The sequence below is a fragment of the Rattus rattus genome, chromosome 17 (assembly GCF_011064425.1).
Source record: "Rattus rattus isolate New Zealand chromosome 17, Rrattus_CSIRO_v1, whole genome shotgun sequence".
Classification (NCBI taxonomy): Eukaryota; Metazoa; Chordata; class Mammalia; order Rodentia; family Muridae; genus Rattus; species Rattus rattus.
In genome coordinates, this window is record NC_046170.1 from 16,965,042 (window position 1) to 17,109,220 (window position 144,179).

The 144,179-nt window shown below is 45.7% G+C and overlaps 1 protein-coding gene across 1 annotated transcript; it reads right to left on the reverse strand.

Annotated features, from left to right (window-relative positions):
* Positions 1-1,550: 1,550 nt before the first annotated feature.
* Positions 1,551-100,361, reverse strand: Tbc1d9 (TBC1 domain family member 9). Its single transcript, XM_032887346.1, has 21 exons — positions 99,871-100,361; positions 56,523-56,633; positions 46,715-46,833; positions 37,676-37,904; positions 37,009-37,270; positions 35,739-35,946; positions 33,864-34,064; positions 32,244-32,414; positions 31,100-31,250; positions 24,647-24,861; positions 20,800-20,917; positions 19,616-19,901; positions 18,693-18,822; positions 15,420-15,518; positions 15,184-15,252; positions 13,413-13,653; positions 9,916-9,981; positions 8,592-8,678; positions 5,296-5,370; positions 5,106-5,209; positions 1,551-3,574 (listed from the first exon to the last, which is right to left on the reverse strand). Exons 1-21 carry the CDS (start codon positions 99,998-100,000, stop codon positions 2,858-2,860), a joined length of 3,789 nt encoding a protein of 1,262 aa, XP_032743237.1. The 5' UTR covers positions 100,001-100,361; the 3' UTR covers positions 1,551-2,857.
* Between the last annotated feature and the right edge of the window lie 43,818 nt (positions 100,362-144,179).

Below are 144,179 nucleotides of genomic sequence, written 5' to 3' on the forward strand. Positions count from 1 at the left end.
ACACCCAGACATACACATCAACATACAAAATACACAAGGACAACTCATTCCGTCTATATAATGTCACTTGTGGGTTTTCAGAGCTAACCAGTTGGTACTGGAGAACTGATTCGTGCGATCTTCCCTGGGGAAGACTATTCCTCCCTCTCAGCACTCCTCCTGAGGCGTCCTATAGGCCAATTCAAGCTGCCCGTCACAGGGGCAGGGAACAGAACTCTGATCCTCTGAAAATGGAGTGGACACTCTTAACTGCTAAACCATCTCTCTAGCTCCAAACCTTTAAAATGAGAACTGTTATGTGGTGGTTTGAATAGGAATGGTCCCCAGACTTGTGTGTTTGAATGATTGGCGGCAGGGAGTGGCACTATGAGGAGGCGTGGCCTTGTTAGGTGTGTCACTGTGGAGGCGGGGCCTTGAGGTCTGAAATGCTCAAACCTGAAGACTGACATGCTTTCCCAACACGGAATAAACCTCTGAAATTGTAACTCAACCCAAATTAAATGTTTGCTTTTGTGAGAGTTACTGTGGTCATGGTGTCTCTCCACACCAATGGAAACCCTAATATAAATTATCTTTCATATTTCAAATATTCTTGGAGTGCACCGTATTTGCTTTTTAAGAAATGCTTCTCAGCTCTATCCATTTCCTTATCTCAAAATATTTGCTCATAAAGTTTTACTTATTCAAAATGGTTGTCTGTTGTTGTAAAAATATAAAAAATAAATCTTTTTATCCCCAACTGGGTCTGTCACCGCAGTGCCCAAAGGTATCTGCTAGGTATCCGGTCTGAATCAACAGAGCCTCTCACCCGCTCTGCTCCATCCCATATTACACTGCCGAAGGCCTCTCTCCAAGTCTGGCAGCAATCTCTCTACCTATCCAGTTCCCAAGGTGGTTTCCATGACAGAGACACACGTCCCAATTCCTGGGCGGCCCAGTGTCCCTAGTCACCGCACGCTTTCTTACACTTAAATCACAAGAAAGAACACACAATACAATAACCTCTGACCCAATTGATAAGATATAATTACCCCCCTAAACATACAAAGCCCAGTATCACCCATCCCTTAAGAACATTCATAACAACCTGTAAAGGTACAGCATGGAATCTTTTTTTTTCTTCTGGAGCTGAGGACCGAACCCAGGGCCTTGCTCTCTACCGCTGAGCTAAATTGTCCTGCCATGGCTTCTCTCTTTGGTATCCCCCCTCACCCCCCATCTCTTCCTCCTTTCCATTCCAGTCTCCTCCTCCTCCTTCAAACTTCTCTCCCACCCACCATCCTTCCTTCTCCTCCAATGGCAGGCCTCCTTCTATCCTGTACCTGCCCCGCACCTGTACTTTACAAATTCAATGGGGAGAAGGTTCTAGTGAAGTCACCAGAGTTCTGAGTAGTGACTAGGCAGCTTGTCCTTGGGGCAGTAGAATTAGCATCAAAATACAGATAACTCAAGGGCAAACCACAACAGTTATCTGCTGATAGTTTCCCTACAAAACTGTCAAAGAAACAACATACGGCCTCAGGCAGAAACTCAAGCACAAAGACACCAAGCCATATCTGAAGTATTTTATTTGTTCACATTTATCCTAGTCGTTCATAACTACTTCATTTGACAGTTTAAAAATCATTCTGTAAATAAAATAAAAAAAAAATCACAGCTGGGACAGTAAAGAAAGGACTCGGTATGTAATAAAAGAAAGGAGTGTTGGAAAATAACATCGGAACAAGCAGGGGTAACGTGGACATGATCGTGAGGCCGAGAGCGGAGCGGAAAGTCTCCCAGCGTCTGTAACAAACAAAAGCCAAGAGCAGTAAACAGAAACAAGAATTCAAAGTGCAGGCGTGCGAGCTTTGATGGCCACGCCCCTTCAGGAGCCAGAACATCCATTCTGCCATATAAAGTGACAGGCTCTGCTTTAAACACTACGTTATCTTGCAGAATCCCTTTGCGGCGAACGTAACCTCTATAGCAACTTAATGGGAAGTGGGTCATACGTGATATATAATTTCTCTACAGAAAATATGGACGTGGTAAAGACGTTTTAATTTTATTATAAGTATTTTGCTGTATTTTCAATGAGTAACAAGCATAAAAACCCAGTACGAGAAGTATCAGGACTTCTGGTTCTTCAAAAGCAAAAACTGAAACAAAAAGCTGGATCCTGTGTCCTGGGGCCTCTCTGTGTTCACATTTGGTTGTCAGATGGATCGCATTGTCCCCCTCCCCCACAGCTGACATGAATAAACAGAGCAAGTTGTCAATGTCCACACTGATCAAATGTGTCCTTCCAGCATCATGTAAAATGATTAATATTTTCATAACCACCTGAAACCCAAACGTGTCCCCCTTGGAGGGGGACCAGCGTAGAATATGATTTTTTGGATAGAGAATTTTTACGAAATATATTTCAAATCTTAAAAAATAGTTTTAAGTCTCACTAAAGTACTTCGAGATTTACCCCCAGCTGACAACTCATTTCCTTCTAGAAACAGTCGCGATACTCCATTTTCCTCCCTAGGTCTAATTTTATCTCAGAGCATGGCTGACTTTATTAGCGTTGAACAGAGCTATTTTCTTACTATGGATACAGCAAGAGTACTATGTTATAATACACATTTCAATGACGGTTTGGTCTGTGGGGAGAAATCACTGAATAAACGAGGTTCTGGTAGCCTCGTAGGCAGACTGTTAGTGCCTCACTTTGGGGTATCTATTTTTCAACATTTTTCATTGTGTTACATTATGAAAACACTAGGCTTTTTAAGCCAGGACTAATAAATATTTAATTTAAAAGGAAAGAGCCCCCCACCCCCCAACACAGACAGACATAAAAAAAAATCCTTGGCTTCCCTTCGCATCAGCCTGACAGGGCAGAGATGTCGTAGTCACTGGCTGAGGTGAGGGGCTTGCCCATCATACGGATATTCTTCGCACTGGTGACCCTGGTCATCATGCACACCGGCTTGTCAAAGTACCTCACGAGAGCAGGCTCCGTCAGGAGCGAGGCTAGGAACTGCTCGAAGGTAATGGCCCAGTCCCGGTCCAGGCTGCTGCTCCTGGGCAGGGCAGCTCTCCCCTGACTGCTTCGCACCAGGACGGTGTCCTCCCCAATGTCCTCACAGTGCAGTTTGTCCTCCTCGTGGGAGCCGGCACTCAGCACCGAGTAGGACGACATGGAGCTGTCATCCTTGGTGTCGTCATCGGAGATCAACATGGAGGAGCAGGCCCCGTTGTCCCTGGGTGAGGAGTCCTCCAGTTTAATGTCCTCCATCTGTCCTCCCAGGGAGTGCTCCTCCCTGTCACCCGACAGGCTAGCTGGGAGTGGGTCTGTGGATTCCACCACATAGGACTGGCTGGACACCTTCTTGGGGAAGAGCATGCCGGGGATGGCCTGGCTGCAGGGTGGTCCAGGAACCGCGTCTTCCTTGGCGGGCTGAGTAATGAAGAACTTGCCGACCTCTCCGATCTCCAGTAGGAGGCTGGTCACCGCGGCCGTGGCATGGTACAGCTCCTGTTCATTGGGGTCTTCACTGAACATGTTGTACATGGTCTTACAGAGCTCGATAAACTGCCCCTGGAGAATGAACAGGGAAGGTGAGGTGCCAAGGACAGGGACTACACAGCTATTTAAACTATGACCCCAGGAAATGCTCTACAAAGAAGGGATGGACTACGGTTATGGCCTCTTTATTAGTCTCTGTCTCTCTGTATCTCTCTCTCTCTCTCTCTTCCTCTCTCTCTCTCTCAATTTGAAAATTTGAAACATCCACAAAAATAGCATTGAAATGGTTACAGCCTTCACAGACTCATGACCAAGAGGTGAGGATGACCATGGCAGAGGCTGGGGAGACCGCTCAGTCGGTCTTCTTCTCCCAAAAAGCCATATTTTAAAGGGGGAGGGAAGGTGAGGTAGCGTGCACTTCCTGTCTCAGCATCCGGGCATACAGAGACAGATGGACCCTTGGGCTCACTGGCCAGCCAACTTTGCCTACTCAACGAGCTCGGGGCCAATGAGAGACTGTCTCAAAACACAAGGTGGGTGGTTCCCGAAGGAGCCTGATAGCTGAGGTTGCTCTCTGGCCTTCATACGTGCGCCCGCGTTTGTGTCTCTGCACATGAAGATAAGGCCCCTCAAACAGTGGATAAGCAGGGCTGTCGGCATGGACCACCAAGCTAGGCACCGCATCGCCCTCCTCTCTTTCTCCCTTATTATCTTTTCCTCCATAGCTGAAGACCATTAAGGAAGCATCGAACTCATCGCTCCTCACGTCTCGGAAGTTAGACTTTCCCGAAGGTTAGCTATAATAGTGTCTCCCATGACCTCCTCACTTCCCGGTGCAGAGCAACGCCTTCGCGCTTAACCTGGAGTCTCAGCTGAAACTCACCGATTCGTGACTATGACCACTTAAACCACTCCCCCAGTACACTTTGGCTTCCCAGGACGCTTCTGCTGCTGAGTGCGGTGATATGAGACAGCAGAACTTAGCTTCTGATGGCTGAGGGTGTCCTGACAGTTGGGATGGAGCGTGAGTAGCCTCCAAGCTGAGTACTTTGCTGCTCAGTCTTTCTTTTAGGAGCAGAATTTGATGCAAAAGAAATGAATCCAAGTGGGACTAGAGATGTAGTTCTATTGAGAGCGCTTGCCTGGCGTGCGTGACGTCCAGGGTTCAACTCCCAGCACTGCCTAAACTTGATATGTTGGGCATATGCCTGTAGTGTTAGCACTCGGGAGCTGGAGGCAGGAGGATGGAAAAATTCAAGGTCATCCTCAGCTACATAGTCAGTCGGAGGCCAGCCTGGACTACATTTTAAAGACATTTAAAAAAAAAATCCAAAGGGGGTGGTGGTGGTGGTGGTGGTGGTGGTGCACACCTTTAATCCTGGCACCCAGGAGGCAGAGACAGGTGGAGCTCTGTGAGTTCCAATACAGCCTGGTCTACAAAGTGAGTTTCAGGAGAGCCAGGACTACAGAGAAACCCTGTCTTGAAAAACAAAACACAAAACAAATCCAAGCAGGGAAGAGTTAAGTGCCCCCCAAGTCCCCACTATCTTTAGGAGATATTTTAATCTACATTTACACATGGCTGGAAAGAACGGTCTCTTACCTGGTTCAACTTGGGCAAATCTTTGGCATTTTTTGACTTTGACTTATTTTCTGCAGTCCAGAGTTTTAGATAGTGGCGGTTCTCTTGAGAATTTGCCCTTTTCCCTAAAACCCAAAAGTCAAGAGATGAGCATTCGTAGATCAGGAAACAAGAACCGCAGCCTGGTAAACAGAGAAGGGGACATCTGTACCTCTGTCCTGCTTCAGACTCACGGTGACGAAGCCCTCGTCGGCACTCTGCTTGCCTCTGCTGTCCAAGCCAACAACTGTGAGAGAGCATTCGGAAGAAAGGGTGTTACCGTATAACCACCAGCTTAGTGTCAGGAAACGAAGATTCTGCAGGCAGGGCGGCCTGACTTAGCAAACAAATTTTAACACTGGCCAGAGAGACGGCTTAACCATTGAGGCTACAGTGCTCTTGCAGAGAGAGACCCAGAGTTCGAATCTCATGAGCCATATCGGGTAGCTCCAAGGGATGTGATACCTTCCAGCTTCTACACTCACACACACACCCATAAGAACAAATCTTTATACATACATACATATACACATATATACACACAAACATACATACACATATACACAAATATATACATGCACATACATATACATACACATACATACACACAAACATACATACACATATACACAAATATATACATGCACATACATATACATACATACACACATACACACAAACATACATACAAACATACATACATACATACACATACATACATATACACATATATACACACAAACATACATACACATATACACAAATATATACATGCACATACATATACATACATACACATACATACACACAAACATACATACACATATATACAAATATATACATGCACATACATATATATACATACACACATACACACAAACATACATACATGCATACAAACATACATACATACATACACATACACATACATACATATACATATATATACATACAAACATACATACACAAATATATATACATGCACATACATATACATACACACAAACATACATACATATGTACATATATATACATACATTAACAGCATTCCATGTCAGATAATCTGTTGGTCAAAGTGTATTTCTAATTTCACATGATGTATATGTATACTAAACAAGTTATTTTTTTAGAAATTTGAATTTCACTGGACCTATTTTATCCGACAACTCCACCTCTAGGTGAAGGATAGCCCCAGATTTATTTCTCACAGCTGGGGTGTATTGCACAATAAAAAATTAAAAGGATGATGTCATGCAGTCAGTAGAAGCTACTGGAGATGGCGGTGCTTTTCTAGCACATAAGCCGCCATGCCTCCATCCTGTCTGAGATCTTACAACCTCAAGTATTTGCTGTGACTTGAAACACGATCAAGAACTTATTCTTTCAGGAAAATGGAACTGCTAATAGACGCAAGAGAACATGTTTAATTTTTCTCATAATTTGGCAACTCTAAGATATGATTTTTGAAGAACCCAGTTGCAGCTGTGTTTTCCTCTTGAAACTGGACACAGAAGGACACACAGACACTGGGGGGGGGGAGGACAAGAGTTACAAAACCCTCAGACGTTGATGGGGTTGGCTGGCTGTGAGTGTGTCCTGTACTTCCTCCCCTAACCCAGACGCTGCTGGTTTTCCAGCCTGCCTTAGTAGCTTTTTAGTGAGAGGGACAGAGAATCTCCTCCCTGCTTCATAAAAAAGTAATAGAAAACAAATAGACACCCCTAATATTTAATGAGTGGTGAACCCATGTCGTGGTTATTTTGCAACCATTTAAAAACTAACCTTTTAAAATTATCCTTTATCCTTTTATCCATTTAAAAATGGATTTGTTTTCCACACTGTGTATGAGATTTATTACTGAGCATGATTTGATGGACATAGGATCAGCACAGTGAAAGTCTTTAGGCGTGCAGGGCCTGCCATTTGTCTAGGAGGCCATAATCGGTGATATTTTCACCGCGTAGCTATCGGGGAGGGACCTCTCCCCAGCTACCATGTCTTAAAATTCATCTGCGTTAAATTGGTTAAGCCATACTCTTTGGGGATCCTGGGCAACCAGGAAACTTGATCTTGGTTATGTGGAAGGCCTTTCCCCTAGGCTCCTAATGCCGCAGTTTGGTGCAGAGGGACAGGGTAACCTGGCTAAGGGAACCCCAGGCACTGTGGCCTGGGGCTTCTCAGTGGCACTCTGCTTGCTGTCTGGAGCCTGTCAGCCCCAGCACAGAAAGTCCTGTTGATGCAGATGACACGGAAAGCTGCTACCTTTGCTACAGCTCTTTATCACGTGTTTGCTGGCACAAGCATAGGTGGCTTCCAAGGCTTAGGGACGTAGTTCCTTAAAACTCATCTGACAATGTGTGGTCACAGAGTGGGACTTCATCAACTTCTTCCATACCAAGTCAGAGATTCAGATTTTTGTATCAGAGACATCTTGGCAGAAGGACTTAGGGTACAGCTTGTTCTGGTAACACCGTAACATAGGTGTGTGTGTGTGTGTGTGTGTGTGTGTGTGTGTGTGTGTGTGTGTGTGTGTGTGTGATGGTGGGATTGGGGGTGACCCATGGATAAGAGATTTTTGGTGGGCATCAGAGGAAATGAGGTTTTCAGAAAAAAAAAATCCTAATGACATCACCTTCTCACTGCCTTTTAAGGAAAATGATAATTAACGAAGCACATATATGTGTACACACTTTTATTTCAGAGACTAGCGTCTAACATAGCAGTAAAAAGGGGGCTGGCAGGCCGAGCTCATTCCTGCGGCCAAGCCTAATGACCTGACTTCAGTCTCTGGGACCCACATGGGGAGAGAAGCGGACTCCTGCAAGTTGTCCTCTGACCTCCAAACATGCTCTGTGACACACATGTGTATGCGCACATGTGATAAAGAAATGTGCGAGGACCTGGATTCGGTCCCCAGAATTTTAGCAAAACCAAACTCAGACGTTTCTAAGTAGCCAGATCTATTTTTAGATGGTACACAGCACGTTACAGGAAAGAATGGAAAAGCAATTATCTCAGGACATGAATTATTGTGTGAGTAAGATTTTCAGCTTATCCTGTGCATTTTAATCTATAGTTTGAAACATCCAGCAAAGCAATAGGGATTCTGGAATTAGAAAAAAAACGCTCTGAAGAAGACATTCCACAGTGTGACTGTGACCGTGACCACTTCAGAAGCATGGTGACCACTTCAGAAGCATGGTGACCACTTCAGAAGCATGGTGACCACTTCAGAAGCATGGTGATCACTTCAGAAGCATGGTGACCATTTCAGAAGCATTTGCATACGAGAAGAACCCTCTCTAAAGCGAGCATCTAAGAAGGCCAGGCCGGTGTGACATGTGAAGGTCTGTATTAGGCAAACCTACTTACATGCTTGTTTGACTGACTTTGAGTTAAGGCTTCCCCCAGTCACAGCAGGCTCCACAGGAGACAAAACAGTCCCCGTGGGGTGGGAACGGCACCTACCATGTGTGCATTCTGGGGTGATATCTTCAAAGAAGTACTGGGTCGCTTCAAAGGCAGAGTCGGGCTCGTCTTGATCGCAGGATGGCTCTGTGGGAGAGGGGACAGAGATACACGAGGGGTTGGCTCCTCGCTCGGGAAATGACGGGGAAGATGGAGATACGAAGTTGGCAAAGTGGAGTGGAGGCCGGGAGGCCCTGAAGGCCTCGGTGGGGTCACCTTGGCGTTTCCTCTCTATTGGGACAATTTCCCCAAGACGTTGAAACGATACTTTCTGGGTCGATTGTAGGACATTCGTGGCAACTGAAGCCCATATTCATTCCCATCAGGGAGGTGAGTAATAATCTGCCTTTGTTTTTATTTTGAACTTTTTAGTGTTCGATAGACCTACCTCAGCTGAGACCGGGCTGACTTAAACTGAACTCCAAGCCTCAGCGACATGCCTGGCTGTTCCTTCCCATGTCAAAACTGCCACTCAGAGGACTGAAGGGGCCAGAAGTCAGAGACAGCACAAGGAAACCTACAGAAACAACTACCCTGGCCCATAGGGGCCCACATTGACTGAACTGCCGACCAGAGAGCATGCGCAGGGCGGACCTAGGCCCCCCGTGTAAGTAAGAGCTGTGCAGTTCCGTCTTCCGTCTTCATACGTGATTCCGAGCAGCAGGAGCAGGGGCCGTCTCTGACTGTGCCTTCCTTTGGCTCCCCTAACTGGGCGCCTTGTTTAAGCCTCAATAGGAGAAGATGTGCCTGGTCTCTTCCTGCGATTGGGGATGCCAAAGCGGGTTGATACTCATGGGAGGCCTGCCCTTTTCTGAGGAGAAAGGGGCGGGAGGAATGAAGGGAGGATAGAGGGGCAGCTGTGATTAAGATGTAAACTAAATAAATAAATTAATGGGAAAACCCCTGCTACCATATGCTACCAAAGGCCTGCTGCACCCTTTCTCTTGGAGACAGCTGTGAGGCGTCAATGAGCTCATTTCTGAGACAGGCAAATGACAGTCAAATCAAGGACTGCATTCAGGAACTCATGCGAAGTAGCAATTCGGCCTGGCCTTTGAGGAAGCATGAATGATCTAACATCCAAACAGGCAGAGAGACGCCGCTAAAGGAAGAGATGTGCAGCCAGGTCCCGTGTGCCGTGTAAACGTGTACCATCAGTGTGCATGCAGTCACATCCTATGTGTCAGTCTACATGCAGATATGTCCTGTGTGCCGGTGTGCATGTGTGCCAGTGTGTGTGCAGCCAGGTCCTGTGTGCCAGTGTGCATGTGTGTGGCCAGGTCCCGTGTGCCAGTGTGCATGCTGCCTCTTGTAGTCCACTTACCAGGCAAGACGTGCATTTTGTACAGGAGTTTGAGTTTCTCTGTGAGGTCCCCATGGCATGCAGCACCTAGAAATTGTGAAAGAGCGAGTGTGAAATGTGTCTTGTGAGTTAGGGACACCCCCGCCTCTAGAATTAGCAAGCTCTTTTCTTTTAAAATATAGTGTGTGTGTGTGTGTGTGTGTGTGTGTGTGTGTGTGTGTGTGTATAGTCATATAGTTAAACCAAGACATTGTGTAACAAAAGTTCTGCTCCTGACCTATTTTAGTTAAGACTCTCAAATCAGGAGGCTTGGCTTCAAATGCTTTGTGCTTAACTGTGCACTACAGAAGGGTCCACCTCTCTTTAACCTCAGTTTCCCTTTTGTGAGGTGAAATTATGACAGAAAAATATATCAGTAAACGACACTAGGACCACATGACACATACGAGAACTACATATATTCTACATGCATAGATTTTAAATGTATTAACTAGATTAATAACTATATATTATAACTGAATGTTTAATGGGAAAGACCCTAAACCTGGGCCATAACATCCTAAACAACTATAAAATCAGAAATAAATGAAGAACACATGTAAGATTTACTCCAAATTTCTTACTTGAGAAATCCTTTCTCAATGCTTTTGAGCTTCCTAAAATACTTGTTTTAACTTGCTCTAGCCTTCATTTTAACTTATCCTGCCTCAGGTTCAGTCAAAAGAATCCTGCCTCTCTTCTTAAACTCTGAGTCACTCCTGGAACCAGAAGAACCTTCTGGAAACATTTACCTAAGTCCGTAACTGGAGATGAACCAGTTCAGGAAGAGGGAAGAGAGGACTTGGAATCCCTTAGGGTTCTTATCTACAGACAGCATCTATGCTAACCCTGAACCAATGTCTCTTGGGACTGTTCTGGAAGAAATGTCTTCTGCTCAGGAAACAAAGGGCAGGCTTTTGGGCTGGGTAATCTCATTGACACCATGGATGCATGGAACAGCAGGCACCGTTCAGTTGGTTTTGACGGTGTCTAAAAAGTGAAGTCTTAGCAAGTGGCCGAGCTTTCGGTTTTTGGCTGTTTGATGGTTTGAATATGCTCGACTCAGGGAGTGGCACTATTTGAAGGTGTGGCCTTGGAGGAGAAAGTTTGTCACTGAGGGATGGGAGCCAGTCTTCTCACAGCCTTCAGATGAAGATGCAGAACTCTCAGCTCCTCCTGCACCATGCCTGCCTGGACGCTGCCATGCTCCTGCCTTAATGGACTGAACCTCTGGAACTGTAAGTCAGCCCCAATTAAATGTTGTCCTTATAAGAGTTGCCTTGGTCATGGTGTCTGTTCACAGCAGTAAAACCCTGACTAATATGGGCCATCAGTGGGCAGGTAGATCATACTGTGACCTGTTGGTGTCACCCCACAAGGCCTTCTTTGAAAGTTGACCAACAGTATGATGGTGCCGTTGGCTTTTGAGGGGTGAATAGATCATAACAGCGCTGTCATGGAATTGGTGCCCTTCCTGAGGGGACTCGAGGGTGGCTTCTTGCTCTTCCACCATGCGTAAGTACATGGAGAGAACTACCCACCACAGAGTGGAATGCAGTGCTCCCTTAATCTTGGGCCAGTCTGTCAACTGTGGACAACTCAGTTCTTTTGTGTAAAAATTACTCAGATGAAAAAGTATTTTGTTAGAACAGCTAGAACTGACTGAGACAGGTGATGGTTTCTCTCAGTGTGACAGTCACCGCACAAACTATGCCTGTGGGCTGTCAGAAGTTCAAACCTGAAGTTTGCAAGTTTGTGCTTCAGGGCAAATCAGTGCATGCATAGAAACCACTGGATCAGTACCTGACATGAAAAATATTGTACGACTGTTAGCTGCTGCCATTAATTCTAAGGGCTGTTTGCATTGTGGATGTACTTTAAGATCCTCCATATGGGTCTGTCCCAAGTACGTGCACAAGGTTTCATAGGATTGTGACGACAGACTTAACCTAGGAAGACTTCCCAGGTAACACACTGCCAGCTTCCTCTGTCCTTCCAGACGATATTCCTACAGAGGGAGAGTGCTGTCTGGAGCCGCCACTGGCTCTATGCCTAGTCTTGCATTGTTGCCTGGATATATCATTTCAAGCATAGGATGCAAGGCACAATCGGTGACTACAGCTGATTGTCGGTTTAATCGGACCTAGAATCACCTCGGCATCTATGAAGGAGTTTCTAGATTAAGTTCATTGCAATTGCAATGTACATCCTAGATACGAGTGCCACCATGATGTGGCTTGGGGTCCAGGATCTGAGCTCCAGCATTTATGCCTCTGCTCCTGACTGCAGGTGACCAGGCAGATACTTCACATGCTGCTAACACTCCCCCCCCCCCTGTGGTGGACTGTTCCCTCAAACTGTCAGCCAAAATAAACACTCCCTGCTCCAGTCGTTAGCGGGGTGAGTAAAGGCACGACTGCACAACTTAACAGACAGACGCGATTCCCTCAGAAGGCTTGCTACACTTCCGACCTCACATCAAATGGGACAAGCTCTTCCCATGCAACACTTTCTCCATCCAGTTATAAATGGAATAAAAGTCCAATAACAACACGGAGAAGGGAGCAAAGCTGGTAGACAGGGAGCAACCTGTATCCTGCCTGCCAGGCTTATAGTGTGTGTGCATGTGCGTGTGCATGTGCATGTGCGTGTCCTAGCTATAGGCAGTCCTTGTGTAAGTGTGCAGACGTCTTAGCTATAGATGACACTCCTCCAGCCAGGAAACAGACAGGAAAGACTTCTATATATGCTGTGGTTTTCTAGTCTTTTATTAAAATAGATTTAATGTTAATTAGAAACATTAAGAAACCATATATTAGAAGGGTTTAGCTATATGTGATTATTTTATGTAGGATATCTTTTAATTATTATGTTGTCTTATAAAACAATTAAATCCACCATCTAGATTTTCCTTTTTCTCTGGGAAACCTGTCAAGCTTGACAGGATAAGTTAGCATTTTACTATCACATGCATTCTCTGTTTATGCATATTTTAAAAAAGCCTACATGTTAGTTATTTATGTTTATGGGGTGTGTGTGTATATGTGTGTGTGTGTGTGTGTGTGTGTGTGTGTGTGTGTGTGTGCATGCACGCGTGCACACGACACAGCCCTGTGTGAAGGAGGTCAGACAATACTCTGTGGAAGTTGGCCTTCCTCTCCACCATGAGGGTTCAGGGACTGAACTCACATCATCAGACCTGGAAGCAGTTACCTTCTCCTGCTGAATCATCTTACAAGCCCTCTGATAACACGTTTTGAACTCAGGTTGACATCTGCTTCATGTCTCAAGTGGGCTTTAGATGACCCTTATTAATACAGCCTATTAACCAGACACAATCTTACAACTAGCATGCCAACCTTGTGTGTGTCCCTCCTTCCTCTATACCCAGTGTGGGGGACCCTGAGTGCTATCAAGGGGAACCCAGGCGATACCCGCATTGTTCCCGCCCAACTCATGCGAGAATATCACATCCTTACTCAGCCCAGAGACGAACTCTCGGAAGTTAATCAAGGAGTCCCCATTCTCGTCCAGTAGCTGGAACAAGCGGGAGGCCAGCACATCAGAATGAGTGCCACACGCCCAGGGAAAGAGGAGCACGAACATGCCCTTGAACTGCTCGAAGTCGATGCGGTACTGCTCCAGGTAAGGCAGGCTGGGGTCGTGCCGGTCCGGGGCATTGCTGCTCCCACCCCAGTAGCAGCTGGTCAGATGTTCAGCCTGAAAAGTGTTGCAAAGTGGTTACTGTCGTTCATACAGCCCCAAATCACTGCTATTTTCCTAGGCACAGTTTTCAGTCTGCAGGTGTGTGGGCTTCTCGCTATACACAGGAGAACCTAGCTTATGAAACCGGAAGTCTGGGAGATACCATGGTGAGAGTGAAGAGCTAGGCTCAGCGGTGGATTCCTGATGCTGTGTATAGAAATCAGTGTCTCCTTAGAAGAATTCAGGTTGAGTTGGTAAGAATTGTCACTAATGACAAAAAGATTCACCCCCACTGAGTCTGGCTAATTCAGGAGCCTGATCAATTATGTATCAAATCAATACACATCTGGTCTACCTGCCAGGAGAGAGGAAAAAAGACATTGGCGCCCTCTAGTGGTCAAGACGTAGGAGGGCACATTATGGAGACCCTTCAATCCTAAACTCTAAAGAGCCATGTTGAGATCTGTTGGTGGTGGCGTTTGCTTTTGAGACAGGTTTGATACAATCCAATGATTGCCTCAAATGGTGGCCTTGAACTCCTGATGTTCCTGCCTCCAACTCCCAAGTACTGGGTTAACTGCCACATTCTAACCCGTGACATTGACCACAGATGATAAGCAAGACCTTTTGTAGAAGAATTACATTTAAAACTTATTAGGTTACATTTTTCTTCTTATGGACCAATACCAATAGTGGCGCAGCAAACAAATGGAAACCACAGAAATTTCAACCCGTGATGCTCTTCGCTTGACCTGTAGGCAGTTTTTGTTAGGGCTTGGGTACGAACCATCCCCACAACAATGCCATAGGCTGATGACTCAGTCCCCAGAGGAGGATGGGTGCCATCACTGAGAAGTGACTGAATTGTGACTGCCTGGTCTTCCTTCAGCAGTGGACTAATCATTTGCTGGCTTTATTGGGGCATGATGGCGACTTCTGGATGGAGCTTGGTTGGAGGATGTGGGTCACATTCTAGGATTATCTTGTCGTGGGTCTCTCAATGTTTCTGTCCCTGGCAGCCATGCTGTGAGGATTTTCTCCCCTTTACCATGGCATTCTGCATCGCCATAGCACTGGCAGGGCTGGCCAACCACCAGCCAGGAAACTTCTGAAACAGGGAACTCTACCCAGGCCTCCTACACACCACGCTTCTTCTTCTAGCTATAATTTATTTCCCTTAAGGGTGATTGGGGGTTTAGCAGGAGAAATTATAGGGTATAGAAATTTCAGGCAGAATTCGAATTTTTATCACCAATGATCTATGGAGTCTTGGAAATCAAGATTCCATGTTATAAGGTTCAAGAAAACTAACCACATCGGATGGTGAGGGAGAGAGCTAAAATGTCCACTTAAATTAATTCTAAGAGTTGATTCACTCTTCCTACTGAGTGTGGCAGCTTTGTTCTCCCAGCTCTGCCTTCTTATGCATATTGGGGGCCTAGGGAACCCCCAAATCGCCTAACAGAAAGGCCAAGAACTCACTGAATGATTAAGGCAAGGTCTTTTCATTCCTTTGAACGGGCATGAGTTTACTTTGAAACGCACCTTGAAAAGCGCATACAGTTCTTCCAGCTCATCAATGGTAAAGGAGGTCTCCGTCACAATGGTCCGTACCTGTAAGAGGGGGAGCACCGTGAGTCCTCAGACTCACAACATGGCACATCGAGAAGGCCTCTAAGTTCTTTCTTCTCGGATTCTGCCAAGCTGGAGCAGGGGAGCCAGCAAGGGGGGTGAAAGTGAGGTGCCCCCTGCTGCCCCCATCTCCCCACTGCTGCCCTTACCACATTGCGTTTGGTGGTGTCCTCCAGGGTTTGGATCACTTTCAGCCTCTGCTTGAATCTCATTTGCTCAATCAAATCTGCCCGGATAGTTCCAAATTTCTGGAAAGGAGCAATATTGGGAAAAATGCGCTCAAGCACACAGGGTCACACACACAGACCGGTGGGAACACTTACAACACAGAATAAATGACTTCCTCTGTGATGGTGACCAGACCAGATTTTATGCTGGAAAGTCACTTAGGGACTGTAAATTAGTAAGTTTGAGATTGCCCCATATACAGTGGCAGAACTAAAGTCGCATGTGTTTCCCTTGAGTGAAATCCCATCAGGAAGAAAGCCTGGATATGAGGCTGTGTGAGTAACCACTTGAGGGCACCAGAAGCTCTAAGGCCTTGAGGTGAGGAGGCTGGGAGGGATAGTTGCTGGTCTCCATGCTCCTGTGACAGCATAGCCATGTGGGCAGCACGCCTAGCACTGCCTGCCTGTCCCCCAACTCAGGCAAGAAACGGAGATGTGACATTTAGTTCCACTAGACAGCCCAATTCAGGAGTTGGTAAGAATTGTCACTAACGACGAAAAGATTCACTCCCACTGAGTCTGGCTAAGCCATCGTTTCCTTCTAGCTGAGTCTGTGTAGGAGAGAAAAGCTCCCAGGGCAGGAACATCTGACCCGAACAGCAGCTCAGGAAGCCGCTGCTTTATAGTGGCTGCCAGCAAAGGGGCTTGCCGCTCAGGGTTAGACCTGAATCGTAATCCCCAGAAGCCTTACAAAAACAAAACAAAACAAAACAACAACAAAACCCCATAATACCATTACTGGGAAGATGGGGACTGGAGGTGGGGTGGGGTGGTTATGGGCCTTTCTGGAAAGGTAGCCAAATTGTGGGGATCTGTGTTCAGTAGAAGAGCCTGTCTCCAAAAGGCAGGAAGCGACTGACGAAAAAACCCACCGTGCAGAAGGCACAACATCTATGCTCTCTCTGACTTAATAATTGTTTCTCTAAGTTTTAAGACCTAACGACTAGGAAATAGGCCACTGAGCAGACAGGTACTGAACCTTACAGCCCAGCTGCGTGCCGGCTCTAAGGTCCGGTGCCTGACTGACTGCATGGTCTCCTGACTCCTAGGCTGGAACACAGCAGTAGTTTGGAGTGCATCGGAGACTAGGAAGCATCTCCCTTCATCCGTGCGGGGCAGTCACACAGGAACCCTGTGACTGTGGTCTACTCGGCCCTAGTTCACGGTTCTGCGTGTGTAAGCTGATGACCCATCAGAGAGGGCTTAGGGAGGAGTGATTAATTTTGGCCTATGGTTTCAGCGGGTCCATTGTGGGGGCAGGATGCAGTGGAACACGGCAGCTCACATTGTGGTAATCAGAGGAATGGGGGGGAAACTGAGGATGGGGGAGGGGCAGAGCTCCCTGGGAGATGCCCCACAGACCTATTTCCTCCTATGAGGCTGTGCCTTGTACCCTCTATCACCCCCGGTCACGCCAACCCATTGTAAAACCATCCAGGGAACGATCCGTTCATCAGCTCTAAGTCGTCCTGAGCTAACTGTCTCTGGAATGCCCTCAGACACATCCACCCCTGCCTTTCACTAAGATGATAGGTGTCTCTGATGACAGGCTTGGGGTTGCTGCCCAGCCAGCCTAGCTACTGAGCAGTTCCAGGGAGAGAGCCTGCCTCAAAAACAAAGGCAGGTAGCTCCTCAGGAAGGACATGAGGTTGTCCTACACTTCCCACATGCACAAACACACACACATGCACTCAAAAACACTCTCCCCTGCCTCATGGTAACCATCAAGGGCCAAATGTAGCAGCACAGGCCTTCTAAGGCTTCAAGAGGCTGACGTATGAAGATAGACTTTACTTCTGAGACAGGGCAAGGAAGTCAAAAACTCCTCCATATTATATTCTTGCTAAGGCCATTGTAGGTTTGACTAGAATTGTCACCACTTGATGGAGAATCCATGGAAAATTACCTAACTCTGTTCTCAGATCCTAAGATCAAGGTGTCCCAGATAACCTTTCTAGCTTGTCTTAGCCTGTTTGTGCAGAAGCCCCTACAGCTAGCCACTTATCTTAGCTGCTTCTATTAAAACTGCCAAGTGAGATACCGGGGTGTGGTTTCTGCCCTTAACATCCCAATGTTCTGGCCACCATATCTGGCTCCCTGAATACCTGGGTGTGGTCCCAGATGGCTGGAGTAAAGATTTTTAATTGACTATAAACTGTCTGCACAGTCATCTATAGTGGGATAACTGTAACACTTCAAAGAGAGCCCAAGATCTGAAACAAGACGTTTTCTCAGTGAAAAGAAAATTAAATTAAAAACAAACAGTTGTCACATTTGAAAATGTCTACTCCGGATGTTCTAACTGCTTAGTGTGAGAATAGGCAATGATTTATTTGTGACAATTTCCCAGGACTTCTCCTCAATCCACTGAGTGCCGAATCTGACATGCTTCTAGATCAGGTGTCAGAAGGCCAAACCTTACCACACCATTTACAATACAAGTTAAGGCCCATGAGAAATCCTGAGATCCACTCAGCACCCCTCTCTGAGACCAAAGCTTTTAGCTTACAGGCAGTCACCTGACTCAGACAACCAATGTAAAGGGGGACAGGATTTCTGTCTGTCTCCAAACTCTTGTTGAAACTGAGTGCCCCAGTGTTGCAGGGTTGATGAGAAAGGGCCTTATCTACAAGTCTTTGGGTTAGAAGAATTGCACTCCTATGGACAAGATGCTAAGATTGACAGGGCTTGTGGAAGCAGGTTTTTTTCTTCTGAACTTCTGTCCCATGAGGACATTGTTCCTCCTGCCTGCAGGGCACAGATGGTGTCCAAAGAAACAAAAAGATGGGTCTCTCACCCATAAGCTCCTGGCCAGCCTTAAGGTTATAAGACTACCTAGAACAATGGTCTTCAACCTGTGGGTCATGACCCCTGTAGGAGTCAAATGACTCTCAAAGGGGTCAAATATCACATATTTATGTTACGATTCATAACAGTATCAAAATTGCAGTTATGAAGGAGCAATGAAAATAATTTTACAGTTGGGGTCACCATAACGTGAGGAGCTCCATTAAAGGGCCACAGCATTGGGAAGGCTGAGAACCACTGCTCTATGAGGAGTCCATCCTTAATCTTTATGAAGCAGCTGGATTCTTGTATTCTATGACAACGGCAGAAGCTGGATTGAGGCGGATTAGGAAAGGCAGTATGGTACCTGGCGTACCTCTACCACATGGGCTGGGAAGCAAAACCTACCTCGTAGGATGTTCCTATGAGTCTGAAGATGTCCACCGCAGGGTAGGGCCCCACGTCATCACTGAGCAGGGAGTGGAGATGAGGGATGGGCGGCAGAGTGCTATCTTTGTTGGTCACACTGTCTAAGTACCTTAGACGAGACAGGAACAGGCTGTCACTGGAAATGAACTGGAATGCCTCAGGTATAGACCTCAAATTGTGCACATTAAAACAAAATCTAAGAGTTTCTTGTTTCTTTTGTTGTTTATCCTTTTTTGGAAGCACTGGGGATTGAACCTGGGTCCTTGTGCAGGCTACGCAACTCTATGGCTTCAGCCCCTTCTTACTTTCTATTTTGAGATTGGTCAGGCTGGCTTTGAATATGTAATTCTCCTGCCGTAGCCTTCTGAACAGCTGGGATTACAGTGTGCAACACCAGGCCTTATTAAGATGTTTCTTAAGAACAGAAAAAAACTCCCTTCATTTTTAAAGAAAAGAAATATTGGTCTGGGGAAATGGTTAAAGGCTTAAGGGCACTTGCTGTATTATATCATCCTCCAGACAGGAGTTTGAATCCCAGCACCGACATAGCACGCTGTAACTCCAGCTCCAAGGGAGGCAAAGACTTGGAGGATCCAAGGGGCTCACTGGCTTCCAACCTTGCCAAGGAAATGTTAGTCCCAGGCTCAGCGGGAGACTCTACCTCAAAAGAACACGTGGAGAGTGAGAGATGATGATACTCCATGCCCTCTGCACATATATGCAGCTATGTACCACAGATGTATATTATAGAACATATATAAGATACCATAGACATCCAGATAATGAATACACATTAAGAATGAAAAGCATATGAAGGCATGTTCTTGGCCACAGAGACCAAGCCTTTTGCTGAATCAAGTCAAACTCATGAGGTGGGCCCAGAGCCCCCCATAGCACTGTACCTTCCCAGAACAGTCATAGCCTCCCCATCGTCCTTGCAGCCTAACAGTTTATCCACGTTGGCATCCAGTACAGCGAGGGCCAGTTGGAATATCACTTTGATTCCTTCATAGAAGAAACAGTCCACGACTACCACGGCACTCTCAAATGGCATCACACTGAGAAAGAGCGTGAGAAACCACGACAGGGAGATGGTAGAGATCACCCCCAGGTCCTGCATGCAGTCATACAGCTGGGGGACATAGTCTCGAGCCAGCTCCTCGAAGACTCCCTGGTCCACCAGGGCACCTGAGTGGGTGACACAAAACGCTGTTAGTACTTCATTCTACTGCAGAACCGAAGCAAACCGATGGACCGAGTTCTGCTTTCCTTTCTGTGCCTAAGGCAAGAAATACCTTGCATGAACTGGTTGTGAACCACAGCAAGAACACGCAGAAATGAACACATTCATGCTTAGTGCTCAGTTACCTTTCTCTATGCTTGAATAACCCAAGGCCCCAACACAGGGAGAGGTGCTGCTCAAACCCACTCAGGCTGAGTTTTCTTACGTGAGTTAGGGCAGGAAAGACAATCGTCTACAGACAGGCTCGCCTGAGGAACTAGACAATGCCTCACGGAGAGTCTCTTCCCAGGTGATCCTGGGTTATGACAAATTAACAGCAAGAATTGACCTTCACACTTACTAAGCCTTTATTTATATAAACACTCTGTGACTATGGGGTCCCAAGACATGGAGGGATTGACATTGCTGGCATTTTATGCCGATAACACTCGAAATGGTCAGTTTTACTGGGTTTAGAATCACCTAGGAGACACCCCTTTGAGCATTCCCAGGAAGGTGTTACTTGAGAAGTCTAACTACAGTGGTAAGGGCCACCCTGAATGTGGACATGGCCGTCCCCAGGGCTGTGGTCCTGGACTACATTTAAAATAAGAGAGAGCAGACTGAGCATCAACATTCACTCCTCTTTGCTCGTTGGGCCCCAATGTGACCAGTTCCTTTCATTTCCCACTGAGATGTTCTGACTTGCCCTGTATGGGCAAATTCTGAGCCACAACAAACCCTTCCTCTCGTAAGTCGATGTTTGGCTAGGTGTCTTGTCACAGCTCTGAGGAGAGCCAATACAATGCTACAATCTTTTTCCTGTCAAGACAGGCTAAGGCGTTTGAGCCAAGCCCCACATACCTACAACCCTGGTGTTGTAGTAATCCGGAAGCATGCGCTCACACAAGGCCACCAGCAGCCAGAAGGCCTCCTCCTCTTTGGCATAAAGCAGCAGCACTGAAGTGACAATGTTCATGGCCTAAAGGAAGGAGAGAGAGAGGACGCCATCAAACACAGTCTGAAGACAGCAAACATACCCAGTAGCAATCTTGTTAACTGCTGGGGGGGGGGGGCGGGTGGTGACCACTCTGTGTTACTCCAAACTATGGGAAACCAGTGGTGTCTCAGGATGGGCCATTTGAAAAGCAGCCTCCACCATCTGTCTGGCATTACCCATGCAGCACAGAATCAAGAAATGAGCTCTTCCTGCGAGTGGGTGCCTTATCAATAAAGTGGGCTGAGTTGAAATGAGGCATATGGAAGGATTGAAATTCCATCAGGATAGTAAAGCCAAGAACTTTCTGGATGTGCCAGACCGAAGAATGGGTCTAACCCCCTCACCTAGAGCCACAAAGAGAAGGACAGCCAGAATTGCAGTGGGAAGAGCTGCCACCAACTTGTTTTGTGATACCTAGTACGTGCATGCCGCCTAGGCAGAGAAAGATTGATTTCTGCAGGGTTATTCCAGGGGCCGAGTTGTCTGGGCTCCTACTCATCCGTCCACCTGTGGGCTTCTTCCTCTCATGCAGGCCTCCCAGTTCGCCTCTGCAGTCAAACTGAGCTCTGTAGCTCTGTCAACCCTGTAACCTGCAGCCCCGGATGCTACTGCAGTAGCTTCCTCCTGGCAGTCGGATGAGGTCCCTTATCGATCAATACGGCTCTATTTACATCTATGCCAGACAGTATCTGAGACACAGCCTCTTAAACCCTACCTGTCCATTCTATATCCCTGACAGACAGACAGGAAGGCAGGCAGAGAGGCAAACAGACAGACTGTATCAAGCTTGACATGGGAGGTGGTAGTTGTAATCAAGGTCGGAATTAGAAAGCTGTATTCAGCTGGGCCAGATTGCAAGAAAGAGGAAGTGTATGGGAAACTCCTGTCACTGAACCACTGGCACCTTATGGATTTATTGTTATCCACTAACTTCTGGCATTATGGAAAGATATAAATGTGTTTGTCTATTTTTCTGACATAGTTCACTCACAACACTGACCAAAAAGGGGGGGGAAAGTTCTTGTAGGTGCCCAGTAAAAGCCCAAGAAAAGCCAGACAAGTTAGCTTCCGACTCCAGGCCACAAAAGCTTGGCGAATATTCTTCTGAGTTCTGTTTGCTTATGTCCCTTTGGAGGGGGAAAGCCACAAGTCCTCTACACCAACTGCCAAGGGTTGAAGGTGAAGACAGCTTCACTGGCACTACAGCTGACTGGACTCAAGCGCGTGCAGGCAGGCCAGCCGTTCCTGCAGAGCCCCTGCCCCAAACCTGTTTGACAAAGCTGTCAGCCTGCTTAAGTCCCTCCAGTATTCTTAATCCTTAACTCAGAGGAGGAGGGAAGTATTTCCCTTTAACCTCCCATGAACAGCTCTTATAACCAAGCACACAGGGCTCCAGTCTGCCCTCTAAACAAGGAAACCTTTAAGACTTGGAGCTCTCCGCCCTCATGATCCTCCAGGAAAAAGATGCTCACGATAAGTAAAGGTGATTTAAATTCTAAAGTAACTTTATTTTATTAAAAGATATTATCAGGAAGCTTATAACCACTAAGCCGCTCAATGTTTTAACTGTCCCTTAATTAAACAGGAAGATCAAAAGGTAAAAATGAACTCTGTTCTGTCAGAAGCCAAGCAGCTCGTGGGTTCCTTTTGATCTTCTAGAAACCAGGACCAATTCATCAGACTTGTGCAATAGAAACCCCCTAAAAGGTGTTTGGCTGAAAAGGTTCTTTCTTAAAAGCCTTGTATTCCAAGTGGTTATTAAAATTCCACAGGAGAATTAGCCTGCCGGGTCTAGTCCACGGTCTCAGTAAAGGTCAGCTTCTTAGCCCTTCCGGCAAGACAGAGTTCCGTGGTTCTGCTTTCTCATGGGTTCTGGGTGAGATGAGGGAGCAGGGGAAGTTCACCACCCTGACCGCTGCTACCGACGAGAAAAAACAAAACGGAACGGTACAGTTAGTGAAGCAACTGGGGGAACGTATTTAAACTAGGTGCCATCAAAAACAAAAATAATGTGTCATAGGGGAAGTGTGTGTGAGTGAGTGTGTGTGAGTGTGTATTTGTGTGTGTGGTGTGACTTATGCTCAAGGTACTAGTACAGACACTATTTTGATTTCATGTGGGCGATAGTTTTTCTGTTCGTCTGCCTTAAGTATTTATTTTCCTGAGTGTTCGGGACATGGCATGTTTGAGAAGAGGCATAGGATCAGAAGAACAATCCCAACGGAAGCTGGGGTGCTCCACTCACAGGCAGAAGGGCAGATCGGTGCGGTGCTGAGAGAAGACCTTTCCTAGCCACTTGGCTAAACAAGGACTGGTACGGAAGCCACTGCTGCCGTTGGCTCCCTTCTCAGGGCAGAGGTCATCAGTCAGGGAGAGAGAGGGTGCTCCTCTGACGACCTTGCAATATCTAGAGGCGATTTTAATCCTCAGAGTGGTGGCTTCAGCTATTACCTGGGGGGTAGGTGACGGAGATGCTGAAAATATAGCATCCGGGACATAGCGCTCTCTTGCTATAGAAATAATATGCTCTCCCTGTGACTCTGCACCCTCAGAGGTGGAGGAAGAGCAGTTTATTAGAGTGTGCACGGCTGACTGGAGGGACTGCCCAAAACGGATTTCACTTTCAACAAGAGATCTTCCTAACTTGTTTATACCTCATAGACCTCAGGGTTATGCATGACACACACCACGCCATCCTAAATCTCCTTCAGGTCCCAGCTCTGGTTACACTTTGAACAATTTGACAGACACAGGAGACTTGCAAGTCTGGCTCCTGGACAGATACTTAGCACTGACATCGGCACCATTATTTAAACATTATTTAGCCAGCCCTGATCTGGCTTTTTTCAAGAATAGAATTCGGGGGCCTTAGCATTGGTCGGGACCTGGTGCTGCCCCCCTGAGCTGTCTGTTGGAGATACTAATCTGTGGGGTACCTGGGGGAGAGAGTCCCCTTAGCTAAACTCTACTTGGTGTGATTTAATGTCTCCTGAGCCAAATCTATTCCCCAAACCCTTATAAACATCAATCTCGTTTTTCCTACACCACTCGAACCCGCGATGCTGATAGCACCAAGGTTGAGACACCCCATTGCAGTGATCTCCATTACCCAGAGAATTTCCCTGTCAGTTATCTGCTGGCAAACAGAAACAAAGAAAGTGTTAGGAAGGAGGTTAGTTCTGCAGGAGACTGACCAACTAGGTCCCAAGACTGAACGCGATGGACAGCGGGCGGGTCAGCTCGGAGTCCCCTGATAGATGTAAGGGTCAGTGACTGATGGTGGTGCAGCCTAACCAGGTCAGACTCCTCCAGGAGAAGAGGTGCAGAGTCCTGATGTCACTTCCTCAGTAAACTTCTCAACTTTAGGGATATATAAACCCTCAGACATACTGTGGCTTCTTATACCTCTACTTACAACAGACTAAAATCTGTTTTGGGAAAAGCAGCCCCTTTGCTGTCAATGATGACACCGAGAGAGGTGAACAGAGGGGAAGAAGAGACTTATGAACCTGCTGCCTGCAGGGTTTGGCCCATCGCTGCTTGGCTGGGCCTTCTCACTTGCTCTAAGTAAACTCCTGGCTGGTCGATCTGATGCGGAATCTCATCTGAATTCTCCTCTTTTAGGACTATAAGAACTGAGGTGGCAGGTTAGGTCTCGATTGGAAGGTATTTGGAGCCCTCCCTCCCCAAACACAAACTCTTGGTAATTACCTGGCAATACCCTATGTTGGGATTTCGAAAGGCGTAAGCCGTTAAGACTCTCCTCAGAGCCGCGATGCCCATTTCATTCTGGAAAGCTGGGTGCTCTGGAAGGGAGCGGTGTAAGTCTCTCTCAATCTCCTCAGTGGCAAGATTGTACTTTCCCATAGACTTCTCCACCAGGTCCTCATAGTACCCGGGGTGTGTGGCCTTTTCGTTGATGGCCCCTAGGAAGCACACAACAGATAGGACGTCAAGAAAGGTAAAATTCTGCTTTTCCGGCTAAGGACAGCACGATGTGCCTGTGGCCTCCTCCCCTCTCTCAGCCCCACAGCAACATGGTCACACCTCCTCCGGGCATGATCAGAGGTCCGCAAAACTGTCCCTAGCTCACACAGACAGTGCTGCTCAGGGACTCAAGAGGAACGCCAGACAGTGAGCCAGGCTGAATTCTCACTCTTGCTTCCTCTCTTGGCTTTTATTTGACGAGAGGATCTGTTAAAGTCTCACTTGAGAACTAGGGTTGCCTCTCAAAATAGCTTTTAGCCTGTTCCTTAAAGATCTTCTGCAAAGAACGTGATAGTGACGTGAGAGACGAGGGCTTGGGCTTGCTAAAGCTGCAGGCAGCACTGAGTCCCTACCACTGACGGGGGGACCCTTGGGTTGTAGTGATGGGGCTGCAGAATAGAGCCAACAGTTACTGATTTGAGATATTTATGTTCAGGTTCTCAAAGATAGAAAAACCCCCATCTAGGTCAATACCTAAAACTCGATCTCAGAATGACTTTACATTGCCACGGGAAAACGTCAATATCCACACTCGGAAGAATGAAATTGGACCCTCACCTCACAGACATCCCCAGTCAAGACAGCATGCATCAAGGGTTAGAGCCTAAGCCATAAGTCAAAAAGTACAAGAGGAGAGCAGGGTGGACATTTCTTACAGAGCAGTTAGGCTCTGCATATGGTCCACCGGGCATAGGCAGTAAATGTAGAAACAGTAAGATTATGTAAGTTCAAAAGCTTGACTCAACAATGAGAGTAAGCAGAGAGAGAGGAAACTGACAGGATAGAAGAAAACACAAGTAAACCATGCATCCGATACAAGAGCGCTTATCCAAAATACATAACCGTACAAGGGATCTGGGCGTCTCTGTAAAAAGTGTTTGCTCTGCAAGCCTCAGACCCTGAGTTTGATCGCTGGGACTCAGAGTGGAAGAGACCATCAACATTAAATGAGCACACACACAACATATACACGTACTAATAAATAAAACAATAATAACATCTGGGCTGGTAAGATGACTCAGCGGGTAAGAGCACTTCAGGAATTCAGTTCTTGGCAACAGAGTGAGGCAGCTCACAACTGCTTGTAACTCCTGCTAGTAGAGGATTTGAAGACCACACGGGTGGCATACACACAAATAGATGTATGCTAAAACACAATCAATGATAATAACTTTTAAAATGTGCAGGAAAGTCATATAAAACCATAGTAAAGAAACAGACATTACACGAAAAGGAGGCCGACCACTGGGTAGCAGGTACACGAAAAGGCACCCACCCCCTCCATTACTCATCATTAGAGAAGTGCAAATAAAAACCAGAGTAGGAAAAATGAATATATTAAGATTCAGAACACAGGATAAATACACAGAAAGTACATATGCGTATACGATAACAATCAATGAGCAACTGTCGGATGAAAGGGAACAATCCCATTTATAATAGGATCAAAAATTAAAATATTTAGGAGTGTCATGAAGTAACTGCCAGGCTTAACACACTGCAGGCTACAAACATAGCTCAGAGAAATGAAATAAATAAAGAGATGCTCCGCCCATAGAAGACAATACTGCTAAGAGGGAAAAAACCCTCCCAAACTCACCTATGGATCGAACACAATACCTATTGCACTGGCTGATTTTGTGTGTCAACTTGACACAAGCTAAAGTTACCACATAGAAAGGAGCCTCAGTTGAGGAAATGCCTCTATGAGCCCCATCTGTAAGGCATTTTCTTAATTAGTGATGGGGGGGGGACCCAGCCCATTGTGGGTGGTGTCGTCCCTGGGCTGATGGTCTTGGGTTCTATAAGAGAGCAAGCTGAGCAAGCCAGGGGAAGAAGCCAGTAAGTAACATCCCTCCATGGCCTCTGCATCAGCTCCTGCTTCCTGCCCTGTATGAGTTCCAGTCCTGACTTCCTTTGGTAATGAACAGCAATGTGGAAGTGTAAGCTGAATAAACCCTTTCCTCCCCAACTTGCTTCTTGGTCATGACGTGTGTGCAGGAATAGGAACCCTGACTAAGACACCTATCAACATCACAGGAGCCCTTTGTCTGATTTGCTGATCCTAGATTCTTTGGAAATATAAGTGACTCCAAATGGCCCAAACAATCTTGAAGGGAAAAGAACAATTATTGAAGGGCCCACCCCACATTCCTTACAAAGTTACAGTAATTTTGGCTGTGTGATGTTCGTAGACAGATATAAATCATTGAACTTGAAATCCAGACGTAAATTCCCATATTTATGGTAGTCTCACCACCTTTGAAAAGGTATTGAGACAACTCAATGCAGAGAAGCAGAGTCTTTTCAACAGAAGACGCCAGGACAGCACGGCACTCAAACATGGAAGGAGTGACGTTAGGCCATCCCCTCTACCACACAGAAAATTAACTTATAACAATCTGAACTATAATCTCAAGTCTCATTGTCGAGCACAGGTCTAAGCCAGTGGTTCTCAACCTTCCTGATGCTGCGACCCTTCAATACAGTTCCTCACGTGGTGGTGACCCCCCCAACTGTGAAATTATTCCGTTGCTATTTTATAACTGTCAGTTTGCTACTGCTATAAGTCATAACTTAAGTATTTGTGTTTTCCAATGGTTGTAGTTGACCCCTGAGGGTTGCTTAGCACCCCTCAAAGGGGGTCATGGCCCACAGGCTGAGAACCACTGGTCTAAGTTTTCATGACTTAAAGGGACAGTGACAAAAGAAAACTCATACCCCAGAATCTTAAAAACTGTGCTTCAGGGTCAGCCAAAAGATAAAAGATCCGTACAACTAAATCTTGAAATTATGAGCCAGTTAAAACCGGGCAAAGGACCTCAGCAGATATTTCTACAGAAAAACTATGCAGACAGCCAATAAAATGAGGACATGAACCAAAAGCACAATTAGAAAACTGGTCAAACTGCAGAGGTTAAGTGGGTGTGGAATGCTCAGCTCTAAAGGGGAGTGTGCATTTGAACCCCAAACCAAGCCATCACCCCCCTCACCCCCAAGGCTCAGGGAACAATGCAGAACAGGGAGGGACAGGATATTAGGGGCTGGGGAGCTCTGCTGTCAAAAGGTGTCTTGATTGGCGCTCACCAAGCCACGCCCCTAGCTGGCTCCTACTGACACTAGACAGCAGCTGTGTGTGTGGCCTCCGGTATACTGACTGCACCACATGTAAGGTCACAGCATGCCTACCTACAGGGAACACTAACTGGATTCAGCTGATTAAAAGAAATAACGAAACCAAACCAACAAAAATAACCTCCCTAAACCAGAGTCTCGACTTAGAAAGCACTTCTCCCCCACAGGGACAGCAGTAGTAGAAGGCAGGGCCACGGAGACACCGGATGCACGCTCACCAGTGGGGATGTGACTGGATGAAGCTGCTCTGGCCAACCTCCTAGGGGTCGCTACCACTGATGGGGGGACCCTTGGGTTGCAGAATAGAGCCAACAGCTACTGATTTGGGAGTCATTAGAAGGGCCAGAAATCGTCCTCCCATGTATCCAAGTATCCAAAAGTCACAAGTCAAAAGTACCAGCAATAACACCCAGGGTAGACAAAGAACAGCGTAAACTGCTCATCAAGGGATAAAGCATGAAGTGCAGTTCTGGGCTCTGTGGGAGTGTAATGTGGATACAGGGTGCAGCACACTTGAAACCAGCAAACGTTATCCTATGTAGAAGTCAGTCATGAAATACCGAAGATTACAAACATTATCCGATGTAGTCATTGGTAACGCCATACTGAGGACTGGATTCATCCACATGAGATGTCTACAGGAAGTAGGTCACTGGGTCACCACAGCTGGGAGGAGTCTTGATGGGAAGTGAATTATATTCAACCAATGGCACAGAGCAAGTGTTTGAGAAAGGTGACAACTGTATAAACGCTACACGCATGCCGACCACGACAGGATTTGTGGGTATTCTAGCTCACTGCGTACACTTCTGTAAATCTTGAGTCACAGCTCCAAAGAGGTTTAATTTGAAATGAACAGTAGCCAGGTGGTGGTGGCACACACCGTTAATCTCAGCACTTGGGAGGCAGAGGCAGGTGGATCTCTGTGAGGTTGAGGCCAACCTGGTCTATAGAGTAAGTTCCAGGATAGCCAGGGCTACACAGAAAAAACCAATAAAATAAAATAAAATAAAATAAAATAAAATAAAACGAACAGTAAAATGTGTGCAGAAGGACAAAGTAAACATTTCCACTTCACTTTAGGAAACAGTGTCAGCAAACCAAGGGTTGGCCCAGCCCTTGTGCCTGACGATCACAGGCAGACTGACATTGGGGACGAACGGAACTTGACTTCAGTAGGTCCAGAGTCCAGCCTAGATCAGATAGATCTCAACATGGGCTTCGGAACCAGAAGCTGAAATACCTTTATGGGCAGGCTGGCTCCCACATCAATGCTACAACGAACACCCAACAAAGGGTAGTGTGTGGACCATTTGGCCACAGAGAGCCCAAAACACTGAATAGAACCCTCCGCCCGTCTGTCTCCGTCAGTGGGCTGGTGGCTGCTGCTGTGTACCGGTTTCACGGTGAATTCATTTGAATCTGAAATGTGGCTATAAATAAGTTCTAAGCTGAAGAAGGAGAGGAGGGAATTTTTCCTGTACTGTCAGCGCTTTGGATCTGGTTGTCAAGGTGACCAGTTCATGAAACACACGGAAGAGTAGGAGAAGGAAAGGGATCTCTAGAATAAGGGTTTTCTCGGATGTCATTAGAGAGCACCACGCTCGTAAGAGCGGTATTTGGTGTTTTCTGAAATAGCGCCTTTTGAAGCACTTGGTAGCCCAGGCTGGCCTCAGACTTGTAGAGAGTGTCCTGCCTCAGCCTCCCTCCCTAGTTTTAGGATTACAAATACCTACACCCATGCCTAGCTCAAGAGAGTTCCTGGGTCTGGTCTACACAATGAAATAGTTAAAAATCAAACAAACCAAATTTACACAAAATAGATAAAACTATTTATCTTTAACTTTTGTTTTTAGGATTTGATCCTCTTATTTCTAAGATGTATCTCATGATAGTCAATTTTACCATTTCTGTCTACTTTTGGAAAGGTCTACAAGCATTAAGGTTTCCTTGTAAAGCCCAGTGACTTTATTTTTAAGTTTCAGTACCATTTGTTTTTAAGTGAAAAGGTGTGATAATGGTACTTGGGTGGGGCCATCTCTGGGTTCAAATAAAAACATATTCCCACGGGCTTAGACTGGTAACATTTCCTGTCTTCATCCAGCCAAGGCAGTGGTCTATGGTTAAAATGAAGATTGGTGGTAGCAAGGGTGTGTGTACTCTGATGGTTGGGCTACATACAAGAATTCCCGAGGTGCTTAGATGTTTCCAGAAAAATAGCAGTGGCTTCTCTGAAATGACTAAAATATTTTTTAAAAATCGAGTGAAAAAAAAATTCACAGAAATTAGTTCGCTATTTTAGATAACTTTTATTGTGGCATATTGTTATAATGGCTTTATTTTTATCGTTTATTTGAGTGTGTGTGTATGTGTGTGTGTGTGTGTGTGTGTGTGTGTGTGTGTGTGTGTGTGTGTGTGTGTGTAGGAAAATCTAGTATATACAGGATTGAATACTGTTGCACTTGCTGGCTGAGGGGAAGGGGGTGTGTGTGTCTTGGAAAGCAAACCCTGAGGACAGAGAGTAGTGTAAATAGCAGAATAGCAGTCACTCCTCGCTGGGAGACCGTCCTTCAGTGGTTTAGATGCCAGGAAGTGGTCCATGCTCCTGCAAGTTCCCTTTCCCTCATGCTTGGAAGAAGAAGCCTAATGGAGCTCACTGGCTCGCTAACTAAACTTCAGTGCCCTGGCTGGGGTGAGCAGAGAAATGAACATTCCCATCTCCACAGGAAACAACTGGGTCCACTGACGTATTCTCAATGATGTCAACATTGCCTGGAGGAAACAGCACTTCTACTCACAAAGCATCACACTTCTACTTCAGATTCTGCTTCCTCCCCCTCAGCCTCACTGGAGAAGCAGAGGCAGCCACTGGATTGGATGGGAACTGTTGACCTTGAAGACCTCCCTGTGAAGGAAGATTACTACGGACAGACTTCAGAACTGGGTGACTTAGGTCTCTTATCTCAAAGGACTTTGGCAGTGTGATGGAGGCTGGAAGGAAGCCCCAGTCATCCCCGCGACACTGCTCTTAGCTCTTCCTACCTGAAAGCAGCAGCCAGAGCTCCCCGCGCATGCGCTCTGGGATGCCCTTTAGCACCAGCTCGCGGGTCTTCTCCGTGCGGTACATGCAGATCCCCTGCCCATACTCAGCAAAGTGAATCTTCCAGGCTTGTTCTTTCAAAAACTCTTTGGCCTGAAAGACATAGTGGAACATGACCCATCCGGTGACAGGAGGTCCTGAGATCATAATGAAAGATCAGACTGTGATCTGTGGAACATGACCCATCCGGTGACGGGTGGTCCTGAGACCATAATGAAAGATCAGACTGTGATCTGGTGAACCGACAGTTGACCCTGAGCAGAGCTGAGAATGTAGAACTCTGGATGTTTAGAGGTCTTTCCGAATTTTATCCAACCATAGCCTGTTCTACCAGCGTCTCCTGTTCAGTATTTACTGGAAGGGAGATTAACCATTAACCAGTAGAACGCTGATCATACTTGTGGTTTTACGTGTATACCCCTGTGAATGTTTTAGATGTGGACCGAGAAAGCAGTCTTATTTGTCGTTTGGTTTACACAGTAGTTTAAAAAAAAGGTACCGGGGTTGGGGATTTAGCTCAGTGGTAGAGCGTTTGCCTAGCAAGAGCAAGGCCCTGGGTTCGGTCCCCAGCTCCGAAAAAAAAAAAAGTACCGAAGAAAAAGAAAAGTAGTCACACAGGTATTGTGACCCTTATGGTTTCCACAAGTCACTCTGCAAGCCAATGACACACTTAGACAAAAACTGTTTTCCTTTTTTTTTTTCTTTTCTTTCTTTTTTTTTTAAAAAAAATATGTTACAGGTATCTCTACAAACAGTTAAGGCCATTTCTATTGATGATAGTTTTAATTGCAATAAAAGTATCTACTCAGGGACAGGAGAGATGGCCCAGTGGTCAAGGGTAGACAATCAGAATTCAGATCCCAAGATCTGCATAAAAGGACAGGAATCTTGAAATTGCCTGCAGCTCCACCTCCAAGGGATCCCCTCTGACTTCTATCTGCTTATGTATACGCACGCACGCACGCACGCACGCACGCACATGCGCACACATACACACTCATGTACAAAAATATCTAAAATCTTAAACCTTTTTGTTTTCTTTTGTTCTAACACAGCACGTTTCAGGGGACAGGAAGATGTCCCTACCAATTTTGGGTTGAATTCTTCAGGAGATCGCCGCCGGTACATGGTCATGAGGGTTTGTGTGGCTGTGGGGACGCTGTTGCCGTTAAGGTTAAAGGGGCGCTCTCCATCGGCGTCTGAGCTGGTGCTTCTCTGGGGACTGGAGGAAACGAGGCTGCTGGGCCGAGAATACACCTGTCAGGAGAGGGACACGGAAGGTGAGGATGGGCCTGGAAGCACAACTCACTTCGCTGCTCTGCACAACACGAACAGCTAGGTGTGTTCTCCTCGTTGCTGTGTGGAGAAGCAGGAAGTGCCAGCAAGTCAACACCTCTCAGAAGTTACACTGGGGCAAAGTCGTGAACTGCCATTCCAGTGCTCCAAGCCAGCGCTCCAAGCTGCCTTCCCAGGGCCTGGCGAGTAGCTCGGCTGGTAGAGTGTTTACTTACTATGCACAAGGCCACACAAAAAATGGAGTGAGGTGGCCTAGGACTATAATCCCAGCACTCAGGAGGGGGAGCCAGGAGGATCAAAAGTTCAACAGAGGGAGGAGGAGGAGGAAGGGGAGGGGGGGGAGGGAGAGGAAAAGAAAGAAAAAAAAGAAAGGAAAAGGAACAAAAGAAAAACTGTTCAAAGATTTCTATCATTTGCAGAGAAATCAGAGTACTATTATCCAGTAAACTTAAGACAATAAAAACATTTTCCCTTGTATTATCTCAATAAAAGTGTTTGATTATCCGTTTCACTGGTTTGCCTCCAAGCATGACACAGCAGAAGCATTGACTGTTTTGCCTCTGTCTAGTTTCTGGCATCTCAAAAATGTTACAGATGTGATGAGGCAGTAGCCTGCCATCTTTAAAAAGGGGGTTAGCTAACTGAAACGTCCTCGGCCACTCCAGCTAGCTGTATATTCTCAGGGCCCTGGTTTCTCTGGATGGTGGTCTGATAGGCAGTCCATCACAGAAGAATCACCATAACGATGCTATATTTCAGGTCTGACCTCCGCACTCTTCCCACTGATGTCACTAAAGAGAAGAGTCATTTTTCACGAACAAGTCACTTATAATATCTCCAACTTAAAGAGGTTCAAACTGGGCCAGTCCCGGCTGATGGAGAGGCTAAAGGACTGTAAGTCAAAGCCTTTGTGGGCTACAGAGTGAGTTCAAGTCCAGCCTGGAGAACTCAGTGAAGGCTGAGGTCATAGTTCTGTAGCAGATCACTTGCCTAGTTTATGTGACGCTCTGTTTGGTGACCCTTTTGGGGGTCAAATGACCGTTTCACAGGAGTTTCCTAAGACCATTGGAAAACACATATTTACGCAATGGTTCATAACAGTAGCAAAATTACAGTTATAAAGTAATAATGAAATAATTTTATAGTTAGGGGGTCACCCAAACCTGGGGAACTGCATTAAAGAGTCAGCATTAGGAAGGTTGTGACCCCCTGTTTTAGACTAAATACCAATCCCTTTAACTGAGATACTGCACTGGGCATGGGGCAGGGGGCTTAACACAGCTGTTAAATCTGACAGTCAGACAAGTTGGACAAAGAGATTCACACTCCAGGGCTGAGCATAGGAGTGACCCCACTGTCCTCAGGTGAGCACAGGAGTAGGCCTACTACTCTCAGGTGTCTCCCACCAACCTCATCATCTGAGCTGTTGCAGCTTCCTGAGAACTCCGAGTAGATTCTTGAAGTCGTTTGCTGCAAGAAATCTGAGATCCTTTGCACCAGAAAGTCTCTGTCTTTCAAGTTGGCGAACAAGAAGGTCATCCTGTTTCTGGTGCTGATGGACAGAGGGCTGGGGAGCACACTGCAGCTGTCAGCCTTCTCCACGATGGTTACCTGGGGAAACAGGAAGCAGGGGCACTGCGTGAGAAGGAACGGAAGGCAGCCCCTACTGAAGGAGCAAGCAGTTCAAATCCCACGTCCCCGTGGAAGCCATCCATGTCTGTGACAGATGGAGATCCTTCCAACAATAAGACACAAATCAAACTGGAGTCCCTAACAGAAAATAGAATGATCTTTTTGGGTTTTTCCAAAGTAGGGGACACTTTTCAGCAAGCAGAGGCATATTTGTTTGTCACTGGTGGAAAAGTGACAGCCGCCTGGTTGGGGATGCTGCCAGACATCTTGTGGGGTACAGGCCTGCAGCAATAACTGGTCCAGGATGTTCAATGGTGCCAAGACTGAGAATTGAAAAGGAATTCCCATTTTTCATTAAAATTTCATAGAGCCAAAGGAGACATCTTTCCTAGCTGCTGTATCATCAGTAATGAAGTAATTCCCATGCTGGCTCTTACTAAGTAGAGGCTATGATGGCTTTCAAAATGTCACCAGTCTATTGGATACATCACTCAGATGCTTGGTATCTAATGCTTTCAAGGACTCATCCCTGAGCAGACAGGATGTGAACAACCGTGTACCTGCAGAGTCTCTCTCACTCCCTTTCTCTCCACCCACCACCTCCCTCCTCTCTTTATGGAGTGTGTGTGTGTGTGTGTGTGTGTGTGTGTGTGTGTGTGTGTGCACGCAGGAGAATACAGGCACATATGTATGTATGTTTGTGTGTGATCATTCAAGTCTACTACAGTGTGAAAGAAAAAGAAAAGAGAAATAGCTGTCTTTGAACTGAAGACTCATGTCTCTGTGCGTGCGTGCGTGCATATGCATGTGCATGTAGGCGCACGCTGTATTTGTGAATGTGTTTTATGTGTGTACATGTGGGGATGGTCAGAAGTGGATTCAAAGGACTATCTCCCTCAATCACTTTCTACCTTACTTTCTGAGGCAGGGTGGCTCGCTGAACTGGGGAGTTCGCCAGTTTGTCTAGCTTAGCTGGTCAAGGAGTGCCAAGGACCCTGCAGCCTTTGCCTTCCAAACAGGAGCATAAGCCATGCCTAGAATTAGAGATGGGTCCTGGGGATCCAAACTCGGATCTTCATGCTTGCAAAGTGCTTTAAGAACAGTCATCTACAAGCCCAATACCAATGGTTTTTAACAAGGTTTTCATCAACCCCAAACAAATGCAAATGTACCAGAAGTATTTTCCTTAGCACATTAAGAAAACAAGTCTTAGGGCAAGCATTAAGTGGTGTGTTTGCCATAGCTCCAACTTTCTATCTAAAGCTAGAATCTCCTCTACTCTTCATCCTGCAGTCTGGCCACTGCACACTGCACACTGCACACTGGCATAACTGTGTCAGTTCTTGATCCCAAAGCACATTTCACTTGCTGTTCCAGGTAACTGCTGAACCACACTGGGCTGTGGCATTTACACACACACACACATACATACATACATACATACATACATACATACATACATACACATACACACACCACCTGTATGCACATTGTATACACCAGTACAGTCTTTTCCATGCCACACACACTCACACACACACACACACGAGCATACACATACATGCACAGTGAATAAGGAAAATAAACCCCTGGTTCACACACAAGAAAGTATAGGCGGACATCCTAAAACGAGGGTTTCCACTTGACACTTACTTCCCGGAGTGGAATTATGAGGCTGCAGAGGTTTTCCTCCTTGCTGGTAAAGCAGATATAATTTGTGGAGACAAACATCTGACCCAAAATGTGCATCTTGTTAAACGGGGTCCAGAGGGTGCAGTCAGTGTGCCCGTCCAGCTTTTCATCTTTGGGCAGCCGAAAAAGGGCACGGTATCGCTCACTCTTCGCCCTGGCATCCAGATCACTGCAAGGCGATAACTTCTGTTCAGGTCACCGTGAAAACGCAGTGATGCTGTCTAATCACGGCCATGGAGGGTCCCCAACCCTTGCCGCTTAGTCTTTCCAGACCCAGTCCTCCCAGCCTTGGCTGTATATTGGTGGGACCCCAACCTCAGAGGACATAATTTTACTAGAGTAAAAGCTAGCCATTTTACAATTAATAACTATAAATGGGTTTTTTTGTTTGTTGTAAAATCTGGGGCTAAGTAGGACTGAAAAAGGAAGCCATTCTCTTTGTAAATAATGCAAGAATTCTGAAAGAGGTCTTTAGATTTTACCCAGCGTCATTCGTGGAGATTTAACTGTTTTGGTTGGTTGGTTTTATTTATATTTTGTTTTCCCAATCCAGGGTTTCTCTGTGTAACCCTGAAAGACCAAACAGCAAAAACTTCTGCTGAGTGTCGCTCTCCACCCTGAGCCACAGGGCGAGGTGACCTGGGAACAGCATGCACCAAGGTCCAGGAAGTTACCTGAGGCTTTGGCTGACTCCAGTATTTCCCCTGATGGTGCCCTTCTCCTGCTCAGAACTCTCTATCCCACCTGTTCTCCACTGAAGGTCTAGCTTGACCCTTGGCTTTGTTCCCCACAGACAGTGAACGCAGAAGAGCCTGCAGCCTGCCTCTGCTCTGACTGTCTCCTCAGCTCTGGAGCTGCACACATCAGCATACATCATGCATCAGCATACTTCATGTCCTACCAAGATCTTATTTGAAAACTTCTTTCTTATGCTTTATCCTTAGACTTCTTCATTATGGTACCTACCCTCCCCAACAAAGTTTTCCTATCAGAGCCCTTTTTTTGGAAGGGTAGGGGGTTATAGCCACTTTCCCTTAAACTGCAACATCCAGAGGGAGGAAGAAGACTCCTAAGGCTCAGGAAGTAAACAAAACATACAGGACCCAGGAAGTAAACAAGACTTTCAGGCTCAGCAATCTTACTACACTCAGGAAAGCACTGAGGATCTGGAAGTGAGGCGAGTGAATTAAAAGGTTTTCCATTCCTGAGTTCTAAAGGTTCTCTCACCCACCGTTTCAGAGCAGACACTTTCTTGGGTGATTTCTTCTTGAGTTTTGGCAGGGACCGGTCTTGTTCAAATCCTTCATTGTCCAAGAGCTGCCTCATGGCTATGTTGGCAAGCTGTTCCATCAGCTTGAACGTCTCATTGATGTTGAGGAACACAGAGAAGAAATGCTCACTGGACCGTGTGCTCACTTTGATCATATCCGGCAGAAGCAACGTGGCATTCTTCTCCAGCTGAGTGATGTCCACCCACCGGATCACCAGCTTGGCTGAGCACAGGCAACAAGGGTGGGTCAATACTTACTAAAGTGTCTTTCCAGATGCGATAAGCTCACACAGCCCTGCCCCACAACCTGCCCCACTCTTTTGCACTCCTGACCCTGTCTTTATTGTCACATTGGTAGTTGTAACTTGTATTAACTGAACTCTGGGATCAGAATTATTAGACTTGAAGTCAAGTCTACTGAAACAATTATTCCTTTAGTGAACCTCTAGTACTCAAGGAATTGCTGTCAAGTTGCTTGCAGTTGCTGAACTGGACCTAATTGAGTTCACTCATTAAATAGTCAGGAAACAGTCTTGACTCACCTCTACATACCTGGTTTTGCTATTCCGATTTGGTTTACGAGCTCAGGGAAAGCCTCGGTGAAGGCTCCCACTGACAAACCACTCACCTTCCCTCCCCATCAGGAAGGAGGAAAAACACAGGTGGTTGATGCTTAAGTACATCCAGCCCTGCCGGGGGACCTTCCCCTTCCAGTAGCTACAGGAGTAATAGTTGACAAGTTTCTCTTCCTCGGGCATCCCAAACAGTCTATGGAACTTCACGATGGCCTCTTTAAACTTCTCTGTGTCCTCATCTTCTTTTACATCGTTGATCTTGTTGTATTCTGCAATGATGCCCTAATTAGAGACAAAGCAAACAGATGGGGTTATGCCTGCACTGAACATACTGGAAGGAAACACTTCCTAAGGCCAGATTTGTTTTAAGGATTGATTCTCTTCAAAGGCAACCAACCCGTCAGACTCTAGGCTCCTCCCTAGTTCCAGCTTGGCCTGGAACTCAACTCTGCAGTCCAGCTTGCTTTAGATTCATTGGGATCCTCCTGCGTCTACCTCCTAAGAGCCTCCATGCCCAGCCGACTAACCAGTGGTGTTTGTGTACAAAAAGTCATCAAAGGATTTTATCGCATGCCTATTGTTACTCATTAGTTTCTTATGTTCACAAGAAATGAAGCTGTTTTATTTTAAAATAAGGAAATATAAGCATCTCGCTGCTTAATTTTTACTAAGCGTATCAAGACAGAGTCAACTTCTAGCTTTCTCAAAAACAAACAAGCAAAAACCAACAAAACCCCCCAAACAAAATAAAAAACAACAATTCACCATAGGAGGCCAAGCAGGGGCAAGGCTGGATATATATGTCACTGAGGGACGTCTGTCCCGAGACCCAGTGCCCGAGGAGTTGTAAAGGTAAGTGAGCCTGAGGATGGAAATTAATTAGACTCAAGATTCTTTGGCAGCTGCCCTGGAGATAAAATATTTGCATAGCAAGTGACTCGTTGTAGTTTGAATGTGCTTGGCCTAGGGAGTGGCACTATTAGGAGGTGTGGTCTTGTTGGAGTGGGTAAGGCCTTTTTGGAGGAAGTGTGTCACCATGGGGTGGGCTTTGAGACCCTCCTCCTAGCTGCCTGAGGACAGTCTGCTCCTAGCTGCCTTCCTGTTAAAATGCAGAACTCTGCAGCACCCTGCCTACCCGGACACTACCATGCTTCCCACCAGGATGAGAATGGACTGAACCTCTGAACCTGTAAGCCAGCCCCAGTTAAGTGTTGTCCTTATTATATGAGATGCCGTGGACATGGTGTCTTCAGAGCAGTAAAACCCTAAGACACTGGTCTAATCTGTTATTGAATCACTCTGGTAGTCCGAGAAGCTATTTTGTTGTTAGCCAGATCCTCTGTAGTTTCCTGGAGATTGTCTTTGTGCATCCCTGTGGAGAAGCAGCAGGAGGGATGTCTTGGTGGCTAAAGGCACTTGCTGCCAAATCTGATGACCTGAGTTCAAGGCCCAGGATACACATGGTAGAGGGAAGTTGTCCTCCAACTTCCACACCGGCACTATGGCATTCCTGACAATGCACATATGTGTGTGGGTTTTCACACCCAAGCGTCGGTTTCTCTGATGTCACTCTCACTGGGAAGGCCTAAGCTTCGGGGCAGGGCAGCTGTGGATTCAGGTCCCAGGGTGCCACTTGCACTTGTGGTTTACATGTATGAACTTGGGAAAACCCTGGGATTTCCCTAGACAGGACTGAGCCCTTCGGCATCCTTAGGATAAAAAAAACTTCACAGGATCCTTATTATCTAATTCCTGGCCTTTGGGTCCTATCAGGTTCTCATTCCTTTGGCACAGCCTGAAGAGTCCCCTCAAACATCTGGTTTGAGGTGGTTGTGGTCCTGAGGGTGGGGGCTGGGTAGCTATCTAGGACAGTTAGTACAGTGGTCACTGAGCAAACACGAGGACCTACAAGGACCTGAATTTGACTGCCCAGAACCTACGTGGAAACAAGCTGTGAAAGCCATTCCTGCTGAAATGATGGGGCGACAGGAGATCGTGCTGCTTTAGGGTTAACCTGTCTACTGGAATCACAGAGCTCCAGATTTCTGTGGAAGATGTTGTTTCAAAAAATTGGGTGGAGAGCAATTGAGGGGCATAGGTAGCATGACCCTGTGCTGCTTCCACACATGCATGCATCCCTACACATGCACCCTACTCACAGGTGGTGTGTGTGTGTGTGTGTGTGTGTGTGTGTGTGTGTGTGTGTCCCTCATGGTGTGTACACCACCAAGGAAGCTGACTTTGGAAACTCCAGCCATAGCTCAGCAGTGAAGAGCACTTGTGTTGCAGAGGGCTGGGGTTTGATTCCCAGACCCTTCATGGTGAACCACAAGTATTCATAAGTGTCATCCCAGGGGACCCAGCTTCCCCTTCTGGTCTCCACACACATCAGGCACACATATGGTGCATAGGACACACACTGGCATATTCACAAAATAAAACTGATTAAAAAACCAATTTGACTACATCATTTATTATCCATAACCCGAGTAGTTCACCACTCCTGTCACAGCACAAATACTGGGTCAAGTTCAGTTTGAATCCAACCGACACTGTAACTTTTTCCTTCCTTGTGCAGTATCTGAGTAATTTCCCATGGGAATTCTGCCCCAGCCAGCCCAAGGGAACCTCTGGGCCTACAAGTGTCCTTTATAACTCTCACCTTCTCCTCTGTGGCCCCGGTCATCGCCACACCTTGTGGCCTGCAGCGGTGGCCATGAGTGATGGTGACTGAAGGGAAAGCCTCAGTCTTCCAAAAGTCGCCATCACCATTCAAGTGACTGAACATCTTGGACACACAGCAAACAGCCAACAGTGGAATCCCCGTGTGAACACAACCGCCCCCCTCATCTTTAATCTAGTCTACCTTCAGAATCTAGTCTACCTAGACACTCAACACAGGGCAGAATCAGCACAGTGGCTTCCTGTCAAGATTCTCTCGCATTCAGGTTTTCCTGAAACAGAGACTTGATAACATTCCTACCTAAGCCTGTGCTGAATCCACTACGCCTTAGGACCGTCCCCTGACCATTACTTCCCAAGGCAGCCTTCCCCACTCTATGAAACCAAGCAACACTTAATTCCATCTAAACGTTCTCAGTTCCACACTCTTTCCGTTGACATCGACGGGCAGATTCTGTTTGAATTTATATCGTATATAGAGATGATATACGTCAAGCATTAAATAAAAGTTCCAATGCTAACACTAGCGTCTTGAGCGTTTTACCAATACCTAAGGGTGTTCAGTATAATATTCTTAGAGGAGAATATGTTGTCTTCACAAATTAGAATATATCTGAGCATATTTTACGGAGCCATATTTTGTTTTTTTTTTTTTTTATTGTATGATACCAGTTGTGGATTGTGTAATCTGCCATGTTTCATACAAAGTTTTCAGTTGAGGACTCTGTCACCACCCAGGGTAGCTTTATGACTGACATCAGAAGTAGCAACCATTTTCCCTGGGAGACAAAGATAAGATTGCTTTCCTCTGCTACTAACCCTCTGAGAAAAACAGAGATGTGGAGCTCCAGCCAGGCCAAGGATGTGGACCTGGGTTATTCTGGGAATGAACGTAGTAGAACGTTACATGAGGGACATCAGACAACCAGAGACACCCCAATGATATTGGATTACTGGCTGAGAAGAGTTCAGAAGAATCTTGATGAGGCCAGCCTGGGATACATAGTAACTTCTGGGTCAGCCTGTGCTACAGAGTTAAACCGTTTTCAACCCACCAACCCCAAAAAATACAACTAAGAGAATGAGAACGATACAGCAACCACTGTGGGTTTCCTAGGCAACCACTGTGGCCTGGAATCATCAGGGAAACCTCAAGTGGGCTTTATCTGTTGTTCTAGACCACTGTGGCAAGTCTCTTAACCAAAGTCAGAATGGGGAGAGCATTAAAACTAAGTGAGGTACATCAGGCCACAGGTAAGGCCCAGTAATCTTGGTTACAAAAACTTGATGCTAAATACCAACATCTAGAAGGTTCACTTAAACTTAAAAATGTTTTAAAGTTTGAATAGACTTATGAATGTATGAAACTAAAAAGAAAAAAAATGGTAGCTGTAAACGTGATAGGGTCTAATGTACATTTTCTAACAGACCAAATCAACGGCTCCCACATCCAACTTCCCTGCCTTAGGAAAAGACAGTCTGGAATGCTGAGGTCTTCCTTGGCTTTTGTGTGTGTGTTCAGTCAGGAGCCCAGGTCAATGGGTCACAGGGGTGGAATATTTATCTCCTCTAATTCCTATGGGGTCTACTTAATCTAAAATAAGCCACTCTGATTCACAACAGCTCCTCATAACATCAGAAATTTGATACATCTGACACGTTAGATGCCCAATGTCAATTTAAATATGTAAAAGTTGTATTTAAAAAGTGAAATTAGCTTGGTAAACCAAGGGCTAGACATTGTGTCTACTTTAATCTCAGCACTTACAAGGCAGAGACAGATCTCTGTGAGTTCAAGACCAGCCTTGTCTACATAGTGAGTTCCAGACATGTCAGGACTACAGACCTAGTCTCAAAGTGAAACAAAACAAATCCACATAAAACAAACAAAACTTGGTAAACAACAATGAAATGTTTAGCTTCATCATCAGAGACGAAAACATTAAGATGTTAAACTTCCAGGCCGTTTCAACAGAAGGCTGGAAGGAGGGCCCAGGCTCGGTTCTCGACCCACAGCAGGTGGCTGAGAAAATGATTAAAATGATAAAATAAGTCTGTATAAAATCGTAATCAAGAAAGCAAGCGTATTCTGGTGTAACAGCATATACTTAAGGTCTGTTAAAATATTGAACTATTAAGGTTTTTTAAAATTGGGTTGGGGATTTAGCTCAGCGGTAGAGCACTTGCCTAGCAAGCGCAAGGCCCTGGGTTCGGTCCCCAGCTCTGAAAAAAAAAAAAAAAGGAAAAAAAAAGATTTTTTAAAATTAATTTAGTCTATTAATCTTTATCCCCAAGGAGAATGGAGAAATATAATTTGTGGCAAAAAGTCATGTGTCTGGTCATCCCCTGTTAATTTAGGAACAGAGGTAACTTCTAGGAGGGCAAAGCAAAGTCCATTATGGAGTTATATTCTGTTAGTGTAGCCATGCTGGATGCAGGTCAAGGCAACAAAAGGAGCAGAGGGCCAAATCGCAAGTTCCTAGGATTATGACCAAAATGGTGAACGTCCAGGAAGAGCTATACAAAATGCTCTGGATGGCACTTGAATTCCCGTTCCCTGCATAGTCATTGCCTGTATAATTTATAAAGTTAATTAGATCTCATAACAAATAAGCCCGCTGGTTCCCTTGATTACTGGGCAATCTGTGAAGCAGTAAGCCATTCATTTACACGCGAATGACATTCTTTCACACATAACTGCCTTAGTGGGAATTCCCCCTCACAAACGGTTTCAGGGGAAATAGACCTGACACTTTTAATGTAGTTAGCGTGAAGGAAAACTATCTGACATAATTTGCCCTTCCTTCCTTCGTTTGTTATCTAACTACTGTCCCTCAGAAGCTTCCTCTACCTCTGACGCTTTGCATTAATCAGAGATGACAGTCTCGGAGACAAGGCTGGTTACCCATGCTGCTCCATGTCTGTGTGATACTCCAGCTGGCTGCACTTTTTCATCCAGGCCCTCATATGTGATATAATTAGAAACTCTCCTGATTGCTATATTCACATGCACGAGTATACATAGAAACATTGAGTTTCATCTCGCTTACACCCCCCCCACGCACGCACGCACGCACGCACGCAACCTCTAACTGGGCATTTCCAATGCATTATCCCATCCCTTTCCTACGTCTCTTCTAGTCTCTGATAGGGAATTTTCTTCTTCTTCTTTTTTTTCCTTTCTTTTTCTTTTTCCAGAGCTTAGGACTGAACCTGGGGCCTTGTGCTTGCTAGGCAAGTGCTCTACCACTGAGCTAAATCCCCAACCCCTCTGATAGGGAATCTTAAACAGAGAACGTGCATTCCTTCTGAGGGAGGCTGGGCGTGAGAATCAGGCTGTGGTGACTGTCTGTGCTTTCCTCAGTCTATTGTCAGAGTTGTCCAATCAGCTCCCCGCTTCAAACGCCTCAGACCCTGCTTCCATTATTATATGCTGGTGGAAGAGGTTAGTCAAACAGAAGAAAGAGGACACAGACCATTCTACCAGTAGTATTCTGTCAGACCACTTCCTGGAATCCTCCTTACTTTGGGTCTAAAAAGGTTTTTTGTTTTTGTTTTGTTTTTGTTTTAAACACGTCTCAAAACACATTTGCTAAGACAGAAAGAATTGATCATTTAGAGCCTCTCCTGACAGACAAAAAAAAGTCACCTTACAACCTTTGTGGTGAGCAAAGTTTGCTGGCCAACGGCTACAACGCGTATGTGCCACCAACGAAAGCAAACGGCCTTCTGATAATAATTATTGCATTAAAATAAAGGGCTGGGAAGATAGCTCATGTGGTAAGGCGCTAGCCTTGCAAGAACAAGGGCCCAAACTCATCCTCTAGAACCCAGTGAGGGAAAGCTGAGCATGGAGCAGCCCACGATCCCCAGGGCTGTGGAGACAGACAGGCTTAGTAAACATCCAGGTCCCAGGCCAGAGACAGAGTTTGTCTTTAAAAAACAAAAGCAAGCAAACAAAAAGAGGTAGACAGCACTTGAGGAATGACCCCGAAATATCCTCTGGTGTATACACAAGTGTACACAAGCATGCTCGAGTGTGCACACGCATACTCCATGTGCGAGTGCGTGTGCACACAACACACAAATTCAAGAAAAGCACTACCCCAAAATCTATGAAAGAGGAAGAAGAAACGCACACAGCAGTGTATGGAAGCAAACTGTGTTCCTTAACCATGGGAAGGACAACCCGTGTTCTTGTACAAAGCTGTCAGGCACCTGGTAAGCCACCTTCCTCCCCTGTAAGGCGGCAGAAGCTGAAAGCTAGAGACTCTACACTACTGGAGTTGCTGTGGGGAAGATGGTGCTGGCACACACACCAGTGGGTCCATAAAATGATTCTGCACCCCGAGGGGAACTGAATAGTTAGGAAGACAGGACACACATTTACCCTTCCATCTAGCAGTTCACCCTAAAGATAGAATCTCTGTCATGTGCAAACGCAGATTCAAGCAGTAATAAATGGAATTTATAGTTGCAAAATGTTGGAAGGCATCTAAATATCCAAGGCAGGTAGCGGCTGAACCAACCGGTTTCAGCACACACGCCAAATACAGAGAGCAGTAAGAAGACGAAGGAAGCCTCTGATCCTGAAGTAGTCTGTGATTTGAGAAAGGACGTGGAATTTTCAAAATGATAATGTTAAAATAGAGTCTATAGTTAAGCTAATAGTAGTCTGTTGATGCCAATTTTCTTAATCAAACCACCATTTGCAAACTAGGACATTGAAAAACTATTCAGACTTTTAAAAGTCAGTAATGGATACTATACCAACAGGGAACTTTTGACCAAAACGAGGGGGAGGTGGTATTTGTGGTTTAAAATATTTCTGGTAAAAATTTCATTATTTGTAAATATAAATAAATGTATGGATTCTACAGCAGAAAGAGTGGACGATGCTTTGAGTGGATGTGTAGCACTAGTGAGAGGCGCATGAGCAGCGTGTGCTGCAGGACACAACAGGCTGAGGAGGACACAACAGGCTGAGGAGGACACAACAGGCTGAGGGGGACACAACAGGCTGAGGGGGACACAACAGGCTGAGGGGGACACAACAGGCTGAGGGGGACACAACAGGCTGAGGGGGACACAACAGGCTGAGGGGGACACAACAGGCTGAGGGGGACACAACAGGCTGAGGGGGACACAACAGGCTGAGGAGGACACAACAGGCTGAGGAGGACACAACAGGCTGAGGGGGACACAACAGGCTGAGGAGGACACAACGTCGCTAGTCTAGGAAGGCAAACTTAAATCTGATCACAGAGAGACATCTGACAGAACCTCAAATGACATGATATCCCTCTATGAAAACCAGAAGTGCACGCTTTAACATTAATGTCATGAGACATAAGGCAAGGCTGTGGAAATGTTCCAGACTGAAGGAGATTAAAGAGATGCGAGCTAAATTCAATTCCCTCCTAGACAGAAAAAAACCCCGCCAAAGCTATCAAGGGTCCACTCAAGCCTGTTTAGATTAGACTATATGGGACTAGGGGATGGCTCAGTGGTTAAGAGCATCTGCTCTTGCAGAAGACCCAGTTTGGTTCTTAGCACTTTTTTTTTTCCCAGAGCTGAGGACCAAACCCAGGGCCTTGTGCTTGGTAGGCAAGCATTCTACCACTGAGCTAAATCCCCAACCCCGGTTCTTAGCACTCATGTGGGAGCTCACAAGCATCTGGAACTCCAGCTCCAGGGACTCTAGTGCTCTCTTTTGACCTTAGAGGGCATCAGGCACACACACGGTGCACGTACGCACATGCAAACAAGACACTCATATGCATAAGACAAATAATTCTATTTTAAAATTATAATACATGCTAAACATTAAAGCAATGTAATAATGATACAGTTATAGTCGTTGCTAAATAATGTTCAGTTTTTTTTTTTCTCATCAAGTATCACTATTGGAAAACACACACCAAAGGATTTCAGAAGAAGCTCCTCTCAAATGTTAGCCTTAAGAATCCTAAGCATGGGGCTGGAGAGATGGCTTAGTGGTTAAGAGTACTGACTGCTCTTCCAGAGGTTCTGAGTTCAAATCCCAGCATCCACATGGTGGCTCACAGCCATCTATAATGAGATCTGATGCCCTCTTCTGGTGTGTCTGAAGACAGCTACAGTGTACTCAGACACGTAAAAAAAAAAAAAAAAAAAAAAAAAAATATTTAAAATAAATAAATTTTAAAAAATCCTAAGCAAGTGGGCTGGAATGTTAGCTAAGTCTGAGCAAAGGGGACACTGGTGGGTTATATATAGTTATTATTTTTGCAATATTTCTGTAAATTTTAGATATTTTCTAATTAAAAGGCTCTGGTCTGTTTAAGAATATATTTTTAATCCTTCGGGAATTTTTACACATGCATACTACGTATTTCAATAATATTCATCCAGAACAAAGAAGACACTACCTGTATTTTTCCTCTTACAAATGTGGTGACGTCATTCTCGTTCTCAAAGATGGAGAGCGTCTGCAGTAGATTCTGCTCGAGCCATTCCCAGTGCTCGGTAACCTCCTTCCTGGAACCACCTGCATGGACACAGAGGGGACAGCAACAGATGTCAAGTTTCTTGCAAAACACATTAAGAACCAAACTTTGTTCACCAGCTTTCAACACCAGCCCGGGAGACTGTTCATCATTCCCGGAGTTCTGACCCACAAGACAAAAGACACAAGGACACCCAAGAGCAAGGACTGTGTTCTAGATTATTTGAATGAGACCAGAAACTGAGACTGATTCAGAGTTGACATGGGCCAGTATATGACATAGGTTCATACACTGCATGGACCTTTAGGAGCTTGGAATTTAGCTCTTTTCTTCTCTCTTCTAGAGTGCAATTTACAGGGCGACATAGATTTTGTCCCGATGTGAGCTTTCCGTGGGTGAGCCCCACCCTTGGGTGATCCACAGTGTGCCCGTGGAGATATAGAACCATCTCATATAATGAGCCTTGCTCAATTATGAATGAGATGTGAAAATGGACCGGTGGCCGGAGGACAGCAGCCACCCCTCCCTATGCAGCTGCCTCGAAACACAGAGATGAGGTCATACTTGTGGCTTCCAACCTAGTCACCACATTTCTATCAGTTGCTAAGAGACACATGTCACCTCACTTGGAAATCTTTTACTAAGCCATCCTAGCCTTGTAACATATGTAACTGCCCTGCAGGGCTTAACAAGATGACTGTCAGGATGAGGTTAGGCAATGCGAGAATAAATTCGTTTTATCGTGATCTTATGGGAAGGGAGAGCTTTATAGATAAACTAACTGCCCACAGTTACACATCTCGATAACGTGTGCTTCCTCTCTCCATATTGAGGAGAGAGCCTGCGGCTTCATTGATCCTTTGGGTGTTGCCTACGATCCCAAGTTATCTTTTAATTGAGATCTCAAGAGCGTCCATTTTCTCCGTTCTTTGTCACAAGGAATTCAAGATATCTCGAGTGATTTCTAACAAAGAAAGGTGAGGGATGCGGGTGTTATCTGCCATTGCACTCAGATCTCTGGTCTCCAGACTAAAGTATCCTTGACACTGACAGGCGTGCTCAAGGGACTTCAGGGCCACTGTTTGAGGAAAAGCAAAAAGAAAAGGGAATCCAAGTTCACGTTCTTTTAATTTAGGACTAGATTACCAAAATGGCTGGAAACAGATACTTACATGGGTCTGAGGCAGGTGTCTAGCAGCAAGGATTTCGGTAAACGGTGAAATGGTAAAAGTGATGCTCTCATAAACGGGAATGAGAAGGGGTGTCAGCAGAGCAGTTGTGTGAGACCCTAAAAACAGACCTTCTGCATCGTAGGTATTTCCCGTGGCTCTGGACCAAGGGCCAGCCCATGGTAACCATGCAACGCTGCGGCAATGTCTGAAACTTAACCTGGGACCCTCCACTTGGCTACCATCACTTGGCTATGTTTTTCTTCGAGTCCACCTCGAATTCGCTACATGTGAAATGGACAGCTATGTACAACAATGGCACCTCTTTCCCACCTCAGACCAGCCCTGTGGGAAGGGGCGTGTCTTCAGACACAGATTAGAAAGCACGGAACTCTTTCAAACGCAAAGTGCATTGACAGGATTTCTAGCCCTTTGCAGTAATAGATTAAAATAATGTAAATTTTTCTTTAAAAAAATGTTTAAAACAAACCCCCGGGCCTCCGTGGTCATTTCTTAAAATTGCATGAATTTCTCACTGAAAACTGAACCCTTCTTTGTTGAGGTCGCTCATCCCATGAGCTGGAGATGCTCCAGTACCAAGGGCACCTTGCAGGGCGAGAGCCAACCAAGTGCCCGCCATCCCACAGGTCCATCTGTGCTTCTTGGCACAGCCAGATACAGTGAGCCTTAGACAAGAGGCACACTGAGAGGTGCACAGGATTACAGGGCCTCTTCGCATCCACACCGTACGGCTCCTTAGCCTCTGCCTTTTGCCTTCTATGTACTTCATCTTATGCCCATCATGAATGTGCCAGAAGCTGGCCGTGGCTTGGCAACTGAGGTCTGCTTTTTGAATGGCATTGTTACCAAAATCTGCCCCTTACAAAACAAAACAGAATGACCTTTTATATATCTCTCTCTCTCTCTCTCTCTCTCTCTCTCTCTCTCTCTCTCTCTCTCTCTCTGTGTCTGTGTGTGTGTGTGTGTGTGTGTGTGTGTGTGTGTGTGTGTGTGCAGATGAGAAGTTAACCACACCTCTGGCCATCGCACCTCTGATATCATCTACATTAGTTTTGAGATAGGGTCCCTCCCTCCTTGGCCTGGAAGAAACTTAGTTTCTCCTCCTACTGGTGTGGCAAAACTTGGAACTTGAGGAAGAAAGCTTATTCTGGCCCACAGTTCAAGGGCACGGTGACACATGGCAGGGAAATCAAGGCTGCAGGAACTGAAGCCAGTTGCCCTGAGTCCCATCAATAATATGAAACGGATCGGGATAGATGCAGGGGTATGACTCTGGTCCCTTTCTCTATTTACACAGTCCAGAATCTCAGCTAGGGGTTTGGGCCACCCGTAATGGGTAGGGTTTCTCACCCCATTAAAATCATCAAGAGAGTCCCATACAAGTATACCTAGCTAGAGGCCCGTGTCCCAGGCAATTCTAGACCTTCTCAAGCTGTCAAGTTGACTAAGTGAGAAAGCTCGGCTAGGGCTCTCCTCTTCTCCTCACTGGATGCTACTGCACCTAGTTTTAATCCCATGGGCACTGGGGTTAAATTCCCGTCATCAGGCTTGTGCAGTAAGCACTTTATTGACTGGACTCTCTCCTCAGCACAGCAGTTACACTCCCGTTACACCTGCGTGATTCAACCCATTGGCTCTGCTCAACCCCAGTACTCCTTGGTTGTCATGGATCGAAACCACTTACCAGGCTTACGGTTTAGGACACAACAGATGCATCTTGGCTTTGCACTGGTTTGGACTGCTCTTTCTTTCTTTCTTTCTTTCTTTCTTTTTTTCTTTCTTTCTTCCTTTCTTTTTCTTTCGTTTTTTTTTTTTTTTTTTTTTTTGAGAGAGCGTTTCTCTGTTTTCGCTCTGGCTGGCCTTGAACTCACAGAGATCTGCCTGCCTCTGTCTCCCCAGTGCTGGGATTAAAGGCTGTGCCACTACCACCTGGCTTCCCCCTGTCTTTATCCAGAACTCTCTATTCCGGACTCTACCACACCCATACCTACAGTAGGAATGGTGTGCACGTGTAGGAATGGTGTGTACGTGCACACACTAACTGGACAAGCATCTACCTATCCCGCATGAGGCCTTGCCATCCCTGCTGAGAGCCAGATTCAAGCATGGTTGTACATGTCTGTAATCCAAACACTTGAGAGGCTCAGGCAGAAGGGGAGGTGTGAGCTGGAGGCCAGCCTGGACTACACAGTAAGGCTGTCTTGAAAAGTGTGCGAATGTGCATGCCTGATGACTCAGCAGGTGACGTCACTTGATGACAAGCCTGATGGCCTAAATTCCATCTCTAGGACCCACAAGTTGTCTACTGATTGTGACACACACCCATGACACGCTCATGCCCAGTCATCACAGTTAGCACTGTTCTGAGGGACCTGAGAAGGAGCCCTTCCACCGCGAGTGACAGGACCTGGTCTATTCATGGAGCAGTTTGTGCAAGATGTGTCTGTGAAGTCAAAGGAAGTGCTTGACTGTTAATTTTCTGGAAAGATTCCCTTTTACTAAAACAGAACAAGGAAAAAAAACAAGCTGAGCTGTCTGAAAAAAGCTAGAAAAACAAAGAAAGCCAGGCGCAGGGTGAAGGTCACCCAAAGCTCTGCTAAGAAAAAGCAAGGCCCACATTTGATGTCCTTCAAGTTGATTAGACATTAGCTTCTGAAAGATGCTTTATCACTTAGAGAGTTTATGGACGGCCATCGGCCATCGGGAGGTGTCACGCATGCATCACGCACATGCTAAGTATGACAATGACAAAAACCACAGAGTCATTGTGATGATGTCTCACCCAGCCGAAAATGTATCTTCAAGTCTGGGCGTTTACTTAAAATTAGAAGAAATCTGAAAACAGACCCGCAGAGTCACTTTATCCTGCCTGATCTCTAAGGGCTAAAAACAAAGGCTTGTCCAGTGTCTACCTCCTGTGCAGGGCTGACGTGGTGCGTGGTGGACTTGGGTCCTGACACAGACTATAGCACTGTCCTGGAATTTCTGTTGGAAGAGACTGAGAGAGAATAAGTAATTCTGCATATTAAAACAAACAAACAGTGCCAGCAGAAAACAAGCCCACTAAACCTTCCAGGGACAAAAATAGCAGCGTGGGTTTTCAGATGTGAAACAAGCTGAGTAGATCCCTGACATGTTTCAGTCTTTAAATGTGCAACGTTCAGACTTTAGTAAAAGGAAACCAACGAGGACGTCCCTCGTGGTTTTCTCCAAACTGTGAGCATCCACAAAAGTTTTAAAGTTAACACAGTAAATCAAACACCCAGTGCCCTGCACACTGTGGTGTTGGTGGTCTGTCTGCCATCGCTGTATCCTCCTCTCTCCGGTCTCTATTGAGAGATGTGGTCATGGCTTCAAAGTCAGTACACACTCAAGGGGGACCTCAAGTGACACACTTGGAACAAGACAAACTTATTTATGACCTTGTATGAAAAAGGGACAAACTTGCACTTGGATGACAAGGCAAAAGACGTGTGTGTGTGTGTGTGTGTGTGTGTGTGTGTGTGTGTGTGTGTGTGTTTGTATGTATGTGTGTATATGTGCATGTACATGCATGTGTGTGTGTGTGCATGTACGCATGTGTGCATGTATATATGCATGTGTGTATATGTGTGGGTGTGTATGTGTGTATGTATGTGTGTGTGTATGTATGTATGTATGTGCGTGTATGTGTGTCCATATTGACGTGACTTAAAAATGTTTGGAAGTCTACCTTCTCAAAACCCACAATTTAAACAAATGATTAAGACAGCAACTGCTATTTGCCCTCCCCAACACCAGGCTAGAGCAGAGTTGGTCCCAGAAGCAAGCCCATAATAATTCTTTACAGGTAAGAAGGTGGGGTCTCTCACATCACTAACCATCGGACCCCAACCTTCTGGCTCTTAACCCCATGCTCGTATTTGCTGCACACTGCAATCCTTCCTCCCCGTGCTTCACAAGTATAGGTCAAATTCTCTCGGGTCATAAGGTCAAAGGTCAGACTCTCCAGGGCCATCAGGACTCCTCAGGCTATTGAAAGCCATTATTAAATGAGATCTCCTATTAAGGACAAGAACATCGATGTTTATAAAAGGGCTCTGCTGGCTTTAGACCTCTGCCATGCCACACCCCACAGATGGGATGCTGGGTGTTCAAGCCTCTTGAAGCTTCAGGTCCCTCCTCTGCACTGCATAGGTAATGACACTCGCTGTATTAGTTTGTGACAGCATGTGGCACGTCTTTAGCACGGGCCCAGAGCGTAGAAAGCCCAGAAGAGTTCCTTTGCTAGGACCGTCACAAACAGCAGCCAAGTACCTAACCTTACCTTGAAACAGGATTCAGAAAATGTTTCTAACTTCTGGCCCGGAGGACACAAAGAAAACAGCTGCTGGACCTCTGCCCAGTCACATGCACTCTGCAGGTCTCTGCTGCCCTTGGCACCCCCACGTCTGTGCCCAGATCACCACAGGAAAGCAGTTCTGTGGAGCTCCTGGAGCACAGACCGTGAGCTGCTTTCATAACTGCTTCTAATCTCTCATGGATCCTAACAACATGCTTGCCACACTGTAATCACTTGGAGAGCTGCGGGAGCCTGTCTGGCTTTGGCAGTTTAGATAAGTAGCTAGTGTCCTTTACTAAGGGCCAAACCACCTACGATTAGGTGGGGGTGAAAGTTCCTATCTTTCTGGAAGACGATGAGGCTGTAGACATTAGACATTCTTTCTGAAACACCCCCCCTCTCTGAGTGTGTGTGATAGGGGTCGGGGGGGGGGGTACTTGTCACCTGTGCCGAGCATATCTAAGGAACTTACGGTTGGTTTTTTCCTTCCACTGTATGGGTTCCTGCACTAACTGAGGTCACCTGGCTCAGCAGAAAATGCCTTTACCCACTGAGCCATCTCGGCGAGCCAGCGTGGGTGGTCTTTGACTCCTAGCACCTATTTCAATAAATTTATCCTGAGGTGCTGTAAAGGGCTGTCCAGAGATTCGGCTAAGACAACTGTTTACTGACAGTACATTGTTCAGAATGCAGTTGCAAAGAGAACAACCTCAGATTTCTTTTAAGAAGAGTAGAATGGCAGGTTAAATTATGTCGTATACCCAACAAATCAGGACCTATTAACACGAGTGCTGCGAAATGTTTCATTTATATAGAAATTGTTTTCAGTGTTGTACTTTTATTTTCATTTGCTTTAAAATACCTATGTGTATACATTATATATTTTATATGATACATAATATACATGCCTATAGATGTATATAGTAAATATACATTGTACATATGTTTACCTGTAAGAGTATGTAAAGTGTGTATCTATAGTCTTATGTCTGAGGAGATTTGATGACTTTCTGATATGCTAGCACAGTTTTGTCCTTTTTAATGCTATTTTCTTATCTATAATTTTATTATTTTTGCAATGACTATATATGAATTAAAGAAAAAAAAGCAAAACCAAATATATTTCCTTTAAGTCATTGTATTCCCAAAGATATAAGAGTAGTCCTTGAAGTGAGTATGTGTTTTGTTTTGTTTTGAGGTATGAGGGCTGGAGTTCAGTCTCCTAGAACCCACTTGGCAGAAGCTGGGCACAGTGGTACAAGTCTGGAATCGATGTCCTGGGTGATGGAAACAAGTACAATTGTGAGGCTCACTGGCCAGCATAGCTTACTGGTGAGCCTCCCTTGGGCTAATGAGAAACCAGGCCACAGAAAGCAAGGACAATTCATGTTGTGTTCTAGCTAGCTCTCAAATTCATGTCTGCACATATATGCATACTGTCACACACATGCACCTGCACACACATGAAAAGTCACATACATGCACACACACAAGAACAGCCTTTGAACTACACAGACTGAAAGAATTGTTCTGAAAAATGCCTTCCAACTTCCACATGGTCTATCTCTGTGGAAGGAAAATGAATAATCTGACTCTTTTTGGTCTACTGTAGGAAATAATGAGAACCATTAGCAAGTTTGATTATTCTCTGCGTCTTACAGCTACTGACTAAAAGAATGTGTAATCATGAAGCCAGCATGGTGCCCCTGACATGGTGCCCGACAGAGCACAGGGACGAGATAATGAGCACTGAGCTCTACATAAGAAGCTATAACTGGGACTGTGCACACTGCGCCTCCCTGCCCCTCCCTGCCCTCCTAAAAGATGGTGGTTGACACAGTGATGGTTAGTGGGCCTGTCCGTTCTGAAACCAAAGTGCTGAAAAGACTCTGATGAGATTCTGGGTTGGCAAAACAAAGTGAGACCGGATCAATGGGCAGCCAACCCACGGCCCTGTTCAGGACTGTGCAGCGGGAGGGGTGTCCATCAAACAGTGCAGTTGGTGACGCTCCGGGTCAGGTGATTACCATGTTAGCAAGAAGCTACACTGATCCACAGGTCCAGAAAATTCCTTGTCTGGTTTTCTGAGTCAAATCTAAGGCAAATCATACATCTAGGATTTACAGTTCAGAATCCTGCTGATCTACAGAGCAGTCCATGTCAAGACATAGATGACAGACAGGGGCGGGTGATTAATGCCCTCCTAATTCAGTTCACTCTGATAGATAACTTACAATGCCAAGTAGGATAGGACTTTGTGATCTTTACAAGGAAATGAGTCTGTCTTAGCGTTTTATTGCTGTGAAGAGACACCATGTCCATGAAAACTCTTATAAAGAAAGACATTTCATTGGGGCTGGCTTATAGTTTCGAGGTGTAGTCTATTATGATGGTGAGACGCACAGCAACGTGCAGTCAGACATGGTGCTGGGGAATTCTACATCATCATCCAAAGGCAGCAGGAGACTACGAGCCACACTGGACATAGCTTGAGCATAGGAGACCTCAAAGCCTTCCCCCATGGTGACACAACAAGGCCACAACTTCTAATGGTGCCACTCCCTATGGGCCAAGCATTCACACACTATGGGGGAACATTCCTATTGAAACCACCATAGGGCCCGATTTTCTCATGAAGTTTCTTGTACAATAATTCATGAAATACACATAAATTTAAAAGCCTCTGACATATTTTCCTACCAATTACCAACTCTGCACTTTCACATTAAGAGTGAAGGCAGATGTTTGTGGGGTAGGAGCCTCTACTTTTAAAATTAGTAATTCGGATTCCATAACACAAGTTGGAAGGAATTGGACAATCATTAAGAAAGAATAATTAGGTGGGTGGATGGGACTTTGTAATGCTTGTCACTTCCTTGGAGTGTTCTGCAGGGAAATTCTGGGCTATCTCTACAGGTAATCAATATACATAAAAGATGAAGCCGTCCTGGGTGTATTACAGTGAGATCATGCCGTCGTGACAGGCATTACTTGTTAGAAAAGCAGAGGTGCATCTTTGGGGGGTATAAATTATGCCACCGGCAATTACAGCCTACCGTTCCTTACTCTCGGCTCAGCAGATAACTAGGGAGCAACTCGGCTTTGTAGATCCGGGCTCTGCCCCACGTGAGTGTTCATGGAGGAGCTGCTCTGTGGAAAGGCCATGCCCCAAAGCCCACTGAAGAGCACTGGTGCCATGCAATGAACAGGAAAGGGACGACTGTAGACCGGAAGAAAGTCTGAGGCACAAGGTATCCTGGGAAACTTCCAAGACACACCTAAGGGACAACTGTAGACCGGAAGAAAGTCGGAGGCACAAGGAAGGTATCCTGGGAAACTTCCAAGACAGACCTAAGAGGCTATGACAGATAAAATGGTTTGCTGGTGTGATTCTAGAACAGAAAAAAAAAAAAATTGGGGACGCTCTAAGGAATTTTGAGCAAGCTGTGGCCTTCTATATTATACTCACCTGTTTCATATTGTCACTGACTAGAGTGGGTTATTAATAATAGTAGGAATGGTGGTTGGGAGGTACATGGAGTAGAAAGTCTTTGAGCTACCTATTCAATTTCTCTATAATGCAAAACTATTCTAAAAATAGAGGCTCTCAAGGTAAAAAAGGTGGCAAAATAAAAAAAAACAAAACGAAACCACAAAACTTTTGCCTTTTTTTTTTTTAACTTGCCTAAGTAAACAGTGAATGTAAGTGTTTTAGCCCTGTTGTGAGATTCAGCGCTGGTTTGGTGCTGTTAGCACAGGACACCACAGAGACTATCCAAAGAGAGAATAATCTCACTCATACGACCTACTGTGCTGATACATCAGGGGTCACTGAGTAAGCGCGTCTACGTGTCGCCCAAGTTCCTTTTCTATCCCAGCTTCCCTTGCAGTAGTGAGGTCCATCTGAGTAGTTCTAGCCAGGGTGAGCCTACATGTTGTGTGGCTGAGGAAGGAAGTGAAACTCAGCTGGGCCCCACTTTTCACTCCTCCCTTCAAATCCTGTGGTCCTTCTCCTTTAGGTGGAGACTGTGTGACCCCAATGAGACTTCAGAGTGAGAAATTTTACCATGTTAAGCCATCAACACTTTGGTGCTAAAGTGACCAGGGTTCATTGCCCCACCCTGACAAAAGATGGTGTTTAGCAAGCACATTCCTTCCAAAACTGCTGCTGCTTGGAGGTTTTTTGCAAACATGTGCATCACAGAATACTGGGACTTACCACAGGCGATGGTCCAATAGACTAGAGAGTCCGGAGTCTGATAGAGGATTCGGTACGGTGCGACGCGGGCACTGGAGTCCAATACTACGTCAAGGGTACCCACGAGGAGGCCTGAAGGTGGAGAAGTGGGAAACAGGTCAGGATTTCCATGGCATAATCCCAAATCAGACAGTGTGAGCATGGCCCTCCAGCTGGATCTCCTGACAGCCACACCTCTCCCCTCGACACCTTTGTTTGCCTTTCTCAGGGCGCCTTGACAAAGCTTTCCTCTTACAGGATGTTGGCTCTACATCACTTGTTTCAGAGATCTCCCAGAGGACCTGGAAAATGGAAGACTTCCCAAGAACACAGAGCTGATGTCCTAGCACAGTCCCTGGCATGGCGCGCTTTCCACGGGGGCCGTTAATGATAGGAAAGGCCATGAGTACGCACATGGTGGAGTCTCTGCTCTAACCGTCTTTATGTCTGCTGCATGCTACCTCCCCTTGGGGTGGGTAACTGGACAGAGCCCTAGGAACCGGACACGAGTATCTGACTTGGTTTACCCCGGTGCTCCACCTGTATTTTAATCTGCCAAACTTTTCTTTGTCCTTAAAAGTTTAGTACAATCAGCCTAAAGTGCTAGCTTCCTACTGTGTGCAAGACAAATCCTGAGGGGGGAGTCTGCAGGGCAGACTTCCTCATGATAGCCAGAGGTCACAGGGGCTGGCTTAGAACTCTGAAATAACACATCAGTGAGACTGAGGGACTGTAAAGGCTGGTGGGGCCTGCGTGCCTTTCCTCCTTTTTGCACCCTGTGAGGCAAGCAATTTCCTCTGTGATGTGCTCTTACAATGATCCGTCTATCCATCTGCCAAAATAAATAAATAAATAAATAAATAAAAAAAACGGGGTCGGTCTGATTGACAACAGAGTAGGTAAATAAACCTTCCGTTTATAAGGTAAATTATAGTGACTCAAGTTGACTCAAGCGATTCCCATTTAAATGTCTCTAATTAGCCCAAAGACACATAGGACCCGGCATACAGTAGGGCTTGGATTTAGAAGGGGCAATTAAGGAGTCAGAACAGTTAAGTAACCTTAGGATATGATACGTTCTATTTATTTTTTATTTTTCTGTTGTGTGTGGAAAGAGGCATTGAGATGAGGTCCCCAGCCGGCCTCAAACTCAAACTGAGACTGACTTTGCTCAGAAGATGACCCTCTTGCCTCTGCCTCTCATGTTGTGCAGTTTTGGGGTGGGAAGGGGGGTCGGGGGGAGGTCGATGTCAAATCACTAGCCAGTTCCTGAGGACTGGGGGAGCAGGTCCTAAAGCAAGGTTGGCTGTCTACTTTTATGCAAGTGTCTAGGTTTACTAGGAATGGCATTGGGCCACATAAGGTTAATGCTAGGAGGAGGAGACTGAGGCCCAGCTATGAAGCAAGGCTCCAGAAAGCGCCCTCCAGAGAACAGGCAAGCTTGGGGCAGTCCACAGTAAACCTCCACGAAGCTCCCTTGAGCCAGAGCTCGTGTGTTCTACAGAAAACACCACCGCTAGGCTTTCCCGATGCCACCTTCCAACCGTGTCTTGTGCTTTGTTTCTGACCACGCCAAGCAGCATCTCGGCACACACGATACCCCACAGAGCACCTCAGCTTGGTTTTGGTAGTCTGAGTGATAGAAAGCTCCATGCCAGGTCCGAATGGGTTCCAGCCGCTCGGTGGAGCTAGGCAAGCCATTTAGCTGCATATTGGTCTGATTTCCTCGGCTGTAAAGTGACCACTGCAGCACGTGTCTTCCTGAACTAGAATCATTATTCAAGAAGCCCATGTGAAGCCAATCACCGGGAAGGCCAATGCCCGTCCTCGGTCACCGTCCAAGGGCAAAGCATCCATTTAGACTCCCTGCAGACCACACTGATCATCAGCCGACCTGAACATATCAGGGGGAGAAAAGCATTTCTTTCTAAAGTGGAAATTACCTCTCCAAATTAGATATGTAAAAACTCTTTAAAAATAAAAATAAAATCTCTAGATCCTGTGGGGTTTGAGCTAGGTTTCCACAATGATCTTTGGTCATTTTTATCACCCACAGGTGGGAAGGTTTAGCAAAGTACATTAACAGGAGAGGCAGAAAGTAGGGCTGAGGAAAGCTGTCTTCCTCCTGTGCTAGCCAGAGATCATATCCACAGGGTCAGGAAACATGTTTGCCAGGAATCCAGCTATATGGATGATAACTGTGCATGGACTGCATTGATTTTCAATGCCCACCCTTCTGTAATGCTTACATGCCTGTTTTCAGACACGTGGACTTCAGTTCAAGGTTAGAGAGCCGGAGGCAAGGATCAGCCACCGTCTAATGAGCGGCTATGCCCACTGAGCATCGTTATATGTGGACACTTCCCGAGGGAGAATGGCTTGCACTGGCAGCCCTGGGCCTGAAGCGCTTCACTCCCTTTCTTCAAGACCCTGCCTCCAGGACTCAGTTTCTCCATCTTTGTTGGGTTACTAACTAAACCCCAATATCAGAAAATTAATATCAGCACCAGGTACCAATAAGAGATACAGAAAGTGGAACTGGTTACAGCAAAACCCAGCTAGGGCTGACTGGAAGTTTCTGTTCTTTTGAGTCTGCCTTCACCCCAGCACCACCAACTTCCACTAAGAACTAGATAAACTAATAAATACTTATAAAATATATATGCATTAACATATAAAAATACACAAATACTTATCGTGAGGTCCATGCTGAAATATTTTATATAAGCAGCATAATATTGGGATATCCCATTAAGTTAGAAATTTAAGACAACTTTTTTTTTTTGCATGAAAATTCAAAGCAATACATACTCAGAGAACACTGCAAACTGAGCCATGATATCGGCCACTGAGTTAATAAATATACACTTTCTGTGTTCAACAAAATCTCAGCCCTTTTTCATTCCTTTGTCAGTGATCAGATAGTTTTAATATTTATTTTACTTTTACTGTGTGTATGTGCCTGTGTGTGTACGAGAGTGCAGGCGAGACCAGAAGAAAGTGTCAGATCTCCTGGAACTGGAGTTGCAGGTGATTGTGAGGCATCTGACGTGGGTGCTGGGAACTGAACTCGGTCAGATCCTCTGCAAAAGTGGGACGTGACCCTAACCACTGAGCCATTTCTCCAGCCCCACATGATCACGATTTCACCTGATTTGAATTCTGTCTGTTCTCAACTCTCACGCTACCTCTTTCTAACTTGACTCTCTCTGGCTCTGTCTCTCTCTGTCTCTCTGTCTCTGCTGGGTGTCTCTCTCTTCTTCCCTCCCTCGCTCATATCTGCCCCCACAGTGCTGACCACCTTTATTTGAAAATCTCCACACACATTGCCTTGCACATCTCTGGCCCTTCTCACAGGGAGTTTCCTAACTGTCGGGTCTAATAGATTCTGCAGGGCCCACAGGTTCCGCACATTGGTTGGAAACCAGGAAGTCCTGAGCATGTGTTTGATAGAGAAATAAGCTAGGTATCTTTGAAAGTCTAAGTAAGTTATTCTAATGCAGTCTAAGTTGATTGATACAAGTCAAGACTACTGTGTCTACCCTCTGTTCCTTTAGAATATTGGAAGATGGGGAATCTGGTCTAGGGGAAAAAAGCAAGACATAGGGAATGGGGGAAAAAGGAAGAGAGGGATGGAGGAAAAGGAGGTGGAGGAGGAGGAGGAAGAGGAGGAGGAGGAAGAGGAAGAGAAAGGGGAAGAAGAGGAAGAAGAGGAGGAGAAGGAGAAGGAGAAGAAGAAGAAGAAGAAGAAGAAGAAGAAGAAGAAGAAGAAGAAGAAGAAGAAGAAGAAGAAGAAGAAGAAGAAGAAGAAGAAGAAGAAGAAGAAGAAGAAGAAAAAGACGACGATGACGACAAGGACGAAGAAGAGGAAACAGCAGCAGCAGCAACAATCAGGATTTTCTTAGAAGTCTTTTTACTTAGAGCTCTGAAGTAGCTGTCAAAACACTGCTCCGTCATTATCTCCCACACAAAGCATTGTCTGAACAGCTGCTCTAGTCAGCTATTTCTGGTGTTAAACAATCTTTGATCGCCTGAGATAACGAAACCAAATTATGGCCCTCAAAATAACCATTGTCAGCATCTTCTGCTTCAGCCCAGGAGCATCTTGCGAAGCAGCAGGAAACTCGGTGGGTGGGGAAGCGATGTGCTTAGCCTTTCCCCTTGGTTGAGGTGACTGGAGGGTCTGTGATGCATGGTCACCCTAGATAGAGGCTGAAGGTGCGACAAACTATTGTTTAATAGAATATTAAATGGCATAGAAATGTATCAAGAACTTGGAAATTACATGGGCCGTTCCTGGTGTGATTTGTGTCTTCAAGGGAGGAGAACGCAGTGCACAGGACAAGGTGCTTCTGTGGTCCTACCATGCAGACCCTTATATAACTTTCATTGGCCCATGCGTGTACATATGCTAACAATAATGTATGTTGATATATATATGTATATATATGACATAGTAAATACCCTGGGGGGTGGGAATGTAGCTCAGTGTCTGCCATTCCAGAGCCCTGGGTTCACTCCTCTATAACTGTATAAACCTCAGTGACTGCACATATCTGTAATCCTAGGCCTTGGGAGGCAGAGGCAAGAGGATGGGAGTTCAAGGCCATCCTAAGTTATGTACTGATTTCCAGCCACCACCAACCACAAGGAAGGTAGGGAGTGCTTGCCTTCCCTGTACTGTAATTTTTAAATCTGATAAATTTGATTAGCTGACTTTAATCATGCAATATTTCTCTACATAACTATGCCATGCCATTCATTGTCCTAGGAGAGGGCATTTGAATTTATCACCTTTTTTTGTTTATTATAATAGGTATTTGATTATATTCTGGATAATAAATCTTAAGGCACCTGAGCACAGTTCTTTGAATGGTTTTGCGGGATGCTAGAGTAAGTGTATCCCTAAGCCTTATTAGATATTACAGAAATATTCTTAAAGGTGGTCATGCTGATTTTAGCCTATCCAAGAACTTGGTAGGGTCTGTTTCCCCATGACAAGCCAACAAGATTTGTTTTTAGCCAATCCAAAGGGTTTGAAAAACGCTGTGGACAAATTGAATGCTTCAATTTGCATGTCTCTGGTTCTTCAACAGCCAAGTACAGTGGCCTGTTCCTTCTCAGAGCATAATCTGCCACTCCTCCTGTGCTGGCATTTGTTGAAGGGGATCAGGTTGGACCTTCTGGGTCTACTCCTTCAGAGACCTTGATTGGCGCACGCAGTCCATTTCTATTCGTGTCAGCAAGGCTTCATTGATCATTCTAAAGCTAGAAAAGCAGTATGCCCAGGCTTCCATTTTGGATTGATCACATCCTGCCTTCTTATCTGGGGCAATGGAAGGTTTCTGGAGGTCTCCAGGCTGCACTTTATTCTAGCTGCTCCTCTCTGGATGTCAACGATCGCTCCCGGGACATTTTAGCGCTTATGCAGGCAACATGATACAGCACAGAACGTAATTTTAAGAAGCGGTGGAGAGCCCACCCAGGAGGCCAGTTTTACATTCCTTTCAGCCTGGTCCCTGTGCCTGCTGATTTCTTTTCATGTCATTGCCCAGGGTGTCAAGTGATCTGAAATTTCCGTTTTTAATTATTTTCTCCTTCCTAGTTTACTTCTATACCTCTCACAGTCTACAAGGTTTACCCAGCTTATGGGTGTTGGCATTTAGTCTAGGCTCTGCCCCACAGTTACCTGGCAACAGCCAGGTATGTTTGACTCACTACAGAAGGGGCTGCTCACCCCCCTCCTTCCTCTTGCTCCTTATTCCCTCTCTCTCCACATGCTCATGGCCAGCCTCTATTCCCCATGCCCAGAATAAACTCTATACTATACCATCCTGTGGCTGGTACCTCAGAAGGGGAAGGGATACCTCAGCATGGGCCCACAGAGGCGCTCCCTTCACTCACACTTTACCTCGTCTCCACCAAACATATCTCTTATCTTTTTGTAAAACACAGCAGCCAGGTACTACTTCTTTTCCATAGCCTTCTTCCTAGGTCAGCATCCAGTGTGACCCACTCAAGTGTTCTGGTAACTAACCGCTCCCTTTTCTGGGCTCTGGCAATCGCCTTTCACTTAATTATACACTACAGGAATTAGCACATTGTTTTCCCATTGAAAATCCTGAAGTATTTTCTTCCTGGGAGTCCTTTGAAGGAAAGCACTCATATTCAGAACACGGTGATGCCCAAAACAAGAGAACCTTCAAGCTTTCGGATTAGCAGAAGCCAAGGGTCGCTCCCAAACCTACGCATCTTCATGGCAGTTCTTCGTAGAATAAAATAATTAAAAACGAAAGATCACACAATCAATGGAGACTGGATGTAGGAGAGCCTGAAACTCCATTTCAAAGAGGTGGCATTCAAATCACTCTCTCCTCTAATCTCAGCACTAGTTTGAGATTTATCTATGGTTAATTGCGTCGAAAGCGGGAGAACTTTAGGGAAAAGGCAAATCTTCCTGGCCCAGTTTCACACCTCAGCCTGGTGGTGAGCAGTTGGCAAAAGCAAAACAACCAAAAGCCTTCAGACCTCAGACTAGCCCATCGGCAGGCTTGTCCCCAACACAGAGGCAGCGGGCAGGGCTTCCTGGCGATGGCTGGGACCGGGGCAAAGGTGCTGTGTTCAGATGCCAGGGCAAGCATCGACAGCCTCTGACTGTGCAAGCACCTGGGTCCATGGAGTCCCCATGAACAGCATGATGGCCCCAGAGGTCAAGGTGGCCAACATCGTGCACGATGGAGAAGGGACACAGGCTATGACAGTCCTCTGCGTGAAGAGGTGAGAGGCTCAGAGAGAGGCTTGTCCCAGGGTTGGCTGTGGCCTGAAATGGCACTGTGTTTCCCTCTGTTTTATAACCTACAACATATAGGTTATTTTCCAGTTTATGTATTACTGGGCATAAAGGAAAGATTAAAGGGCTATGAGAATTTCAGGGTAGAACAGTCTGAGGATAATTTCATTGTCTTAAATATCGTATATTATTCCACTCCTAGCATCTTCTGAGAAAAGAGCTCTCTACAGCTCATCTTAGCTTCTAACTGCTGCTCATGATGTCACCCTAGTTACAGACCTAACAGGATAGTCTCAAGGAAAAGTGTGGTTGTTACACTCTCTCTCTCTCTCTCTCTCTCTCTCTCTCTCTCTCTCTCTCTCTCTCTCTCTCTCAGAAAGAGAAGGCAAGACAGAGATAGAGAGACACATACACACAGAGGGAGAGAGAGAGAGAGAGAGAGAGAGAGAGAGAGAGAGAGAGAGTAATCTACTGTTGATGGAGAGAGTACTCCAACACAGCAGCGTCAGGAATACACCACTGGGTCTGTTAGCCATTCCAGTACTTTCCAAACTTGCCGTGGCTAAGAAGCAGTTTGTACGTATGCTTGTGATTTTCAGTTTCTGTGGTAGTCCAAATGAAAATGGCTCCCATAGGCTCGTGTTTGAACATGTAGTTCCCAGTTGGTTGAAATCTTTGGGAAGGATTAGGTGCAGCCTTGTTGGAGGAGGTGTGTCCCTGGGGGTGGGCTTTGGGTTCAAAAGCATTCCTGTCACACCATTCCCAGCCGGCTTCTCTGCCTTGTGGTTGTGTCTCACGCTGTGATAGACACTGTTAGAGCAATGTCTGCCACCACGTTTCTTACTATGATGATCACAGACTTCTCTCTCTGAAACTATCAAGTCCCAACTCCTCTTCGTAAGTTGTCTTGGTTCTGGTGTTTTGTCACAGCAATAAAAAGTAGCTGAGGTGGTTTCCAATGAACTATAGACTTTTACAAAATGCAGCAATAAAAGGGTATATGGCATAAAAAGCAAGAACCATGTTTTGTTGTTAAATTCAACAGATAAATAAATTACTCTAAATTTCTAGATGCTCAATCTCAAGTTTCTATTCATAACTGGGAGCAAAACGATAAACAGTTCAACGCTATGTCTTTTAAGTAACACTAACCTAGCCAAGCATGGTGACAGATCGAATAATGACTAATTCGAGAAGAAGCCTCAGTTTGAGGTAAGCCGGGGCCACATAGTGAGATACTATCTTAAAAGTAATAATAATAAACTAAACACGTCCCACTAAAGGAAAGGAAGGCTCTAGAGCAGTGGTTCTCAACCTTTCTAGTACTGCAGCCCTCGGGTCGCAGTGACTCCAACCATGAAATTATTTCATTGCTACTTCATACCTATAATTTTGCTACTGTTAGGAATTGTAATGTAAATATCTGATATGCGACTCCTGTGAAGGGGTCATTTAGTCACCCTCCCCCACAAGTGACAGTGACTCACAGGTTGAGAACCACCGGTCATTTTCTTGGGGGTCTGCTCTCAGACTCCTGTGTACAGTTTTTAGAAGTACCCTTCAGTTCTGTAACTCAGCCTCCAGTCTGAGAAAATATGCTGTTGTCGAAATGCAAATGAAAACAAAAGCCTACATCACTTCTCAGTCGAGGGCAGGAATACATGAATGGAGGAGAAAGGTTTTATTCTCTGGGCGTTGATCCCACAGGGCACCGGTTTCAAAGTGTTGAGAGAACCTGATCTAGTGTATCAGGTGATCCCCAGAGACCCTTACCTCATCTTGCAAAAAAGGAAACAGGTTTAGAGAGTCGAGAGCCAGGGCAGGAGAGTACCCTCAAGTGGTTTTTGGAAGAACACAGCAAGTGAGCAGTCAGGACAGAAGGCAGCTGAAGCTTTTCTATTTCCTACCTCAAAAGAGAAAGCACAGACTGGCTTCTAACTAAACACACAGAGCAGGAGGCTCCGTCTGAGAGCGCTTTATCTGCCGAGCCTTTGGGTGAAAGCCAATTAGTGTGTGCTGCTCCAGGCTCCCAGGAACCTGGAAGGCCAAGTCTTCCGAGAGCTGCTCCAGTCTGCCCAGAGAGGACATCCTTTAAAGTCGCACACGCCACATTCAATTGCATAAAAGGAGAGAATCTGGAAGAACTTTTTGCCTTCCCTTTGGGGCAGTGGCTTAAAGGAATCACCAGAATACAGTACAGCTTAGTGCAAAACCTTGCCTTACCTCCCACTCAGGGCTAGTGAGGCCAGCCAGGCCTTGAACGCAGCTAAGGACAGCCATGGAACTGGCCCAACATAAAATCATAAGCTTACTTAAAATTTTATGATTTTTTTTCCCTTCTCTTTTGTTGTGACTCAGCTGTGCTGTTCATGAACTTCGGAGATGACGATGCTGTCACACTACCAAATGGATATGCCTGACTGCTACGTTATTGGCAGGGTCCAGCATACAAACAAAAGTGTGGGTTCCGCACGCAGCTAGGGGGATGGCTCAGTCAGTACAGTACTTGATGAGGTTCAGATCTGAAGCACCTGAGTGAAAAGTCAGCAAATGTCTGTAAAGCCAAAGCTGGGGAAGCCAAGACACAAAGATCCTGAGGGCTTGTGGGCCAGCCAGCCCAGCCAAACTGGCTACTTCCAGATTGAGTAAGAGACCTGTCTCAAAAACCAAGGGCCATGAAGGAATACACCAGACATCAACTCCTGGCAACACAAATACAAATACAAATACACACACATACACACGCACGCACGCACGCACACGCACACGCGCGCGTACACACACACACACACGCACACGCGCACACGCGCATGCACGCACACACACGCAGGCACGCACGCGCACACGCGCACACACACTCGCACACTGCAGAGGGGCAAGTGTTAGGGTTTAGTGTCTCGCCCCGAGCCCGGACAGAACATACCAACACAACATGGTTTCACGTGGAGAGGTTTAATGAAAGAAGAAGAGGAGAGGAGAGGAAAGGTGGCCGGCCATGGGCATGTGGAGGGAAGGGGAAAGGGAGCAAGAACAGAAAAGAACAAAGAGTAAGAGGGGGTAAGAGGGAGAGGAGGGGGCAAGCAGTCCCTTATATAGTCAGGCACAGCTGGCTGTTGCTAGGCAACTGTGGGGCGGAGCATACCTGGCTGTGGGGGTGGAGCTTAGACAGAATACCAACAGCAAAGAAGCAAAGTCTTTGTTAAAGACAATTTCCTTTTCAAAGATGGCACCATTAGGACATTAAGACACAGTGCAGGTACCTCTGCCAGATGTTTCCCCAGGAAGCATCCCTGACCCCAACTGGTGCTCTCAGCACGTCACAAGGGAGCTTGCTGTCCTCTGCCTTTCAACTGGGATCAATTCTGCTCCAGCACAGACCAATGAGATGACAGGACTGAAGTCTGATAGAAGACACGCTGCTACAAGCCAGCGGCGGTGAGCGGCCAGCCGCTGTTTGGTTAGACTCCAGCGGCTTCCATTTGCACAGCAGGAAGGCGTGCTGATTCTAATCTTGTTTACAGGTAGGTCTGAAAACCCGAAACTGATCCTCTGGGCTAGCCAAGGTCAGCTTGGAATTACTGGGAGAGGAGCTTCTCGTGCTGGGAGTCACTTTCCATTTTAAGAGCTGAGAACCACTCTTCCTGGATGCCCGATGCTCCCCAGCCTTGACTCTCACAGGGGTGACATTTCTAAGAACCACTGTATCAAACTTCCTCCTAACCCCATAGAACTTCTATCTCTGAAAACCCACCAGCATCTATCAGCTATAGAATGCTACCTCTATAAGGAAATATTGCTGCTGTTCGTCATCACCATCATCATCATCCATCGTGTTTTTTGAGAAACGGTTTGTCAGTGTAGCTCTGGCTGTCTGTAGACCAGGCTGGCCTCAAACTCAGAGATCCAGCTGCCTCTGCCTCCCAAGTGCTCAGACTAAAGGTGTATGTGCACCACCATGTCCAGCATAATGAAATGTTAGGAAGCAGAGTAGTGCTCAATTGAAAGTTAACCTCTATGGTAACTTAAATGTTTATTACATCAGTAGTTCTCAACCTGCATGTATGACTGGGGGTCAAATGACCCTTTCACAGGGGTTGCCCAAAACCATCAGAAAACACAGATAATTGTTTACATTATGATTCATAACAGTAGCAAAATTACCTATATGAAGTACCTATATTTTGTTAGGGGTCACCACAATCTGAGGAACTGTATTAAAGGGTCACAGCATTAGGAAAGTTAAGAACCACTGGAAATAAATCACAATATATCTATATAACGAGACATTAAAAATTCCATCTCCAAACAACTGTTTAATGGCATGGTGAAATGCACCTACTACGTTAGGGGGTGGGGGAGGTGCAAACCAAAACCTAAAACTAGTATTTGTTTTGTATGACCTAATTTGTCAAAAAATATTATTTGTGTTAAAAACCCTAAAGTATATATCAGATAAAGATTACAAAATAGATTTAAATATTAACATTAGGAGATGGAATAGGAATTTTAAAGTTTTCTCGAATCTGGGCTCTTGAAGTTTGGTCTGTTATGTATTTTAATGCTAAATTCTATATCCGGAGATCTGGTTGCCTCAAGCCTAGCTGTGAATTCTCACATATGCCTTGCTCCTTAGTTTAAAACTATTGGTTGAATAGAGATGCCTACAGCCTATAGCTGGGCAGAAAGCAGCTGGGCAGGGCCTCCATTCCTGGGCTTGGAGTCTGATGCAGAAATCACACCAGGAGAGTAAAGGAACTCTGGGAAGAAGAAAGGGGAAGACACCTTTTGCTAGGAGACGAGACCGGAGACAGGCATTACTATGGGCCTGTATAGCTAGCCATGTGGCTGGATGGGGCTAGGTGGTCAGGTTAACTTAGCTGGTTGAGGGTCTGACCAGCTAACTAAGCTTTATAATACTAAGAGGTCTCTGTGTGGTTATTGGGAACTAGCAGGTTAAGGAACAATCACTGCTGTAATTTTCAGGATTATTTAATATCTGCAGAATATTAATGACCATTAATTTACACTGGATTTTTAAAATTTTTCAAGGGCCAGAGATAAGACCGGGGACCCAAAGTCTGTCCCAGTGCGCATGACACACACACACACACACACACACACACACACACACACACAAAAATAAATCTCAAATGTTCACTTAGTACTTTTATAATGAGAAAGTGAATAATTCAATATTTTTCCTAACCATATAGGTTGCACTGTCACTCAGGGAGATCACACAATCAAGTACACACAGGGCTACTGCCATTTGCGATGACTGTGGCTGCCTGAAGTAACCATCAGTCAGCAATCTCATCACCAGGAAACTGGGGAGGCATCTCGGACCATAGAGTGTTTGCCTAGCATTCGGGGAGCTCTGAATCCAATGCCAGCATCGCAAAAACTGAGCACCTGACAGTGTACAAGCCACGTGCCTGTAATCCTAGCATTAGGGAGATGGGGGTGGGGGAAGTGAAGGAGTGGGTCAAAAGTTCAAGGTTGTCCTCCTGCCCTGGGCTGTGTAACATGAAAACACTTTTGAATCTTACCCAAAGCGCACTTGAGTGGAAAAGGAGCTGACCTTGCATTCTAGGGTAGACGTCCCCCTCCCCTGGTGTGTGTAGTTCAGAGCGCTTATCCATCTCACTGCCCTGTGTTGCTTCCCAGCTGTGGGAGCAGGGTGTTTCCCGGCTTGCTCGCCTAAGCCTTAAAAGCTATGAAAATGGAGTGAATCAAGTGAATCGCACATTTCCACCATCGTGTATTCATTAAAGGCACAGTCTTTGGGCCGCTAGGCAAAGAGAATGTTCTTTGCGCTTACACCAGCTCAGGGAACTTCTAGGAAGGTGGACACCAAACTGCGATGGATGGCTCCCTTCACTGTTTTGGGGGGGAGAAATAAGTCTTCTAGTCCTGTGCATGTACGTCCGTCCGTGGGTGCGTGAATGTGATTGCCGCTGCATTCAAATGTGGAGTCTAAAAGACAGCTGTTGGCGTCTCCCTCCATCACTGTCCACCTCATTTCTTGAAACAGAATTCTGTACTGTGTTTGGAGCCCAAAATTCCTGCTAGCTGGGATGGTAAGCAGGTCCTGACTTTACCAACTGAGGAATCCCATCACCCCTAAACCACACTCTTTCTTGACTTTGTAGTGATGTATTTTTATTCATCTGTGTGTGCAAATTTGTTGGGCATGCGTGTTTAAGGTGGGTGTGCATGCACACGTGTGCACATGTTTGTGGAAGCCAGAGGACAACATCTGGTGTCATCCTCAAGGACACATCCTTGGCATTTTCTTTGAGTCAGGGTTTCTCTGTGGCCTAGGCTTCACCAATTAGACAAGGCTGGCTGTCCAGTGAGGCCCAGGGATCCTGTCTCGGCCTCTGCAGCTGGGTATGCACACATGTCACCACGCCTGGCACTTTTACCTTAGTGTTGAGATTATCTTGGTTCTCGTGGTTATTTGTGAGGTGAGCACTTTACCCATTAAGCGGACTCTCAAGCTGTAATCTAAGGATCAATTGTTACACGGCCAAAATTGTCATAAGTATTTTTATAGTTATGAAATGTGTACATTATAACATGGGGAGTACAGAAATGGACTACTAAACAAAGAACCCACTGGAAGAGTTTATCAACAATGTCACTGAAGTTGGCTCCTACTTCCTCTGGGCTCCCTAAGAACTGGCAACCTCTAGAGTAACACCTGTGACTGAACCTGGAGAAACAATGTGTCACAGTGTAGAATAGGCCGTCTTGGACCACCCAGTTAGAACAAAGACTGATCCGTAGCCTCGAGTAAAGAGAGAAGGCACCTATCACCATACCCTCTCAGGGATGTGAGCTGAGATACCAGAAGAAAAAAGCCACGTGGGTATAGGAAGGAGCCGGGGAAAGGGCAACATGAAAAAACAGAACGCAGCGAGCCAGGTAACAGACGCAGATGCTGAAGAGAGAGGAAGCCAGCCCCGAAGGGCATCCTGTGGCATCCTGGAGAACCAAAGAGCTAGAGTAGAAAGCCACTTCCGCCCATCTGTCTCCTATGGTCGCTTTGGTGTTCCAGATCTGGCTCCCGGTCCAGGTATCCTAGCAACCAAGCCCAAGTAATTGGATTCAAAATAACTTGAATGAGTCCCCGTTTAGTGTTACTCAGAGCCCAAATAAACCCCGGGCTGTCCCTAGGGCTCCCTGGGCCTTTTGGAGTGTGCGCCGCCTTTTACGCTACAATGAGCCAAGTTCCTCAAGGTGCCCAGCGTCAACCACAATTTAATAATACGCTTTCCTGCTTCGCATCCAAACATCCTGAAAGATGAAAAGTACAGCTGCAGAAGTGTAAAACGGACCAGCCATGCTAGCTACATGGGGGACATAGAGCAGCAGTTTGCATTGGTGGTGGGACGTCTCGTTTGACCTCAGCACACTGCGCCCGTGCTCTCTCCTAGGCAGACTTCCGGCTCTGGGTAGTGTCAAGTGAAGGGATGCTTCTCCGAGAAAAGAAGATGTGAGCACAATCTCCATCAAAGGCCTACACTGAGTTTCAACACAGAAAATGGAGGCTGGAAGACCAGGGCACCAACAAATGGCGTGAACGGAAGGAGGTTCAGAGCTGGGGTCTGTAACCAGCACCCACCCTTCTCTTCTCAAGGGCGTCTAGGGTAACATCAGTATCTTTCAGTATCTGAAAGTGACCAGTACACGTAGTGGGGTTCCTTATAGAACACACTGGACCCCAGTGGGATTTCCTAAGACGTCCAGGCTTGCATAGAAACACCATGTGAGTTATTCCTCTGAAACAGGCCCATGGTTTGCAGAACTCGGGGTCACTGGGTGGGAAAGCAGTGTGCTGGGCTAGAGAAGCGTTTCTTTTTCAAAACTCACCTCTGAGAAAGTGCTGTCTGCCTGTGCTGCTGGCTGTCAACCTGTCCCACGGACATGCTGCGATCTGATCTTACAGCAACGGTTGTGACAGCAGCAACTGTCCCATCCCTTACGTCTTCAGTGAGGAAACGGTGAGCAAAGATGAAGGGGGAGGGATTATTTCTTGTGTTACTGTTTTATGTATGAATGAGGAATTTTAAAGTTATGAAAACCTCGTTTGGTTGTTTTCAAACCTCACATTACATCTACAACACTAATATTATTCATCTTATGGAGGAAACTGCACAAAAATACACACATGGAGTCTAGAACTCCCCAAGGACGCCAAAGCTACCCGGACTCCTGGCACAATGTTATGATATCTCCTTGAAGCTCCTCCCACGTGGTGCTTCAAGACATCGCGTTTCCGTCAGCCAATGAGGTGCAATGCCGCATAAGGAGCTCTACAGTAGCCTTGTAGGCAGTGACTTTGAGAGGAAACATGTGACCTGTTTGTTTTCCTTAACACTTACCAACAACCAACTATGGTTGGTTGGAGCCCACGGATGATGAAGGACATTGGTACTACTTTGCTCATTTAAAGAATTTCCACACAAACCAGGTCTGGAGGAGGAGGGACTTAACACTTGGTCTCAGTCTACTTTTGGATTTAATGAAATACAGTGACAGTGGGAGGGAGAGTCACATAAAAATAAATATCGTGGGACGTTCTTAAAAGGTAATTGTACGCATGGATGCCTTCCACGCTAGTGTTTCCCAACCAATGTCCTCACTGAATACACAGGGGAGTTTCTGCTCTTCTTGGGGTGGTTGGGGCACCCTGAAAACCGGTTAGAATGCTGCTGCCGAGGGTCAGCCAAAGTTCCCTGATGCAGAAGCAACTCTCTGCTGTTTGGATTGACAGAGAAGAGGAAAAAGAAGAACTCAGATTCCTTTTCTGTGGTCTTGCTTTGCTCTCATGAGAGATCTTCCCATGTAGCCCAAGGTGACCTTGGACTCTCGGGCTCCACCCTCTACCTTCTCAGTACCAGGGTCACAGGCCTGTGCCACCACACATTGCTTTGGTTTTGTTTCTAGTGCAAGGCACTTCTTCAAACTGTGGGGGCCTGCTTACTACACAAACGACTACGGAACTCAGTGATTTACCATCCTGTCCTTTTATATGTGACGTGGCTCTAATTTGCCTTGGGGACAATATTTCATTTAAGTCTAGCACAGTAGTTCCCAACCTTCCTAATGCTGTGACCCTTTAATACAGTTCCTCATGTCCTGTAGACCTCAACCAATTATTTCATGGCTACTTCATAACTAATTTTGCTACTGTTATGAGTTGTAGTGTAAATCTCAGTGTTTTCCCATGGTCTTAGGTAATCCCTGTGAGGGTTGTGAACGCTAGTCTGGTATGTAGTGGTCACATTAATCGTTCACCTCATCTGAGCATGGCCAAGGCCAGCACTAGGCACCAACCCCAGCTCTTGCTCGATCCCAAACTGGCCCTGGGCTTGGTGAGGGACCAAGCCTCTGGAATCTGGAGGAGAGATTGGGAAGTCAGGTTCTTCCCAGTCATGGTGGCCTGAAGATGGACTGGGAGAGGGGTGTGCTCTGTCCTTTTGGGGATTTCCCTGGCTGCAGCAAAATATGGCTATGACTGGCCAGACAGGAGAGCCATTGTACTCTGTGCCCAACCCCTTCATTCTCTAAGTCCGTTTGCCACAGCTGCTCAGTGCTGCTCTGAGAAACACCGACAAGGACCCCTCAACCTCTGTGGCAGGTTACTCTGGAGCGTGCTGAAACCCTTTCCCTTCCTAGGTGTGTGATAATGCAAAGCAGGTGTCAGGGCTCTGTGGTGGCCTCGACAATGCACATGAAAGCCATTTAGTCACTACTAGGTTAGATGCTATTTCTATACCTTTAACTTCAGTGTGTATATGGCAAATCGGAATTGATAGTTTATTATTTCCCAATGTTAGCCTGTATATATGTTTGGCTTGCATATGTTTACAAATGATATGGCTTTTTCATTAGCGTGGGCATAGAAATGACTCGAAGACATCTTCCCTATCTCTGTCTTCCTAAGGGCAGACAGTTCCACTTGTAAAGGTGTTCTGTTCTCTGATGTCTTTGCTCACTCCTTTGAATGAGCCCCAAGGACACTCGGTCAGAGTCCCATCTATGGTCTACACCAGGGCCTCCATCCTCCTTGGCACCTTTCAGGGTAGTTCATAATTTATGTGCCAACAAACATGATTGAACCCTTTCTCAATGAGCAAGCCAAATAATTAGAAAATTATTCCCCCCTATAAAAATTGAAACAATTTTTAAGAAGATCACTAGGGAAATTCCCAAAATAACTAACCTGTGTATCTTAAATTTGGGGGAGGACTCGGCAACCCAAAGATGTTAACTTGCAAGATGCACTGGTCTACCCTGTCGAAACTCATATACACTGTGACTGTGAAGAACCCACGGAGGGCGAAGCAACAGAGGAGGGAGGTGTAAACCTCAGGGTTCTGTTTACAGGCTGCAGAGCTTCCGAAAGTCACTTAGCCCGGCACAGCTTTCTGCATCTTCCCTAACACTCCCCCAAGGTTGTGGGGATGATCAGATAACATTCTACACAGATGGGTTTCATAAACTAGAGATAAACTCATAAACTCAGCCTTCCCAGTGCTGTGGCCCTGATTTAGTACAGTTCATGTTGTGGTGAGCGCCAACTATAAAATTGTTTTCTATGTAAATTGATTTGCTGCTTCATAACCGTGATTTTGTTATTATTGTGAGGTAATGTAATTATCAGTACTTTCCAATGGCCTTAGGTGACCCTGTGACAGGGTCTTTTGACTCCAAAAGAATCCAGAGCCGGGTTGGGGATTTAGCTCAGTGGTAGAGCGCTTGCCTAGGGAAGCGCAAGGCCCTGGGTTCGGGTCCCCAGCTCCGGAAAAAAAAAAAAAAAAAAACAAAAAAAAAAAGAATCCAGAGCCACAGGTTGAAAACCGCTGCTGTGGATGCTCCTGCTTGGGTAGTGAATTAGAACGAATATTAAAAAATAGCATTTACTTTTAAAGACAGAAGAAAGAAAATCTCTAGTTATTTTTCTGTTGCTGTGATAAACGCCATGACCAAAAGCAACTTCATATTTCACTTACAGGTGGGACTACTATCAAGGGAAGCCAAAGCAGGACCTGGAGGTAGTAACTGAAGCAATCGTGGAAGAGACGCTTGCTAGCTCGCTTCCGGTTCCCCCAGCCCCATCTCCCTACCACCATCAGCCTCCTGTCATATAAATTCCAGGCCCACTTGCACCACCACAGTAGGCCGGGGCCTCCTACCTTAGTGAGCAATCAAGAAAATGCCCCCCAAGAACACGGCCACAGGCTAATCTGATGAAGGCAGTCCCTCAGTTGAGGTTCTGTCTTTCCAGGTCAAGCTGACGGTTGAAGCTAACCACAACGGGGACTGGGCTTGTGATGAGGAAAGGATCTTGTAAGGCTGTGTTCTGAGTGCTAGAAGGTGGTCCCCATCGTTGATATCACCAGAAAGGGGTGGAGGAAGAGGAGTTCCTGTCCGGGAGGCATGGGGTTCTGTCGCTATCATATAATAATGGCACACGTGTGGAGAGGACACATTGCTGGGTATGGAAAACTCTACCTCTGTTGTCTCTGATGATGATATAAAGAGGGAAGAAGGAAGAAGCACATACACACTGCAGCTCCTATGATGGCCACTTACTGAGTCAATATAAGAGGCAGAGACCTGAGCTACTAACCTGGTCTATCTGGTCACGTGACCAGCTCAACCTTATTATGACATAGTAAGAAGCCTTCACGAAGTGGGAGAGTCATGCTTTTCCACCTCCCAGAACCATGGTCAAATAAACCTCTGAGTTAGCTTCACACGACTGCCTCGAAATGCATGAGATATTACCTCAGAAGTGAAAAGGTTTATCGTGGTTCACAGAGAGTGAGGTCCAAAGCTGGGCAGACCCGCTGCTTCGGGTCTCTGGCTGAGGTGTCAGGTGGTGGTGGTAGGAGACACGTGAGAGAGAAAATGGCTCATCTCACTGTCAGAGAAAATATTCCCAGAATCCCTTTGTAAGAGCACAGCCCACTGACCCAAGACCTCCACTCATTTTGCCTCTTGGAGATTCCACCATCTCCCAAGAGTGCTACCCTGGAACCAAACCTTTAATAAGTGGGCTTTCAGGGACGCTTATCCAAACACTGAAGTTGTATTCTTTATAAATTTCTGTTGTCAAGCAACAGAAAATACACTAAGGGTGTTTTGATCAAACTGTCCCGAACCCTGGCTAACTACCCAGGCTACGAGGAATACTGTAGCTATAATAGATGTTCTCTCCTGTTCTGTCTCTATTCTGAAGTGTGACTACAGGCCTAGTTTTGAGAGAGATTCTCTGAGGAGTGCTTACATTTGCAATGGTCTTACCACAAGATCATCTTGCTCGATGGGTCTAGAACTATGGCCCAGTGCACAAATGCCTATTCTGGTAGCTGCCCCACATTCCATTTCTCCAGACCCAGAGTCTTTTTGGTGGGTAGAACCTGCCTCTCTCCACCTAGACTCTTGCCAACCCTCTATGAGAGGCACAATGTCTCCATGCTAGCTTTAGTACAGGTCCAGTCACTCATCACCAGCCCAGAATTCATCACCTTCCGTATTCTAGACTTCCTACAAGGCTGGGCTCCGTTGGAATTAATAAGTGATGTCCAAGGTACAGTGATGGGAACCTCTAGGGAGTGACATGGAGATGCTAGGAAGGAGCATTCTGAGATGCTCTAATGGCCACGGCCACTTCCCAATAGACTCGTATTCTTGAAAACTGCAGGGGAACACCTAAAGGCTAAGAAACCCCGAAGGCATGAGGCACTCACTAGAAACCACATCCCGGAGTTGAGTTTGAATTCCCTTCCTCTTGATCTTGGTATTTGATCCTGTGGACACGGTAAGTCGCCAGAGTGATAACGAGACCACAGGGATGAGCTTGGGTCAGAGGTCTGCATACGTACGCTGCAGCTAACTCGTGTGTTGTTCAATCTGTTTGTTAGCAGCACTAGGTGAACTGCCAGGCTGTTGGACAGGTCTGGTTTCTGCCGGCCGGCCCTCGGGACCCTAAGGAGTAGTGCTTCCGACCCTTATTAAAGTAGGCTTTGGAAATGCTAAGCCAACAGATTCCATCCGGGCTTTCTCCTCTCCCCTTGGCAGTCACCAAAGCGTCATTTCCTGCTCTCTGGTGGCATTCCACCTTTTCCTTTATCACCATTCCATCTGAAAATGCCACTCTTGTCCCTCATGAACGTGCCTGATAGTCCTCTCTCCTCTTCGGAACTGGATTCTGCCCACAGTTCTCCAAGCTCATGGAGTGGGATCTCATTACTCTGTGGCATTTATAATCTCTTACTTCCTCTTGTGTTTCTTACTTATCTCTCCCTCTCTTTGATGACTTTCAACCTCCTCGTCAGGGGTGGAACTTAACCTTTTCTCAGGCTGTTGAATTGCACCATATTTTGTAAGTCATCACAGGCCTTCCTGATGACAAAGGCCTCACTGTGAGTGCACGTTATGATATCTTCAGTTATGAACACCAATGATTCCTATAATTACCCCAGTGTGCTTGGCACAAAGGAGAGGAGCATCCCCCTCCTACAGCTCAATCACGACTCCGGCCTCACTTGGGTTATCTTCCTGCCATTGTCCCTGAGAGTTTGAAGGAGACAACATCCCCAACAGAGACGACATTTTACTATTTCCCAAACTTGGTTAGAGCTTCCTTTCAAAATGGGTAGACTCTTAGAATTAATAAGAAATCTTGGGGGTTTACTGGTGCCGTAAAAGTTTCATTTAAAAAGCAAAGTGCACTGTCACGCTGGCAGCACTTCCGGATTAAGTTTAAAACATTACAAAGCCAAACAAGTGGTAGTCTCCTCGAGCAATGGGATCAAATGGCTGCATTAATTCAGGCTCTCTAATTTCTCAGGGCAGATGACCACTCTTACTCCACCCTCCTTCTCTCATAACACCGCCTCTCAGCCTGTGGGACGGTGTCACCACGCTTAGGGTGGGCCTTCCCACTTCAGTTGGCCAAGCCTTTTAGAACACCCCGCCACCCCGGACATTCTAGAGATCCTAGAGCCTGTCCTGTTAACAGGAATCGCCACCTGAATATCAGTAATCATTCGTGGGGCAGTCATTCTGATGATCCAGAATAAACCTGTATTGAGGTTACTTTATTATTAATATTAACATGATAAAAGTATCAAAAATTTAAAAATCACAGAGCTGGGGACATAGCTCACTGGGTTCAGATCCTCAGCCACACACAAAAGCTAGTCATGGGGACACCGATTTGTGCTCTCAGAGCTGAAGGCACGGTGATCCTGTAAGTTTACTGACCAGCCAGACTACCCAGAATGACCAGCTCAAAGTTCAGGGAATGACCAGTGTCAAAACTAAGGTGACGGGATTGGAAGAGGACTCTACGGGTAAGAGTGCTTGCTGCAAGAGTAGAAGGAACTGAGTTCGAATCCCAACTCTTAAAAAGCTAGGTACGGCTACAGTTGTCTGTGACCCCAGGGCCACTGGGGCAGAGACAGGCAGGTTCCTGGGGTCATCAATCCAGCTCCGAGTTCACTTAGAGGCTCTCTCTCAATGGAATACCTCGGAGAGCAACAGAGCGGGACAGTGATGCCCTTCCTTTGGTCTCTCTGTGCAGGCATGTGAGCATGAACCCTGTATGTATGTTCATGCGTGCCTGCATGAACAAGCATGTTCACCACACACAATCCCATACAAATATATAAAACTACACACACACACAAGGTGCAGAATAACAGAGGACACCGACACCAACCTCTGAGTTTCACATGTGCATACACAGTAAGCACATACATGTACACACCACACACGCACATATAACACACACACACACCCTGAAATAAAGCAAATCACTGGGAGCTCAAGACTGATCTGTGTGTCAGGACCTAGATGTGAAACTACTTCCTAAGTAGCTGGCTATAACTGGTTTACAAGGATATGAGCACCTCCATTCACTGCCCCAAAGGAGGCTTTTCCCAGGGACCTGATTTTCTAGTCCCCGAGAGCTCAGACTCCGGCTCCCGAGTTGACCTTCCCCTGGTATCCATGGCAGCCCGTAGCTGAGGTAGGGATCCCTGTTTCCACTCCTCACTCCTCAAATCCTTGCCTGGGACAGTCGATGCGTGACCCACGAGGGGAGAGCCTGGAGACCATCCATGATGGCATCATTTCAATGTTAAAGAAGCAACAATCTCTCCACGGGGCACATTTCAGTGTGCACTTCAAAGCCTCTCTCACTAAGCCCTAACGAAGCCCCGCACACTGGTTTCGGTATCCAGCATCTGCAGTCCTGTTGAATGGGGTCTCTCCAGCATAGACGATGCATATAATTTTGGATCCTCAGTGAATGTCATGTGATGAGCATGCAGCATCTGTCTGTCTGTGGGTGAATGAATGCATGAATGGCAGAGTGGTGAATTGGTCAAAATGCAAAATTAGCGCCTATTAAAGAAATTCATGGTGGCAGGTTCTATCTGAGGACTCGGCCCGATTATCTCCAATATCTCACCCTTTAATTGCATTGAAGGAAGATTACCTTTTCCTAATTAAAACCTTTCTCCATAGAAAATGTTTAAAAAAAAAAAACAAAAAACAAACCTTGTTCCTAAGCGAGGCATGAGGTATACTTATAGTTCCAGCATCTGGGGACCAAGATGGAGGGTTCAAGGACAGGCTGGAACACAAGGCTAGGCTTGGTCACAATAGAAAAATAAATTTACACCATGTAAAAGGGGGGATGTGGGTTCAGTATGTCTCAGTAACAAAGCTCTGGACCAGCTCACAAAAGCCCCTGGGTCTTAGTCCTCAGCAAAAAGGATAAAAGCAGTAACAGAAGAGTAGTCTCCCAGGAAAATACGAATCCAGTTTCTGGCCAGGGGAGATGGCTCAGTGGCCACTGCTCATGCAAAGGACCTGAGTTCAGTTCCCAACACCCACATTGAGTGGCTCAAAACTGCGTTAATGCCAGCTCTAGGAAACTCTGATGCCTCTGGCCTCTTTGGGCCCCTGCACTCTGTGAACTGAACGTGCCCATATAATATACATAACCAATAGTGAAACGTTTTGTTTAAACATTTAGTTGGTTTCCATGCACAGTTATTTTAAAGCTTTTTTGTTTTTGTTTTTGTTTTTTTTAAATTACAAAGCAGTTGGATATGCAACCCAAGGAGTGATTCTGGTTTGTGGCCTATTGACACAGCAAAAACTAAAGTGATGTTCCCACTAGCCTGAAGCTAGCAGGAATGTAGCACTGTAAATACTGGTAGATAAGGCACTGTGTACAGAAGGGCGGCGGGCACTGGCTGCAGACCTCATACACACTCCTTAGACTGTGCTCAGCATCACCAGGAATGCTGGCCACAGTCCAACGGAATGAAGAACCACCATTCTCGTTATTCAAGCAACGCTCTAGTATAGAGAATTACTTAAACTACCTTAAAGAGGTGTGTGTGAGTGTGTGTGTGTGTGTGTGTGTGTGTGAGCGTGCTAACAAAACTTTCAATTAATTTCCAACAGATACTTGAGGAAATATAGAAATACACCTCCTGTTACAAAAGTTGTATGGATGTAAAAACATTTCTAGTGGTTCTGGGGTATATGGGAAAACTTTATGGGAGGGAGTCAGTTCGTTTTCTACCCTAATTCTTCCGGTTTTGGGCTTTTACCGGCTGTGTGAGCCTCATCACCATGGCTACATGGCTGCCATCAATTGGTTAATCAGTCTCACAGCTGACATCAGTATTTTCACCTAAGGACAGAATCAAGGTGGGTGGGCAACTCAACAGTGCTTCGGAATCCAAAGTTCTCCTGGAAACAGTGTGGGGAAGAGGAGGGCTAGCTAATGTGGGGGTGGGGTGGGGAGGGAAGTACCGCCTCCCTCTGCACATTCTCTGAAGGGCTACCATGACCAGTTTACTGGACACTCTGTTGCCGTCTCCAGGGGCCCAGAAGAATTAGGACAGGGTAGAGATGTTTACCCACATATGGATTAAAGCAGAAAAAAAAATCTTAACCCGCAGACTAGTTAGTTTTCCATCTCTACAACAAAACGCCTGGAAAATCAGATTCCGAGAAGATACCTGAGAAGTCGTGTCTGAGGAGGGAGGGTCCGCTTTGGGTCACAGATGTAGATGGTTCAGTCTGTGTCTCCTCAGCCTGGTTGCCTTTGAACTTGAGCTGACACAGCCTTGGTGAAGAACTACTTCCTTCACAGAGGCAGGGAAGGAGTGGAAGGCATGGGGTTGGGGGTGTGGGTGGGGTGGGCACAGGTCATGGGAAGGAGAGAGAGATGGGGAAAGACAAGCAAGGAAGGAGAGGAAGGCAGGGATCGAGATAGACGGAGACAGAGAGGAAGGAGAGGAAGGCATGAGGGTGGGGGAGAGAAAGAGTCAGAGAGAATGAGAGAGAATGAGAGAGCGAGAGTAAGCTGGCCAGAGGTGGGGGGAGAGAGTATTCACGAGTACCTGTACCAGACCCCAGCTTACCCTCTCACAGCCGGCCTCCAGTGTCCTAACGTCCTTCACTAGGCTCTCTACTTCTTTTCCAAAGATCATTATTAATGAATCAATTGTGTATGTGGTGCACTTTGATCATATTTTCCCCCTTTACTCTTTACTGGTTCACGTCTCTTTCCTTCACCCGCAGATCCTCTCCCCAAAAAAACCTCCTTCAACTCTTATGTCTGCTGGTTTGTTGTTCTTGCTTTGTTGGTCTCTGTGTGAAGCAAGGATTTGAATACAGCTAGAGAGCTATATTCACAGGAGCAGGGTGGATCCCACTTCTTTAAACCCAGTAGCACAGGCTGGCAAGGAAGCCTTCAGCACAGAGGCCTTTGAGGGACACTAAAGGCACCCAACTGCAAGCCTTAGCAACCCCAGTTTTTTCTCCCCAGAACGTCACAGAACTTTAGCCTACAAGACACCGGAAAGCTTTTGCCTGCTACAATTGCTAAGCCTGGAGCCATCTGAGCAGCTTTTTCTCATTGGTCTACACTGAGGCCTGAAGCCTCATGTGTGTGGATGGAGACTCTGGAGCTCAAAGGTACCTGACATGAAAAGGTCACTCACCTTCAAGCAAAACAAATGGGCTACCATTTACAACTCCCAAAGGCAGCCTGGCAAACAGTGAGTCTCGTGGCAGTGTCTGTGAGACATCCGGAAAAGGACATAGATACACCAATGCCACAGTGCACAAAACAAGGCACAGGGTATCTGAACACCATAGAAAACAGGTATGAGCCACAGGTACTCCCCTGCCCCAACCAGGCTCAGTGAAGACTTTCTTCCTAGGAAAAGCTGGGGTCCGCTTAGGACACGATTGGAGCCTTTATTCTAAGCAACCAGTCTTAGAATGCTGGCTTGTCATTGAGGAACTCAATTTAAAAAATGATGTCTGCCTTTTATACTGGGATCTGGTGCATGTGCTCACGGGCTCTCTCCTCCCCCACCTTCGGATCAGACTCAGTTACTGTGGCTGTGGAGTTTTGAGGCTCTGTAAATCCAAACGGGGAGAAGAGGGTGGATGGGGACTCTGGGCAGATTGTCTAGGCCCACAGAACCACCACCCTTCGGCCCTCACTGGCTGAGGCACCACAGACTCTCCCACCCCTTCCCTCGCAGAGGTAACGGTCATTGCAAGCTGCTGCCTCTCTTGCTGAATGAACGCTTGGGCTAAAATCCTGGGCAACCGCACAGTGACAAGAACACACACACCCAAAAGCACAAAATCCCTCTGGAGTCCCTCAGCGCACTCTGACTCACAACTCTTACAGAGTTACCCCTTTTACCATCTACCTGTAGCAAACAGCTGGAGATGGTGGAGCCTGGTCTCCAAGCCAGATTTCTCCAGATCCTCTACTCCATACCCTACCTTACCTGACTCACAGGACACTCCATGGGGAAATCTTCTTGCTTCCAGCTTTCACTCTAAGGGATCAGGGCCACCACAGTATCTGAGAACTGGGACTGCACTTCCTACTCCCTGCTTTCTCCTCCACTCCTCACAGGTTCCAAGCCTCTGCATTTGTAAATGTAAGTAGCTCTCTAGGAAGTACAGGCCCTCCTGAATTGTCATTTGACAGCTGGAAGCTGGGACACTGAACTCTCTCCTCCAGCCCGAAGCCATTCCACTCCTCTGAGCTTTGTACGCATTCTTAACGCTACCTGGACAGTGAAATCTACATCAGGAGCCTCTTGGTGTCCGCACTGCCTGGTGGCACAATTTAGCAAGGATGCCTTTCTGTAAGCCCAGGGGTGGACTTGGTCAGGCTGCAACTCCAAAGCCATAACCACCAGACTGCTGTCCCTTGGGGCAATGCCAGCAGAAACTATAATTTCAGCAGATCCTGAGAAACACATGAATAATGTATATGATCTAATGGGCTTTGAGTTATTAGAGGGGAATGGGGCTGGGACGGATAAATTAGACCTTAACATTTGCAGCTGACTTCCAGGACACAAGTCTTCATGTGCATTTAGTTGACTGTCCTTGTCAAAGACCCATCACAGGCTTTCTTTGGAGAGAAAGCTGGACACTAACAGTTTTCTTGGTGCTGTTGCAGACATGTTTGTATTGGAAGCTATGCCATCCCTGAAGAGTAAGACACTAAGGTCTCTCAGCCTACTGTAAGACTTTGGAGAAATCAGGACACCTTTCCCAATTAGGACGCTTCCTGTTCGCTTCTGCTCCTCCAGTCCTAAATAAAGCCTGTTCTGTTCTCATTAAGTCCTTACTTAATTAGCTCAAATAAAATCAGGGCTTAGTGCAGTACCGTCAGTCACGCTATACCAGTCAAAATCTCATCCAACCAGCTCTGTAAATTATGATCGTATGCATCAGGGTGGCACTTTTACCATTGCTAGTATGAATGACAGCTATATCTGTTGGACTCCCTACTTACCCTGGTCCCCTCAGTCCTTATCATCTCCTTACACGGCTGTTTTTGCTTAGCAACTCATTCTTCGAGACTAAAAGCACTGCTCAGAATAGACGCAGACTTCTGTAGTCAAAAGCTAACCGTCTACCTACAGGGAGGATAATGAAAGCTCACGTGGTCATTTAAAACATCTGAGGACACAAGTCCTGTTGTGCAGTAAAAAAATATTCCTAAGCATTTAACATTTTGTCAAACCGATGTTTACAATGCACCCCCTCTCCTCTTTCTTAATCTCCCCCTTGTTCTCCTTCAAACGGATTATTTGATTTTTAAATGCCAGGCGTTAATAACACCCAGGTACTAATCCTTTACTTATTGGCTGTCAAGACCAAACCTGCCCAGGAAAAATGTCTTTTCAGAAAAATCTCTAGGGGGGATATTTTCTGGGGAGGCCTGAACTAAGTTGATGCCTAGTCATATCAGAAACTACCTTATGAAATAAATCCGAGCAATATTAACTTCTTACTGCCTGTGTTTACACACCTAAAGCCATATCATCCTGCCTGCAGGCTAGACAAAGTCTCAGATAACAGCTGGTGGCTTTCTCTCCATTTCTAGCCCGGAAAAGGCACTCAGAATCTCAAGGAACGCGGTATGGGGACGAGGTGACTGGAACGGTTTATACCTTCTGCTTAGTTCTATGGGTAACTTAGAGTTCATGCCTTTTAATTTTCAAGATTTATTTATTAATTATATATAACTACACTGTCGCTGTCCTCAGACACACCAGAAGAGGGCATCAGATCCCATTACAGATGGTTGTGAGCCACCATGTGGTTGCTGGGATTTGAACTCAGGACCTGTGGAAGAGCAGTCAGTGCTCTTAACCACTGAGCCATCTCTCCAGCCCTAGAGTTCGGGCTTTATACTCTCTACAAAGACAGACCCAATAGTCACTCTGCTTTGTGGAGATTAAGAGCAAAAGCCGGGACAGTTACCAGAGTCAATGCTTTCCCATCTTTTCCTTCCCTTCTGCCCTCCACCTTCCCTCTGAACCTATGCTGCCGATGAGCGAGGCCGCTCCATTTGCACACTGACCACACTGGCTGGGTGATGTCACAGAGCTTAGTGGAATTTGGAAGAGGCAATCCGAAGGGGCATAGAAATAAATAGAAGACGCCCTGATAAGACACTCATATGCTGATACCATTTCCAACAAGACTAGTGCTTTTGCTCCAAAGACATTCCCAGGGTCTTTCCAAGATGAATGTCCTCTACAGGGCTGTTGACTTTCCTAAGCTTCTGACCCTGAAGGTGTGTGTATGTGGGGGGTGTGGTTGTTGTATGAGGGTGATACATGTTTATGCATGTGTCTGTGTGCTCCCATACACAGGCCAGAGGAAAATATTCTCTTCCACTCTGTGTAAGTGTTGTGGGACCTCTAAATCAAAGATCTAGTTCACGAGAGTAGGGAATAAGGAAAGATATTTCCCCAAGGACTTTATAACAGTCAGTGCTCAAAATACTGTACTGAAAGTTGATCATCAGCAAAGAACATTAGACCTGCAAGTGGCCTTTACAAGCATACATGCTCAAGTGTACTACAGCTTAAACATGGGATTGTGGGGGCTGGAGAGATGGCTCAGTGGTTAACAGCACTGACTGCTCTTCCAGAGGTCCTGAGTTCAATTCCCATCAACCACATGGTGGCTCTCAACCATCTGTAATGAGATCTGATGCCCTCTTCTGGTGTGTCTGAAGACAGCTACGGTGTACTCATATAAAATAAATAAATCTTAAAAAACAAACAAAAAACCATGGGTTTGTAAACAGTCCCTGTGACAAACTAAAAGGCAACACATGAGGGTGCAAGGTATGATTTTTGTTGGTCACCAAAGGTTTATTTTTTTTAATTTACTTTATGACTGTGTGCGTGCATGTGGGTATGCATGCATGGGTATGTGCACGTGTGTGCAGATGCTCTAGGAGGCCAGAAGAGGATGTTGGAGCCCTTGAAGGTAGAGTTACAGGAGGTTGTGAGCCACCTTATGTGGGAACCAGGAGCTAAACTTGCAGCTATGAAGTACAGCAAAAATCTTAACTATTGAGCCGTCTCTCCAGAACCTTCAGCCAATATTTTTATTGGCACTAAGGAAGGGGAAGGGATCACAAGCCATTATAAATATGTCCACAAAGCATGCAAACGAAGGTCCTGAAATTATGAAGGTGTCTCGGACCGGTCATGTGGCAAACACCCACTCTGCAACTGAGAGGTAACGACCTGATGACAGGCTCTGAGAAGAAAGGCCTGAAGATTTGTTACTTTATACAAAACCAAACAGCATGACACCCTGTAGGGATGCCGCAGGACCTTCTGCCAAGTGGGCTGAGGAAAAGGGAAAATGGGCTTAGCTAGGGAGTAGGGAGGGCAAGGAGGCCCATCTCAAGGTAAAGGCTAGAGGACCAGTGACATGCCTTCCTAAGATGGTTACAACGTGGCCCTACTTGAGAAACTGGAGGTAGTCTGGTGGCGAGCACAGGCTCACAAGGGTGATCTGCTGTTCTTCCCCAGAGGATTGACCTCCAAAAAATTTAAGTAGGGAATGTGGGACTGCCCTGTAGAGCCATACAAGACACAGAGATGCAGCTGTAGTCGCTAGTCAAGGACAACAGTATGGTGGAGATGGGCGTGGGCACAGACTCAGTCAGTCTCCTAATTTGCATACTCAAGACTCCATCTGAGGCCTAAACAGCCTTAGCTCCCTTGCTGGCTTTCCCAAGCTCCTGACACTACTCCTCTTTTTGTCTCCCCGTTTAGTCTCTTCCCTTCTAATATCAGTCAAAGCTAAGCACATAAACTCAACGGGCGCTTGCTACTAGCATGTACTTTTTCTGAGCACTTCGCTTCCTTACTGGTCACAGAACAAACCTATTGGGCTGTTACAAAATGAAATTAGTGGATCTATGGAAAGATCTCAGCAGAAGGCCTGAACTACAGGACTTATATAAATGTTATATCCTCCTCCCTTCAGCTTCTGTTAACTTTAGTTAAAAACAGTAATACAATCATATACTAATGAAAACAGACAGCTACAGTAATTGTGTCTAAATTTAGCTTTAGACAACTCAGATTTATTATGAAGATGCTTCTAGAAATGTGTTCTGCATTTTTCACTGCATAATTGACAAGTAAGTAACTGTGTTAATATGTAGAGTGTCAGACTGAAGTGAACTCCCCATTTCTCCCTTGTACTGTGGTCAGAGTTCACATGTAAGCCTATTAATTTATAATAATAAATAATATTGATAAATATAATATAATTAATTAATACAATCATATAAATACATATGAATAAATAACATAATCAATATATTTTATATACTTATGTATAAAAAGATAATAAATACTAAAATAGTAAATAATTTAATGTAATGTATAATGTTTAATACACATAAAGATAACATGAAAAAACAAATAATTCATCTCAATGTTATAAGAAATAACTAATATAATGGTTAATAAAACAAAATGTTTTTTATTAAAGATTACCTTCACTACTAGATTAGTAGAGGTTCAAAATTTCTCTCCAATTATTGAAACTCATATGATTTCTTTTATTAGGAAGGGATAAGGTCAAGTGTGGTAATGCTTCCTACAATTCTACTGCTCAGAGAGCCGAGGCAGGAAGATCAAGAGTCCAGATGAGATAGCAAGGGCACTGGCCAAAAAGTTCATTCCCCAGGTTCTACAAGGTGGAAGGAGAGAGCAGATTTCCTTCATTGTCCTCTGACTGCCAAACGTGCATGGTGGCTGACATGCACACGTGAGTGCACATGTGAGTACACACACACACACACACACACACACACACACACACCAAATGCAATCAGACTATTACACAAGAGTTCAGAACAATCCTGGACTGAAGTTTTAATGTCACTAATCATCACAGCATGTGGGAGGGGTGGAGGAGAGCCAGAGTTCACCTTTCCGGTCTGAAGTGTAAACAGGGATCAATCCTTGAGCTGCCTTTGACCTTCAGTCAAGCAAACACCTGCCCAGCCAGCCTCAGAATGAGACCGGGAAAAGCGTGTTCCGGTTTGCATTTCCCAGGCTGGCATCACGCCAAGGTCTATTCACCTGCCTGTGCTCCCAAATCAAAATCAGAAGAGTTGATTTCACCCAAATGGAAATATCTCAGCACAGGCTGCAGTGGAGATTTAAGAGAGCCTAGTGGCTCTGAGAATTAACTCATCTTCCAACAAACGGGGTCACACAGGACATAGGCAAAGAAACAAACTCAAAGATGTCTTCAAAGCGGGGCGGTCACTGAGCCCGCTGGGAAAGAGGACAGAGAAGAGCAAAGAGAAAGGGTCAAACGGAAGTCATGGGCCCCGCAAAGGGTTAATCTAACAATGGCTTTGAGGTCGGGCAGCCTGTCTGCAAACATACTATGACATTAAATTAACTTAGCTTGCTGTAAGACAGCGTTAGCCCTGCTCTCACAATAAGAATCTCATACACACATAGACTGTCTGTCACTTACACACTGGGCTAACCTTTACTGCATCATAATAGTAAGGAATGCATCACAGGCAGAGGATGTACCATCATAATGAGGTATGCCATACATGAAGAACCATGACAGAGGAGGACAGAGCTCATGTTCACATGCAATGACACTGGAAAACCCTGCCCGTCTGGGAAACATCTTTCTCTCATTTGAGTCAGCCTGAGATTCTCTCTCTCTCCCTTGTGCTCTAACACAGTAAGGAGTCTTGTTCCTGTGGTCTGTACCTCTGACTCAACTCCTCAAGAGAGCAGAGGGCCACTGGGCCCCTAACAGACCTGCTGCATGGATCCCATAGCTCAGAAGCCCATCGATCTAAGTTCACTGAAAAGATGTGTAAAGTGATCCAAGAGAAAACTAAAGTGCCATTGAGTGTGAGCTAGAGGTTGAGGCCATGGTGGGACACTGTGGGAGGTGATTGGGCTGTCATCTATGCTCCACAGAACACACAGAACAGAAGACTGGCGGATCTGAGGTCCTCTGTCTCCCTCCCAGTCCTCCCCATGGTCATCAGTATCCAAGGGGATCGATCCTGTGAAAAGGATGGAGGGAGAGAAAGAGGTGAGGAACAGGAGAGTCACCGAGGACTGCTGACTGACAGAGCTGGTGAAATGTGCACAAAGGAGGGGGTGGGGGAGACAAGATGGGGGGAGGTAGGAAAGAGAAGTGAAAGCAGAAAAAGTGGAATGAGGTAGAAACAATGGTGTCTCTGGATCTAAATTCTCTTCAATGCCTAATAAAGATACTTAAGTGTGAGGCTGCCTTAATGTCGCACAGAGAAACATTTACTTTAACATTATGTTTTAAAAGAACACCCCCCATCTGTCTCTCCCCCTCCACCCCCATCTGTCTCTCCCCCCAACCCCCATCTGTCTCTACCCCTCCACCCCATCTGTTTCTCCCCCCCACCCCATCTGTCTCTCCCCCCACCCCCATCTGTCTCTACCCCTCCCCCCCATCTGTTTCTCCCCCCCACCCCATCTGTCTCTCCCCCCCCCCCCATCTGTCTCCCCCACCCCCATCTGTCTCTCCCACCTCCCACCCCCATCTGTCTCTCCCCCCCCACCCCCATCTGTCTCTCCCCTCTACCCCCATCTGTCTCTCCCACCTCCCACCCCATCTGTCTCTCTCCCCCCACCCCCATCTTCTCTCCCCCCCACCCCATCTGTCTCTCCCTCCCCCACCGGGCTGCAGATGGACTGACTTCCATAAAGGCTCTTTTTACACACCCTTTTTTTTTTTTTTTTTTTTTTTTTTTTTTTTCTTTTCCACCTGAGAGCACGGGCCAGGGGATTGAAGACAATGGACTGACATCCATAAAGGCTCTTTTTACAAATTTATTGCTACCCTTAATTCATACCAATTGTAGCTATCAGTGGTTTTGCTGCGGCAAGCCCATACACGTATGCTGTCCTTTGGTTGGCCCCATTTTCCCAACCACCCTTCCCATGTTTCCTGTACCTCTGATCTTTCTGGTCCCCTCACTGTCCTGAGTGTCTGTCCACTACTTTCAAATCATCTCTTTTGTTATCATCATTCTGATCTCCACACAGGATGGATGAGAGAAAACCCAGCATACTTGTCTTTCTTTATTTTGCTTAACACAATGACCTACAGCTCAATTCTTTATCCTGCAGATGGCAAGACTTCCTTCCATTCTTCTTTCTACAGAGTAATATTCCATTGTGTCTGTGTGCCATGTTTTCTTTATCCATTCATCTGCCCATGGGCAGGTAGGCTGACTCTCGTGCTTGGCTGTTTTGAGTAGGTCTACCATAAGGATAGGTGGGCAGATGTCTGCTGTATTCTGACTCCATTGCTTACAAATACACCCAGCTGTGCACACACAGATGGGGAGCATGCAGCTGTGCACTTACAGCTGGAACACATACAGCTGTTCACATGCAGCTGTGCACTTACAGCTGGAACACATACAGCTGTTCACATGCAGCTGTGCACTTACAGCTGGAACACATACAGCTGTTCACATGCAGCTGTGCACATACAGCTGAGTCACATATAGTTGTGCACATACAGCTGTTCACATGCAGCTGTGCACATGCAGCTGTGTACATGCAGCTGGATCACAGAGCCAGGGATGCTTTTTACATTTTCTTATAATGTCCCTGAGACTCTTAGAAGCATGTGCTAGAAGGTAAGCAAAATCTAAACTCATACAGGAAGAGAAACTTTGCAAAGCACATTGACCACAGTAGGGGAAACATGTTGTCTGCAAAGCTGCGCCAAGATGAACATATGAAGCAAGGCAGTGGGAGGGAAGGACTGGAAGGCTTCAGGAAACAAACAGCGCATGCTCGGGCCAGCCAGCAAAGTCTGCCAGCCCCTCCTTCCCTGGGCTTCGGGCCGCAGGCGGCACCAGAAAAGTCTGCTAATGGCGTACAGGAGCAGGTGCTATGTAAACGGCTGGTAAGGACTGGACGCCTCCCCGGCACGGTGTTTTGGGGTTCCCTCAGCTCCCGTCCATTCCATCCATTCTTTTTTTTTTTTTTCAGAGCTGGGGACCGAACCCAGGGCCTTGCGCTTGCTAGGCAAGCGCTCTACCACTGAGCTAAATCTCCAACCCCATTCCATCCATTCTTAGGAAAGCTTCTCCATCACTAACAACTGTTTCTATTCCTGACCGTGTCTGTGGTCCAGTCCTTTGCTGTAGGATACAAGAACCTTCAGCAGAGACCTAGATCTGTCCCTAGATAAACCTCCCAGCTCCAAATCCCTGACACGTACACACATGTGGGAACCCTGACCTCTTGAGCGTGGGTCCTGTCTGTACCAACCAGGCTGGACAGAGCAGTCTGTCAGGCTCTCAAACTCCTCATCATCCACGGGGGAGCTGCCAGCTGCTTGCCTCTTGACGTGTTTTAGGCAAGTTCAAAAGCACCTAAGTGGTGTCAAAAATCCTGCCAAATCCTCTGCAAATTATACACATTTGTTCACACTGACCCTTTGAGGCATATTTACATGGTGACCACGTTGAGAACAGCAGCGGGAGAGGAGATCACAGACTAAGCAAAGGAGACCTATCTGCTCAGGGCACAGACCGTCTCTTGCTCGTAGCACTTACTTGGCATGAAATTTTTATGAGCCAAGTGTCACATAGCCAGGGACTGTTACATACAGAAGTCATGAAATCATTAAGTTCCATTAGGAGTTAACACATAATTGAACTAAGAGTAACATGTATAAATATATACATACGGATACATGTATGAATAGTATGTATACACATATTATATAAATGTCTGCATGTTTAAGGAAAAAAAAAACAATGAATTCCTGGGTTCTATAAAAATGGCAACTTTAACAACAACCACATTTCTTACAGCAACAGGATTCACACTCTGATTTTGGGCAGTGGCAACCTGACATCATCTCTGGTGATATCCACCAGCATGAAGTTTCTAAGTCTTAATTAACTGACCTGCAACCTAAGAAGCTTCTAAAGGTACAGGTGAGGTCTTAGAATCTCTCTCTCTCTCTCTCTCTCTCTCTCTCTCTCTCTCTCTCTCTCTCTCTCTCTCTCCCTAGAAAGCTCAGGGCTGTTTTTAGATTCTCAAACACAGTGGTTATAACATGGAAATTAGATTAGCATAAACCATACGCATCAGTCTTGCAATGACTGTACAATAAATGTAAACTCTCCCAGCCTCCACTATTAACCGTGGGACCGAGAACAAGTCCCTCAGCTTCTCTGAGCCTTAGTTTCCCTTTCTAGAAAGTGAAGGGTACAGTGTCTGGTGCATGTGACATAAGGTAATAATTTGTACGAATACCCAATCCTTAGAATGACCATACAAGCTGGACAAAATGCACCTTAAAATAGCAAACATTTCAGAGACCAATTACATCACCCAAGGAAAAGAAAGGCTGATGTGGGCGGGCAGTTTGGACCCACACCTTTAATCACAGAACTTGAGAAAGGCAGATCTGAGTTCAAGGCCAGCCTGGTTTACAGAGCAAGTCCCAGGACAGCCAGGGAACTTGCAAAGAAACTTGTCTGGAAAAACAAAACAACAAAACAAAACACAAAACATAAAAAAGAAAGAAAGACTGATGGGTGAGCAATGTAGGGGGGCTGTAGAGGAAGAGGGACAACAACAAAAACCCCAACTTACTTGGGAGGCCAGGCCCAGCAGTGCTGATAACCAGCTTTTACTAGAATTATGAGCAGATGGGCAGACAGACAGGAGTCATTACCAACAAGGGAGGGAGACAATTCCTGATTACTCTGGAAATGACTAAGGTGTTAAGAGCACACGACCTAATAGCAGCAAACAAAATCACCCATGTGGGAACTGAGCTTCAAATTTTTATCAATATTTAAATTTAAAGCAACTTTGATTTGCAACAGCAACAACAACAACAACAGGAACAAAATTCTCTACTAAACAATAAAACTACCATCTCCTGGGACTGGGGGAATGGCTCAGAGATTCAGCTCACTGGCTCTTTTTGCAAAGAACCAGGACTCAGTTTCCAGCACCCACACAGTGTCTCACAAACATCTGTAACTCTAGTTTCATGAGCTCTGACGCCCTCTTCTGCCCTCTGGAGGTACTGCATGCCTGTGGTGCACATACAGACAGGCAAAACCCTCATACACATAAAATAGAAATCTTTAAAATGAGAAGTCTAATTGTCAAAATAATGAAATAAGAAGGCATGAATGAGAATTGAGAACAGCAGGGAAAGAGACCTGGAGCACCTCAGGCAGCTGAGGTGAAAAGGACTCTCAGGAGAGCAACGCCTGCTCAGTAAATTAAATAGTTTGAGAACTGTGGTGTGTGGAAATTATAAAAATAAACTAAACAGACTTTCCAGATTAAACACAGAAAGAAAAACCATGAACTGGAACATAGAACAGAAGAGAATAGATAAAACATGTAAAGATTGCTCTGTGGTATGAGAGACAATAAAGTCAGCCATAATTCAAGTTGTGTGGCAAGAAATGGGAGATACACACAGATGGGGGAGTGGGGGGGTGGGGGTGGGGTGGGAGGATGGACAGACAGACAACACAGTATAGAGGATATGTATAAACCATAGTATTCCCCAAGTGGGAGGTGCTTTAAAAACAAAAACAAAAACAAAACAAAAAAAAAAAACCCTCGAACAAACAGGAAAACCACCAATCTTGATTAGAGAAAAACAAAAACAAAAACCCAGAAAACAAAGTAAAAAACAGAACGACTGTAAGCCGGTGGTGACAACATGATCCCATAGGGACAACAAAGTGACAGACTGAGCAACAGTCGGCTTTTCAAGAGAAACAATTCATTCAAAAGACAACGAACAACTTCTAGACCACACTAAAAAGTCTGCCTGCAAATCAGGTCAGACCGGCTAGCATGCTCCCAGAAAGAGATGACCTGTAGATATAATTTTAAAATCCACGCTAAACCCGGGTAGGCACGAGCATTGGCGATCTGCCTGTTCCTAGCCCGGAGCAACGGCCTGAGACCGTGGCCAGAGACCATGACCGCAGCCTCTGCCCATGTGTTTCTCCTAGCCAACGCCTCTCCCACAAACACTGGCTCTGCTTCCCCAGAGCTCCGAGACTGCTTTTGCCAGCCCACCACCCTGCGACCAGCTGTGGGCGCGCTCTCACCAGCCTGTGCTCTACCCCGTTATCTCTTTAGTCTGGCTAGCTCAGTCGGTAAAGCATGGGTCTCTTAATCACAGGGTCTTGAGTTCGAGCCCCACAGTGGGTGCCATATGTAGTGGTCATTTTAAAAAACCCAAGCTTTGTTCAACTAGACTCTTGGACCACCAGCTGCCCTCCTGCTTTGCCAAGCCAGGGCTCCAGTCTGGTTGAGCTCTGACCAATATCCCACCTGAATCGTCAAGAACGGAAAATACCAGACAATCTTAATATTTAAAATCAACAGATGACGCAACTGCTGGGCGCGGGATCTACCGTCCTAAACTCAACTATTCTATGTTGGAATTCTTCCAGTGGACGACACTGGTCTAACAATTCCAGTCTACACCCTGCCCGCCTCTTGCTCTCTGCCTCGCTGTAAGGGGCTATTCCTTCCTTCCGTGTCCCCTCTTCCTCTCTCGGACCTGGGAAGCCTGTCTTATCTTTGCCCAATGGTTGGCTTCTTGTCATCTTTATTAGCTGACCAAATAATTATTAGTAAAAATTCCCCTATAGGGTACTTTGGAGGAAATAGAAATAAATGACTTTAAAATAAAGATCAAGGATAGAAGAAGATTAAACAAACAAATGATAGTAAAGCCGGGCGAATGTAACTGAATATGTAAAAATAAAAATGGCTTAAATCCAGTTCCGGGCCATGCCCTCTTCTGACTTTGTGGGCACTGGGCACACATGTAGTGCACATAAATGCATGCAGACAAAACACTCATAAACAAAAATAAATCTAGAGTAAAATCGTTTTTAAATAACAGTGATTGTATATTCTTGGAATGGAAATATACTAATTATAAATGTGTTATAAAAATTTGAGGGTTGGGGATTTAGCTCAGTGGTAGAGCGCTTGCCTAGTAAGCGCAAGGCCCTGGGTTCGGTCCCCAGCTCCGAAAGAAAAGAAAAGAAAAAAAAAATTTTGAGGACTGGGGGCAAAGAAGTTAAAGATAGTATATATTATCCTAAAATAAATATGCACACACACACACACACACACACACACACACACACACACACACACACACACACACACTAAAGGAAGAAAAAGCATAAAATCTTGCCTACAATGCCGGATGCAGTGGCCCAAACCAGTAATCTCAGTATCCGAGGCTGAGTGGGAGGATCTCAAGTTCAAAAACCCCAATAAAAAGTTTTTTAAAAAGGCCACTGAGATGACTCAGTGGATAAAGCACTTGTCAGTCAAGCCTGACAACCTGAGTCTAATGTCCAGTTGTCCTCTGATCTCTACAGATACACTGTGGCATGTATTCTCCACCCAGTACACAGACAGACAGACAGACAGACAGACAGACAGACAGAGACAGACAGACACACACACACAGTTGAGGGGTGCAGGCATACACAATGATAAATAAAATTTTGAAAAGATTATCGAAGTTAAAAAACTATATATAACTGCTAGTGTACATTGCTAAGTCAAAAACCCTTTTGTAATTTCCCTGTTTTCCTACTAAAATAATTCTGGAGCACACATAGAAGTCTTAGCTGAAAGAGTCTTTAGCAAACATAACCTTCAAAAAAGAATAGCCCAGCCAGGCAGTGGGGCACACGCCTTTAATCCCAGCACTATGGAGGCAAAGGCAGATTCATCTTTGCAGTTCAAGGCCAGCCTGGTCTACAGAGAGTTCTAGGACAGCCAGGGCTACACAGAGAAACCCTGCCTTGAAACAAACAAGCAAACAAACACAGCAGCAAAGCTCTCACATCTGGCCACAGGGCAGGAGTTATAAGTAAAAGAAACCAGGAGTATTTAGTATAATGGCATGCGTGTGCTCAGGAGATGTGTGTCCTGACTGCACAAGCCAGGAGAAGCAGGTCTTCCAAAAGGGTCAGGAAAAGGAATCTTATCAATTTGCTACTGATAAGAAACAAGCCCAAAACACAAGATAGTAGGTGTCAAAGCAAGCAGTCAGACTTCAGGGTTGATTCTGATCCAGGAGTCAGTCGGGAGGCTCAAGCTGAAGAGGCATAGCCACAAGTTCAAGGTCAGCTTGGGCTGCATAATGAGAGCCAGGCCAGCCTGAGCTACAGGGCAAAGTCTCAGATAAGAAAAACAAAATTTAAATGAAAAAAGGAGAGCTCAGCGGCTAAAGGTGCTTGCTCTGGGAGCCTAAATTCAATGCTACTGAACCAATCCCAAGAGAGCAGATGAGAGCAGGGGTCCGTCAGCCTGCAGAAGGAAGCAGAGCAAAATCAAAAAGGAGATCTAGAAAACCAATGTTGGGACACACACACACACACACACACACACACACACACACACACACAAACACTAACAAAATAAGCCCTTATACCTGTCACAATGACCAGTTAAGCAAGTCAGAAGACACAGGTTTTTTTCAGTGAAGAACTCAACTTGCTAAGAGCTCGCTGCAGCTACGAGTGTGCAAAGACATCTACTAACCCCACCTCAAGGCGCAAAGTAGACAGGTGAGGGAGGAGCAGCCAAAGCTGTGCCTACGGCGGGCACTCGAACGAGCTCTCTGTGATTACACAATCCAACTTTATTTTCGATTATTTATTTGCCTTTCTGATTTAATTATTTATTTATGTTTTGTCGAGATAGGGTTCCTCTGTGTAAACAGCCCTGGCTGGCCTTGAACTCAGAGATCTGCTTGCCTCTGCCTCCCGAGCGCTGGGATTCAAGGCTGGCGTTAAGGCGTGCACCCCCACCCCGGACAGACTTCGATTTTAAAAGACGTCCAATGGAAAACACGAATGACTGCTCAGCCGCCGTAGGTTTCCGCCCTCCTCCAGCAGAGTAATTCCTAAAGAACAAGAGCCGGGGGACGAGTTCTACTTGATCTATTCTTCCGGAAACACAGGGTGGCTCTTGGCCTGGGACGCCCACCTCTCTCGGTCTGAGGCTTCTCTCCCGCTCTGCCTCCTGCTCTCTCCTCTCATGGTCCGGAGTGGAGTAATCTGCCGGCCATGTTCAGCCTATACGCTTTGCTCTTCCTACTCTCTCCCTTATATCTACAATAAGAAACTTCTTCATATTTTAAGCATAAAAAAAGAAAAGAAAATACCGTGTGGCATTGGTAGAAAATTTACTAACAGGACAAAGTCACACTTGGCCTCTTGCTTTGTAATAAAATCAGACCCACAGTGAGACTACAGTGAGTTTCTGGTAAATTATGCCAGATCATTAAACATGTACACACGTCTTAAGTAAAACTTGCCTTCCACATCGTACGGTGTGCCAAAATTAAATCCGAGTGAATGTTAGACACCAACTTGGAAGTTAAAGCTGCAGAGTTTGGGGAAGATATTATCGATAATTACATTTTATCTCTTAGGAGGAAAAGAATAAGTTACTGGCCAACACGAAGGCCTTACCGTAAGGGGGAAGGGATCTCTAAAGGATTTGGATGTTAAAAGGAAACACCTGTTCCCATTAAGGAACTGAAAAAGCAAAAAAGAAAATGAAGATTCTACCACACTTAAACAGACTCACCTCCAGACCTTTAAAGAATCTCCACGTGTCAGTAAGAAAAGGGCAGAGCAACTCAGTGGAAACGGCTAAATATTACAGCAACCATCACACAAAGAATTGCAAAATGGTCAGCGGGTATGTGAATGTGGTCAACTTATTTTAGTTAGAAAATAAGTTAACTCTGCCACTCGGTATTACTAAAACCCAGAGAAGGGAGGTGGCCCACTGGTGCCATGAAACAGCTAAAAGCTGCAGACTCAGCATTCACAGGGTCCCCGGTGAGCCACCAAGGCCCAACCAGCAGCCATGTAACAGAACAGATGATGAATGAATTCTCCTACACTCCTAAAGGGCTTTGCACAATACACAAACAGCCACAAGCAACAGTTTTTACGAGTATCACCAAGCAACACAGAAGTTTGTACAGTTCCATTTCATCCCTTTCTCAAAAAAAAAAAAAAAAGCAAAACACACAAAAGTAGAGGCCCAAATTATCATGGTTTAGGTCTACGTTCTTTGTTGAAAAACAGAAGTAAAACAAGATGTGTTGACCAAAAAGCGTGAGACAGCTCTTAGCTTTGAGGGCGGGTGAGAGTGAGGCTTGGTTGGGTGCTGGTAACAGTTCCTCGTTTTGTCCTGGTGACGGTTTGCAAAGTGTTCACTTTCTGGTAAATTCTTGTACTCTGCGCCTTATTTTGTGCAGTTTTATTTAAAAAATACTTTAAATTTTTCAGATAAAACGACTCAAGGAAGGATTCTGAAGGCGTGTCCACGGAAAGCGACATCAGTAACAGTGGTGGCACACGCCTCCAATCCCTGCACTCAGGAAGCAGAAGCAGACAGATCTCTAAACTCGAGGCCAGCCTGGGCTACGGGGTGAGTTTCAGGACACCCAGGGCTACCCAGAGAAACTGTCTCAAAACACAAAACAAAACAAAACAAAACAAACAAAAGTCTATGCAGAGTATTTCCAATGGAGACCAGCTGGTGGAGGGCCGAGGTAGATGGTTTGTCCGTCCTTCTTTCTGGGAGGAGGAGACATCTTCCAAGATGGACCACCTCCTCCCTGGCTCCATTGGTCTTCTCTCAGGTGAAACCGTTGCTGTGTCTCTCAGGCCTCACACAGTGCCAGCCTCCTTTGCTTTGCTTTTCGACTCAGGTAACCAACCCAGCCTCTGTCCGTAAGGCCTCTCATTTGACGGAAGCCGAACTCTGCTTTTTGCTGGCGCCCTGCACACTAACAACTTTAAATGGATTTATGATTTTTTTTTTTTTTGGTCATCTGTCTTCTACTCAGCTGCAAGCAATCGTGACACTGATGCTGCCAATAAACACTTGTTAATGATCACACAAGTTAATGAATGGACCCCACACTATTACATTTGAGACACGGTACGACGACTTCCAAGACGCCCCTGCTATCAATTGAGAGAGTACCAATTACCGGACCAGGCCCATCACCACCACTGGTGGAAAACAACTTCTGTTGGCAGGAGTAGTTTCAATCGTTCCTGAAACAACATCTACAAAAGCACCTAAAAGGCAGAAATTTAAATCTTTGCAGACTAAGTCATCTGGGGCAGATTCTAAGTGGACAAGATGAGATGCCAATAGACTTCTAAATATAAGAATACAATAGGAAGATTAAAAAAAACAAGACCGCCTTAGCCCCCTGCCTAATTTTCACATTCTAGTGCAAGTGACTGGGAAAGATCGGGCATGCTAGAGAAACTCAAACTGTATTCATGTTTGTCCCTGAAATTACAATGTAACACATTAAAATGCACACACAGTCCAAGACCATCTACAAAATGAACTGGAGCATTGGAAGACGCTAGTCCGGACTTTCACAAGAAGGTCTGCAACCCTACAGGTTTTCTGTATCACTGTTTTGAAAAAGATGCAAAGAACAGCAGGCTACCTACAAGCCATTGCTTGCGCTAGCCAAACATTTCAAACGTAAGCACGCTAGCATATGCTCTACCGGAAGCCATCTGCATTTTAATGTGGAGAAAAGCAGTTTATAAACACAGTTATGTACACACCCCAACTAGAACTATCATTTATATACAGCGGGTCATTGTAGGGGCAATTTACCTACCTAACACTCAAACTGGGAAATGCAGTCTCAACTCTGCCGATGTCAGCAGGCCATCCATGTCTGCAGTCTCTTTCCTAGTAAACCCTCTATTTCTGTCACTAACTTTGGCTAGAATAAATATTCTAGTAACATGAAGGAAGGTCCACTATCTCTTAACATTGTAAACCATCAGTCTTACCTGTACCCTCCCCCTATGCAAAACAGCTAGTTAATATAGCAAGATCTTTCTAATATGGAAATACTCGGGTTATACGAAGAGATTTACTAGTAACCTTGGTAACATTTTGCTGAAGGAGTTTGAGAACTAACCGAACTAGTTGAAACGCAGTTATACACCTACTTCTTTTCATGACCAGAGCCAAATAACTTGCTTTGTTTTATGCCGGATCTCATGCAACAAAAGAATTCCATTTTCCTTATTCATTTTCATAGGTCATATGAATAGAGGAAGTGACCACATCAACCTCTGAACAGATTGCTTCCCTGGTAACAAAAGGTATTTTACACCTGATTGCCCATAAAGACAGCTGAGTCCAAGCTAATCGTCTCCCGTCTCTCTTCTCAATACATTATGTTAAAGGTGGGGGAGGGAGGGTGTGCAATCCGGCGTTCGATTCTTAATAATAATTCTCCATTCACTCATTGCTGGTCTCATCCTAACCCTCTGTGGGTCACCCAGAACTCGAAGACCCCATCGCCCGACAGGGTCAGGAAAGAGGCGTTTCTCTCCTAGTCTGGGGAAAAATAAAATCACAACTTCGACGCCTTCCAGGCCCCCAGTCAAGGCGGGCAGGCGGCCCAACCCGAGAGACCGGGCGGCGTCCCCGGTGTCCGCAGCCAGGGCCCCGGGCGGAGCCTCCCGCAGTGCCCGGTTCTTACCCGCCAATCCGCCGCCGCCGCCTCCGTCGCCCCCGTGGCCCTTCCTTCGTTGCAGAATGAAGTAGGGGTTGGCTCTCTCAGTGATCCACAGCGCGTTGGCCAGCAGCACCTCCTCGGGATTCACCCACATGGTCCCGGTGGCCTCGGGCAGTCGCACAAAGGGGCCCGCACACTGGCGCGCTCTCCCGGGCAGACGCGCGCCCGCCCGGCTGTGGGTGCGGGGCCGCGATGGCCTTCAACAGACTGCGGCCCGCGGCTCCCGGCCCGCGACAAAGATCCAGCGGGCAGCCGGGAACGACGACGGGGATTGGGACCGAGCAAGTAGCATCCTCTCCGCGGCGCCGCGCTCGCCAGGCGCACAGCCTCGCAGCCCGGCCCGACCCGACCCACGGCGGGGCGAGCAAGCTGCAGGGCTCGGTCTCCGTGCGCGGCGCTGTTCAAGGGCGAGCTTGTGCGGGAATCAGAGCCCTCAGGGCGCGGTGATCTCCAGTAGCGGAGCCGGAGATCACTGCTCGTGAACACTGAGCGTCGGGGCAGCTAGCTGGAAGGACGCCCCGGGAGCAGCGAATGAATGACGACAGCGCGGCTCAGTCGCTGCGAGCCCGGGTGACGGCGGGTGGCTTCTCGCGAGCCCGGTGGGAACTGTGTGCGGAGCGCAGGGCCCCACGCCCATCCCAGCGTGGAGGAAGCTGCCCTGATCGCAGAGCCTGCGTGTGTCGTGTGTATTCAAGGTTGACGCTCGGCGGGACAGCGCCACCCCTGCCCTGGAAACGTGTGCTCCCAGGTTTCAGACCCGGCTCTAGAGCCAGGAGTCCAAGGTGGACGCAGCCAATGGTTGGTAATGTTTTTGTTTCCTGCATCCCTGGATCAAGTCACGCGCTAAACTTGTCACCGCCGGTGGCCCCTCCCCTTCCATTCCTTTGTAATTAAAGTGGCCCAGCTAACTGCATTACATCACTTCTTTCCTTGACCTACAGGGCGTAAGCTATAGCGAAGTTGGAAACGGCCCAAAAGCTTAAACCAACTAATTCTCACCACAGCTGTTCCTATATTGGGCATTAGAAGCTTTGAGGAGCACTAGTATGGCAGAATTCAGAGGTGGATTCTAACTTAATGGATGCAGTTTGTTTATTTGTTTTGTTTGTTTGTTTGTTTAAGAAAATTAAACCAGAGATCCTCAGACCAGGCACTTTTATCCTTAACAATTCATCTTTTCCTGCATTCGTGGAATCCCTTTGTGGTCTCAGCTCATCTACCGCATATCTGATGCGACTAAACGCATCACCCAAGAGATCAGAGAAATGTTGTCAGCAAAAGAGGTTTCCTTTTTCATCTGACGAGAGGTTTACTAGACTCTGCAATGGCCCAAACTCAGGGATTAAAAGTCTGCTCTACACTGCCCACCTTGTAAACTAGCATTTTCAAAGAATCTACAAAGTCCCTTAATGACGGCATTTGTAGGATCCTTATCTTGATCAAACACCTGGCTTGCTGGGCGTGGTGTCACACGCCTTTAATCCCAGCAGAGGTATTTGCCTCTCTCTGAGTTCAAGGCCAGCCTGTTCTACAGCGGATTCCATGACAGACTACACAGAGAAACCCTCTCTCCAAAATCCAAACCAAATAAACAAATATGTGACTTAACACCAAAACCTCTACATGACCTAAAGTGCAAATTTAGCTTAGCTTTTCATTAGTGGCCCCCAAATACTATTTTCTTGTGCAATACATGCATTCAATCACCTACTCATTCATTCAATAGAATGTCTATTATACCTATGGCATAAGGAAAAATTGAACAAAACAGGAAAATCTCTGCCTTTGTGAAGTTTAAAACATAAAATTATTAATAATATGACAAATCTTGCAAAAATGCTTGGAGAACAAACTTGGACTTTGAGCAGAATAAACACACACACACACACACACACACACACACACACACACACACATGGAGGTCATAAGGCAAATTTTGCAAACGACCAGATAACCTATAGAGGGGCATTGACCAAAATGGGGGAATTACGGGCAGTTTGTAGTGACCTTCAGGTGCCAGGCTTCTAACAGATTTTAGGATCAGAGCCTGGGCCCTATAGTCCTGACAAGCTAGGCCTCAGTGCCCAGCGTCATAGGCCACTTAAACAGGTAAGAGGCACTGCAGAGGGGAGAAAGGAGATTACTCAGTGTGGCCTCACTGGGAACCGGAACAAAGATTTTGGTGGCTTGTTCTCCTACCCCCAGGCCATTTTCAGGGTCCTGGAATGCTGTAAGGTGGAGCTTTAAATGAAGGAGCAGTGGCGTGCATAACTAAGCAGCCCTGGTCAGGGTATGGTCTTGTTAATCATCACTGTCTTAGCTCCTGTCTACCTCACAAGGTGATCTGACAAGGTATTACAATGTATGGAATCTATTCCTTGGACACAGGGCTTTTTTGTTTTGTTTTGTTTTGTTTTATTTTGTTTTTGGCTGGCACCAGGCTTCAATCTGTTCCTTCCAGCATACGATTTTGGAGGAAATTCTAATTGAGGGGTGGGCGGGGGCATTATTTCAATATTTAGAGGGAAAAGGGTGCCACAAGTGTTTCTTTAGACTGCCTTCTCTCTGGTATGACCAGGAGTGTTGTAATTCTGCATTCCGAGCCTTTTTTTTTTTAGTGTGGCATTGTAATGAACAGATAACTAAATGGATCTCAGTTAGGACTGATGCATGAGGGCCCTAACTGTTCTAACAGCCTGCAAGATGAGAGAATATCTTTAGTTCTCTATTCATTTTGTTTTAAAGCCCCCGAAACGATTTCATTTCATGTGAAGAGAGAAGCAGGCCACAGATGCTTAGATAAGGAGCGGTCAATGATTCAGCTGTGTGTGTAGGGGTTGCCCTGAGTTCTCTCACTTTGAGAGTTGGTTGAGAAGAACCAGCACACAAAGGCTCCTGAGTAGTCAGACAGTTTACTGATCAGTACTGGGTCTGACCCAGGAGACCTTCATCCCTGGCTGTTCCTGGTGTGCTCTGTCAGTAAGAAGTCAGTTTCAATTACAGCAGAGGGAATTTACCAGGGAGCTAAAGGGCTACCACTTCCCAGAAGAAGCTACTCATCTCATCTCCATGAGGAGCCCATGCTTAAATGACCCCCTCTTCCTTGCTCAACCTGGAAGGAGGGTAGCTTTAGCAGGCTCCTTGGGATTTCACCTGTCTAAAGAGGGAAGAACGCCGATATCTTAGGGTTTCCATTGCTATGAACAGACACAATGACCAAGGCAACTCTTATAAGGGACAACATTTAATCGGGGCTGGCTTACAGGTTCAAAGGTTCAGTCCACTATCATCAAGGTGGAAGCATGGCAGCATCCAGGCAGGCATGGTGCAGGAGGAGCTTAGTTCTATATCTTCACTCGAAGGAAGCCAGGAGAAGATTGACTTCCAGATAGCTAGGAGGAGGATCTCAAAGCACATCCCCACAGTGGCACACTTTCTCCAACAAGGCAACATCTACTCCAACAAGGTCACACCTCCTCATAGTGCCACTCCCTGGGCCAAGCGCATTCAGACCACCAAAGCTGACTATAGAAAAGGTATAATGGATGTAAACCTTTGCAGTAGCTTTGATGTTGGTTATAGAAACCTTTACTGTGAGGACATCTGGAAAACCAGATAGACCAGTCCCAATGGCAGGTCTGCAACTAGTACAGCTCATTCATGTCATAAACGCCACCTTTTTCTTTCAGTTTTAAGATGGCCAGGACCATCCTCACAGACAGGATTGAAGGAGCAAGTGAGAAGACTAGGCTGACTCCATGACAGGCTTCAAATGGGAAGACTAGGCCTAAATCTCTGTCTCTAAGAGCTAGGCAATTCCAGGCAAGTCCAGGCCTCAGAAGCTGCCGCACCACCTGGCCTGAGGCAAGGACAGTGAGTTAGGGCAGTTTCCAGACTTCCTCAGCTTCTTCCTCAGTAACAGTCTCCAGACCTCCCAGCAAGTTTCCAGGCCACACAACTTGGTAATGGAATATCCATAGAGATGGACCCAACAGATTAACATAGAGGTCAAGTACCCCAGAGTTCCCTTATGTGCTTTAAATCAGGCCTGCAAGCTCACTTGGTTGTCTGTCTGTCTTGGTAATGGGAGACCCATCATGCTGGACTTCTGCAGAGTAAAACACTCTTTGTGTTTACATACTATTTGAGTCCAAGGTGTCATTCTTCAGCAAATAATGTATCCTTACATAAGGAGAGTCCTCAAACTGGATTCTGACGTGTAACTGTGGTACCTTCCTCCCATTCATTCAATTCATTCATTCATTCTACTTTTGAATTCTGAGATGTTCTGGAAATAAAAATAAAGATGAGGGCTGGAGAGGTGGCTCAGAGGTTAAGAGCACCGACTGCTCTTCCTGAGGTCCTGAGTTCAAATCCCAGCAACCACATGGTGGCTCACAACCATCTGTAATGAGATCTGATTCCTTCTTCTCTGTGTCTGAGGACAGCTACCATGTATTCATATATAATAAATAAATCTTTTAAAAATGAATAAAATAATAATTTTTCCATCAGAGTCACTTGGGGCAGACCTTCATGGAAGGAAGAAAGAAGCTTCTTTAGGGGGAACATGAAATGCAAAATGAACAGACAGGCATTATCAATTATTTGCCATTAGAGAGAGCAAGTCATTAATGATTGGGAAAGAGTGAGAAGGTGATGCCTTTATGTGACAGCAGAATAAGGGACTGGTCTACTTCGAATTAAGTACTATGGCTATTCTCACAGAAGATGGAGAATGTTTTCCCCAGACTTAGCATTTGTGAGTTTATAAGTGGCCAACAAAGATGTATTTACAGAACTATTGGACTCCTAAGCTTCAACTGGTTTCCTGGATTTAGGGAGAAAAAAGACCCTAGGAAACTCTTGAAGGGGTTGGTCTGGCGCTGCTGTGTATTCAAATGCTAAATACTGTGTCCTGAGACCTGGTTGCCTTAAGTGAATTCTCATAAACACCAAATGAAGCTATGCAAACATTGCCCCTTGTGTTACCCCTGACTGGTTAATAAAGATGTCCACAGCCTTGGGCTGGGTAGAAAAGAGGGGGCAGAGCAAGGTTGAGGTCTGAGGTAGGGACAGAAGGAAGAGAGAGGAAGAAGAAGGAAGTCCCCATGGGTTAGGTGGATCGTGAGCACATGGCCACAAGGGCTGGTCTGATGGAGGAGGAGCTGGTCTGATGGAGGAAGAGTGGCCGAGGCAGAACATGACATCTCAAGGATCACCACATGGAAGTAGACAAAATAGCATAGAGGGTTAATATCTGCCCAGCTTATTATAAATCTAAAGGTTCTGGTGTCCTTTATCAGGGAATAATATCTAAAGTGGCGTAGAAACCCCTAATCGATATTTAAAGACAACGGTGGCGGGGGGGGGGGGTAATAGCAACCCCCTGCACAATTTTAACAACAAACCCTAGTTACAGTTCTGAGTGTCCTAGTTCACTTTTATTATCAATCAAAACATACTTTGTAAAAGAGTTGCCCAGATGGGGTTGGCCTGTGGTCATGTGTATAAGAGATTGTCTCTCTTGATGGTTGAGGTGGGAGAGCCTAGCCCACTGTGGGTGGGAATATCCCTGGGCAGGCAGGTCTGGGCTGTGTATGAAAAACGAGAGAACTTTGTGGGCCTGAACAGAAAGCAAGCCAGGAAACTCTTCTTTATGTGCTTGAGTTCCTGAGTGAGTTCTGCGCTCACTTCCCTCACCGACTGACAGTTAACTAGAAGCATAATTTGAAAGAAACCTTTCCTCCATAAGGTGCTTTTGGTATTCGTGTTTATCACTGCACAGAAAGGAAATGAGAATACCGAATTCTTCACTTCCTATGTGAGGAAATGAAGGCTTAGAAAAGCAGAGAGACTTAACTGGGGTCATGTGGTACAGTTCTGGTTAATCTTGCCTGACTATGACAAAAGACCAGACACAAACAACTTAGGAGAGAAATGACTTGTTTTGCCTTGAGGTTTCGGTCTGTGGTTGCGCGGCTCCATGTACCTGGATACGTGGTAGCAGCAGAAGCCTGAGGCATAGGATCGCCGTTCTCTTAATGGCTGACCAGGAAGCACAAGGAGCAGGACATGGCCAAGGATAATTTGTCCCCAAAGACCTGTGACATACATCCCAGTGACACACTTCCTCTAACTGCTCCTTGCCTTCCTAGTTTCCAGAATCTCCTCAGAACAGCACCACCAGCCTGAGTCATTAACAGCTTGAAATTCTCCCTTCATTCTACTCTACCTACCTCACTTTTCCTCAAGACAAAGTGTGACCCATTTATCTACTCTTATGGCCTTGACCCATCATTGTGGTCTTGATGTTAGGAGTTATCTGTTGATGGACCAGCACTGAACCACATGCCCGCCCTGCTGAAAATGGTGGCAGAGGATTGGAGTCAGCGTGTGGGACAATTGTTCATCCCAAGCATTCAAGGAGAGCGACCATGGACCGAAGTCATCATGACCAAATTAACTAATCTTTTTTTTATCTGTACATAGGCATTCTCCTGGGACAAGAGACTGACACTGGATGTGAGAAAGATAAGGTTTTTATAGCCTGGGGAAGGGGAGCTTCCAAATGAGAGGGGTTTGGCAGGCAAAGTAGGTAAGTTACGGGAGAGCGCAAGAGCAAACGTGTGTTAGTCCTAGTGATCGCCTGAAGCAAAGACAAGATTGTAAGGTGGTCATAACAACTGTTGGCTTACAGGTGATGCCACGAGGCTCCTTCCAGGGGCCTAGCAACAGCTTATGTCATCATCTGCCACTGCCTCCAGATGTACGGGACAGGCTGCTTACGAATGGACAGCCTGCCACTCCAGCTCTCTCTGTTCCCAGTTTTCCCAGTTGGTCTCTCCCTCTCCCTTTTCTGTCCTTCTCTGTCTCACCCCTTCTCTACCCTCATGTCTCTGCTCCTGTCTGTCTGTCTACATGTCTGTCTGTCTGTATACATGTCCACTTGTCTGACTCTACCCCTTCTCTAGGTCCTCACTCCTCTCTCTTTCCCCAGCAGGACCCCTTTATACCAGATCTGTTGCGTGGCGTAATTACTCAGGGGTACACCTTGCATGGGTACCCCACACCGTATTATATTTCATAACAACAATACATAGTCACAGAAAGCTTTTGAAACAAAGCTAGGTTTGCAAGATGGTTATACTAAGTCTTTGAAACAAAGGCATGGCTGCCGTTTCCTGAGACAGGTGGTACAGAACCATTTGTAGTTAAGGTTATAGGTAGGGCATAGCCCAATCCTTGAGAAATAGAAGTTTAGTCACAAACAGGAATGAGCCCGGTTTGTGTTTGTGATAAGATGGCTTTCAGATGGAGGCAAGCTGGTTCACCCCAATTCCTCAAGGTAAGTCAGAGGTAAGGTAGGGAGGAATATTTACAGCCCGAATATAAGAGATCTATACAGCCTGCATTGACAATTGCTTCAAAAGTCCTGTCTACTCTTGAGTGCACATTGGTATTGCATAAATATAATGCATTTTGTTTTGTATCCTTCTAATGTGCAGAGGGTTGCCTTTTGACAATTGGAGTATAAATTATCTAAATTATCTATACCTATGAGAAGAAGAGGAAGAAGATGAAAGAGAGGGCACCACGAGGTCCTGTGACAGGTACCTGTAGTCACATGTGTGCAGGGGAGGCTGGAACAGGAGATCTCTGGAGTCAACACCAGCATGGCAAGTTGGGGACAGTGGGACAATGCTGTTTCAGGGAGAGAAAAAGTATCTTGTGCCCCACTGCCAACCTAATGTTTTAAAAGGAAGTGGTATTTTTATTGATCTTTTTGACATAAAGTACTTTTATTCACAGACCTGTATTTTTACAAAAGAAGATGCCAAGTTTTGCAGAGGCATCTACATCCCAATCAAGTCTGGCTGTGTTTTTAAAAAAGAAAAATCACAGAGAACGTTCTCAATGCAGAAACCCCATATTCTCCTTGAATCTCAGTTTTTATGGCATGTTTGACTAAAACGGAAAATATTGTTTGGCTTGTTTGTTTTATTGTTTATATTTTTCAAAACAGGACTTCTGTGTGTGTCCCTGGCTGTTCTGGAACTCGCTCTGCAGACCAGGCTGGCCTTGAACTCACAGAGATCCTCTGACTCCTAAGTACTGGGGTTAAGGGCATGTGCTACCACCACCTGACTTGGAAAATAATTTTTTAAAAAGCCAACAAACAAAAAAACTTAACTAACTAACTAACTAACTAACTAACTAAAAAGAGGAAAAAAATGCCCCAAACAATAAACAACAAAACCCGGTGTTGTGGCATACACTCAGGAAGCAGAGGCATGCCGGTGTCTTCAACTTGGAGGCTAGCCTGATCTAACACACAGAGCTTCAGGATAGCCCGGGCTACGTAGTGAGACCTTGTCTCGACAAATAAACAAGAAAGCAAGCAAACAAAACTCAAACAAACAAATAAACAAAAAACCCCAAAAAACCCACCCTGCACAGCAACAATCAAACCAAAACCAAAACCAAACCAAACAAAACAAAACAAACGGAACTACACCAAACCAAACTAAACAAAATAGTTATTCATCAAAATTACCATGAAATTGTGCCTCTGGCAAAAACCCCCTAATTTACCACATACCTGATTCAAAAATAAAGAAACAAAATTCTTTATTTCTAGCTTTTTAAGGTTTTAAAACAAGACTACAAAGCATAGCCTATTAATGGAGGCTCTCAAGTCTTGGAAGAAACTTACAGTATAAAACATAAAGAAGAGAGACCCAGTCACAAGATGGAGGAGAAACTCACCAGCCAAGGTCAGGAGTGCCAGCGGCTGTAGAGCAGTCTTTCTTAGGATTACGGAAAAGCTAAAGCAACAGCCAAAAGAAAAGTCAGGTTTGTTTGTCCGAGGTCTGCACATGAAGCGCTGACTCTATGGTCTTCCCACTGAGTTTGCTTTTGAGGATGTCCTGCCTTGAAGACGTCTTTTGCTTCTGTAAAATATGGACCTAAATAGACATTTTCATCATAAAATTGGGCTGTTGAGGACGTTACTTTTCTTGTCACTTGCAATCTCCTTACGGGCTGTGAAATATAATCTTCTATAAAAAGGGAATGTGTTAAATCATCCTGATTTCGCTTTCAACGAAAATTACAGTTCACTTGTAATTCGAGTGACTCAGTCGGAGTGACATTCTATCTCTGAATCGAACGTGTTTAAACATATTTTCCTCCTTCTCCCCTTATATAGAGCTAAATCTCACTCATCTGTGGCAGGTCCCTCAGGAAATTCCCTTTCCCAAAGTTAGGCATTTAGACAAAAGCTAACATTCCCTCCTTGAAGAAAGTTTCTACTTGCTAAAAGGGGCCATTCTCCTCATCTCCTGCAGACCAGACTTGTGCTGTTTGCTCCTCAGGGGCAGTGCTAGTCTCTAGGCTCCCTCAGTCTCTACTCTCAATCCCCTTCCCTAGCTCACAGCTGTCTTCCTCCCAAGCAGTCATTCCCATAAAATCCAGATCCCATCCCCAGCCCTGCTTCTCTCCACTGTCCCGGAGACAGCCTTGGCAGTTTGCAATAAACTTTCCTGTTTTCACCCACGAAGCTGCTATTTTGGCTTCTTTACTGTGTCCATTTTTTTTTCAATCAATCTAGAAAACACTGAAGAGGCAGCCACATACAGAGAAAGAGAGTATGTGTATGGAGAGAGAGAGAGAGAGAGAGAGAGAGAGAGAGAGAGAGAGAGAGAGAGAGGAAGAAGAAGAAGAAGAAGAAGAAGAAGAAGAGGAGGAGGAGGAGGAGGAGGAGGAGGAGGAGGAGGAAAATATGTGGATTATATAAGAAAGACCCCCCCCTGGGGGGGTAAGGGCAAGAAAGTTCAGGGTTGGGGATGGGGTAGGCCAGGTAGAGACCAAGGGATTCTGGGAGAACCTGGAAGCCAGGTCTGTTTTGTTTTGTAAAATATGAACCTCAGCCCCCTATCCTGGGTGTGAAACCCAACATTAAAGACAAAAATAAGAAGAATATGTTCAGTGGACACCATGCTTTCTCTAAGACTAGTTTAATTTTTCAGATTATAAAAACACATTTACATTGGAGTGTGGTAAAAATGTATGGGAGAAAGCAATGTTCCCAAATACCATCAAAACATTGCCTCTCAGAGATAACACTTGCGCCTTTGAAGGCCTTTCAAGTAACAGACTACATTTTTTAAAAAAAAGATTTATTTATTTCATATATGTGGACTTGTGAGGTCTGAACTGAACCTCTTCCAGGATCTCTTGAATGAGACTCACTGAGGTAGTGATTGATGCAAAAGCAAGAGTAGTTTAATCATTCCAACATGTCAGGGTCATCCCACTTAACAGGGAAAATGACCTTGAGCAGATTCTAACAGGGAGTTATATACCCTGCAAATAATTGGGGCAAAATTTAAACAATGGTAACTAGGCAGGGTACTATTGATGGGGTGAAGTGTCCTTCAAACTGACTTGTGGTCAGTGAACCATTCTGGACTTTTGGGGGCCAGGGGTGATGGTTGGGAGTCAGGAACTAAACTAGACCTACCCTCCCTGGAAGGGAGGAGTCTTCGTGTTTGGAGGTTTGTGGTGGAATTTTCCACTGGCCTTAGATTGACCCCAACTCTAGCTCTTTCACACTGTCGCTGTCTTCAGACACACCAGAAGAGGGCACTGGATGTCCATTACATATGGTTGTGAGCCACCATGTGGGTGCTGGGACTTGAGTTCAGGACCTCTGGAAGAGCAGTCTGTGCTCTTAACTGCTGAGCCATCTCTCAGCCCAACAGACTTCATTTTAAGGGAGACTGATGAAGAGAGAAGCTTCCTTTCTATGGACAGGGCTGTTCCGGTGGCACAGGTTTGCACCTGTTTGCCAAGGATACTTCTGGTGCTTATTCTAGAGAATTGATACTAAAGACCAGAACCATGGTTCTGGACATGGATGAGTCAATGGCTTCTGGAGAAGAGAGACAGACTTATACTCCACTTCCTATGTCTGTGTAGAGAAAACCCGAAAAGATTCATGGTAATGAACAAAAATGGGAGGAAGCCTCCCCTGCACCTGAAAAGGGCATCAGGGGACAATGCAAATGACTTTCCTTCTCAAAGTCTGTACAAACTGTCCTCTGCAGCTGCCAAGCAGACTCAACAGGAGGTGGAGCCTCCTTCCACAGAAAGCTGAGGATGGAAACTGAATTTAAAAAGAGATAAAAACAGAAAGGACATGATTGCTCCTGTAAGGGCCCATGATTCGCCACCGAAGACTGACACCCCAGACTCGGATAGTATGTAAATGTAAAGAGTGTTTTATTCTGCAGAAGTCCAGCACGCTGGGGTCTCCCATTACCAAGATAGAGAGATCACCAAGCAAGCTCACAGGCCTGATTTAAAGCACATTAGGGGATTCCGGGGTGGATGACCTTTACCTTATCCCCTCTCTAGGGACATTCCATTACCAGAGTATGGGGGCTGGAAACTGTCGCTGAGGAAGTCTGCAAACTGCTGCTGACCTCAGGCTAGACAGAGAGGCAGCTTCTGATGCCTGGACTTGCCCAGTCCTAAACTGCGGACTGAAACCTGTCATGGAGTCAGCCCAGCTAGCCTTCTCATTTCCCCCTTCAGTTTTGGGCCATCTTGAGTCCTTGAGATGTTTCCATGGACTGGTGTTGTTGTTTGAGAATAAATCCGTTCCTTAACAACTCTAACTAAAGCATTGATTATGTGGGGACCAAAAGTCGAAGCTAGCATCAGTAGGTGCTGTCTTGTAGTCTTCCTGACTAAGGCCATGGATTCTTTGACCCCTGAGTGGTCAACATAGAAACAACATTCTGCATAGAGTCCTCCCTGTGGAGGAACAGCGAGTCTTCTATTCTGTAGGACTACCTCTGCCAGGGAGGATAGGGAATCCTGCAGGGCCAGGATGGACTTTTCCATCTCCTATATATCTGTACCTATCGCTATCCATAGGGCCTTGCGATTTTTATTTTGGAGTATTAGGGCTGAGGCCCTTGCACTAGCAATCCCAGCCAGCCCTATGCCAAGGAGAGAACCTAGAAACACAGCAGAAATAGTCACTTTTTTTTTTTTGGTTCTTTTTTTTCGGAGCTGGGGACCGAACCCAGGGCCTTGCGCTTCCTAGGCAAGTGCTCTACCACTGAGCTAAATCCCCAACCCCAGAAATAGTCACTTTTAACTCGATTGTTTGGAGGTGCCAGTTGGTTGAAGACATCCTCCCCTGAATAATAAGTCACTTTGGGTACAAGCTGTATTAGAGCTTAGAGATCCTCAGTTCTATTTACAACCAGGTTATAATGCATGGAGTAAGCCCTGAGGTACAAGCTCACCAAGCATTCTCTGGTGGCAGCATGTATTCTGCAACGTGGGGGTTACAGTGCAATTCCAGAGGTGGGAAGAGGCCGGGGCTTTCTTATTTCCATTGCAGGGTCACTGTCAGACAACCAAGAGTTCTGTGTTAAGTTCGGGGAGAGAGGAGTTAAGTACCAGCAATCCAATTAGCCTTCTTGCCACCCACTGTGAACTTGCTGTATCGCCTCCTGCTGGTACCCAAGTGCAAGAAGGGCACTACTGGCTGGTCTCGCAAAGCGCAAAGCATAAGCAGCAAGCAGCAAGCGAGCAGGATCAGGAGCGCTGGAGTCACAGTTTCAGCAGATCGACAGGATGTGGGGTGACCTTCTATCATTCTTGTGGCTGTTCACCTTGAAGTTTCCTCCACTGGAACCTTGACTGCTGGATCATCTCTCTTCTGGCAGGCTTAACGTGGGAGTGGCATGTCCATATCCTGATCCTGTCTGCCTTAACAGTCATAGGCGTGGTCAGGATCATGGTGTGAGGTCCTTTCCAGCGAGGTCTTAGAGTCTTGTGGTTATGTCTCTTAGTCTAGACTTCTTCACCTGGTTCAAATCAGTGGGGGTTAAGGGGAGGAGCAAACTCATACACCTGGGGGATGGCAGGCCTCTATTGTTTCTGAACCCTACGGAGGGCTTCCAAGGATTTTAAAAACTTACGTTAGTCATACGTTTAGGATAGGGGGTAGGGTATATAACAGTTAGGACTAATGGATGCTGAGAACCTGAAGGGTCAGGTCTGCTTTTTGATATATTAAATAGGCACCCCAGTCAGCTGTTTGTCCTGGGCTTGAGATCTAACAGAAATCTATCTGCTGAAAAATTTCATATGATAGTTATCTAAAGTACTGATTTGAAAATAAGTTAAAAAGATAATTTTAGCAAGAGTAGAGATGCCTTAGTACATTACCCAAAGCCCAGGAAGTCTCTGTGAATTGCTAGGAAGACTAGACTATATGCCATTGGAATCTCATGTTTATTCCTCTATGTAAATGGAATTATATATAGCTGGTCTGTATAAAACACACAGCCAGGTATTTTATTTTCAAGCTGGAAGCCTGGATTGGGTAGGTGTTGGAGTTATTCTCACTGACATCCCAGCCATAAGTCCCTTGTTATTTACTGTTTCTCCTGGCCACATACTCACGGTCCATCTCCTCTCATGGCTGCTTCCTCTTCTCCCACGGCCTTTCTCCTCCTCTCTGTCCCTGTAACTGTAAGAAGGGTAACTGAAAACCTGCCTACCTCTGTCGACTGCCCAATCACAGGCTTTCTCTCCTTTTATTGACCAATTAACTTGGGGAGCAAGGCTGCATAGCCTCACTTGGTGTACGTGATGATTTTCTTACCAGGGGCAACCAGATCTCTGGCCAGTACTTAGCATTTGAATACAGAGCAGCACCAGCCCACTCCAGCACCTCTCAAAGCAAATTGCCAATTGCTTTCATTGTCATGGATCATCAGTAAGAACAAATCCAGGTAATTTATTCAGTGATTCCTTTTTTTGTTAGGAAAAAAATACACTGCAGACAATCTTACACATTAATGTCTTTACTGTTCAGAAGCCCAAAGACTTGGTGTTGTATTCCATCACTACTGAGGGAGTAAGAAAAATTGAACATTAAGATAAGGAAGAAGTCTTATAGATAGCACTCTACAAAGAGGCCCAATCTGGTTCAAACGTAAATGAAGATGCTTGGCCTTTTTTTTTTTTTTTTTTTCTTTTCTATTTTTCGGAGCTGGGGACCGAACCCAGGACCTTGCGCTTGCTAGGCAAGCGCTCTACCACTGAGCTAAATCCCCAACCCCTCGCTTGGCCTTTTCTTAAATATGTAGTCTCTAAGACGTTGTCAAGGGCTCCTAAACACGTCTGCCTGTAGACTGCTAGTAAAGCACAGTCCTTTATTCTCCTTGACTTGAAGAAACTAAGAAGACTCTGGGAAGTTGGGTTAAAATTCCCACAGCATCAGAGGAGAGGAAAAGGATCCCAAGGCCCCTTGTAATGACAGAAGGAGGGCATTTGATCACAGAGATGACATCTCTGGTAATTGGCACCGGAGGATCATTCCTCTGTCAGGTGAACGTGACTCTCAGGGTGTGTGGCATGAGGCATGCAGTTTGTTTGGAAAAGACCTTTGAGAATGATGTCATGAAGAGGCGTGGCCATTCAATTAACTAAATGCTTCCTGGTGTCCCAGAGTGTCGGGAGAATGGTAAGAAAGACAATACTCACACAATAGCTAAGAATGAAGGGTCTTCTCCTAAGAGCTTACCTTATACATTTGTGCAAACGAGTGTATATCCATTTCACTGTGGTATCAGTCAGACTGGAACACAAACACCCTCTCAACACACGGTGGGTTATAGACAGTGTGCTGTATACCCTTGTGGGTAACATAGGTCCCAGCTTTTAAAACATGAGGCTACTCTTCATGGATGCTACGGAAAGCTGACAGAGAAAAAGGCAAAGTTAATACATGTAGATTGTTCTCATTCACGACAGCAGTGGTTTGTCTCCCCTGTCCTTCCAGTCTGTCTGTTTCCCTCCGTCTGAGGCCACTAGTGCACGAACTACTCTTATATTACAGTTTACTAGGAGTTAGGTGCACTGGGGCCCACCAGCTTAACTGTTAGGAACTTTCTGGAAATAAAGGTAGAGGAACAAGTCTCAATGGGAGTAGTAGAGAACAGGTAGGAAGGAAAACCGAGATTTTTACCCCAGGATCTGAGTAAATACGTTTGTTCCTCCATCCGTCCATCCATCCGTCCATCCACTCACTATACACTCACATACATTCATTTACTCATTCATACTTCCAATTATTCCCTTCGTATCTTATTCATTCACTATTTACTTGCTCATTCATTCATTCATTCATTCATTCATTCATTCATTCATTCATCCACGTATACATATCCATTCATCCACTCACTTACTCATTCATTACTTTAGCTAGAAGAAGTCTTTCTTCTAGAACCCGGATGATACTTCTTATAGAGTGGTTGAGGTTGATAGAGACTGCCTGTGAGAACGGACTCCAAGCTGAGTAAGTGAGCTCGAGTAACGACCCAACGTTTCATGCAGCTTAATCTCTTTGATCTTCATTTCAAAGTGTAGATTTTTAGAAACTTCTAATGTGTTTCTGGGAGGAGAAAATTAAAATTCCTACCACATTGTATTTCATAAGAAAAATGTGTGTCTGGGGGCTGGAGAGATGGCTCAGTGGTTAAGAGCACTGATTGTTCTACCAGAGGTCCTGAGTTCAAATCCCAGCAACCACATGGTGGCTCACAACCATCTGAAATGATATCTGATGCCCTCTTCTGGTGTTTCTGAAGACAGCTACAGTGTACTTATATATAATAAATAAATCTTAAAAAAAAAAATCCCAGTGTGGGCCTTCTTCCCTGCCTTAGACCATTTAGTTCCCAGATGAAACATACACACACACACACACACACACACACACACACACACACACACACACACACACGGCCTTTATAAAAAAAAGAAAAAGAAAAATGCGTGCCACAGTAATTTGTAAGGATTTGGACATGTGGGAAGATTTGCAACATGCTCCTGTAATTACTGGGTACTATAGTGTGTGTGTGTGTGTGTGTGTGTGTGTGTGTGTGTGTGTGTGTGTGTGTGTGTGTGTGTGTGTGTGTGTGTATGTGTGTGTGTGATGGGTATAGCACCACCCTCTGGAGCATGGGCAGCCTTCCAGGGGCAGCATCCCTGAAGAAACTTGACTCTCTACCCCAGCAGCCATTGACTGTCAGAGCCCCCTCAGGAGGAGGAAGGCGGTACAATGCTCTAAGATCTTAACAGTTCCTGGGAAAGGATGGGATGGCAGGAGAGTTCTGGGAATAGAGCAAAGCCGCCTCTTAGATAGATAATTTATTTCATGTTCATTGGTGTCTTGCCCATACGTATGTCTGTGTGAGGATGTCAGAAGCCTTGGGACTGGAGTTACAGACAGCTGTTGGTTGCCATGTGGGTGCTGGGAATTGAACTCCAGTCCTCTGGAAGAGCAGTCAGCGCTCTTAGCCACTGAGCCATCTTTCCAACCCTGCACAGCCCTTTTTTACATAAAAAGCACTTCTGTTTTGAACAAAAGTTTAAACTCCCAACAAGACTTAAAACTGCAAATGTTGGCTGCAAATAGGAAGCTTCTCCCTGCAGAAGTGGATTTTGAGCTAAAATCTAGGATCTTCTTTCTCCAAGAAACACATCCTCGAGTCTAGAGTTTAGACACTGTAACCCAGCCTGACTATTCTAGCAGGATCTGGTCCCTGGACATCTGGTGCATCCCAATAAGAAAATGGCTCAGTTGGCAGTCAGACTGATAGGGTGGAAGTGGGGAGACACCTGGCTTAAGGCTCCAGGTCATTCCTGTTTAAACTGACTCCTCGTGGCAAAGCAGAGCAGTGTTGGCTTACATTTTTCAAAACCCACTTTTAATATGGGTTTTTAAATGCTTCAACTTCCCTTCTAGCCCACCAACCACCAGAGGTAGCAGAAAAGAAAGGTTATTAGGATGCAGGGGAAATGGACCTGTTTAGAAATTGTTCTTTGGGGCAAATCCCATCTGCATTGTCAGGAAATCAGCAGTTCAGTTCACAGGATTCGGCAACAGCAGCTCAATCCGCTTGAAAACATTCATGACTATACCAGCAGTCCAGTTCAGTCCTGTCAGGATAGCAAACGTGAATCAGTAACCGTGGCACGATGGCATGACCTAGCAGAGACAGCCAGGCCTCAGCTGAACTGGTTTGAGTCAGCAGGAGTGATTAGGACCAACAGGGACATCAGAGGAAGTTCTTCCCTGTGCCTCTCTTAACAAAGTGGAGATCAGGGAAGACAAAGACTAAGAAGTGTTACAAAGTTAGCTACGCAAGCCCTGCCTCTATCATTGTTGGGTCCCATTGATACTTTTTCCAAACAACACATGCAATTAAGGGTCTTGCCTCACCACGTGAGTGTGTCCTATCCATGTGAGTCTGTATCAGCTGACATCGCTCTGCCAATTGGCCCAGGTCTGAGGAAGTAGCAAGAAGTTACCAGAGCACCACCAAAAGTTTCTTTCTGTGGAATCATGACAGACGGAGCTCAGCAATGAGGTGTAAGGTGAACCAATTCATGCTTGTTATTAGGGAAGAATTCTTCGTCACTTGTTCTTTCCCATGCTTGCTAACCATCCTTTCGTCTGTGTCTGCTTCAATGAAACACTCCTTCGCCTATCTACAACAGCAAAACACCATCGAACACAAGTGCCTTTCCAAAGAAACTTAAGTTTCCACTTGAGAGCAGGCGGCCTCTGCCTCAGTGGCATGCTTTGCTCTGAACAGAACTCTGCAAGACTGTCGGTGGCTGAGTAAATAAAGCTAAGTGTGACTCCGTCTTCCATAAAGCACATGTCTGACTGACTGATTTAGAGGAACGTAATAAAAGTATAAAAGTACTGGGTTTTAGGAGCCTCCCACTAGGAAGCTGATGCATGCCTAGTACAAGTTAGTATTTACAATATATAAATAGCAATTAAGTATTGAATTTGAGTTGTGTAAATTTGGGAAGTCTTATACGAGTTGTGTGAATTGGAATTTTTTTTCACACGATGAGTGTGATTTGCATGTGATGAGAATTTTTCAGAGCCCATACGATTTTGAGAGTGGCGGAGCTCATACCCTGGCACACTTGTCTATAGAATAAGAAAAGACGGTGGAAATTCTGACAGATTTTCTATAATTAAGTCAATTGTAGCTAGTTTTGCTCTAGACTATCCCACAAACCTGAGTTTGTGATATTATATCCTTAGGCTTAAAACAAAACAAAACATCTCTGTCAATAGTGCTTGTACTCAACAAAGTTCAAGGGTTAGGTTGGTCAAATAAAAGGAAGCCTGAAGAGTCTGGGCCCAGAAATAATTGAAACGGTAAGCTGGGCTCCTTTTTAACAAGTTAGAGCTTCACAAAACAGAAATCGTTCTGTAACAAGGGAAAGTCAATGTCATGTGTTTTAGTGAAGCTTAATAAGTCCAGGTTAGCAACCCTACATTCCCCTCAAATATGCTAACAACGAGTTTATCTCTTTGAAACACTTTCTGTGTACACGTGTCTGGGGGTTGGGGGGTATATATGTGCACATGTTCCTGGGGTAGGTAGCATGCATGTGTGTGTGAACATGTAGAAGCCAGAGATAAATAACAGATGTATTCCTCAGTTCTCCACCTTATTTCCTTTCTTGAGACAAAGCCTCTCAGTGAACCTGAAACTCACCAGTTTGACTAGACTGCCTGGCCAGAAAGCCCAAGGGATTCTACATTCCGAGCACTGGAATCACAGGCATGGACACCGTTCCTCTGGTTTTAACTTGGCTGTTGGCGATCAGAACTTGGGTCTTAATGCTTGCATGACAAGCATTTTGCCCATTGAGCTGCCTCCCTAACTCTCAGACGCTTTAGATGTTGATTGAGGATAAGCTATTTGACTGATGAACTCATTTTTGCCAGTCTACCAACAAGTGACTGTCAACTGACACTTTTCCCATCGAGTAAACCATGATTTTAAAGTGACAGAATGCATGCTCATGGTTGCTTGAGGCACCAGGGAGTTCCTTAGGCTCCAGGTAAGTTTTATGACCTTCTGAAAAGAGTAGTGGGAAAGGAAGAAGGTTGGAGGTTGGTCTAGTGCTATTGCATATGCAAATGCTAAATTCTGGACCCCAAGATCTGGTTGTCCCAGACAAGCACATTTTCACATACATTGGCCTTTGCTGTGTAAACCTTGCTCCCCAATTTAAGCTCTTGGTTAAATAAAAGTGGCTACAACCAATGACTGGGGAGAATAGAGGTAGGTGGGGCTTTGGTTACTAGGCTGGGGGGCGGGGTCAAAGGTAAAGACCGTGAGGAGAAGGAGAGAAAGAGGAGGAAGAAGGAGAGAGGAGAAGAAGGAGGATAAAGAAGACAGAGAGAACAGGAGGTCTCCATTGGATGTGGTGAACCTGAGTGAAATGCCCTCCTGCCCCAAGGACAGGCTGACGGAATAAGTACTTGAGGAGCTTAGCTGGAAGCAGCCAGTCTAGCATTAGAAGAATAGATTAGGGGTAATTTGCCCAGCAATTGTGCTAAAGCTGAATAGGAAGTCCATTAGGTCTCAGTCTCGAAAACTGGAGGTCTGGCTGGGTTATGTTAAGAACTAACAGAGTTAATAAAAAGAAGAGAAATCATTGAGGAAGTGAATCACGTGCTATTTCCTCTTGGAAAGACTTCGAGTTGTTAGACTTTACCGTTAAGGTTTGACATGGCAAGAGATGGGACATCCTCTTCAGAACTGAAACTAGAAAACCGGAACTGGGCAGCTCAGCTTCCAGCAAGTGTGGACTTGCACAATGAAGAGTTGCCCTGTGCCCAGTGTGTCTGGCTGTGAGTAATGAAGCTGTATGCTTGACACGAGGCAGATGATGCATCGTGATTAACGAGGGACACCTTCCATCCTGACAGGGAGCAAGCTGACAATGCAAGTGAGGCCAATGACATGAAGGTATACTTTAAAAATGTGTCTTGCATTGTCACTTCTATTTTGAAGGAACAGAAGCAAAGAAAAATAAAGGCAGAGAGAACTGTACCAATATTAAGACATTGAGGCACATTTGCAGTACTCCAGCTCTTGGCACATAAAGAAGATAGTGGTAGTTGCAGCTTTTACTTCAAGTCAGTGAAATGGCAAGAGTGCTGTCTGTGAGGAAGTCAACTGCTTCATGTGAAATGACCAGGGCAGGAGCCAGAGGCTGGCTGGGCCTCAGGACACCAAGGGGAAGCTGGTACGTGCCTATGTGTAGGACACAGTGGTATCTGGAGGTGATGTTTACGAAGGTGCATGGGCTCCCTGGTCTACCTCTTCCCCACCAAGGTTATGTGTTCCTCTTTCCGTTCCCCTTGGGGGCAGGGTGATTCAAAAACCGAGGGGTGGCATTGCTTCCAGATCTCTGTGAAAGTAAACTAAGGCTTCCAGAAATGATGTTCTAAAGGGGCAGGGATATCCTCACATCCAAAGACCATGATACCGATGAGGGTATCATCCATGATGTGTGGTACAAGAAGTAGAGTACATGACTCAGACTCTGTTTGGGATTCTATTTGCACCCTAGAACACTGACTTCTAGTGGTTGAACCATGTTCTGTGATACTAAAATCAAGTTTTATTAACATAGCAAAACCCAAGATAGGAAGATAAGATTTATGTTGGAAAACTGAAGGTGTTACTAATCCCAGTAAAGTGACCAACCAGCAGAGGTGTTTATGTTGACTTTCAATACTGGTTCAATAATTGCCTTTAATTGTCCGACCACTGAAGATGCATAGGAGTCATCGCTGGTATCTGGTTTGTGAGCTGGACAGTGCTGTCTCCCAGTTTCCTTCCAGGAAGGAGGAAGGAGACAGGAAAAAAAAAATAAACCTCTCAAGTCCTGAGAAAACTGAAACCAGTGAGATTCACCTGGCTGCCCCCACCCCCTGCCCAGGATAAGAGAGCAGTGAAGAGTTGTTGGGGCTTGGTAGTGGGGAGAAGGCAGAGGTGCCTGGAGGAGGCTTTCTCACTAGTCCAGCTGCCTGCAGTTCCTGCAGAGAGCTCCAGGCTTGCAGCCTCGGGAGCTGCCATCAGTGCTGTGGGCTTCTCCTCTGCCATGAGCTCCTTAGCGTCATCTCTGTTCCTGTGAGCTTGTCTCACGCACACTCCTGGAAGGAACCCTAGCAAGCTGGATGATTGCACGATGGTCTCTGGTGGCATTGTTTCTTTTGTCTCTTACTGGAACTGTGCCCTTTCCAGAGCGAGTGGGCATTTGTGTCACATCCTCGCAGGGAAGAAATCACACAGCAGACACAAAGAAACGTGTTTGTGCCTTTCCTTCTTAAAGCTCTCTGTTTTGAAGGGCGTGTGAGCTCTGTCTGCTTTGTTGATTTTCTGTTTTGTTTTGTTTTGATTTGATATGTGAGACATACACTCATGTATCCTAGGCTGGCCTCAAACTTAGTACGTAGCAGAAGATGACCTTGAATTTATGATCCTTTAGCCTCCATCTCTTGAATGATGAGGTTCCAAGGGACCACCATGCTCATTTTGTGTCGTGCTGGAGATGTAATCCACACTTCTTGTACCCTAGACCAGAACTTTACCAACTGAGCAATATGCCCAGCTCAGTTATGATCATTCAAAGGATCCTTATTTTTCATTTATTATTTTCTGTACATCGGGATCACAGCTTCCCTCTCCTCCAAGTCACCCCCTCATACCCCCTCCCTCGCTAGCCCCTCCCCTTCTCCTCTGAGAAGGGGGAGGTTCCCCTGGGTACCAACCCATCCCTGCACCTCAAGTCACTGCAGAACCAGCACGTTCTTTCCCACTGAGGCCAGACAAGGCAGCCCAGTTAAGGGAATGGGATCCACAGGCAGGCAACAGAGTCAGGGTAGGCCCCTGCTCCAGTTGTTGGGGGACCAGCATGAAGACCAAGCTGCACATCTGCTACATACGAGGGGTTGGTGCAGCTATGCCCAATCCATGTATGCTCTTCGGTTGGAAGTTTGGTCTTTGGGAGCCCACAAAGGTCCAGATTAGTGGACTCTGTTGGTCTTCCTGTGGAGTCCCCATCCTCTCTGGGTCCCATAATCCTTTTTCCAACTCTTCCACAAGACTCTCTGAGCTCTGTTTAATGTTTAGCTGAGGGTCTCTGCATTTGTTTTGGTTAGCTTCTGGGTGGGGCCACTAGAAAGACAGTTGTGCTAGGTAGGCTCTTGTCTGCAAACGTAACAGAGTGTCATCAATAGTGTCAGGGTTGGTTCTTGCCCAAGGGACGAGTCTCGGCATTGGCTGAACATTTGCTCAGTCTCTGCTCCGTCTTTGTTCCTGCACTTCCTGTAGACAGGACAAATTTGGGGCTGAAGGTTTTGTGGGTGTGTTGGTGTCCTTATCCCTACACTAAGGGTCCTGCCTGGCTACAAGAGGTGGTCACTTAAACCTCCATATCCCCCAGTGCTAGGAGTCTCAGCTAGAGTCATCCTTATAGACTCCCTGGTGAAGACTCCTTATTTTTAAGGCCTGCATACACATTGTCATTCCTGGAGGGCCCTGGATACTAGAGACCCTTTTCCAAAACCAACCCTCAGGAAGGGATGGTGGAGGGATTTTGCCAGTTCCACAAACTGAGAAACAAAGTGCAAGGCAGCACAGAAGGGACTGGGAATGAATGCCTCGTGTCTCTTTGATACTTTTGCTCCTCACCCCCATCTCCCCGCACCTCATCTCTTCTCTGTGTCTAATCTGCCACATAATACACATTTGGTCATAGTAAATAATCTTGAAGAGAGTCTTAGTGACCTTGGGGCCAAAATAACATCACTGGGCTGGTTTCCATGGGTTTTCTTCAGGGATATTGGATCTGATCATCTCCTATGTAACCTAAGCAGTTTGAGTCATAACATTTGATGCTTCTTAATTGAGATCACCATGATAATTGGTTTTGAAGGTTTGAAAGGGCTCTGGTTAAGGTCTGGAAGCACAGTGAAGGCACAGCCTCAGGGAGGGAGCGCATGCTGAGTCTGCTTTTTCATAAAGACAACTCTGTTTCCAGTGTAAAACTAAGTGAGCCCAAGTTAGAAAGGAGATGATAAGGACAGTTAAACAATATATAAAAATTTAAATAATGACAATTACCCAATACGTTAAACCATAAGTAACAAGTCACTAATGTTTTTCTAAAAAAAAAAAAAAAAAGCATCCTGAAGATTGTATAAATACAAAAATAATAAAACAAACTTTATAAAATGAGATTGGCTTATTCTATACTGATAAGAAATGTATATATTTATATGAACATTAAAGAGATGCTCTCTATGTATGAATGCTTAATACATAGATGATGATAGATGATTATAGACAGATGATAGATTATTATAGATAGACAGATAGATGATAGATAAATAGACTGATAGACAGACAGACAAGAGACAATTAAATGTGATGATTTCTCGACACTGCTGCTAGAAGTTAGTTTCTTTTTAGTACGTAGACATGAGTGTCCTTGGAAAGATTGGAGTCTCAGTCTTAAAACTTCACAAGGCCTCTTCATCACTCCTTCTGGCACAGACAGAAAGGACTGGAGACTTGAGAGGAAGAGAAGGAACACGTGGCCATCTTTCCTCCTTCCAGGATCTGCATGTGCTGTATATACCTGCTGTTCACCCATGACACTTCCCATACCCTTCCACCTGTGTCCAGCTAGTTACAGGACCCAAAGGAAGTTGAATTCTGCACCAAGGGCTCAGGATTTGCAGAAACTCTGTGACCTTTGGCATCAAGGGAAGTGCTGCCCAGTCTTATAAAACATAGATTATCAAAATGTCAAAGTGAAAAAGAGGAGGGGGATGTTTTCATGTCCTTAGGCCTTATTATCTGTTGAAGGCCCTCTGCTTGGCAGTCAAAAGGGCCGAAAGGATCCACTCTTCATATAAAAGGTACAGAATGGATAGGGAAGAAAGGAAGGAAAGAAAGAAGCCAGGCAGGTAACAGAGACACACGCCCTTGATCCTAGCATTCAGGAGGCCGAGGCAGGTGGATCTCTGAGCTCAAGGCCAGCCTGGTTTATAGAGCTAATTCCAGGACATCTAGGGCTACAAGATTAAAACTAAAATAAACCAAAACAAAACAACAACTACAAGAAAAAGAAAAACAAAACATAAAAGGAAGGAAGAAAGGAAGGATGGATGGAAGGAAAGTAATACAAGTGGAGAATAGAAAAGTGGTTTCCTGTGGTGGAGGACCAGGCAGGAGGTAAGGACAGGGAGATGTGGGTACTAGTTAGGAGTAAATGTTGATATGCTGTTTCACAGTAGGGTGCCGATAATGATAAAGTGTTGTGCATTTCAAAAAATCTAGGATAAGGGTTGTCTTAGTCAGGATTCCTATTCTTGCACAAACATCATGACCAAGAAGCAAGTTGGACAGGAAAGGGTTTATTCAGCTTACACATTCACATTGCTGTTCACCAGCAAAGGAAGAGAGGACTGGAACTCAGGCAGGGCAGGAAGCAGGAGCTGATGCAGAGGCCATACCATGGAGGTATGTTACTTACTGGCTTGCTTCCCCAGGCTTGCTCAGCTTGCTTTCTTATAGAACCCAAGACCACCAGCCCAGGGACGGCACTACCTGTCCCTTCCCCACCCCCCTTGATCACTAGTTGAGAAAATGCCTTACAGCTGGGTCTCATGGTGGCATTTCCTCAATGGAAGCTCCTTTCTCTGTGATACCTCAAGCTTGTGTCAAGTTGACACACAGAACCAGCCAGTACAAGGGTCTTGAAAGGTTTCTATCACAAAGGAATGATAAAGATAATAGGTAATAGATATGTTTAAGCCAACTTAACCATGGCACAATGTGTACATATCTTCAAGCACCATGTGGTACCACAATAACATGCATTGTTATTATGCAGAAGTTAATAAGAGAAATTTAATTTATAAAAGGCACAGAGGAAAAATCCAAGGAAGAAGTGCCATTTGGAGGAAACGGGGCAAAAGCAAAGGAAATCTAATACTTCAGACGGTCTCTTTACGCATCCTGATATGATGTCCACCCTTGTCTCCTGGCTGTGTCCTTAGTCTCTTCCACAGCAACTTGACCTGTTAGTCACTGACATTTATTTTTCTTGAAGGTTCTCTTCTGTGCTAATGGTTACTACATGAATTATGGAGCTCCAGCTATGTCAGATAAATATCAGACAAAGAGCAAAGTCAAGGGAGAAAATGTTTAACTTGGCTCCTAGCTCAGTCTGTCTTGAAGAGGGCACAGTGACATGAGGAGCTTGGTCTGCAGAAGAGACTAGGAAGCAGGGAGTCAGAGGTGGTGTGTCTGTTACGCTGGCAATCTTCATTTTCCTCTTCTGTTTGGTGCAGTGTCAGCCCACAGTATGGTGCTACCTGGATTCAGAGAGGGTCTTCTTTCCTTAGTTAAACCTCTCTGGAAATGTCCTGAGAGACTTGCCTACAGGTGTGCCCTCCAGGTGAATTCAAATCCAGTTATCTGGACGATGGCCGTGTGCTGGAACACTGGGTGCCCCAGATGGCAAGCACTGCCTTGGGGTGTTGTGGAACCACTTAGAGGCAGAGGCTAGCAGAAGCGGGTCACCACGGGCAGACCTTGAAAGTCATATCTGTCGTTGGTTCCTGTATGAGCTCTTTGCTTCCACATCCACTAAGAAGTGAGGAGCCCTCATGTTCTGCTACAGTCAAGACCACTCTACCAGGTCTCCATGGCAGATCTCAAACTCTGAGCCAAAACAAACTCTTTCCCCCTAAATTGCTCTGTTGGGTGTCTGGGCCCAGTAACTAGAAAGCAACCAGTTGGGGGTCTGTGTGTGTGTGTGTGTGTGGGTGTCTGTGTGTGTGTATGTGTACCACTGAGGATTTTGACTCGTTACTAGTTCAAAAGTGCAAGAAATACTGTCTCATCTGTTGCAATTCAATTTTAAAAAAAGATTTCTTTATTTAATTTATGCATGTGACTATACTTTTGCTCTCTACAGTCACACCAGAAGGGGACGTCAAATCCCACTGTAGATGGTTGTGAGCCACCATGTGGTTCTTGGGAATTGAACTCAGAACCTCTGGAAGAACAGTCAGTGCTCTTAACCACTGAGCCATCTCTTCAGCCCTGTGATTCAATTTTTCCTTGTGAAAGTGTTTTGCTGCTTTATTAACTCCTTTGAAGAATTATAAAAACAATTGCAGGAGAAAGAGGAGGCAGAAGATTGTCTGTCCACTTATGCTTCCAGAGTCATTGACATTTGAATGTAAGCTCACAGTTATGTTTAATTATCGGGAAGTCGTAGCCTGGATTATTGATGACAATAATCACAATTATTGAATAATTTGTGATTCACTCAAACCATTATTTACTAAATAAAATAGGTGGGCAACAGTCAGGATAAAGCAATGGAATTGATAGCTAAAGAACGGAAGGAGCAAGAAGAGAAAACACAGCAACTCTCGATGACAGCGTGGGAAACAGGCTTCTGGGAAACTGGAGGACTCCAAACCTTGCCTGTGTGGAGGCTTGGGCAGTGGGATACACTAGCAGCTTAGTCTCTTAGCTGGTCTTCTGAGCAGATCCTTAGTATGTTCTCGACTCTAACTACACACACTATGAATTGCTAGAGACGTGCTGCCGTTAGCAAGTCTTGATAATAATGATACGGATGAGAAGTTACACTTTTGAGTGCCAACTGTCAAGAGCGTTTTAAACAATTGAGTGAGTTGTTTACATTGTTCTCAGATGGCTGAGAGTTAAAAATCTGACACACGAAGAAGTTAGATAACTCACTCCAAGATGCAAAGTAAGAGGTTGTGAATCTGGAGGAGGAAGCCAGGCCACCTTTCAAGAATAAAAGCAGAGGGCTTATACGAGAGCACTAGTTGGGAAAGAGTGGTGTGGGACACAGGAGAGGGCAAAGATATCTTATTTATCTTTGGCCAGATTGGTGGGCTGTCTTACAGAGCCTCTGCCAACAGACACTGGCAGTAAGACTTAAAGTCTCCCCTTACATTTAGCAGCATTGAAGTCCCATCTTGGGTGGAATTAAGGGAAAAACCAGAATCATAGTTGCCTGGTTGCTGGTGGGTTCCTCTGTGGGGCCAGGAACCAGTGGGCTGCTGGGTAGGGAGGACGGTCTCCAAGAGACCGATTACTGAAAATGGGGAGCTCTGATTTCTCCAGTTGTGAAGATCACTAGTGGCAAAGGACCAATAGTGATGAGGTTGGTTTCTTTAATCATGGACTGGCCCAGCTGTGTGCAATTGCAGGACAACAGATTCAGGCTCTGGAGGCAGCCACCTATGGCTTTGTCTTCCTGCTGCTGGTCTCCTCTCCCCTCCCTGCCTGGGACAGAACTACTGTTCTGCCTGAAGGACTGAGTAAGGTGGGGCTGCCTGTTGTCTGGGGAGAAAAAGTTTTCCTAATGGTGACAGAAAATGTTAGTTGTAACATAGTGGAGTTGAAGGCATCTGTCTCATGTTAGATGTCTGTCAGAAAGTTGCCCTGTAGCATAGACAATAAAGACAAAATACAAGAAGAATTCCAGACACTCTGCACTCATATACAAGAAAAGTAACCAGATTGGTGGGTGCCCTTGGCTCTCCAAGCCCACTCCCACCACAGACAGGGACTCAGAACATCCTCTGGTCCCCTGTGGTCATGGTCCTAGCAGGTCTGCTATAACTGCTTTTGACCACAGATACAGATTTAAGGCCTCTATTCAGAACAGAATTACAGATGTGGCACCACTTAGAGTTCATGGACAAAGACACAGACAGGAGTTACCATACATAAACACACAGACAGACTCACAGACTCAGACAGACATTACTGGTATGGAGACTTTCTGGGTCAGGTCCTAGAGGCCTTGGAATTCCTGGCCAATGCACCAAAATGTTGTGCTGGGAAATATTCGTGAACCCCAAAAGGACCACCAAGGAGCCAAATCTGATGCAATCACATTAGGGTCTCTTTATTCAAGCTCAAGCTTGGGCCACATGTCTGATGCACAAGAATGGGAGAAGCCCAGTTTTAGTGTGGTACACATCTGATTAAAGGGCCATTATGGCCTTTAACATCATTGGCTGGTGCTGGGAGCCAAACCATAAACTTATCTTCTGCTTTTCTCTTGATGGGTGGTTAGGAAGTAAAGAGCCAGGGGCAGGCTTGTAACCTGGGGGTGCAGAGTTGGGGTGACCAAGCCAGCTCAATCAGTCAACAGGGTCTCAAGGGGAGAGGGGTGGGGGGAGCGAGGATGGAAAAGAAAAAGACAATTAGACAACACCATAACATGATTCCAGCCAGTGCCGAGGCTGAAGTGGTTTTGTTTCTTTTCAGTCTGCTTTAATACCATTCTAAGTACACGGAAAGAGTGCTGCAGCATGTAATTATTAAAAATCAATCCACACTTGCAGTCTCCCATCCCCGATTGGAATCTGCAAGCTGCGGTCTTCCCAGGCTCCTGTGCGAGTTCCTGTCGAACTGCGCGCATTTCCCAAGCCATCTGTCCCCTGCAGCTAGCCGTCACAACCCCCCCATAACCCAGTAAATGAAAACTCCAGAGGCTTGTAATTTATCAGCCAGATTTACAATAGTAAATCTTCAACCCCCAAAATGCCCACACAGCACACTCAAAACCCAATCCATATAGACACAAACTGCACACAAAGATCGAACAGATATGCCCTATATTATTTAACCGCCTCTCTAAGAAATCCCTACTTATGTCTCCCAGGACCACGTGGTTCTGCTTTTGTTCCTTCCTCTCTCTATAGGTTCCATTCTCTCCCTCTCCTCTGTCTCTGTCTCTCTCTCTCTCTCTCTTCTCTGCCCTTCTCTAAAACTGTCAGCCCTGCTTCTTTTTCCATTGCCCAATCACAGGCTCTAGCCTTATTGGACTAATTAAGATTTCACCTGACCTCCTGTGTACAGCCAGCCATCCACAGAGTTGGTCAGTCCTAAGGCATAAAAGTAGTTAAGAAACAAACAAAGCATAAACAAAGAGCCCCATGATTACTGTACTCTGGGTATTAACAAGACCCAAGAAGCTACAAAGAACACATTCCTCAGCTGTGTTCATCTTAAGCCTACTTCCTAGTCCTTGCCCAATGTCAAATTCCTTGCCTAAGCCTACTTCCTAGTCCTAGCCCAATGTCAAATTCCTTGCCTGAGCCCACTTCCGTGTCCTGGTCCATGTCAAATTCTTGCCAAACTTCTAGAAGTGGCCCCAAGAGCTCTCCACATTGGGGAATAACCTAGAAACTGGTGTTAGTTGCAGTTCTTGTTGGGGGATAACCTGGAAACTGGTTCCAGGTACTGGCGTTAGCTAACTTGAGTTCAACCTTAGGTCAGGTTCTCTAAGAAGGCATCTGAACCCAAAGATTTGGTCTCTCAGCCCCTCCTGGCTTCTCTCCTGTGTGCACAGAGATGCTTATCTCCGCCCCCATGCCTATGCACGTCTACTCACAGACACACAGACACAGACTGTGAAACACACTGTTGTAGGTTGCCCCAGTGCTGTTTGTATTCTGATATTAATTCTGCTTCCTCAAGAGGGGCTGCCCCAACACGGAGTGAATTACATACTCAGGTGATCTCATGTGAACCTTCTCTCCATTCTAACTGGTCAAATAAAGGCTGAAGCCTGAGATTGGGCAGGGGACGGGAAAGGTGGGGGTGGAGGTTTTAGAGAGTGGAGAATGGGTAGGGGACTATGGAGGAGAAGGACAGAGGAAGAAGAGGAGAAGCTGCAGTAGCAAGGAATCTCATAGCACCAGAATGGGTTGGTGTAGTGGTAGATCTGCCCAATCTAGATGAACGGCTTTTAAATATAATACCCGAGTTGTGTGTTTCTGCATGGGCTTGTTGGGGTTAGAAATTTACTGCAACGTGCGTGCGCACGCACACACACACATACACACAAGCACAAGCCAAGTAAATACAGAGAAATCCTCAAAAAGCATTAGAAAGCAATGGGGGCAGTTTAAATTATCCCTCACAGGTCATTCTCTCTGATGCTTAAACTATTGCTTCTTCCGGAACTGATATATACAGCTAGAAATACCTTTATGGGCTTTGCTGAAGTTCTAGGATTTGGATTCTAGACACCAACTGTCTTGTTAAATTATCAGCTCCAGGAGGTCAGAGAACCTCTGTCCATCATTGAGTAATGTCTCAATATGTTGAATATTATTTCTTCAATGCCTTCACAGCAGAGTTGGCTGCTGCACTGTACTTCTCTGAGGATATCAACCTTTATTCTTTAGTAAATATCTGTCTAGCATCATGTAACCAACCTCAGACATAAGGACATAGTGGTTATGGCCTAACTCGAGGTCCTACCCTCAAGGAGTTTGAGGTCTAATGGAGGAGTGGGGGATACATGTATTGAAGGGTCAGATGATGATAAGAGATCTCTAACACAATGTAAAAATCGTATCCATGACAGCTGAGCATACAGCCAATGGGCTAATCCCCAAAACAGGCCAGGAGGGCACTGTGGGAGGCACGGACTTTGAAAGACAACTGATCCCAAGGCAGGGGACAAGGGAAGGCATGCAGAGAAGCTTGAGAGAGTATCCTAGGTAAACAGGCAACATGTTGAGAAGTACATAGAGATGCAGCACAAAGCACTTGTACGGCCTCAAGGATTTCATTAAATGATTAAGCCTGCAGGACAGGAGGGGGAATGGCCAGGCATCCGGCTTGAGAACTGAGCAGGAGCCAGGCTAGAAGCGCCTTGCTGGTCTTGTTAGGACTTTATCTCTGGGCATGGAGGAACCACTGCAGCATTTCAGACAGAACTGCTGCCTGGAGAGGATTTGTGGCCAGTATGATTGTAGGCATCAAAGTGCTCAAAGTTCTCTGTAGGGAGAGGCTAAAAAGGAAAGCTTGTGCTATGGTGATGGCCCTGGTAACAACAGATGGTGTTGTGGACAGGGCCTTTAGGAACAACTCTGATTTCCTAATGGGAGTGCTGGAGTCTTGTCTTCTCTAACTGCCTCACATTGGTGATCTCTGAGAGGAAAATGCTGTGCTATCCTTTAATTCTAAGCTGTTCCATAGGGCAGAAGAGCAGGTCCAGGGCTGAGGATATAGCACAGTTGGTAGAATGCTTGCTTAGCAGCTTAGAAGCTCAGGGTGAGTTTCCCCCAGCACAGTGCACACTGTCTGTGTGGCCTGTAACCTCAGTACTTGGGAGGCAGTTGTAAGAGAATCTAAAGTTCAAGATGATCTTTGTCTACATAGAAGTTCTAGGTCATCTGGGACACATGACATCCTGTTTATAATGTATACATATGTATGTAATAATATATAGCTCTTTTAAAGAGATTCTCTTTCACAGTGAGGATCAGATGGATGGACATGTTTAACTGTCAACCAATAGTGATGGCAAGATGTAGCTGAGAGGTCAGGGGCTGGAGGCTGGACTGTTATACCAGAACTGTACACAAGATTGTCATAAGTCTTCTAAAAGTACAGAAAGGCCACCTTGGATCTACTGATTCATAATATCTACAGGGGGGGCGGGGACTGTGCACTTTTGGAAGTTCCATAGGTGATTTGCACACACATCCTTTATGAATTTGCTAGGCAGCAAGCACAGAGGACAGGATGTGTGGATTCATAAGGAATAAAAATTTCAGGGCTTGGCAACCAGCTGGATGCAGCCCAGAAGAGAGAGGCAAAATATCTGTAATCAGCCCCTAACCTAGGCCCTCTGTGCCCTGAGCTGCTCTTTCCTAAAAAGACAAAGCCACTCCTCTCAAAACAGGGCTTACTTAGCAAGCTGAGCAAAGCTGGTTTAGGCCAGCCTTTCCCCTCTGCCAGGTGACACAGTTCGCGTGACTTCCCCCATTTGAGCTGTGGAAGTTTCAGTTGCTTAGGTTTCTTGAGTTGTTAAGACTGAGGGGTTGGGGTTGGGGATTTAGCTCAGTGGTAGAGCGCTGGCCTAGCAAGAGCAAGGCCCTGGGTTTGGTCCTCAGTCTCAGGGGGTGGGGGGGGAAGACTGAGGTTATAGAATCTTTGTTTGCAAGGGTTAGAAGAAGAAAGCAGAAATGGCCGTGGGGTCCAGCTTACGGTCAAGGGAAATGAACAGAGTTGCAAAGACTGAAAGGGAAGATGCTGAGTAGAAAACAGAATCTTCTGTTCCAAAGAAAATAGATGGTTTGGAGAGATGGCTCAGTAGTTAAGAGCATTGGCTGCTTTTCCAGAGTGATCTTTCAATCCCTAGCACCCACTTGGTAGCTCAAAATGGTCTGTAACTCCTATTCCAGGGGATCTGACATGCTCACATAGACATACATAAAGACAAAACACCCATGAGCATTAAGAGAAGGAGAAGGAGAAGTAATAGTAGTAGTAGTAGGAGGAGGAGGAGAAGGAGGAAGAGGAGGAGGAGGGACTGAGTGGTTGTTGTGAAATTAAATGCACACGGGAAGTATTTGGTGAACACCTCTGTAGAAAGCAACCGGCAAAAGAATAAACCCCAGCCTAAACACTCGCTTTCCTGATAGCCTCGGGACATTTCTGTTGAATTTGAGAAAGATGTGGCACGTTTCAGAGAAAAGTATGGAGAGAAATTATTCTTTAGGCTAGAACTCTATTCAGAGATATTCATGTCATGATTCAGGCAGCTAGATGGGATTCTGAAGAGAGAACGAAGCCTTCAGTCCTAGGGGCTATGGTTTCTGAGGGAGCAGGGAAGGTGACACCCCACGGGACCATAGAGATCGTTCTACTCCTACAGAGAACCGTGAGAACTTAGGTTCTGCAAGGCACTCAGAGCATGTGGGGGCCAGGTCTAGGCTTTATTGCTAATGATAGCACCAACATTCTTTAATCTTTCTAGGTGCTGATTGCTGGGTTCTGTGTTTTGCCAATGTGCTCCTTGCTTTTGTGGCAGCATTGCAGGACACACATTGTTATCGCTGTTTTTGAGGTGGAGAAATTGGTTTAGCTTATAAAATTTAGTAGCATTTTATGGAATTGAGGTAGAATGAAAAGATGGGGAAAATAAAGAGATCATGAGAAGGTGTTCTCGGGTTTGCTTTTTTAGGTTGGGGAAGAGAGGGTTTATCTCATCTTACAGCTTATTGTCATTGAGGGAAACCAAGGCAAGGAGCCAAGACTAGAGCTTAAAGCAGAACTGTGGAGAAGAACACTGCTTACTGGCTGTTCTCAGCTCCTGTTCAGCCACATTTTATGCACAGCTCAGGGCTGTCTGCCTAAGGATGGCATTGCCCGTATTGGGCTGGGTTAGTGGGGTCCCACGTCCGCTCCGTCACAGGGCTCGGGAGGCAGGACTGGGACGTTGATGCTGCTTACCCCATGCTGTTCCTGGGGTGTCAGGCTGTGGGACACCCAACTGCTCTGGGGTTGGGGAAGCGCAGTCTGAGAGAGGGACATAGCCAGAGCTGGCTAGGGGTTCCCGGGCCTGCAAGGAGGCCAGGGCCATCTGGTTCTCAGGCTCTTGGGAATCCAGGGGCCACTGGGAAGAGCTGAGAACAGAGTGGGGGTCCACAGGGCTGGGTCTAGCCTGGGCCAAGAGGGGCAGGGGTGGACGGGGGTGGGGGTGGGGGTCAGGCTCTGGCTGGTCTGGCAGGCGTAGTCCTTGGCTGGACAGCAGTGGCCAGCTTAAGTTTAGTGGTGGGCGCCGCTGGGAGCACTAGGAAGCTCTCTTGGAGATTAGAGGCGGCTCCGTAAGTGAAGAGCTTCTCTATGGCTCCCCAGATCCCAATGAAAAGAGGCAGTGCACGGTTTAAGGCGTTTATTGTCATGGCAGAGGTGGAGGAGTAAAACCATCCCTACTTCTCATGGTGGGCCTGAGATTAAATACCTTTGCAGGGAGGAGTGTCTGGGAAGGGAAATTCATTGGCTAAGCCTCCAGGCTGTTAGGTACCTCACTATAATGGAGATGTGTCTTGAGCTACGTGACCTCACATCCTCTGTCTGTGAAGGGGCTTGGAGTGTTTCCCTTACATGACCGATGGTCACAAATCTGTGGAGGGCTGCGGGCCAGTGACAGGCCTGGTTTCCTGGGAGTGAGGCGAAACGCCCACCATCCCTCAGGGTCTCAAGCCTCCTCAACCAGGAAGCAGGGTGTCTTTCACTGTCCTACACAGTATGAATCAAGAAAATGGCCTACAGGTCAATAGGATGGAAGAAATTCTTCATTTGAGTCTCCTTCTTCCCAAGCTGACAACCAAGATTGGCCATGGCAGAGGAGAAAAAAGCTCTTCACCTTGGGGTCTCGTTCGTCTCTCTTTCTGATGGGCAATCAACGTCACTGCTAAAGCCACCTCTTCACCTTGGGGTCTCGTTCATCTCTCTTTCTGATGGGCAATCAACGTCACTGCTAAAGCCACAACTCTCTCCAGAGATAACGTGTGTTTTCCTAAAGACGCAGCCAACAAGAATATTCAAAACAAACGAACTGTGCTAGGCTAGGATGTTCGAGTTTTGTTTTAGTGCCCTCTTTCAATCTAACAGATGTACTCCACAAAACTGCCTTACAATTTCCTTTACAAAAGAACATTTTTAAGGAGAGTAAGTTAACCATCTCATTGGGTTTAGTCATTCTGAAAACTTACTGAAATTGTAAACTTTGCTTGATTTTTATGGTTTGTTTAAAAGTAGAGTCCTTTGAGGAGTGTGATTTAGAAAGCCACATGTTTGCTCACACAAGAGCACACATCACACCCATACCACATACATACATAAACATAGATACACAGAAAACACACTCACACACAGAGACACACACACACACACGCACGCATGCACCCTTGTCTTGAGTCTGTGTATGGTCCTCTTCCTAAAAATTCTTCTCTGTCTGAATATTTAATAAACTCACTAACTTTCCCTCCTCCCTCCCCTCCCTCCCTCCCTCCCTCCCTCCCTCCCTCCTCCCTTTGTCTCCTTTTTTTCCCTTGAATTATAGTAAATTATATGAAATACAATTGTTAACAAAGCATACATAATAGAAATGTATCTTCTTAGTCCTATTTAGGGTACAGTTTCTGTGGGATCAAATAGAATTTCATCATCTTGCGACCACCATTACCATCCATCTACAGAACGTTTTCATTACACCAAACTGAAGGTGAGAATTAATGTTCTTGGAAACTGTGTGAGAGCCAGGGGGAGTGAATGATTCTAAGGAAGCCATGTTTTCCGTACACAACAGGGCACAGTGTGAACCTGTCACAGTGATTGTGACACCAGGCAGAAGACCTGTGAAACCCAAGCCAGATAGAGTCCCAGGGGAACGATGTCTCTTGTCACTCTGAAGAGCGATTTGGAATTGATAGATGCTGGGGGCGGGGCAGCATTAGTTTTCTTTAAGGGCATAGCCTCTGATAGCTGTAACCCGCTCCAGTGGCGGCCACACACCTAAGAGAATACAGGCAGCACTGATGTGTCACGGAAAAGGAGGACCAAAGCTGGGTGCGTTTGGAATAGCAGTGGATCTGAGAGGAGATAGGGGAGGGGATGGAATATTAAAGATGCGTGCTCCTATGCCTAGCCCAAACGGTATTCTGTTTTACATGCTGCATTTTATCTATCCTATCTATACAGTGTGGTATATATACTGTTTGTACACTGCATTTTGTTACCCAGTTACCCGCTGATAAACAATGGTTTTCTTCTACTTCTTGGCCATATCTAAACACCAGTTAAAAGTCCCTGAGTATTAAGGCCACTCCGCGAAGCAGAATCACGTTGCTGATACAGAGTGCGAGGGTCTGAAGTTTTCCCACGAAGCACAGCACCAAAGGCATGGCCTTTCTACAGAGCTTCTGCTGCGGGCTTCTTTCTGGTTCAGAGGTCAGTCTTTGTTCTACCCAGGCCGTCCTCGGATTGGATGAATCACCCACATTACGGAGGGCGATTAGCCTCATTCCTAGCCCCACATTTATGTGAGTTACATTCCAAGCGTACTTCAGAAATGCCCAGAAAAAGGTTTAGCTGAGTATCAGGTCTCCTTGGCTCAGTTAAATGGACACACACGATCAGCTATCATAGCAGAGAGGAAGGAGGTGATGTCACTTTGTTTCTAAATGAGGAAGCTTTGGCGTGGGCTAGATTGATTTTAACAACAGAGCTTTCTGTGGAAATGGTCTGAGAAATGTCTCTTATTGACGGCGGCTGGATTTTCTAGTGGAAAAGGTCAAAAGGGAGAGAGAGGCACCGTGCGGGTTTCAGCTATGGGTGCTCACGCGATGTCCACAGAAGGGAGCCCTAGCTGAGGGAAATGAGCTTCTCCGCCCAGACCCAGCTGCTGGCTCCTGTTTGAAGCAGACTGAGCAGGCTGAGGGCCTCTGCACCACAATGCATCCCAGTGCCCTCTCCCTGTGCCTCCCATACAGAGTGACTGGGGACCTTCTGAGAGAAGACTTCTACCCTTTCCCAAGCCCCAGCAGCAGTGTGCACTCTGTGGCTTTTGCTAGTGCTTCCAAGACCATGGCTGAACTTTGAAAATAGCTATAAGTGGATTTTCTGTGTTCCCATCAGGAACATAATAACTATTTGACGAAGACATGTTAATCATCAGCAAAACATTGTACAGTGCGTGTGAATGTCTAAATATCATGCTTTGTGTAACAAATACGATTTTTTGCTTATCAGTTACAAAGTAAAAATTGCCAAGTGTTTCACATGGAGTTCGTCTAATTAAAATAAGAATTATTAGTGGTAAGTGGGGTCTGGGAATTGCCACACAAACCACTCAGACATCAGTCTCCATCAAATAGGAATGATTTACTGGGGTTGGGGATTTGCTCAGTGGTAGAGCGCTTGCCTAGGAAGCGCAAGGTCCTGGGTTGGGTCCCCAGCCCCGGAAAAAAAAAAAAAAGAAAAAAAGAAAAAAAAAAAAAAAAAAAAAAAAAAAAAAAAAAAAAAAAAAGGAATGATTTACTGAATGCCACACCCCAAGATTGGTAGATCAGAGCCATGGTCCCAGCTCAGGAGCTGAACTGTGACACTGAGTTAGGATCCTACAGGATTTTTAAGCCTAAAACCCACAAACATCTATGCTAAGTTATTCTACCAATCAGGATTTAGGGATGGGGGTTTCCTTAGGAACATGTCTTTGTTGAAAACTCATCCTGCTCCCATTGGTTAGGATATTTAGTTGTGGCAGGGGACTTTCCTTGTCTAAAATTCATGTCTTAACTTGCCAACCAGGATGTCAGTAACCCACATACGTGTCTCTTTCTGTCAAGTAGGATGTCAGTTCCCAGGGAGATCTTAGAAACTTAAACTATACTTGACTGTTACTCAAAATGGAAGTCCTAGTCTAATTAGGTGCAGGTGTCTCTCTTATGCTGGGGTCCATCCCAGGGGCAGCTTATACAGGCAAGAACCATGAAAGCTCTTATACAGGTGTAGGAAATGCTGATCAGTGGTTGGTTTGGGTCCAAGCTTATTGTGGGTAACTGTACAAAGCAGTTCCACTGACTTCTATTGTGATTGGTTTCCAAGAGCACAAAACATAACAGAATATGTAATCATCTTGGGCATGAGAAAGTTTCCTAGTAACAATAGAAACAACATAGGAGACAGTTTCCTTATAATATTAGTAGCAGAACAAAATGGACAAGCAGGTGTGTTAGCTAGGATTTCCATTGCTGGGAAGAGACACCATGACCAAGGCAACTCTTACTAAGATAGCATTTAATCAGGGCTGGCGTACAGGTTCAGAGGTTCAGTCCATTATCATCAAGGCAGGAACATGGTAGCATCCAGGCAGGCATGGTGCAGGAGGAGCTGAGAGTTCTACATCTTGTTCCAAAGGGAACCAGGAGAAGACTGGATCTCTCAGTCAGCTAGGAGGAGGGTCTCAAAGCCCACTCCCACAGTGACACACTTCCTCCTACAAGGCCACACCCATTCCAACAAGGCCACACCTCCTAATAGTGTCAAACGTGCAGCTTGTTATCTCCATAAACAACAGCTCCCAGCATCTCAGAAAGTATTTGTCCTTGGACCAGGAGCTTATAGGTTAGAGGCAGTTTTGTTTCATGACTCTCTTAGACACAGTCATTAAAACTTAAAAGCTAGCATTGGCTTTCATAATGTGTGCCTGTGCACACTTGGGAGTCAGAAGATAGCTTTGTGGAATCATCTCTCTCCTTCAATTTTTACATGGGACCTGGGGACTGAGCTCACACCATCAGCTGTGTGACAATGTGTTTAGCACGGAGCAGACTTAGCCCTTTTAATGGACTTTATACTGGGTGTTAAGTTTTTCTCATTTGAGCATTTTATCTTACCATAACTTTCATATGTGTCTGTCATTAAGATTTTAGACCTCTGACAGTCCTCACTACTGACCACCCTTTGGTCCTTCCTTTAAAATCTTATTTATAATTGAATTTTTTTTCATACAATATATTCTGATCACTTTCCCCTCCCACCAACTCCTCACCTTCATCTTCTCTCTTTAGGAAACAAACAAAAACCCAAGCAAACAAAAAGAATCATGGGGCCACACAAACCACACAAAAACACTAAAATGGAAACCATAATAGAGCAATGAACCAAAAAAAAAAAAAAAAAAAAACAAACAAAAAAAACAAAACCCTAACCAAAGCAGTGTGAGACAAAAAGCCCACAAAAATACCACAGGGCACCGATGATCTATGAGCATAAGTTCTTCCTATGAATGTTCTGATAACCCAGGCTGTCGCCCTTACTCACAAAGACGGAGTGGGACTATTGCAGGTCTCAGTTGTCTAGTTGGTGAAATCTTGTGTTGTCAGGAAGAATGGCCTCTGGGGACGTCTGCCTGAGGTTAGGTTAGTTGACGTGGAAACACCTTCTCCTGTGGGCGGCCCCGCCCCCTGGACTGTATAAACGGAGAGTTGGCGCGTGTTTCTGTGCCTTTGAGTCTATTGTGGGCAGCTGCTGGTGGCGCCCCACCCTGACGGACTGTGCCCTTGAGTTGTGCGCCAGGATTATTTCGGCTCCGTCAAACTACTTTTGCCAGAGCACTTTATCACAGACCATGGAAAGAAGCCAAGTCAGCCTTCGTTCCAGCCACAGGAAGTAAAGAGAAAATGGAGCCTCAGTGACTTTCCTCTAAGCAAGTGGCAGACAATTCACTCCGTAGCTGTTCTCGCCTTTCTTGGGTCAGAGTGGGAACTCATGGCAAGTCCAACTCTGGAGTAACTGAGGGGCACGGGCTGTAGATCGGCAGCCTCCCCTAAGTCAGCATTAGTTTCTTCTGTAATGGAGGTGGAGGTGAAGGCCACCAATAAGCAACCAGCCTGCCACACATACCTTCGGCATCTGTGGCTCTGACTTCATTACTCCTACAGATTGTGCTATATACGATTTGTGAAAGGATGGTGTCCCCTCTTATGGTTCCCGCCTTGTGCCCAAAGTGCTGAGGCATAAATGAGGTTTTGCTAGTTGTTTTAATAATGTTTGAATTGAGTTATGTGTATCAGGTAATCATCATTATTCTTCAAAATTAGGGATCCTCTCATTTCCAAAACAAATTTTACAATTAGCAACTATATATTAAATTAAAATTTTTCTTGTTTTTGTTCACTATGAATTTTTTGATTCGTTCTCAAAAGAATGCACCATTCTGATTAATTAAAAAAAAATATTAAGCCTGGGGCCTGGAGAGATGGCTCAGCGGTTAAGAGCACTGACTGCTCTTCTAGAGGTCCTGAGTTCAAATCCCAGCAATCACATGGTGGCTCACAACCATCTGTAATGGGATCCGATGTCCTCTCTGGTGTGTCTGAAGACAGTGACAGTGTACCCATATAAATAGTCCTTTAAAAAAATTAAGCCCAGTAAAACATCTTGGAAATTATGTCTTGGCTATAAAATTTTTGTTGAGAACAAGTAAACATTTTTAAACAATATTCCTTATAAAATTATTTTGAAAATTGTTCTTTATGTTGGGTCAATAGGCTCTCACCTGAACTTGGGATATGTGACCCTTACTGACATCTGCGCCCCTCATTCCATCTGTTCAACTTTAACCTTATTTCTTTGCATACCTGCTCATAAAAGTTTTAAGTAGTTACCAAGATTTTAACATTCAGCCTTCCCTTTTCTTATACAGCTCTTTCCAGGTGATGTCAGCCATTTTCATACACGTGTCTCATACATGTGTCATACATGTGACTCATATTTCCTGTTGTGCTTCTGCCAAAGTTTCCAGGGGCCAATCAGACATCACCACCTCCGACACTACAACTAAAATGGAGGTTGTCGGCCCTGCCACCCTGCCTTCCCTCTACCCTGCCGCCCCGCTGACCTGCCCGTGTGCTCTCTGTTCTGTGCTCTCATCTGAGAATGTCCAAACCTCTCAGCTAGGGACTAAGATGAGAGGTTTGGACCTCTGTTTGCTCAAGGCCGTCTCCCACTAACCATCCCCAGATTCTGACTGGATAGCAATGCCTGTGACTTCTGATTTTGCATCTGTTCCATTCTCTTCATCCCACACAGGCTTATTCAACTGTAAGAACATTTATTTAATCATTATAAAACGTGTTAAAAGCATGTAATACTTCCAGTCATAAAACACAAAGGGTGAGCTTTAAACGGGGGATGAGCTTGCGGCAACCTTAAAGCATCCTCTCTGTTGGTTCCGTGTTAGTGGCTCTGGGCTTTCTCACCTCGAACCTGAGCCCGTTACTTTCCATTAAAGACCACTTCGAGGCTTTCCAAGGACAGGAGGGGACTGCGTAAATGCTTTGCAAGAGAGTCAGTGATCTTGTTCTGGGTCAGTCTTTGCAATCCTTTTTTCCTCTTTTCTATTATGCAATCCACAGTCTGACCTTTGCCTCCATGGCATTTCCCTAAAGGGCCTCTGAGTCCTATCTCTGTCTCTCTCTGTCATTCTGTCTGTCACTTCCTTTGTTTTTGTCCCCTACCCTGACACACTGGTCACTCTACCTAAAAAGTCTAAGGGGATGAAGTACAGGGTAAACAAACAGGAGTGTCTAGCATCAGTGACAGAATATCCCCTTTGGAGAGAAGGCCTGCACTGGGAGGAGTGGAATACCTAGTGTGGAATCTCTGAGGTCAGGGATGACGGTGCATAGCAGGAGAGGCTTGCAAACCCAAACTTGACCATTTTGCTCCATTTCACTTGGACCCAGACACACCAACTGAGAGCAGGCTACTGAAAGCAATATTTCAGCTGACAGTAATAACACATCTCTAGATGGGACAGGGTGTGAGGCTTGCTTGAAGGTCACTAATAATTGGAAGACATCACCAAATCAAACCAATGTTGTAACAAAACAATGGGCTCACATTATTCCAAGCCTTATTCTAATGCTAGGGGAATTTAATCGGCCTAGGGTGCTGGTGCAATGATAGAAACAAGGCCAGTTGTTTCTGCCTGGTGTCAAGTGTGAGGAGGAACACAGGAGGACGGCATTGAATTGAGATGCCTTTGTGATAGTGCTGGGTCCACCAGGGGATCTGGGCTTTCTGGCCAGTTCCATGAACTCTTGATTAAGTTTGGGGGTTGGAAGGATGACAGGCAGAGAGGAAAGTGCTTTTCTCACATAGGTAACTTGGACATTATTAATCCAGGGCATGCTGGCTAGAGGTGTGTCAACTTGTGACAGACTATAGTCATCTGAGGGGAAGAAACCTCAACTGAGAAAATTCCTCCATAAGACTGGGCTGTGGGCAAGCCTGTAAAGCATTTTATTAATTATCGACTGAAGAGAGGGCCTGGCCCATTGTGGGTAGGGCCACTCTGGGCTGGTTGTCCTGGATTCTACAAGAAAGCAGACTAAGTAGACCGTAGGGAGCAAGCCAGTAAGCAGCACCCCTCCATGGCCTCTGCAGCAGCTCTAACCTCCAGGTCCCTGTCCTGACTTCCTTTGGTGGTGAACAACAGTAAAGGAAGTGTGAGCCAAATAAACCCTTCCCTCCTCAATGCTTTGGTCATGGTGTTTCATTAAGTAATAGAAACCCTAATCAAGACATAGGGCAAGTCTGCTGACTGGGTAGCAAGGGAAGGCATGCTTACTACTGTACCAGGACTTTTTAAAAGTAGATCTATGTAAGCTCAACCGGACCTTGGTGGCTAATCCTAGGAGTGAGGAGGGGCATTCCACATTGTCTACCAGCAGAATTGTAGGAAAGAGCCAGCATAAAGGGAGAGGAAAGAATATGCATTTGTGAATGCAGTAAATATTTAGAACATTATCTTCCTACTCCAGGAAAAGTGAAGGAAGCTGGCACTTGCATCCAAGTGTGAGGGGGGTGAATGAGATCATTGTGTTCTGTCAATCACATCACCAGACCAAAGTTTTCCAAACACCCTTCATTGTAAGCACAGTACAGGTCCTGACTTCATGGAGGAGCTGGCCTGCTGATCTCCTCCCAATTTAATTAGGAGCTTGTAAATTTCATTTGACACAATCCTGTGAGCAGTCTCAGCAAACCTCTACACAGCACTTGAATTTACCTTTCCTCAGGAAGTCTGCAAAGACATCTTGTTTTCTTCCCTTCTCCAATACTTTCCTACAGACCTTTCTTATTCTCTTGCTTTCCTTTGTCCATAGTTTTCGGTTACTTTTTTTCTCCCCTCAGTAAGAAGCATGCCTTTACAGTGTACAGTCTGCTAGGTATATTTTGTCTCCACATCTGTTGTCAATGGTACGTCTTACGACTCACAGCTCGTTATTTCTAAGTGTCTTTCCTTGCTATCACTAACAATGTATTTATATTGTTATTAAACTCACTTAAGTGCATTTGACGTGGTAACTTACTAGTCTTGTTTGGGATTCCTGGCAAATGTTCAGAAAGAAGGAATAGTTGCTACCCAAGGTCACAGGCATGTAGGTCTTGAACCTGCTTCACCGCTACTTTAGCATAAAATATCTGTACACGAAAGGAAGAGTAAACCATGAGAAGTAAACATTTTTTTCATAGCAAATGCTGACAATTGCACTGAAATCATTGCTGGCCATAGAGAGAGCTCCAACTGGTCTGTGGGATAAAGGGGTTTCTTTCCCTGTCCATAGCATAAGTCTCCTTATCTTTCTGCCACTTCATTACAAGGTCTAGATGGTTCTCTGTCCTAAAAGAAGGTAAGGTCTAACGTCAAAGCATACACTGTTCTGGAAGGGATCTGATTGTCCCTGCTGGACAGGCAGGCCCAGCCTAGCACTATTCCGAGGGTGTATGGATGCAGTGTCTAGGAGCCCCCGGTATACACACAGTGAGGGGGCTACAGCATGCCAGTGATGTTTCTTCCAGGTCTCTGTTCTTTCAAGAATCGAATCCTCTGGGGTTTTTAGTATTCTTAGGGTGGTGGTTTGACTATGCTTGACCCATGGAAAGTGGCACTATTAGGAGGGGTGGCCTTGTTGGAGGAAGTGTGTCTTTGTAGAGGTCCTATGCTCAAGGTCCACCTAGTGCGGAAGTGACCCTCCACCTGCCTGTCTGCAGAAGACAGTCTCCACCTGGTTGCCTTTCGATCCGGATGTAGACATCTCAGCTCCTCCAGTACCATGTCTGCTTGGATGCTGCCATCTTCCTGATATAACTATAATAGACTGAACCCCTGAACCTGTAAGGTAGCCCTAATTAAATGTTGTCCTCTGTAAGAATTGCCTTGGTCATGGTGTCTCTTCACAGCAATGAAACCCTAACTAAGAGATAGGGGAAGCCCTGAAAAAGGAGACTGTCCCTGAGGGATAGATGTCACCTACACCTTCAAGGGTGCTGTTCGCTTGTTGCATCAAGATGATCCCAATTTCAAGGTTTGGAGATGTGATGACGAGTCAAGAGTCTCTCCTGGAGCTAACAATGTTTTTTGAAAACCCATTCCCTGTGGTGTGTTGTAGATGTGTTCATGAGCAGGAAGTACAAACCAAGGGATCTAACAAATGGTGCCCAAACTTACAGGGTTCATTTGATAAAGGTTGATTTCTTCTTATCATGTCACAGTTCAAGGCAGGAGGGGAATCTCTGCTCCAGGAAGTTGTTCAGGGACTCAGGCTTGCTCAACATGGCTTCCCTGGCATTGTTGAGTCACCCTTTGAACATTCTACCATCAGCTGGCATATAAATAGAAGGAATTTTTTTTTTTGGATTTATTCATTTATTATATATAAGTACACTGTAGCTGTCTTCAGACACACCAGAAGAGGGCATCGGATCTCTTTACAGATGGTTGTGAGCCACCATGTGGTTGCTGGGAATTGAACTCAGGACCTCTGGAAGAGTAGTTGGGTGCTCTTAACCGCTGAGCCATCTCTCCAGCCCTAGAAGGAATATTTTTAAAAGGAAGTGCTAACCCTGTCTAGGAGTTGGGAAAACCTCCCAGCATTGAAGTAGACTCAGAGGGATGGG

Bases quoted from the DNA above. Each gene is read 5' to 3' on its own strand.
- Tbc1d9 (XM_032887346.1), bottom strand. From the start codon at position 100,000: ATGTGGGTGAATCCCGAGGAGGTGCTGCTGGCCAACGCGCTGTGGATC. The intron at 24,862-31,099 runs GTAGGAAGAGCT...TGTGCTTCCTAG, and splicing joins GCTCTGGCTGCTGCTTTCAG to GGGCCATCAACGAAAAGGCC. The intron at 9,982-13,412 runs GTAAGGATGTGA...CACAATTTCTAG, and splicing joins AGAGTTCGTCTCTGGGCTGA to GTGCTGCATGCCATGGGGAC.